The 144,179-nt window shown below is 36.8% G+C and overlaps 1 protein-coding gene and 7 pseudogenes across 1 annotated transcript; 6 read left to right on the forward strand and 2 right to left on the reverse strand.

The window, feature by feature from the left end:
• Nucleotides 1–3,846: 3,846 nt before the first annotated feature.
• LOC114225731 (olfactory receptor 10C1-like) lies at nt 3,847–4,810 on the reverse strand (annotated as a pseudogene).
• Nucleotides 4,811–27,343: 22,533 nt separating this feature from the next.
• Nucleotides 27,344–28,294, forward strand: LOC114225889 (olfactory receptor 10A7). The gene has a single exon (XM_028125735.1). It carries the CDS (start codon nt 27,344–27,346, stop codon nt 28,292–28,294), a length of 951 nt encoding a protein of 316 aa, XP_027981536.1.
• A 7,216-nt stretch (nt 28,295–35,510) lies between these two features.
• Nucleotides 35,511–41,710, forward strand: LOC114225732 (tetraspanin-3 pseudogene; annotated as a pseudogene).
• A 989-nt stretch (nt 41,711–42,699) lies between these two features.
• LOC114225733 (olfactory receptor 6C4-like) lies at nt 42,700–43,831 on the forward strand (annotated as a pseudogene).
• A 20,482-nt stretch (nt 43,832–64,313) lies between these two features.
• Nucleotides 64,314–65,303, forward strand: LOC148163762 (olfactory receptor 6C74-like; annotated as a pseudogene).
• Nucleotides 65,304–78,631: 13,328 nt separating this feature from the next.
• LOC114225804 (olfactory receptor 6C74-like) lies at nt 78,632–79,569 on the forward strand (annotated as a pseudogene).
• Nucleotides 79,570–84,087: 4,518 nt separating this feature from the next.
• Nucleotides 84,088–86,912, reverse strand: LOC114225808 (olfactory receptor 6C6-like; annotated as a pseudogene).
• Nucleotides 86,913–101,987: 15,075 nt separating this feature from the next.
• Nucleotides 101,988–102,925, forward strand: LOC114225803 (olfactory receptor 6C6-like; annotated as a pseudogene).
• The last annotated feature ends 41,254 nt before the right edge of the window (nt 102,926–144,179 follow it).

Raw genomic sequence — 144,179 nt, forward strand, 5'->3', positions numbered from 1 at the left:
CAGTTTTATTACATCCTGCAGTGTGAAGTGAATTCTTGGTTATCAAATTTAGCTGCTTCACTTTCTGTCCCCTTGAAGTATTTTGTTCTTGGCCTTTCTTAAACATCAATGATAAGAATATTGGAGAATTACTATTAGAGAACAGTATGATTAAATAATCAAAATAACTATTAAGACATGAAAACATCATTTCTCAGTACATGAAAGCTGAAATGTATGTATTTATGTCCATAGGACTTAACTTACTTCACAATGCTATTTTAATTAATTGATTTACTTGAGTATGAGAAGTCAGGGCAAGTGGAACACTAAACTGTGCCTGGAAGTAGACTTACAAATACAATAAAATCTTTTGCAGAAGAATCAATTTCTGGGTGCAAAAGAATGTCTCAAAACAATTTGCAGTACCGTGACTTTTATAAAAGCTTATCAATTATTATTAAAGTTAATAGCAACTATTATTGCATGGCCACTCAGTGTCAGGACATGAGCTAGGTGATTTTTAATAACATTTTACTCACTTAATCACCACAAACCATAAATGCTACCAAAAAGAAAATAATTTGTTCTTCTGTTATTGCATTATGATAAACATATTAAAAGGTGTAGTGTATTTGAACAGAATTCCATAGACAAAAATCTCAGTCTCATTTATGTTTATTACAAAGGGGATGTTTTGCATTGGAAGATACATGAAGGAGTTCCTCAAGTCCCTCTAGTCCATGAGCCTGCATATCCAAAACAACAGTAGTGGTAGGATACAAAAGGGGCCTGAAACTATTGTTCAGCCCACTAAAAAGATGGATTTTCTTCTTATTTTTAAGATAATTAGGATATTTAAACCTAAATGCAAAAGAAGGGGTGTCACCAAAGATACAAATGTAGGGATCCAAAGGGGTATGTACACCCCAATGTTTATAGCAGCAATGTCTACAATAGCCAAACTGTGGAAAGAGCCAAGATGTCCATCGACAGATGAATGGATAAAGAAGAGGTGGTATATATACACAATGGAATATTATGCAGCCATCAAAAGGAATGAGATCTTGCCATTTGCAACGACGTGGTTGGAACTGGAGGGTGTTATGCTGAGTGAAATAAGTCAATCAGAGAAAGACATGTATCATATGACCTCACTGATATGAGGAATTCTTAATCTCAGGAAACAAACTGAGGGTTGCTCAGCGACCCAGCGACCCCATCCCTCCCAGGTATGGGGGTTGGGAGGGATGGGGTCGCTGGGTGATAGACAGTGGGGAGGGTATGTGCTATGGTGAGCGCTGTGAATTGTGCAAGACTGTTGAATCACAGATCTGTACCTCTGAAACAAATAATGCAATATATGTTAAGAAAAAAAAAGAAGAAGATAGCAGGAGGGGAAGAATGAAGGGGAGTAAATCGGAGGGGGAGACAAACCATGAGAGACGATGGACTCTGAAAAACAAACTGAGGGTTCTAGAGGGAAGGGGGGTAGGGGGATGGGTTAGCCTGGTGATGGGTATTAAAGAGGGCACGTTCTGCGTGGAGCACTGGGTGTTATGCACAAACAATGAATCATGGAACACTACATTAAAAACTAATGATGTAATGTATGGTGATTAACATAACAATAAAAAAATTTTAAAGAACAAGGGGTGTCACATTACCCTGTATAAAATATTATAAAATATTTACAATGGCAGATGCTCTGATGGGCAAATACTTAAATCATAGCTTATTGTATGTTTTGTTTTTCACTCATGGCACTAAATTGATACAAACAGAAAAAGAAATAGTAAAAATGACTAATTATATTCAGTCTAAGTAATGGATCATGGGAAATTTTTGTTGGATAATTTTGGAAAATAGTCACACTTAAACACAACTATGTAAGTATGTTCTCGGGACGTGTATCTATAGTCTTCCATCTGCTGATTAATTTAAAATGTTAAATTTATATTTGTGAAGGCTATTCTGAAGAAGAGACCAATTTTAGAGTTCTAAAAAAACTAAATCAATGGTTGAAGTGAACGTTAACCTATGTTAAGAAGGGATTGATGTGACAAGATTTATATTTTTCTCTTGTCTGTGTGATATATGGCTCTAGTACTGGTCTTTGAGAAGCTACCATTCTCCAAACAGAGTCCGAAAATGAAAGAAAAACAATTATTGAAATATAAATTCTTATTTTATATTCATACCAGTTCATACATATATTTTACTTCCTTTAACTATCACAAGTATCTCAAATACTTCTGTAGAATAAACTTGTAACTTTCACTGACAGTGTCACCTCTTACATCCCTTCAACTTTAGCATTTTAAGATCCAATGCCAGATGCATTCCAGATGCCACAAATCTATATCACTGTTTCTCAGGGCATTTTCAGAAGTCTGCTACAGTTAAGAGTGAAGTAATAGTGTCCGAATGATCACTCCTTAGGATCAACCCTCAATCAATGATTTATGAGAATAAGTGTATATGTATATAAACCTACGTAGCAATACATTTTAGGATTGTGTTTTACATTATTTTCCCCATAAGAATAAATTTTAGTGGCCTTTTATGGTGCCTGACATATTAACAGACAATTTTAGTGGCTTTCTTCCCTTGTCTGTGTCATTTTCCCACTTCTGAGTCCCTTCCAAATAAATTACTTGCGCTGGTATTAAGATTTGACTCTGGGGTAACAATGCTAAGATAAAAATCAAAAGTTAACCCTAATTTCTACAAAATATCACTGACCATTTAAAATTTTTGGTCACCTCACTTCTCCAAAGTTGCCATAAGAAACCAGTGTTTGTTTAAAAGTTATTTAGTTTAATCTCTTATGGAAGTCTTGTTCTTCATTATTTGGGGATCAAAAATATAAAAGCTAATTACCTCGAATAAATGGGCAGTCTTTAAAGGAAATTCTATTCAAACCCATACATTTAAGCAAGGTTTACAATGGGAGTAACAACAGTGAATGTCACATATGGAGAAATTTCTCTAAAACTTCATTCATATGAAAAAACCAAACACTAAGTGAATAAGAGCAAAGGAAGAATCTAGTTTTGGATAAAGAATCAGGATCCCACCAGATTTACAAGTTAGACACTTTAAACACTTAGGTAGCTTAAATATTTAGAGTTGTGTTATAGTGTATATCACTCACCAGTATTTACTAACAGTTGATTATTTAAGATGCATGATTATTAAGTATAGAGAGCTAAGTAATTAAGGAAGTATATGCCACTTAAGAATTTAAATTCTAATAGCATGTATTTGACACCAAAAGTGTACTGATTACTTCCTATTCATGTTTAACTTTTTCCCACAAGAATATTTCATGTTCCTCAGTAAAATGATGTAAGGGATATGAACCTTAATCTTAGTACCAATGGAGAAGGAAAAAATGAATAGTGTCCAGGACACAAGAAATGCTTGGTAATTTATTGATTGAATGAAATATAAATAATTTAAAGATCCTACAGCATAGATGTCTTTTGCTTAAACGCTTTGAAAAATGTACAATATCGGGGTGCCTGGGTGGCTCAGTTGTTAAGCATCTGCCTTCAGCTTGGGTCATGATCCCAGGGTCCTGGGATCGAACCCCGCGTCAGGCTCCCTGCTCAGTGGGGAGGCCTGCTTCTCCCTCTCACACTCCCCCTGCTTGTCTTCCCTCTCTTGCTGTGTCTCTCTGTCAAATAAATAAATAAAATCTTTAAAAAAGAGAAAAGAAAGAGAAAAATGTACAATATTTGCAAGTGTTTCCCAACTGGATGCAATAAATACTTTAAGGACAATGTATATTGGTAGAAGGGTCATAAAACGTCAGGTAACTTTTCTATTTAAATAGTGTAAGTTTCATCCACTATGGCCGGTTTAGGCCATTTGTCTAAGAGGATTCCTCTGTGTTACCCTTTGAAAGGCTTCCTTTACTTCCTTGTTCCGCAAGGTATAGATAATAGGATTCAGAGCAGGTGTGACCACTGTGTACATGAATGCAGTTGCTTTGTCTGTTTCTGGAGCGTGTGCAGTCTTTGGTTGAAGATAAGTGAACAAGGCAGCGCCATAGAACAGAGAAACAACCAGGATATGAGATGAACAAGTGGAGAAAGCTTTGCGTCTGCCAGTTGCTGGAGGGATTCTCACGATGGTTACAAGAATTCGCAGGTAAGGGGCACAGGAGGAGCAAACAGGGAGTCATAATGAAGAGCTCAGAGACAGCGAACATCACAGTCTCAATGTGGGAGGTATCAACACAAGCCAGTTTCACTACAGGCATGATGTCACCAAAAAAGTGATGAATCTTTCCTGTTCCCCAGAAGGGCAGACTGAAGAGGCAGGTGATCTGGGTTGACTCCACCACCACCCCAGTTGTCCAAGATGCTGCTGCCAATTTCAAACACACGCAAGGGCCCATCAGGAGAGTATAATGCAGTGGGTAACAAATAGCTACAAAGCGGTCATAAGCCATGGCTGCTAGCAGGCCGCATTCTGTCAGTCCCAAGATGGCGAATATGTATATCTGAGCTGCACAGCGACCCACACTTACAGTCTTGGTCTCCACCAGCAGGTGAACTAACATCTGAGGCACCATGCTGGTAATGTAGCACATCTCCAGAAAAGAGAGGGTAACCAGGGAGAAATACATGGGAGTGTGCAGGGAAGGGGTGACCCAGATCAGGGAGATGATGATGAGGTTTCCTCCCATAGTAAACAAGTAGATGCCTAAGAACACAACAAAGAGCATAGGCTCTAATTCTGCTAGAGAGGAAAAAGCCAGAAATGTGAATGTGGTACAGACAGACTGACTTCCACTCATTGTTGGCTCAGAGCCAGACATCTGTGGAGACAACAGAGAGGACAGATAATACTGAAGGAATCCAGTCACCTAGCACGGCTGTCTATCAAACCTCAGCGAAGGAGTTTCCTAGGATCTGTGGTCTTACATGAGAATCTAGTCATTTGGGTTCCTTTTGTTAAATCTTTCTAAATAAATGCCCAGTTAAAATGGATGCAGTATTTCTTCCTGACTTTGAGTTCTAGATCTTATGGTATATTCACAGAAATTTAAAGAAAACAAAGGCTTTAAGTTACAGAATCTTTTTTGTTTTGTTTTGTTTATATCTTACTGATATTCTAATCTTATACACGGGGTTTTAGGTAAGTATTATAAGAAGGTATTCTAATTGTAAATAAGTTACATAAAACTGAAGTGCAATAGGGGGCAGAGCAACATGGCGGAGGGGTAGGAGACCTGGATTTCATCTGGTCTCAGGAATTCAGCTGAAAAGGGATCAAACCATTCTGAACACCTACGAACTCAACAGGAGATCAAAGAAGAGAGTAGCAACAACTCTCTGAACAGAGAAGCGACCACTTACTGGAAGGTAGGACGTGCGGAGAAGTGAATCCGAGGCGAGATTCGGGAGGATAGATGGGGGGGGGGCTCCGTTAGCTGCTTCTGGCAAGTGATAGAGCCGCGGAGCACAAAATTGGAACTTTTAGAAGTCGGCTCTGCTGAGGGACGTCACTCCAGTGGCTAAGCGGGGGGTGGAACCCTCGCGGGACAGTGTGGTCTCAGGACCCTCGGGGTCACAGAAAGACTGGGGGTGCCTGAGTGCAGCAGAGCTCCAGGGTATCAGAGAGGGGAAGCTGGCTGCAGAGACAGAGCCAAGGTGCGGACTCTCAGCTCGGGGTTGCCATAAACTGTGATCGGCGACACAGTTGGGCCACTGCTCCTCCAGCAGGGACCCAACAAGCGGCAGATCTGGCGAGACTCCCATTCCTCCCCCGGGAGGAGTGGCGCGGGAGCGTATTGCAGGGATCTGCTGGGTTTAGAGACCCCACACAGGGTCGGGAGCCAGAGATAGAATCGCTCAGTCACAGGCCGGGTGAGCACGGAGTGCGGCCGGAGACCGGGGAGACGGAAGTGACTGACTGCCTTTCTCTGGGGGCGCACTGAGGAGTGGGGCCCCGAGTTCTCGGCTCCTCCGGGGCGGAGATTGGGAGGCCACCTTTTCACTCTGGTCCTCCAAAGCTCTACCGAGAGCTTGCAGGGAACAAAAGCTCCCAAGAGCAAACCCGAGCAGATTGCTTAGCCCGGACTCACAAGGGCGGGGCAATTCCGCCTCCGGCAAAGACATTTGGGAACCACGGCAACAGGCCCCTCCCCCAGAAGATCAGCACGATCAGCCAGCAAGCCAAGACCAAGTTTACCCATCAAGGAGAACGGGAGAACTCCAGCGCTAGGGGAATACAGCACATAGAATTCATGGCTTTTTTACCATGATTCATTAGTTTTTCAAAGTTAATTTTTTAACTTTTTTTTTAATTTTTCTTTTTCCTTTTTTCAAACAACATCTTATCAATCCCTTTTTTAAAAAAACATTTTTTATTTTTCATTTTTAGGGTCATAATGTATCCCTTCATAGTAGTTACCCTTATTTTTGGCATATATATATATATATTTTGGCATATATATATATATATATATATATAAGTTGTTCTCTCTTTAAAATTTTGAGATACAATTTCTTCTAACAGATCAAAATATACCCTAAATCGCTAGTGTATGGTTTTGTTCTAGTCTCCTGCCTGATCACATTCTCTCGCTTTTTTTTCTTTTTTTTTTTAAATCTTCTTTCTTTTTTCAAACTTCTTATCTTATCAATTCCTTTTATAAAATCTTCTATAATTTTCATCTTTACAGTCATCTTCCATCCCTTCATTGTATCAACCCTTATTTTGTACATATATAAGTCTTTCTTCCTTTAAAATTTTAGGAGGCACTTTCTTCTAACACACCAAAATATGCCCAAAATCTACTGTGTGGCACTGATCTATGCACTAGCCTGATCATATTTGATCATATTCTGTTTTTTTTGTTTTGTTCTGTTTTTGTTTGTTTTTATCTTTTTCTTCTTTTTTTTTCTCTTTCTTTTTTATTTCTTTCGCTTTCTTTTCCCCTGGTTTCAGGTCTTTTCTGATTTGTATAGAGTATATTTGCTGGAGACGTTGTTAACCTGTTAACATTTTGTTCTCTCATTCCTCTATTCTCCTCTAGACAAAATGACAAGACGAAAAAAAACACCTCAGCAAAAAGAACAAGAGGTAGTACCGTCTGCCAAGGACCTACTCAATATGGATATTAGTACGATGTCGGACCTAGAGTTCAGAATCATGACTTTAAAGATACTAGCTGGGCTTGAAAAAAGCATGCAAGTTATTAGAGAAACCCTTTCTGGAGAAATAAAAGAACTAAAACCTAACCAAGTCAAAATCAAAAAGGCTATTAATGAGGTGCAATCAAAAATGGGGGTACTAACTGCTAGGATAAATGAGGCAGAAAAGAGAATCAGTGATATAGAAGACCAAATGAAGAAAAATAAAGAGACTGAGAAAAAGAGATAAACAACTACAGGATCACGAGGGTAGAAACATTAGATTGGCAAAAGACCTATCCACAGAGACCTGGCAGGCCAGAAAGGACTGGCATGATATCTTCAGAGCACTAAACGAGAAAAATATGCAGCCAAGAATACTATATCCAGCTAAGCTGCCATTGAAATAGAAGGAGAGATTAAAAGCTTCCAGGACAAACAAAACCTAAAAGAATTTGCAAACACAAAATCAGCCCTACAAGAAATATTGAAACGGGTCCTCTAAGCAAAGAGAGAGCCTAAACGCAGCATAGATCAGAAGGAAACACAGACAATATACAGTAACAGTCACCTTACAGGCAATACAATGGCACTAAATTCATATCTTTCAACAGTTACCCTGAATGTAAATGGGCTCAGTGCCCCAATCAAAAGACACAGGCTATCAGATTGGATTAAAAAAACAAGACCCATCAATATGCTGTCTGCAAGAGACTCATTTTAGACCCAAAGACACCCCCACATTGAAAGTGAGGGGGTGGAAAACCATTTACCATGCTAATGGACACCAAAAGAAAGCTGAGGTGGCAATCCTTATATCAGACAAATTAGATTTTAAAACACAGACTGTAATAAGAGATGAGGAAGGACACTATATCCTACTTAAAGGGTCTATCCAACAAGAAGATCTAACAATCGTAAATATCTATGCCCCTAACATGGGAGCAGCCAATTATATAAGGCAATTAATAACAAAAGCAAAGAAACACATTGACAACAATACAATAATAGTGGGGGACTTTAACACCCCCTCACTGAAATGGACAGATCATCTAAGCAAAAGATCAATAAGGAAATAAAGACTTTAAATGACACACTGGACCAAATGGACTTCACAAACATATTCAGAACATTCAATCCCAAAGCAACAGAATACACATTCTTCTCTAGTGCCCATGGAACATTCTCCAGAATTGATCACATCCTAGGTCACAAATTAGGTCTCAACCGGTACCAAAAGATTGGGATCATTCCCTGCATATTTTCAGACCACAATGCTTTGAAACTAGAACTCAATCACAAGAGGAAAGTCGGAAAGACTCAAATACATGGAGGCTAAACAGCATCCTACTAAAGAATGAATGGGTCAACCAGGAAATTAAAGAAGAATTTAAAAAATTCACGGAAGCCAATGAAAATGAAAACACAACTGTTCAAAATCTTTGGGATACAGCAAAGGCAGTCCTGAGAGGAAAGTATATAGCAATACAAGCCTTTCTCAAGAAACAAGAAAGATCTCAAATACACAACCTAACCCTACACCTGAAGGAGCTAGAGAAAAATAACAAGGAAAGCCTGAACCCAGCAGGAGAAGAGAAATCATAAAGATCAGAGCAGAAATCAATGAAATAGAAACCAAAAGAAGAGTAGAACAGATCAACAAACTAGGAGCTGGTTCTTTGAAAGAATTAACAAGATTGATAAACCCCTGGCCAGACTTATCAAAAAGAAAAGAGAAATGACCCAAATCAACAAAATTATGAATGAAAGAGGAGAGATCACAACCAACACCAAAGAAATACAAACAATTATAAGAATATATTATGAGCAACTCTATGCCAGCCTAATTAGATAATCTGGAAGAAATGGATGCATTCCTAGAGATGTATCAAACTACCAAAATTGAACCAGGAAGAAATAGAAAAGCTGAACAGACATATAACGACTAAGAAAATTGAAGCAGTCATCAAAAATCTCCCAAAAAACAAAAGCCCAGGGCCAGATGGCTTCCCAGGGGAATTCTACCAGACATTTAAAGAAGAATTAATACCTATTCTCCTGAAACTGTTCCAAAAAATAGAAATGGAAGGAAAACTTCCAAATTCATTTTATGAGGCCTCCATTACCTTGATCCCAAAAGGAGACAAAGACCCCATCAAAAAGGAGAATTACAGACCGATATCCTTGATGAACATGGATGCAAAAATCCTCACCAAAATACTAGCCAATAGGATCCAACAGCACATTAAAAGAATTATTCACCACGACCAAGTGGGATTTATCCCTGGCCTGCAAGGCTGGTCAACATCCGCAAAACAATCAACGTGATACAATACATTAACAAAAGAAAGAACAAGAATCATAGGATCCTCTCAATAGATGCAGAAAAAGCATTTGACAAAGTACAGCATCGTTTCTTGATCAAAACTCTTCAGAGTATAGGGATAGAGGGTACATACCTCAATATCATAAAAGCCATCTATGAAAAACCTACAGCGAATATCATTCTCAATGGGGAAAAGCTGAGAGCTTTTCCCCTAAGGTCAGGAACGCGCCAGGGATGTCCACTATCACCACTGCTATTCAACATAGTATTAGAAGTCCTAGCCACAGCAAATAGACAACAAAAAGAAATCAAAGGCATCCAAATTGGCAAAGAGGAAGCCAAACTCTCACTCTTTGCAGATGAGATGATACTGTATGTGGAAAACCCAAAAGACTCCACCCCAAAACTGCTAGAACTCATACAGGAAAGTGAAGTAAAGTAGCAGGTTATAAAATCAATGCACAGTAAAGTAGCAGGATATAAAATCAATGCACAGAGATCAGTGGCATTCCCATACACCAACAATAAGACAGAAGAGAGACAAATCAAGGAGTCGATCCCATTTACAATTGCACCCAAAACCATGAGATACCTAGGAATAAATTTAACCAAGAGGCAAAGGATCTGTACTCAGAAGAGTATAAAATACTCATGAAAGAAATTGAAGAAGACACAAAGAAATGGAAAAACGTTCCATGCTCATGGACTGGAAGAACAAACATTGTGAAGATGTCAATGCCACCTAGAGCAATCTACACATTCAATGCAATCCCCATCAAAATACCATCCACTTTTTTCAATGAAATGGAACAAATAATCCTAAAATTTGTATGGAACCAGAAGAGACCCCGAATAGCCAGAGGAATGTTGAAAAAGAAAAGCAAAGCTGGTGGTATCACAATTCTGGACTTACAGCTCTATTACAGAGATGTCATCATCAAGACAGTATGGTACTGGCACAAAAACAGATGCATAGATCAATGGAACAGAATATTGAGCCCAGAAATGGACCCTCAACTCTATGGTCAACTCATCTTTGATAAAGCCGGAAAGAATATCCAATGGCAAAAAGACAGTCTCTTCAACAAATGGTGTTGGGAACATTGGACAGCCACATGCAGAAGAATGAAACTGGACCATTTCCTTACACCACACACAAAAATAGACTCCACATGGTTGAAAGACCTAAACGTGAGACAGGAGTCCATCAAAATCCTACAGGAGAACACAGGCAGCAACCTCTTCGACCTCAGCTGCAGCAACTTCTTCCTAGAAACATCGCCAAAGGCAAGGAAAGCAAGGGCAAAAATGAGCTCTTTCTTGATTTCATCCAGATAAAAAGCTTTTGCACAGCAAAAGAAACGGTCCACAAAACCAAAAGACAACCGTCAGAATGGGAGAAAATATTTGCAAATGACATATCAGATAAAGGGCTAGTATCCAAAATCTATAAAGAACTAATCAAACTCAACACCCAAAGAACAAATGATCCAATCAAGAAATGGGCAGAAGACATGAACAGACATTTTTCCAAAGAAGACATCCAAATGACCAACAGACACATGAAAAAGTGCTCAACATCGCTTGGCATCAGGGAAATCCAAATCAAAACCTCAGTGAGCTACCACCTCACACCCGTCAGAATGGCTAAAATTAACAAGTCAGGAAATGACAGATGTTGGCGAGGATGTGGAGAAAGGGGAACCCTCCTACCCGGTTGGTGGGAATGCAAGCTGGTGCAACCACTCTGGAAAACAGTATGGAGGTTCTTCAAACAGTTGAAAATAGAGCTATCATACAATCCAGCAATTGCACTACTGGGTATTTACCCCAAAGATACAAATGTAGGTATCCGAAGGGGTGCGTGCACCCCAATGTTTATAGCAGCAATGTCCATAATAGCCAAACTGTGGAAAGAGCCAAGATGTCCATAGACAGATGAATTGATAAAGAAGAGGTGGTATATATACACAATGGAATATTATGCAGCCATCAAAAGGAATGAGATCTTGCCATTCACAACGACGTGGATGGAACTGGAGGGTATTATGCTGAGTGAAATAAGTCAATCAGAGAAAGACATGTATCATATGACCTCACTGATATGAGGAATTCTTTGATATTCTTTTTTTTAATTTTTTATTGTTATGTTAATCACCATATATTACATAATTTGTTTTGGTGTACTGTTCCATGATTCATTGTTTGTTCATAACACCCAGTGCTCCATGCAGAATGTGCCCTCCTCAATACCCATCACCAGGCTAACCCATCCCCCCACCCTCCTCCCCTCCAGAAACCTCAGTTTGTTTTTCAGATTCCATCATCTCTCCTGGTTCGTCTCCCCCTCTGACTTACTCCCCTTCATTCTTCCTCTCATGATATGAGGAATTCTTAATCTCAGGAACAAACTGAGGGTTGCTGGAGTGGTGGGGGGCGGGAGGGTTGGGGTGGCTGGGTGATAGACATTGGGTAGGGTATGTGCTATGTTGAGTGCTGTGAATTGTGCAAGACTTTTGAATCACAGATCTGTACTTCTGAAACAAATAATGCAATATATGTTAAGAAAAAGAAAAAGAAGAAGATAGCAGGAGGGGAAGAATGAAGGGGAGTAAGTCGGAGGGGGAGACGAACCATGAGAGACGATGGACTCTGAAAAACAAACTGAGGGTTCTAGAGGGGAGGAGGGTAGGGGGATGGGTTAGCCTGGTGATGGGTATTAAAGAGGGCACCTTCTGCATGGAGCATTGGGTGTTAAGCACAAACAATGAATCATGGAACACTACATCAAAAAGTAATGATGCAATGTACAGTGATTAACATAACAATAAAAAAACTGAAGTGCAAAGAGTAAAATACAATCATGCTATATTCAGGTTCTAAAGTCCATGCTTTTCTTAAAGCCACAGTTAAGGATTTGGAAGGGAGTATATTTCCAACTATTTATCTATTTAATTTCATACATATTTTTACCCATGTAGATTTGAAAAGAATAAGCCAATGATTAGGCAGCTAAAATCCATGGAAACCAAAACTAATGGAATCTCCTTTCCACAACTTCAGGGTAATTTTACAGGAAATTATGAATAGGAGAACATACCTATTCACAAGGTGAATTTTCTTTTCCTTGTTGGGCTTCTAGACCTTCTACAAATCCAAATTGGTCATGGAATGAATAGGCAGTATTTTTATTCTGACTAAAGACCATAGGGATTGCATTTACTGCACAGCTTAATTAAATTTCTCTCAAGAGGGATTTCTTCAGAAATACAACAATGCACATTTGATGTAAATTTGAATTTCATTTTTTTTAAAGGTTTTATTTATTTGAGAGAAAGAGAGAGAGAACTAGCTGGCAGAGAGGCAGAGGGAGAGAGAAGCAGGTTCCCTGCTGAGCATGGAGCCCAATGCGGGGCTTCATCCATGACCCCGGGATCAAGACCTGAGTCAAAGGCAGACACTTATCCGACTGAGCCACCCAGGTGCCCCTGGTTTTCATTTTTTGGACACGTTTTCCAGAAATTACATCTCTTATGTTTCAATGTGTAAAAAAAGAAGTTTCTAATGGATTTCCATCATGCAATTGAAATAATTATTGGATTTATGAATATTTACTATAGTAATCTTTAAACTCCTCAAACAGACAGTGACTGTCCAGATCTTTGTGATATCATAGACAAAGTGCAGGGCTGCAAAGAAGGCTCTATAAACACCACAGATGGTTTTCATTTTATTTATTATTGGTGTTTAAATTAACAACATAAATAAATAGGCCTGATCAGGGAATTCCAAAATTTTAATGCAACTAATTAAAACAATTTGTCAAAACTGTGAAAAATGTGTTTTTTGCAATGTACTCAGGAAGTGTAAAAACTCTTTCATTCTCAAGGATCCTCATTCTTCAAACCTAACACATTTTCTTCTTATTTTGTTTTTCCTGTTTTATGGAGATATAACTGACAAATAAAATTGCATATATTTAAGTATACAATATGACAATTACATATGAGTATAGATTATGAAATATTTACCATAATTAGGATAATGAAAACTTACATTGCCACACATTGTTATCATTTTGTGTGTGATGAGAATGCTTAGGATATGCTGTCTTAACAAAGCTCAAGTATACAATACAGTATTATTAACTGTAGTCATCATGCTATACATTAGCTATACATGCTATACATCATGCTATACATACCCAGAACTTATTCATCTTATAACTGAAAGCTTGTACCCTTTGATCAACATCTCTTCACTTCTCCCATTCATTCTACTCTCTTTCTCTGAGTCAATTTCTTTAGAGTCCACACAACTGAGATCATATAGTATTTGTCCTTCTGTTTCTGGCTTATTTCACTTAGCATAATGCCCTCCATGTCCATCCATGTTGTCATAAGTGTCAGGATTTCCTTCTTTTTTATGGCTGAATAATATCCCTCTTTGACATTGGTCTTAGCAATGATTTTTTGGATATGACACTGAAAGCACAGGCAAGAAAAGCAAAAATAAAACAAGTTGGACTACATCAGATAAAAAAGTTTCTGCCCAGCAAAGCAAAGACAGCTAAGAGCATGAACCAGACTGAGTTATTTATGACTAAAGAGAAATTAAGAAATGAAAGAAACCAATGGGAGCAACACGTTGCAGAAGTTTGGCCATGAAAACTAGGAGAAAGACAGGGTGATACCTGGAGAAGAACAGAGGGCAGGATAAGATTATTCATTATTGCTATTCATTGTGTTTTTAAGATGGAAAATCATGAGCCTCTTTAATATGTGGTGTAAAGGAACCACCTGAAATAAAACTCTTCCTCCCTCATTTGGGAAATAAAGTGGTCTAAACTTTATTTTAATTTTTGAATTAAAGTATTAACTTAGAAAACTATGAACATCTCAGGGTAGAACAATTACAAACAAACATTTATCATAGTAAGGTCCGTGCTTCTAGTACTTACAATGTTTGATTTGAGATAAAGAGTAACTCACCACTGGCAACAGTATTAAGATAAAACAACATGCTGAGGAATAAAACTGGACCACTTTCTTATACCATACATGAAAATAAATTCAAAATGGATGAAAGACCTAAATGTGAAACAGGAAACCATCAAAATCTCAGAGGAGAACACAGGCAGCAACCTCTTTGACATCAGCTGTAGTAACTTTTTTTTTAAGATTTTATTTATTCATCTGAGAGAGAGAGAGAGAGCACAAGCAGTGGGGAGGAGCAGGGAGCCTAATGTGGGGCTCGATCCCAGGACCCTGAGATCACGAGCCGAAAGCAGATGCTTAACCCACTGATCCACCCAGGCATTCCCAGCTGTAGCAACTTTTTACTAGACACGTCTCCTGAGGCAGGGGAAACAAAAGCAAAAAGCGAAAAAAAAAAAAACCCAAACAAACAAACAAAAACTGTTGGAACTTCATCAAAATAAAAAGCTTCTGCACAGCAAAGGAAACAATCAAAAAACTAAAAAGCAACCTTCTGAATGGGAGGATATATTTGCAAATGACATATCTGAGAAAGGGGTTGTATCCAAAATCTATAAGGAACTTATCAAACTTGACACCCAAAAAACAAATAATCCAGTTATAATAATCTTTTAATAATAATGTCAATGATAGTGATAAATGACCAATAATAGTAGCTAATATTTTGTGTTTACCATTTGCTAGATACATGTTTGACAATTTATATATATTACCTCATTTAATTTTTTTTTAAGATTTTATTTATTTGACAAAGAGACACAGTGAGAGAGGGAACACAAGCAGGGGGAGTGGGAGAGGGAGAAGCAGGCTTCCCACTGAGCAGGGAGCCTGATGCAGGGCTTGATCCCAGGACCCTGGGACCATGACCTGAGCCGAAGGCAGACACTTAACGACTGAGCCACCCAGGCGCCCCTACCTCATTTAATTTTTATGACCATTCTCTGAATTAGTATCGGTATCCTCATTACAGACAGCAGGAAACTTAAAAACAGACTTCTTAAATAATTTCCCAAGGTATTATAGGTACAAAGGTGTGGAGTTGGGCTCTGAGATCAGGCTGTCAATATATATATATATATATATATATATATAATATTTTTCATTTCTTTTATTTTTTTAAAAATTTTTAGTTGCTTCTAGCTTCAAACCTTTATTTATTTATTTATTTATTTATTATTATGTTATGTTAATCACCATACATCATTAGTTTTTGATGTAGTGTTCCATGATTCATTGTTTGTGCATAACACCCAGTGCTCCATGCAGAACGTGCCGTCTTTAATACCCATGACCAGGCTAACACATCTCCCCACCCCCGCCCCTCTAGAACCCTCAGTTTGTTTCTCAGAGTCCATAGTCTCTCATAGTTCATCTCCCCTTCCGATTCCCCCCTTCATTTTTTCCTTTCTGCTATCTTCTTCATTTCTTCTTCTTTTTTTTAACATATAATGTATTATTTGTTTCAGAGGTACAGATCTGTGATTCAACAGTCCTGCACACTTCACAGTGCTCACCATAGCACATACCCTCCCCAGTGTCTATCACCCAGCCACCCAACCCCTCCCACCCCCACCACTCCAGCAACCCTCAGTTTGTTTCCTGAGATTAAGAATTCCTCATATCAGTGAGGTCATATGATACATGTCTTTCTCTGATTGACTTATTTTGCTCAGCATAATACCCTCCAGTTCCATCCACATCATTGCAAATGGCAAGATCTCATCCCTTTTGATGGCCTCTGCTCTCTCTTCTGTATAAATTGTGGTGAAATAGATGGTAGAAATTGTGTAAATAAACATTGTGAGGTTGGGAGAAAAGGAAATGAAAGACCTATGAAAGAGAGTGTCCCCACTCATTCTGGTTATTCCCTTCATCTTCAAAGAACTATTTGACTAAAATAAAAAAATACTAAAAATCAAATGGTGCTGAGAATGTGAAAAATTGGAATTCTCATAAATTTTTAACCATTGCAGAATGGTTTGATAATTCCTTATAAGTTTAAACATACTTATGACCCTTTCACCCAGAAATTCCACCCTTAGATGTTTACCCAAGAAGAAAGAAAATAAATATAAAATATACAATATGCAAAAAGAAATGTACATGAATGTTTATAAAAAATCATCATACTCTAACTTAGAAACAAGCCCAATGCTCATTAACAAGCAAATAAACAGATTTTGGTTTACTCATATAATATCACTAAAAATAGAATGAACAACTGACTCACTTACCCTCTTGATGAACATTTAGTTGAGTGAAAGCATACAGACTCAAAATCCCCTTCACTATGGGATTCAATTTACTGGAACTTTTAGAGTACCAAACAAAAATTTATGGCGATAGAAATCAGAAACTGGTTGCCTTAGGGGGAGGGAAATTGACTGTAAAAGCCATGAGGAAACTCTGTGGAAGAATTTAGTATTTTCTTTTGAGTGTGTGTGTGTGCGCGCGTGTGTGTGTGTGTGTGTAGTTATATAAGATTATCGAAAAACAATTGAACTGAAAATCTGAGATCTGTATATTATATTCTTTGTTAATTATCTGTATCTATCAGACACAGTTACATGTATAGGCAAACCTTGGAGATATTGGGGGGCTTGGCTGCAGGCCACCATAAGAAGGTGAATGTTGCAATAACGTGAGTCAAATAAATTTTGGTTTGACAGTGCCTATAAAAGTTATGTTTATACTATATTGTAGTCTATTAAGTGTGCAAAAACATTATGTCTAAAAAAATAATGTATGTACCTTAATTAAAAAATACTTTATTGCTAAAATATACTAACCATCATCCAAGCTTTAAGCAAGTAGTAATCACTGATCACAGATCACCATAATATAATAATAATGAAAAAAGTTTGAAATATTTTGGGAATTACCAAAATGTGACACAGAGACATAAAGGAGCAAATGCTGTTGGAAAAATGACACTGACAGACTCGCTCCATGCAGGGTTGCCACAAACCTTCAATTTGTAAAAAAAAAAATGCAGGGGCACCTGGGTGGTGTAGTTGGTTAAGTGCCTTACTCTTGACTTTGGCTCAGGTCATGATCTCAGGGTCGTGGGACTGAGCCCCGCATCAGGCTCCACGCTGGGTGTGAAGCCTGCTAAAGATTATCTCTCTCCCTCTCCCCACTCCCCATTCCCCACTCACTCTCTCTCAAAATAAATAAATAAATAAATAAATAAATAAATAAAATGCAGTATCTGCAAAGTTCAATAAAGCAAAGCAAAATGATCAGGTATGCCTATATATCCATATCTCCATGGAGAGACATATAATGAAAAACCAAAGTGTCTAGAATTATACATATACTATTTTCTGCAAATAGCATCAATTTTTCCTTCACTCTAAGCTTTTTATCTTTTGGTGTTTTTTAACTTAACCTTACTGCATCACACAGAAAAATATTCCAAGATTTCATGTCAAGTCTTATGATTTCCTTAGCTTTTTTTTTATATAGATACACTTTATTAAATTAAATTAAGAAAGCTGCCTTTTGTAGTAACCAGCCTCCAAAATAGCCCCCAATAATCCCCATCTCCTGCTGTTCAGGTCCTTGTGTAGTTCCTTCCTACATTGCAGAGACAACAGCAATGGGTGATGTACAAGTTTGCAATGAAAAGGGGATGGGTGTGTTAATTAGTTTGAATGTGGCGATTATTTCACAACCTATATGCATATCAAATCATCAAATTGTACGCCTTAAAAAGATACAATTCTTAATTGTCAAATATACCTCAATAAAAAAAGCTCTTGTTAAAAAAATACAAAGATTAAATTAAAAAGAAGATATTGGGTCTTGCATTTTGCTCTTTAGAATCACTGTTCTTGGAGAGGCCAGCTGATATGTCATGAGAACTCAGAGCAGCCCTATGGCCAAGATTTACATGGCAAGTTGCCAACAGTCGGAACCAACTAAATAGCAATGCGTGTTAGGCATCGAAAAGCCGATCAGCTAGCCCCAGCCCAGTCTCAGATGGCTGCAGTCTTAGCCGAAATCTTTTTTTCCAGCTTTACTAAGATATAACTGACATATAACATTGTGCAAGTTTAAGGTGTACATTGTGATGATTTGATACATGTATAGTTTGTGAAATGATTACTACAGGAGAGTTAGTTAACACCTCCATCGGCACACATAATTACCTTTTTTGTGTGCATGTGGTGAGAACATTTAAGATTTACTTTCTTAGCAACTTTTGAGTATATAATACAATATGGTTGACTATAGTCACCATTAGATCGCCAGAACTTATTACATTTCATAACTGGAAGTTTATACCCTTTTACCAACATCTTCCCTCCCCACCCCACCCTCCCTCTGCCCCTGGCAACCACCATTCTACTCGGTTTCCATGAGCTTAGCTTTTTTAGATCCCACATACAAGTGAGAGCATATCTTGAGTGCAACCTAATTAATGGCTTTGAGCCAAAACTTCCCAGATAAACTGAATTCCGAAACCATGGAAATTGTGAGGTAATCAATGTTTATTACTGTTCTAAGTTTTGAGGTAATTTGCGACATAGCGATAGATAATAGCAATAGATGATTATAATCAATAGATTGTTTGCTGAGAGTTTTTATAAAGAATGACTGAAATACAATCAAACTCTTTGTGTGCACCTAATGAAAATATATCATGATTTCCTACGTTTAATCTCTTAAAATGGTAAATTACATTGACTGGTTTTCTAATGTCAAATTTGATCATTTTATGTTGTCATTTTTATGCATTACTGAATTATTTTTCCTAATAGCTAATTTTGGATCTTTACATTGGTGTTTAAGAATAAAATTTGTAATATTCCTTCCTAGTACAGAATTTATTGGAATTAGGTCTCAAAAGTGATTCAGCTTGATAAAATAATTTTGTAATACTAACAGCTCTTCCATTATTTACACACAAAACCAGTTTGTGAAAAACTTGATTATGTGTGTGTATTTGTTTTTAATTGTTTGGTAGAATTTTCTGGTGAAGACATCTGGTTCTATATTTTGGGGGATTTTTCTTGACTACTGATTCCTTCTTTAAAAAGTTGTCTAATTCAATTATCTTTTTCTTCTTGAGTCAGCCTTAGAAAGTTTTATCTTTTTCCTCAGGGTTTTAAAATTTTATTCATCATAGTGTTATCTTCATTTGACGCTTATTCTTTTTTTATTGGAATACCTGAAGGGAGATAACTTTTATTTATTTTTTATTTTTGTTATTTATTATTCATTATCTTTTTTAGAATATTATTCACTTTATTTTCTGAGTATATCTTGGCAGAGTATTGCCAAATTTTAATTCTTTTCAAAGAATCACTGTTGGCTCCACTAATACTCTCCTCTATACATGCATTTTGTTTCATTAATCTCTGATGTTTTCTTTGTTATTTCCTCCCATTTTTCATTGGGTTTAATTTGCTATTTTTTTTAAATTCTAGGGATGAATAGTTAAGTCATTATTTTTTGATGTTTTTAAAAATAATTATGAATTGCACTTTAATTAGAAATTTTATGAATTCCATATTATTTTTTGACAAATCAATATGGCAGGAAGAATAATGGCTCCCCAAAGATGTCCATGCCCTAATCCCCAAAACCTGTGAATATGCTACCTTATATGGAAAAAAGGCATTTTGTAGGTGTAAAAATGCTAAAGACTTTAAGATGGGAGATTATTCTGAGCAATCTGAGTTGGCTCAATCTAATCACATGAATCCTTAGAAATGATTCTTGGAATGCGACTCTTGATCTCAGGTTCATGAGTTCAAACCCCACACTGGGAGTTTACTTTTCAAAAAAGTGTGTCAACTATCCTCAAATTTAAAAAAGTAAAAAAAGATCTATCCCTCAGTATAAAGCACACAAATAGTATTTTATACACCTTTAATGTTTACATACCTTTCACATTTACACACTATATTCAGATGAGTTTGATTTGTGTTCATCATCCTCTAAGAGCTTGATATCCTCTGGATTGACTCACACGTTAAAATCTGAAACTGAAATCTATGGACCAAAACCTAGACAAATGTAAGGTCATATTTTATCTTTATTCAAGAGCTACTAGACACCCTCTTTTACTGACATGTGTTCATTCTTTACTCTTTCAAAATGAAATTTCAAGTGAGAATTGCTATGTAATCTTTTTGAAATGGGATCTGTGTCTATTTTAATATTCAAACCTGCTACTTAGCACAGTGCCTGTCACTTCATAGATGAACCAAAAAAAAAAAAAATCTATCAGAAAAGAACGTTTGATTTGTTTTCAGGCAAATCCAAAAATACAACTGGAAAATTTTTGGCTAAGATCGTTATGATGAACTACCCACAAGATGGCAGTAATATATAGTCAGGGACTGCATTGTACATGACATTAGGAATTGGTAAGGACCTAGACTACTGTAGACTGGCATTTGGACACTTATACAGTGAGCTTACACTGTATTTTATCTGAATTTTGTATGTGTATGCGGGTTGAGAAAGTGATACTCATTTAGGAACAGATAATTTAGAAAAAACTCTTTTGAAGTTCACCATATGTTTGGACAAGCTGATTTTCACAGTTTTTCTTGTTGAGATCTTATAAAAGTTTCATTTAATTTTTTTTAAAAAACAAGGGGCACCTGGGTGGCTCAGTGAGTAAATCAACTGACTCTTGATTTCAGCTCAGCTCATGATCTCAGGGTCATGAGACTGAGCTTCATATCAGGCTCTGCACTCAGCATGGAGCCTCCTTGAGATTCTCTCTCTCTCTCTCTCTCTCCCTATGCCCCTACCCCCATTCTCCCTCTCTCCCTCTGTCTCAAATAAATAATTTCATGGATAAATAATATTTAAAAAAATAAAACAAAAGCCTGATGTTTGAATTTAGTAATGCACCATTTTCCACTGATTTTCTTGCCCAATTTATAACTATATCCTTTATATGATTCATAGTTATTTATTTGTTTCAGGTATGAAGTAAGGAAGGTATATCAAACACAAGACAAATATCATATGATTTCACTCATATGTGGCATTTAAGAAACAGAGGAACATAGGGGAAGGGAAGGAAAAGTAAAATAAGACAAAATCAGAGAGGGAGACAAATCATAAGAGACTTGAGAGACTTTTTTTTTAAAAGATTATTTATTTATTTGACAGAGAAAGCACAAGCAGGGGGAGGGGCAGAGGGAGAGGGAGAAGCAAGCTCCTCGCTGAGCAGGGAGCCCGACACAGGGCTTGATTCCAGGACCCTGGCATCATGACCTGAGTCAAAGTCAGGCACTTAACGACTTTTAACAAACAGGAGGGTTGTTGAGGAAACAAACAGGGTTGCTGGAGGGGAGGTGGGGGGGATGGGCTACATGGGTGATGGGCATTAAGGAGGGCACTTGATGTAATAAGAACTGGGTGTTGTATGCAACTGAAGAATCACTAAACTCTACCTCTGAAACTAATTATACACTATATGTTAATTAAACTGATTTTAAATAAAAAAGATAGATAAAATACATTTTGTTATAACTTTTTCTTTGAAATGGTTAGAGATTTGTCTTACTTATTTTAAAGGTGGATGTATCCAATCAAAGATTAAAAAAATACTTTAAACCATCATCTCATTGTTAGTTCACTTACTTGGAAAATAAGGATTAAGGAATATTCCTTTAATTTTTACAAATGTAGCAGGAAACTTTATATATCTTTTCCGGAAGGAAATAAAACTAGGAAGTGATGAAGTTTTCTATCTATTTGTTATACCCACTGCTCCTGCATAGATTAACCTTAAACTCCTGTGGCCTTTTCAAGACTTTTTGTCCCCCTAAGATTTCATTAGAATTTTTAGGAATCATTCCTATTGTGCTAATTTGTAAGTATTTTAAGCTTATATTTATTTATGAGTTGGTTCTACAACAAATACATTATAATAGAATAGAGTGATTTCCATAGTTTTGTTAGCTCATTACAAAACACTGCAAAGAATAATGATGTCTCTACTTACTAAATGAAATAATCTTAGAAATTCCAGGGGTAAAACATTCCAAGTACTAAAAAAGAAAGAAAAATTACTTACTTCTTTATGGCATTAACCATGTTAGATACTATAAGATACTGCTTCCATGGAACAGTACATGAGTCTTGGTACTGTTTACAATATTCTTATATTAAAACAAACCAACAGCAAAACTATTTAGGGCTTAAGACAACAATAAAATACATGTTGATTATCAGCTTAACTTGATGTGTTTAATCATTTGAAAAAGGTTATTATTAGGAAAATTTATGTTTAAAATAACATTTAAAAATGAAATAAAAATTGAAATTTAAAAATCATGCAAGTTTCAAGGACATGGTACAAATTTCTTTTATCAGTATTCGACCAAAATCTATTCCACAAAAAACACAAAAATCTTATGGGGAAAATTAAAATTTATGTTCCTTACATAGTGTTGGCATATTAATCATTGTAATCCTGAGGGACTTGACCAGTGTGCATAATAGACCCATCAGAAAATATCTATTATTGAAAAATACATATTGAATTACAGTCATTATAACTTAAAGAAAATATAGATAATTCTATGAAAATTCATTCTCCCCTATGAGATAAAACAGTTAATTAACAGTAGTTCCTTCTAATGTCCCTAGGATCATTTCCCCAAGGCCAGTCACACTTTTAAATATTACTGTTAAAATATATCAACCATTTAATGCCAATGCAAAGCAGGCTAGTCTGCCTAAGGTATTTGCTTAATTCTTTCTTTTTTTTTTTCAAGATTTTATTTATTTACTTGAGAGAGAGAGAGAGAAGCAGACTCCCTGCTGAGCAGAAAACCCTATGATCCCACGACCCCGAGATCATGACCTGAGCTGAAGGCAGAGGTCTAACTGACTGAGCCACCAAGGCACCCTGGTATTTGCTTAATTCTGAAGATTTGAGCTGATCAACAAAATTACTTGTCTTTAAAAATATCATTAAGCGTCCAATTAAAGAAGAAATACGGGGCTTTATTTGGTAAGATATATCTCAATATTTTTTATGACATTTCTTTCCTCAATTTTTAAGAAAAAAACGTTTTTTCTGGGTACCTGTGTATAATAAAAACATTTTAAGAAAAATATATATGGGACTTTATAGAAAAAGAAGTTAAGTTTATGCTTTATTAAAATAAAACAAGAACAATAGGGCCCTTGTTCTGTCTAGAAAGCTATAGAATGCTAAAGAAAAGAGTATTAAGAAAAAAATGAGAGTTGTGGACTTAAGGAATTCTGTGGATGACAACTATACAAAGTATTTCAATTCAGATACTGGGTTCATTCATTTTCCAATTTACTAACTTATACTTTGTGTTGTGCTGTTCCAGTTAGAGAATTTAATAATGATCTGAGCTTTGGTTTGTTTTCCAAATACTGATGATGTAACTGCTTTGATCCATAATCAAAGTTTTTTTTAATAAGAAACACGTATTTGTGAGAAAGCTGGCCAGAATGAAAGGTAAAATCTATTTCTTCAGAAACGTTTGAAGTTGACCTGCTTAGTAAGTGAAAAACTCTTTAACTTCATTAGACATAGCTAACTACATTAGTGGACTTAAGTAAATGTCTTTAAATTATCAAAATGCCATGCAACAAGTAAAATAATATATTCTCTAGAGCTATTTAGTAACCATGGCAACTCAGTTACAGTTTGAAAATAAAAAGAAGAGACATTAATATAAATCTGTGGTAGTGACTACAATCACTGCTGATGAATTTTTTTTAGAGGATATATGCAATGTAATGTGCAATGTAATGTAAAGGCAAGTGAAAAATGTACAATACTAATTATTAAGAAATCAAGAAACTGACAGTTTTCTTGGACAGCCTTATTCATATTTTGTGTTAGAGACCATGGATGGTACACTGTAGATCTTGATCACTCAAAGTTCAAGCCGTTCAACCTAGCATTGCTCTCTGCCACATCAATATCAGAATTCTGAGAGGCAGTGGTGGTTTAGGCATTTTAGGCATACACTAAAAATCATAATATAATAAATATAAATGAATAAATATCAATAAAATATTGATAGCTTCATCAACTCTCATTCTTTTTTTCCTCATGACAAAAAATTTTTAGAGCCGTAACAATTTTAGAGTTGTTGCAAAATGCTGGTGAGCATGATAATACATATTAAGCTTTTTATAAGTTTTGCTAAATGTACCAGCATTAGTGTTGTTGCTATTACTGATGATGATAATGGTATTGAAGAAGTTTTGCAATTATGGTGAGAGGGTAATGGGCACAGTCACTGTTATATCTGTTACCTATTATCCTAGGACCCCAGGGGAATGGAGAGCATGGGATCACCAGAGTTCCTTTCCTTATGCTATTGAGGACATTGGCTCAGAACTTATATAAGCAAAAAAGACAGGTGAGATAGTACCAAAAGTACATATGTTTAGGGTGGAATTAAAACATAGAATTCTTCAACTGAGCCACTTGTTTCAGAATGGATCTATAGGCTGTGAGTTTCCAGCTCCTTACTTTCAGAGGGGAAGCTCATTTTAAATATAATTTTACTCTAAAATGAAATAGTTAAGCTTTTTTCTCAATTAAATTTGAAATATGTATTGTGAAGTAATAGATCCAATATTCACCTAACTCCAATATTTGAAAAACACAGAAACATTGCTCATCTCAGCTTCAATGTACCATTATGAATAATTGTTTTTCCAACATGTTTCTGTGATGGCTAATGTTTGATATGTTATTGCTAAGCAAAATTTGTATAGAAAATATATGTATAATTCTACTTTCAGTCAAAATAATTTATTCTAAATAAGACATAGTGCTTGAGTTCATAATAATTGAGTTGGTACTTTTATGAATAGACTAGATTTTTAGTGGATGCACAATAGTGACTAACTCTCACTTTTGATCATGCAGTTTTGAAAAAGATGACTGCTCTTGAGAGTTTAGCTAAACTACTTCATAATGCTGCTGACTTGGCATCCATTTGGGGTAGCCAAGTTACCTGCAGGGACCTTGAACTGACATTAACCCTTCCCTCAAGTGTATATCCTAGATAACAGCCTGTAGAATCACAAGGAAATATTAGTTCCTGCTATGACCCCCCCCCAACTGCCCTTGTGATAAATAATAGGCTCCTTTGTCTCCCAGGCCCCTCTCCTTAACACCCTTAGATAAAACCATTGGGAAGCATACCAAAATCCTGCTCTTTTTGGCTTAAACTGACCAATCTGGCCTTAGCCAGGGAATCCCAAACAACTCCACCCTTGTGCGCTAATAAAAGTATGTGTCCCAGCTCCTGTTCCTCTCTCTGCCTGCACTGTGTGTTGACTTCCCCATGTCGCTCCTTGAGTGAGCCATGTGCCTCCTCCAGAACCAGTGAGTAATAAATTCTATTTGCTTTCCCTTGTGGTCTTTTGTTGAACAATGCTCAACATCCCACACACCATCTTTACTTAGTAAATGATAATTGAACAAAGTCACAACACAGCGGGAAGCAGAGCTGTTTTGATGAATGGGAACTGAGTGTTGGAAGGAGGACTTCTCTATTGAATGTCGTATTCATTCAGAAGTTCTTTTTTTTTTCTACTCAACAAATATGACATTCCATGCAGAAGTCTTCCTTCCAACACTCATTTCAATTGTCATCCATCAAAACAGCTCTGCTTCCCACAACTCAAATTACATGACTATACCTAATGTGTGTAATAAGAAATAGGGTTCTAGAGAGAAGGAGGGTAGGGGGATGGGTTAGCCTGGTGATGGGTATTAAAGAGGGCACATTCTGCATGGAGCACTGAGTGTTATGAACAAATAATGAATCATAGAACACTACATCGAAAACAAATGATGTAATATATGGTGATTAACATAACAATAAAAAAATTTAAAAAAAAAGAAATAGGGGCCCAGGGAAGTCAAATTATGGTTCAAGAGACAATATCAAAAACCACATACAACTGATGAATCACTGCACTCTACCTCTGAAACTAATAATAAACTATATGTTAATTAATTGAATTTAAATAAAATAAATTTTTTTTTAAAAATCACATAAATTACCAGTCCCATGAAGATTACAGAAAAGCAGTGAAATCAAGACTATGGACTCTGAGAAACAAACTGAGGGTTCTAGAGGGGAGGGGGGTGGGAGGATGGGTTAACCTGGTGATGGGTATAAAAGAGGGCACGTACTGCATGGAGCACTGGGTGTTATACGCAAACAATGAATCATAGAACACTACATCAAAAACTAATGATGTAATGTATGGTTACATAATAAAATTTAAAAAAGCATAACAATAAAATTTTTAAAAAAGCAAAAAAAGTATCTTTTTATTTTTTACTTATGTTTATTTACTGTTTCTAATATATACATATATATGTGCACATGTATATGTATATGCAAATGTGTATGTGTATGCACAGAGTGAATGATGGTGTGGAATACACTCCATTCAGTAGAAACGTGTACTTAATATAATAAAAGATTAGAAAAGTGAAACTAGCCCATAACTTATCTTTTTGTACCCTGGACTTATTTTATATTTTTAAAAAAGTAGTAGATGATTCTATTGTAATGATTATCAGCCTAAACTACTTCTACTTAATTGTGATAATAACATGCCTTTGACGAAGAATATGAGCTACAGACTGTGACCACCGACAAGACAAAATCTGCACCTAGGTGTAAAGCAATTAGTAGGATTCATGCAAAATATCTTTTTCCTTACTTTTATCTTATTTTAAACATTCTTTCTGCTTCAGAGAAATAGAATGGTGAGATGTGTGAGCACAGAGATGCAGTTATGGCTTTTATTGATATTTTTAAGGTTATATCTATAATTAAACAATATCCTTTCATGCACATACTTTGATTCTTACAGAGAAACTAGTCTAAGATATGATTTGTGAAAATCACACCAGAGTCACTGAGTTTATTCTTCTCAGTTTTACAAATAACCTTGAGATGCAAGTTTCCCTCTTTATTTTGTTCCTCATCATCTATTCAGTCACTTTGTTGGGCAACTTCCTTATCATCATAGTCACCAGTGTGGATCCTGCTCTTCAAACACCCATGTACTTCTTTCTCCGAAACCTATCACTTCTTGAAGTCTGTTTTACCTTGGTCATGGTGCCGAAGATGCTGGTGGATCTAGTGTCTCCAAGGAAAATCATCTCTTTTGTAGGCTGTGGGATCCAGATGTACTTTTTCTTCTTCTTTGGCAGCTCTGAATGTTTTCTCCTGTCTATGATGGCATATGATCGCTTTGTGGCCATTGGTAACCCTCTCCGTTATTCAGTCATAATGAATAGGTCCCTATGCTTATGGATGGCTGTCAGCTCTTGGATGTCTGGTGTTCCTGTCTCTATGCTACAAACAGCTTGGTTGATGGCCCTTCCTTTCTGTGGACCAAATGCCATAGACCACTTTTTTTGTGATGGTCCTCCAGTGCTGAAACTTGTCACTCAGGATACAACCAGGTATGAAACGCAAGCACTTGCCTCCACACTACTGTTTATCATGTTTCCTTTTTCCCTCATTTTGGTCTCCTACACCCGCATTATAATAACCATCCTGAGGATGTCCTCTGCTACTGGTCGCCAGAAAGCATTCTCCACTTGTTCATCACACCTTATTGTGGTATCTCTTTTCTATGGAACAGCCAGCTTGACCTACCTACGGCCCAAATCCAACCTGTCCCCCGAGAGCAAGAAGCTAGTGTCATTGTCCTACACTGTCATCACTCCTATGTTAAACCCCATAATCTACAGCCTAAGGAACAATGAAGTTAAGGGGGCAGTCAAGAGGACAGTTACTCGAAAAGTCTTGCAGAAGTTAGATGTGTTTTGAGTTCTATTGCGTAGTGCTTCTAAACAAAGTAGGGGCAGCAGAACCCACAGACAAAAGCTTAAAAGGAGTACAAGATTTGCTCTGATTTTGTCAGTGTCTCTTGCTGTGATGGGAGGCTCTCAGTGTATCTCTCAGACTCCCAGCAAGAGAGAGATGGTACCTGTTGGGATAATTGGGAGAGAATCTTTATGAGGGGGCTATTTCCGAATTGGGGGCAAGGCTAAATAATTGTCACACAGCTCATATGATGAAAATTCCACATGTCTTGATATGAAGGGGCAGGAGAAGAAGTATTACTTGGAACCTGGAGGCTGCTACAACTATAAGTAAAAGTCACACAACAGGAGCTCTGTTCTTTAGTAGAAGGCAGCCATCCCAGCCTTATGCTATTCTGACTCTCATCTGCTGATGCATTTTCTTCATCAAACCAAATCTGAGACAGAGGACAAGAATTTCTGTCGATGCAGTATATAAAGGCCAGCCTTGTGGGGCTCAGATCAGAATTGAAAAGTTATGAAGCATAAATGAAAATATGCACCACAGACGCCTATATATTCTGCAGCTAATATGATGCAAATATAATCCTGTAATGTATTTTAAGTAACTTTTTAAAAGATGTATTGAAAAGTGGAGACTTGTAGTTGCCAAGAATTCATGGTGCAAATTCTTTATATAGATTGCTGCTTAAATGAGGTTATATAAGATTACCCTAGTATAAATATTTCATAACATGGTTCTGGATTTCTTTGATCATTGGCTTAATCATCTATTAATTTTTATTTTATTTTTTGAGAGAGAGAGGGGAAGGGGAAGGGAGAAAGAATCTCAAACAGACTCCAGGCTGAGCACAAACCCTGACAGGGGGCTCAATCTCATGATCCTGAGATCACGACCTGAGCCAAAACCAAGAGTCCCACACTCAAGTGACTGAGCTACCAAGGCTCCCCTATTAATTTTTATTAATTAGCTGTTACTTCTTAGAATTTAAACGAGAAATACTTGCTTGCCACTACAGTAAAAGCAAGAGTAGTGATAATAACAGCAAACATGATTTATCAAGGCACTATCATTAATAAATGCCCTCGTGGGTTGCCTAAGTGGCTCAGTCGGTTGAGCGTCTACTTTCAGCTCAGGTCATGATCCCAGGGTCCTTTGACAGAGTCCCATATTGGGCTTCCTGCTCAGCAGGGAGTCTGCTTCCCCCTCTCCTTCTGCCCTCTTCCGCTCATGCTCTTTCTCTCTCTACCTCTCAAATAAATAAATAAAATTTTTTATTTTATTTTTTTAAGATTTTATTTATTTATTTCGCAGAGAGAGATAGCAAGAGCAGAAACACAAGCAGGGGGAGTGGGAGAGGGAGAAGCAAGTTTCCCGCTGAGCAGGGAGCCCGATGTGGAGCTTGATCCCAGGACCCTGAAATCATGACCTGAGCCAAAGGCAGATGCTTAATGACTGAGCCACCCAGGCGCCCCTAAAATCTTTTAAAAAATGCCCTTGCAACAACCCAACAGGTAGATCCTATTATACATTTATTTTTCATAAAAGATGAATTAGGATTAGAAAATTTAAGTATCTTGACAGGGCAAAGAGTTATTGAGAGGTAGCCACGAGAATTCAAATTCAGATCTTTCTGCATTTGAAATTCAATATGTTAACTTCTTAAAAATCTCTAGGACATTTTCAGCCTGATAAAGCACCACTTATACATGGGAAGTTTGTCTTTAAGGCCATAAATGCCTTATCAACTAAGAAGACAAAATGAAATTGAGCCAAATGTAATTTTGGAAAATTTCATATTTTCACCCTCATAAAGATATATTGGCTTTGAATATGCAATTTATATGTAATAATATCTGTTGCTCTAAGTCTTCATTAGCCAATGTTTTTCTTAATTGTATAGATTTTTCTTTAAGCAGCAACTACCTTCTATCATTCTTGGTCAAAATCCCAGAAAAAATTTAAAATCATCACAAATTTGCAACTTGTGATGACTATTTTAATTTAATTGTGATTTCCTGAGGTTTGTATCCATTGAGCATAACGGGAGTTCGGGGTAGGAAATATCAATACCTTTAAATCTTTCTCCTTCAATGGCCTTTTAATTGTTTAAGCCTAACTCACATATTCCAAATTAAAGTTACTAAGTTCAGTGACCATCTGGTAAGACCGTTGTAATGGTTTTCTTTTCTTTTTTTTTTTAATAGATCTATTTATTTATTTGAGAGAGAGAGAAAGTGCAGCCAGAGGGGTGGAGGGAGAGTGAGAAAATCTCAAGCAGACTTCCCACTGAGCATGGAGCTCAACATGGTGCTCAATCCCACGACCCTGAAATCATGACCTGAGCCAAAATCAAGAGTTAGATGCTTGACCCACTGAACCACTCAGGCGTCCCTGGGTTTCTTCTGTTTGAATGTGACTCACGAGTAGATTGTGAGGTTGTAAAATCAGTTTAGTAGTGCATGTGTATGTGTTTAATAAGCTAGCATAATAAAATCAAGGATAGAATAACATAGCAATTTATGAAAAGAGTTTATGGAAACACCTGATACATAGTAAACATTACCTGAGTGTTTGATAGTATTATTGTTAGAATAATAGGAAATATAGATTGGATCCCATATATGAAAGGGTATGCTTTAGTTATGCATATAGTATATTTTGAGTGAAACGTAAAATTCATTTCTTCCTGTAAGATGCAAGCAAAAATGTTCATAAGGCATTCACTTATTGCATATCTTATGTAATTTAAAATCCATGGCTTCTTCAGGGAATTTATAATACAATTATTATGTTTCATAGAGTTTTATTAAATTTGATGTAAGTCACAGAGTCACAAAGTCTTTGAAGAGACTTTTTTTTAAGCTTGTCATCCTCAATTTACAAATTGATTTTTTCTTTAGAGTTCCCAAAGCTAATTAATAGAGTCGTTATTATATCTGAAGAGATGATTAAAAGGACTCATTTGATGAGTTGTTCACCCCCAAAAATGCTAAAATTTTCATCACTAACAACAATTCCAGAGTTTTCTTTGGACAAATATTTTCATCACTTTTTTTATGGTGATATGATTCACTTTTTTAGTTGTAGTGAAAAAAACATTTTGTAAGGAGTTTTTCCTAAGTTTACAGTTTCATAGATCTCTTCCATATATACCCCATATTGTTATTTAGAAGCATTTCTGGAAATATTTCTTCCAAATGTCCATAAGTTTGAATGTTGGAGGATGTCTTCAAAGGCCAAACCTGGTACTCCTAAAATAAGAATTGGTTAGATCAGTTCCTTTACATGTTATCCAATCCTGTCACATGTATGAGAGCTGAGGTAAGAAGAACAATTAACATGTTGATATTTCAATGTAGCTTAAAAAGTCTATCTTTGCTTTATTTCAATGGTAGTCAGGTCAAATTAGTGAATCCAATCCAATGTATAGCATTGTTTTATATTTATATTTAAAAGGCAGGAAATAACACTTCCCCAAGAGAGTTTTAATTTTGGTTAGGAGACAAAACTTAAGAGCAATTAATAACAATACAGTTATATAATGAGAAGATTAAAGCAAAATTCTCAATTGCCAAAATCAATGCAACAAAATGCACATACATGCACATTTATAAACTCTTACTATAAAATAATATTGCTAGTGAGTGCTGTGGATTTTCAAATAGTTGAGTGAATAAAATGTACTTAAAATGCTGATTCATTATGGAACGAAATCTACATACTAGGTAGTCAGATAATCATTATTTTGAATTCAGGATCCTATACTCAATAACTATTTATCCCCCATCACCATCATCTCTGTCACAGGTTTGTCACAAAGTCATGTGAGTTTTCATTGTGCTACTACAATTCAGTATATTCAGAAAGGAGGGAACAGTGATGATTTACTGGTCACTTAGCCTCTGGACTCTTCATTTTGTGTCTTCAGAAAGGCAAAAACCATTTCCATGGAGAAAGTGAAGGCCAGATAGTATTTTACCAGACTCCCTTAGAGCTAGTTTGTGGGCTTGTACGCTAAGCTCTACTAATCAGATTTTGAATTCTGATTTAAGGATGCAAAGAAATGGTGACAGTGGGGGTTCACATGAAGCCAGCAGCTCCCAGTGTCCAGGGGCAGTGGAGACTGCAGTGGCAGTGGCAGTCCCCAGCGTCCAGTGCTGGTAGTACAAGCTTAAACTCTAATGTCCATGTTTTCGTTCTGGCCACATCAGTGTGTTTACACAACTGAATCTGGATTTTCACTGTGGTCCTGACTGCTTCTTATTCTTGCATTTCCCTTCCCATTTTATATGCAGTATACTTTTCAACATCTTTTCAATATCTTTCCTGTGTAAATCATCAAAAGTCAGTTTCAGGTTTTTTGGTTTTCTTTGTTTTGTTTTAATGAAGAAGTCTAATGGTTAAAGAACAAATCAGGAATGTCATTTGACTGAATTAATTTGTAAGTTCCACCAAAATGGCTTGCACAGAATAATTATGAAATGAACATTCTAAATCTAGAAGAAAAAATTGCATATGTGAATGTATATATGGAATATATTGATATGTAGAGAGAGAAACCCCTCTTCATCATAAATTAGATGGTAATAACCTTCTGTGTATGTTTTAAGGCCATCTGAAGATGGTGCAGAAATAATTTTAAAACAGGGCCTTTGGATGTGGTCTTAAAAACTATGATGATGGGCGCCTGGCTGGCTCAGTCAGTTAAGCACCTGCCTTCAGCTCAGATCAGCTCAGGTTATGATCCCAGGGTCCTGGGATTGAGTCCCGCATCGGGCTCCTTGCTCAGTGGGGAGTCTGCTTCTCCCTCTGCCCCTCCCCCCACTCCTGCTTGTGCTCTCCCTCTCCCCCTCTTGCAAAAATAAATAAAATAAAAAAACTATAATGACATTACTAATTTTAGATTAGTTGGATATATTTTCTCTCTACAACCATTGACAAATTTGTAGAGAAATGTTTGATAGAAAAAAATTGATAATTTGTTTAATCACTTTTTTAAAAATTTTAATGTGAACAAAACCCATATATGAATAAAGTAAATACAAACATGTGGTAGAAAAAAAGTAATCTTACTTTTTAAAACCTAGATGCATACACATAAAGTAATATTTGATGCAGGAGCCAAGAATACTCAATGGAGAAAAGACAGTCATTTCAATAAATTGTGGTAGGAAAATTGGATATTCACACATAAAAGAATGAAACTAGACCCATATCTTACACCACTCACAACATTTAATCAAATTAAAGACTTAACTGTAAGACCTGAAACCATAAAACTCCTAGAACAAAGCGGGGAAAATGCTTCTTGACATAGGTCTTAACAATGATTTTTTGGATATAACACCTTAAGCAAAAGCAACAAAATAAAAAAATAAACAAGTGGGAGGGACTACATCAAGCTGAAAAGCTTCTGCACAGCAAAAGAAACAATCAGCAAAATGCAAAAACAACCTATGGAATGAGAGAATGTATGTGCAAATTATAAACTTGATACAGGATTAATAGCCAAAATATATAAAGAACTCATACAACTCAATAGCTTAAATCCCCAAATAATCCAGTTAAAAAAGGGGAGATGACCTGAATGGATATTTTTCCTAAGAATATATTCAAATGCCCAAGAAATACATGAAAAGGTGGTCAAAGCCACTAATCATTAGGGAAATGCAAATTAAAACCACCGTAAAATATCACCTTGGACTTGTTGGAGTGGCTATCATCAAAAAGACAAGAGATAACAAATAGTGGGGAAGATATGGAAAAAAAAATCCTTGTACACTGTTGGTGGGAACGTAAATTGGAACAGCCACTATGGAACATAGTATGAAGTTTCCTCAAAAAATTTAAAGGGAGAACTACTGTATGACTTAGCAATTCCACTTCTGGGTATATATATCCAAAGGAAATGAAATTACTATGTCAAAGAGATATATGCACACCCATATTCATTGCAGTATTATTTACAATGTAAAATATATTTACAATACATATATGCAATGGAATACTATTCAGCCATCAAAAAGAAGAAAATCCTACCATTTATGACAACATGGATGGACCCTGAGGGCATTAGGCTAAGTAAAATAAGTCAGGCAAATAAAGACAAGTAATGTATGATCTCACTTATATGTGGAATCTAAAAAACACTCATAGAAAAAAAGATCAGATTTGTGGTTACCACTGGCAAAGTGTACAGGTAGGGAATATATGAAGTTGGTCAAAAGGTACAAATTTCCAGTTATAAGATAAATATGTACTGGGGATGCAGCGTACAACAACATGACTACAGTTAATGCCACCGTATGGTAAATTTAAGAATTGCTAAGAGAGTAGATCCTAAAAGTTCTTATCACAGGGAAAAAAAATTTGTAACTGTATGAGGTTATGGATATTAACTAAACTTATGTGGTAATAATTTTGTAATATACATATGTCAAGACATTATACTGTATACCTTAAACTTATATGGTGCTATATGTCAATTTCATCTCAATAAAGTGGGAAAAAATAAAATTAGTGAAATCTGAAAATAAAAATAAAAACCTAGGTGCTATTTCTGGCTCTTTCATTAACTATCTTGTTGACCTTGGTCAAGATAGAAACTCTTTGAGACTCACTTTGATCATCTATAAAGGAGCAAGTTCTAAAATTATATGAAGCAAAAATTTGACAGCAATAAATATTAATGTATGGATTATAAATGGCAAAGTGGTTTGGAGATGGGGTAGGAATTTTCATGAACAAATTTGCAAAAGGAGCTTAACTTTAAGTTGAAAAAGAAGCATGCCTTGTGTTTGGCAAGGGAACACAGACAGCGAAGGGCAAAAAGAAAGTGAAAGAAGCTCTTTGCATGTTAATTGGCATTTTCTCTTTTTTTTATACACTTGTTTATAGATTTGGCTTTTATTTTTTTTAATTTACAGGCTTATGTTTTTAATAATTATCAGGGTATTTGATTTCTCTTCAGCATATTCCATACAATATATATGATCACTGTTGTGAATTGAACTATGTCCTCCCAGAGATAAGTCGTACTCTTAATAGCGGATACATGTGAATGTGACTTTATTTGGAAATAGGACATTTACACATGTAATCAGTGTAAGATAAGGTTATACTAGATTGGGATGGGCTGTAAATCCAATGACTAGGGTCATTATTTAAGGAGAGATTCAGAGACATAAAGATACACAGATCCACAGGACTGACAGCCATGTCAAGATGGAGGCAGAAGCTGGAGAGACGCAGCTGCAAGCCAGGAGTACTAAGGATTGTTGGCCAGCACCAGAAACTAGAAGAAAAGCATGGAGCAGACTCTTCCTCAGAGCTATCAAACTTCTGGCCTCCTGAACTGTGAAAGAATAAATTCCTATTGTTTTAAGCCACCGGTTTGGGGTAATTTTTTATGGTAGCCCTAGGACCCAATATGGTCACCACAGCTTTGATAGTGATTAGGTGATTCTTCATGAGCTGTGTGGTGGATGGATAGGAAAATGGCCATGTCCTTTGCAATGTTACTCTGCAGCTCCACTCAGCAGGAAAATGTCTGTTTCTCATCCTTTGAATTTAGCCTAGTCCTGTGACTTGCTTTTGCAAAGAGATGCGACAGGGGAATGTTGTGAGGGTTCAGAGTGTAACAATCAAGAAGCCAAGCATGCATCCTCTCTCTCTCTCTTTTGCACCCACACAATTCACATGAGAACAAGCCAAGGCTAGTCTGCTGGAAGAGACATCTATTGAAGCTGAGCTGATTCATCCCTGCTGAAGCCATTCTAGACGAGAGCACAGCTGGTTGATTCCCCAGGATGTGGGAGAACCCAGTCCATATCAACAGAACCGCCTAGCCGAACCACAGACTTATGAACAATAATACCTGCTTGTTGTTTTAAGACCCTAAATTTGGGGGAGCTTTGTTATGTAGAAATGGCAAAGTGATAAAAGATGCATGACTAATTCATAAATCCTGGTTAAGGATCACATTTGTCGGATCTATCTTAACTCTAACTAAATTGTTCCCACAGTACAGCGCGGTGCAGAGAAGCTATAAATGTTAACCATGTACTGTAACAGAGCCTACTTAAGTTTCTTGTTACCCACCTGATTTATTGAAATCTCCCTGTTTTCATCTGTCTCTCTGAATATTAACTTCATCCCCAAGCTTCCAGTATTGTTTTCCATCTTTTCTTGGACTCTTTGCATGGATTTCCACTTACCTTCTGGATCATATCACTACTTTGATCTCACCAGGAACTCTAGCTGCAGTTAGAAAATATTCCTAACCACCCCATTACCCCCAGATACCACTATTCTCAGTAGAGTCCCAATAAATTACCTTTTAGAAAATAAAACATGCATTTACTCACTGGGATTTATGACAAAAAAAGTGATTAAGAACAGCTATTAAAAAAAGAATAGCTATAAATAGCATTTGCTATATGCTATATTTTAAAACTACAGAAAAAATGGTAATGCCATGATGTTGAGTATTTGTGGAAAATATGCAAAGGAAACAAAATATCTGAATATCTTTATGCTTATAATGTTTAATTGGATAAATTAGAGTGGCAGTTGGTAAAAATAGGCCCTTTATTCCTTCTTCTTTTGAATAACACCCATGCAGTTGCAAAGCTAATAAATCTTTTCCCAGTAAACTTATCTACCATGTGAGAGCATAAGGTGGGTTGCAAGGGATATTAAAAGGGGTATGAGAAAATTTTAGGGTTGGATGGGTCTATTTATTTTCTTAATTGTGGTGAAGTTCTCATAGTTTCATGACATATCTCAAAACAATCAAACTATATATTTTAAACATGTAAAATTCAGTATAAATCAATTATACATCAGTAAAACAGAATATCTAATTTAGACATCTAATTTGGCTTAAATAAATCCTCAACAAATATTTATTCAGCAAAGGTATCATGCTGTGGGTCCTTCTTGTAGGGAATACATTTATATATATATATAAACACCCTGATGTATCATAAAGAAACTGGTAGTTGCCAGAAACTTCCACAGGCATACAGAGAAGCTAGTACATAAAGTCCTTCACTTAGTGGAGCTTACAGTTTAGTGAGGATGCTAGACAATAAACACATAGCAAATAAGGAAATAACAAAATTTAAGAGTGGTGTGAACAACAAAAAAAATCTACTATGTATAAAATATCAAGCCAGTTAAGGTGTTAGACAGTGATTGAGTAGTGGCTATCTTGGATAGTATGATCAGGGAAGCTTCCCCTGAGGCATGCCCAATTCTGAGATCTCAGTGATATGAGGGAGCTAGTCATGTGATGTTTGGAGAAAGAACATCACAGAAAGATGGAACAGCCATTGCAAAGGCTTTGAGTTGACCATGGGTGGGGGGTGACAAAAGAATAGCAAGATATCCATTCACATAAACCAAAATGAGTAAGAAAAAATAGTGATAGATAAATTCTAAGAGCAATGGAATGGCAAGGAAGGCTTGGCAGGGGATTTCAATCTGTTTATATGCTCTTTGTTTCTTCTTTTTACCTGCTAATTTGACCTATCTTTGTTGAAACAGAAAGTCAGGCATTCCTGAGTGTTTTGGAGCAGACAAATTCTGATGACCCAGGGACCATTTCCCAGTGGGTCCTAAACCTTTATATTCTCTGATTTAACCACAGAAGGAGCTCATTTGAAACTAAGGCAGAACTGATTCACCTGTTTGAGGTAGGAGAGGGCTGGTGATGGCTGCACTGAACTAGAGATGTATAGTCTCTTTATTGATTTGTCTGTTACCTTTCATATTTGCTTGTTGACACAACTATGTACATATTCTTTTTAAATAAAATTTTGATTGTTCTAAGCAAATGTAGGTAATAATTCAAAATATGACAGTTTAGCATATATACATATTTTCAGGCAGAAAATGTTACACCATATTCACAGAATAGAGCTTAAAGAAAATCAAATCACACTTTCTTCTATTTTTCCATGATGCCCATTCCTACTTGTCATGGATTCAATGTTCTTAACTTTCCTCTTAAGTGCTTCTTAAACTAGCAAAGAGATCCACCACAGAAGGAGGCAGAGGCTAAATATGAAAGTTATATACAATTCATTGTAGAGATGATTTTACTTTAGGAGAAGGTATTCATAACCGAAGTTACCCAGAGAAGGTTGGGAAAATTCTTCCACATCCTTTTAACTACAAATAAACCTTTTTTTTTTTTAAGGAAAAAAGCAGTGTCCTAGCAGTAAATCTTTTGAGTAAATATATTTTTGCCAAATAAATCTTTTTTGGGTCAAGTATTTATTATTTGATCATATATACATATGATTATGTATATATCACATATGGTATATATATTATTTTTCTGGGAATAGCAATAATCTTTATTATAAAGAGATTTTTTATTATATACATTCATTATATATATATAAAGGATTATATCCTTTATTATAAAGGATTATCATCTTTTGCTGAAAGAAATTTGGTTGATATAAATTTTTCTTCTTATATAAAAATTCTCATTTTGTTCATCTTTTATTTAGTAGGTGATGATGTCACTTACTAATATATAAATGTTGTTTATGTTCTTATTTTTGGACACATTTATTTATTCAGTAAAGGGTTTCTATTATGTGGGAATCAATTATAAAGTCTTCATTGTATCAAAAAATATGATTGTTTAAACAATGGAAATTTCAGGACTTTAATGTTCTTTAGTGAATGCAATAGCCCGAGTACTTTCTAAGTTACAATTTTCCGTCTTAATTAATAGCTAGGATCTCGAACTGGAAGATTAACATCAATATCTCCAAATTATCTGACACCAGCTATTTTCATGTAGAAACAGAATATCATTACCAATTGTCCAATCCCCAAGATTTATTTCAACTAATTGTAGCAATATTACAATTTAATGAGCTTTTTTGTCATAGTGGAAGAGGTGTGCCCTAATGTTTTTCTGCATATAAAATGTCATAAAGCTCATTATTTGTGCATAATTTTTAATTTCCTACATTTATTTATCTGCACTCATTATAGTCAAGATAATACATTCAGATATATATAGCCATTATTTCAACTGATACTTAAATTTACATTCTTGATACGTTAATCTAATTATCTTTAACAAAACAGAATTTTTAATAACACTGATAAGTGCCTAGCATATTATGCTTTTTATATATGTTAATATAAAGGTATTTAACAAAAGAAACAATTATCTACAAAAGCGCAAATTGATTGAAATTATGTTAGGAACCCTGAAATTTTCCAGATATAATTCTTCTAGACAATCAGCCTTCCTAAGTTGGCAAAACTGCTCTTTTGTTGTATTAAATACTTCTGGAGTTTTCACCTTGATAAGAATATATGATGTGTGACTATTACTAACTTATTACATAGTGACATAGTGTAATCTGAAAATATGTCAATGTATGTAGTAAAACAGTTGTTAAAATGAAACGAATTTTATAATTTTTTGAGTAGAGAAAAGCTTTCTTAGTAATAGTTCTTTGAGTCTGATGATGAAAAATATTAAAAGAAAATTCTGAAGAGCTATATGCATAAGCTTAATTGGAACTTTTATTTGCATAAAAACCATAGCATTTAATAAAATAGGGCTATGAATCTAAAAAAGTCAAAAAATATTTTACATTAAAATTTTTACCAAATCTGTACAATTTTCTGGTCTCTGTATAAAAGATATAGAGAAATAAGACCTTATTTGTGTGGGTAATTTATTTATGTTAAAGTTGGACAGATAAAGTGTACATACTTGATGTAACTGGAAAAAAATTTGACTTTATGACTGAGTGTTATGTTGTGATAAATTTTATTTTATTTTTTTATAAAGATTTTTATTTATTTATTTGAGAGAGAGCACATGAGAGGGGATAGGGTTAGAGGGAGAAGCAGACTCCCTGCTGAGCAGGGAGCCCAATGCGGGACTCGATCCTGGGACTCCAGGATCATGACCTGAGCCGAAGGCAGTCGCTTAACCAACTGAGCCACCCAGGCTCCCTTGTGATAAATTTTAATAAAGAAGAGGAAAAACAATTATGGTTGATTGCAATTGTTAGATACAATTGTATGAAGGGCTGAGCTTGAGCTGACATTTAAGGAACTGTAATTTGCTGGTGGACAGTTCCTGCATACAGCAAGAAAGCACAATCAGTGAGATTATTTTGATTTAACGTTTTGCCAAGTACCGACTAATCCATATATCTGTATTAAATGGTGATAGCATTTATTGAGCCCTTGCCATGACTGAAGAACTGTAAGTAATATGAATTCCTAAGACTTTATTAAGAATTAAGGGAAAGGGGCGCCTGGGTGGTTGAGCTGGTTAAGTGTTTCCCTTTGGCTCTGGTGGTGAACCCAGGGTCCTGGGATAGAGCCCTGCTTGGGGCTCCCTGCTCAGCAGAGAGTCTGCTTCTCCCTCTCCCCCTGCTTGTGCTCTCTTTCTCTCATTTGCTCACTCTCTCTGTCTCTCAAATAAATAAATAAAATCTTCAAAAAAAAAAAAAAGAATTAAGGGGGAAATCATCAGGCTTGGGGCCGGGGCTGTGCTACTGCAAGGAGGGAGCTGGTTGTGGGGAGACGCCGGAGCCAGCTATTGCCACCTCACTAGGTGAGTGCATCTCTCTCACAGAGCAGGGCCCCAGCACGCTGCCCGCACAAGGGGCCAGTGTGGCATCAACCCATCCAAGACCCTGCTGGTGTTTCCCAACCTTATCTTCCAGGGGGCAGCTGGTATTTTATGCTGTGTGGGGAGCCTGTGTCTTTATCACTTATGATGACTATGGCCACTTCTTTGAAGATGTGTATGCTCTCATCTCTGCTGTAGTGATCATAGCTATGGGAGCCCTGCTTCTCATTGTTGGCCTAATTGGCTGCTGTGCCACAACCAAGAAAGCCGCCATGGCCTGGCCACAAATGTCATCATTCTACTCTTGGTTTTTGTCGCAGAAGCTGTTGCAGTGGTTTTGGGATACGTTTACAGAGCAGAGGTGGAGAGTGAGGTGGCAGCATGCCGAGAGTGTATAAGACCGACCATGGGACCAACCCTGATGCTGCAAGCCAGGCTACTGATCACATACAGAGTCAGCCACACTGTTGTGGAATTCACAGCTAGTCAGACTGGGAAAACACAGACTGGTTCCAAGAGACCAAAAACCAGAGTGTCCCTCTTAGCTGCTGCAGAGAGACCACCAGCAGCTGTAATGGCAGTCCAGCCCACCCCTCTGACCTCTATGCTGAGGGATATGAGGCTCTAGTTGTGAAGAAGCTACAAGAAGTCATGATGCATATTATCTGGGAGGCGCCGCATTTGCAGCTACTCAGCTGCTGGGCATGTTGTGTGCATGCACCATGTTGTGCAGAAGGAGTAGAGAACCTGCTTATGAGCTCCTCATCACCGGCAGAACCTATGCATAGTAGAAAACACAAGCCTGAGCTTTTTAGTCTTGTTCGGATGTGGAAGGTGAATTGAGGAGGTCTACTGTGTTGGCGGCCTGAGTTCATTTAGTTAAAGTACACAGGTGTTGGACAAAGCAACTTGGCTCTTCAGTGTGCCCAACCTACCTCCCTACCCACCTAGGACTTTCTTTTCCTCTATTCTAGCTGACTCTCCATGTCCCTAAGTTTTTAAGTATAGCAGTATACGTTCTAATTTCAGAACCATTTGCAGGTCACATAGTGTGGGAGAGTCAAAGGGAGCCTAAGCTGCTTCTGCCACCGTCATGGAGTAATGGGGCTGCTGCCAGCGTATCACTGGGCCCTTTCAATCTTCATGATGGAGAACTCTGGGCCAAAGGTTTTTGGGGGGGTGTGGGGGGAGCCGTGGTTAAAGTTAACACCAAATAGTGCCCTTTGTCAGTGTCCTTTTAAAAAAACATATACTGTAGTCTAATAAGATAACAACAGCATAAAATTGTTAAGAAAGATTTTAGAATAAAAAAAAATTAAGGGAAATAGCAATCTAAGCTTAGAGCTCAGTAGGTGCACAGAATTATTATTCAAAATGAGAAAAATTGAAATAAGAAAAAATATACAACAGCAAAAAGAAGAAAACAACCAAGTTCAATTTTATTCCTATAGTTCATACCTTGATTTATATTTACTCTGTTGGCTAATAAACTGAGAGTTAAAAGGCTGATTTAAGAAATCTGTTTAATCAAATAAAATCTACTCTCTACATTTGTTTTAGATTTGTCTATATACATATGACAGCATCTAATAACTTAGAGGAAAATCAAAATAGAAAGTTTAAGAAGGAAAACATAAATGAATTTAAAAAATGGTGAGAGTAATTGAAAATGTTCCTGAGAAGCAAAACCTTTGTTAATTATAAAGTAAAAATCAAAAAATGTGTTAATCACTCCATGTCATTATTATTTTCTATCTTAATTTGTCTGAAGTTAATGATGGGAAACCAGCCATCAGTGATAGAATTCATTCTCCTTGGACTGACAAATGATGCTAAACTTCAAGCTGTGCTTTTCCTTTTTCTGCTGCTAACTTATGTCTTAAGCATCATGGGAAACTTGACCATCATCACTCTGACCCTGATGGATTATCGCCTCCAGACTCCTATGTATTTCTTCCTTCGGAATTTTTCTGTTTTGGAAATATCTTTTACCTCTGTCTTTGTTCCCAAAATGCTAGTCAATATTGGAACTGGAGATAAAACTATCTCCTTTGCTGGTTGCTTCACTCAGTACTTTTTTTGTTTTTTAAGATTTTATTTATTTATGTGACAGAGAGAGACACAGCAACAGAGGGAACACAAGCAGGGGGAGTGGGAGAGGGAGAAGCAGGCTTCCCGCGGAGCAGGGAGCCTGATGCGGGGCTTGATCCCAGGACCTTGAGATCATGACCTGAGCCGAAGGCAGTCGCTTAACTGACTGAGCCACCCAGGTGCCCCTCAGTACTTTTTTGCCATCCTTTGGGGAGCAACTGAATTTTATTTTTTAGCTGCCATGTCCTATGATGGCTACATTGCCATTGGTAAACCCCTGCATTATACAGCCTTAATGAGCAGAAGACTCTGCATTCAACTTGTCCTGTGTTCCTGGTTCTCTGGTTTCTTGGTTGTCATTGTGCCGCATGTAATGACTCTCCAGCTGCCTTTCTGTGCAGCCAATGTCATCAATCATTACTGCCGTGACTAGACTGTGCTGTTGCCTCTGTCCTGTTCAGACACACATTTCATAGGAAGGCTGGAGTTTATCTCTGTTGGAATTACCCTCATCCTCGCCCTGCTGTTAGTGTTTCTTTCCTACATGTACATTATCAGGACAATTCTGAGAATCCCCTCTGTGCAACAAAGAAATAAAGCTTTTTCGACATGTTTCCCTCACATGATTGTGGTCTCACTTTCTTATGGAAGTTGTATCTTTCTGTACATAAATCCTAACTTTTAATAAGGGAGTGGCTGTCTTAAATGCCTCAGTTGCCCCTCTGTTGAACCCCTTCATCTATACCCTAAGGAGCAAGCAAGTGAAAATAGCCTTCAAAGATATGGTCGGCAAGATAACAATGTTTTCAAGAAGGTGAAACTAACTGAGGTTCATAATAATAATAAATAATAAATAAATGTTTGGAAGACTGTAGATGTACACTATTATAACATTAAAGTGTTTGTTATTATATTTTTATTTTTTTTAATTTTTATTGTTATGTTAATCGCCATATATTACATAATTTGTTTTGGTGTAGTGTTCCATGATTCATTGTTTGTTCATAACACCCAGTGCTCCATGCAGAATGTGCCCTCTTTAATACCCATCACCAGGCTAACCCATCCCCCTACCCTCCTCCCCTCTAGAAACCTCAGTTTGTTTTTCAGAGTCCATCATCTCTCCTGGTTCGTCTCCCCCTCTGACTTACTCCCCTTCATTCTTCCTCTCCTGCTATCTTCTTCTTTTTCTTTTTTCTTAACATATGTTCCGTTATTTGTTTCAGAAATACAGATCTGTGATTCAACAGTCTTACACAATTCACAGCGCTCACCATAGCACATATCTTCCCCAATGTCTATCACCCAGCCACCCCATCCCTCCCACCCCCAACCACTCCAGCAACCCTCAGTTTGTTCCTGAGATTAAGAATTCCTCATATCAGTGAGGTCATATGATACATGTCTTTCTCTGATTGACTTATTTCACTCAGCATAATACCCTCCAGTTCCATCCACGTCGTTGCAAATGGCAAGATCTCATTCCTTTTGATGGCTGCATAATATTCCATTGTGTATATATACCACTTCTTCTTTATCGATTCATCTGTCGATGGACATCTTGGCTCTTTCCACAGTTTGGCTATTGTGGACATTGCTGCTATAACATTGGGGTGCACGTACCCCTTCGGGTCCCTACATTTGTATCTTTGGGGTAAATACCCAGTAGTGCAATTGCTGGATCGAATGGTAGCTCTAATTTCAACTGTTTGAGGAACCTCCATACTGTTTTCCAGAGGGGTTGCACGAGCTTGCATTCCCACCAACAGTGTAGGAGGGTTCCCCTTTCTCCACATCCCTGCCAACATCTGTCGTTCCCTGACTTGTTAATTTTAGCCATTCTGATGGGTGTGAGGTGGTAGCTCATTGGGGTTTTGATTTGGATTTCCCTGATGCCGAGCGATGTTGAGCACTTTTTCATGTGCCTGTTGGCCATTTGGATGTCTTCTTTGGAAAAATCTCTGTTCATGTCTTCTGCCCATTTCTTGATTGGATTATTTGTTCTTTGGGTGTTGAGTTTGATAAGTTCTTTATAGATTTTGGATACTAGCCCTTTATCTGATATGTCATTTACAAATATTTTCTCCCATTCTGTCGGTTGTCTTTTGGTTTTGTGGACTGCTTCTTTTGCTGTGCAAAAGCTTTTTATCTTGATGAAATCCCAATAGTTCATTTTTGCCCTGGCTTCCTGTGCCTTTGGTGATGTTTCTAGGAAGAAGTTGCTGCGGCTGAGGTCAAAGAGGTTGCTACCTGTGTTCTCCTTTAGGATTTGGATGGACTCCTGTCTCACGTTTAGGTCTTTCAACCATTTGGAGTCTATTTTTGTGTGTGGTGTAAGGAAATGGTCCAGTTTCATTCTTCTGCATGTGGCTGTCCAATGTTCCCAACACCATTTGTTGAAGAGACTGTCTTTTTTCCACTGGACATTCTTTCCTGCTTTGTCAAAGATGAGTTGACTATAGAGTTGAGGGTCCATTTCTGGGCTCTCAATTCTGTTCCATTGATCTATGTGTCTGTTTTTGTGCCAGTACCATACTGTCTTGATGATGACAGCTTTGTAATAGAGCTGGAAGTCTGGAATTGTGATGCCGCCAGCTTTGCTTTCCTTTTTCAACATTCCTCTGGCTATTCGGGGTCTCTTCTGGTTCCATACAAATTTTAGGATTATTTGTTCCATTTCTTTGAAAAAGGTGGATGGTATTTTGATGCAGATTGCACTGAATGTGTAGATTGCTCTAGGTAGCACTGACATCTTCACAATGTTTGTTCTTCCAATCCATGAGCATGGAATGTTTTTCCATTTCTTTGTGTCTTCTTCAATTTCTTTCATGAGTATTTTATAGTTTTCTGAGTACAAATCCTTTGCCTCTGGTTAAATTTATTCCTAGGTATCTTATGGTTTTGGGTGCAATTGTAAATGGGATCGACTCCTTGATTTGTCTCTCTTCCGTCTTGTTGGTGTATAGGAATGGCACTGATTTCTGTGCATTGATTTTACATCCTGACACTTTACTGAATTCCTATATGAGTTCTAGGAGTTTTGGGGTGGAGTCTTTTGAGTTTTCCACATACAGTATCATCTCATCTGCAAAGAGTGAGAATTTGACTTCCTCTTTCCCGATTTGGATGCCTTTGATTTCTTTTTGTTGTCTGATTGCTGTGGCTAGGACTTCTAATACTATGTTGAATAGCAGTGGTGATAGTGGACATCCCTGGCGCGTTCCTGACCTTAGGGGAAAAGCTCTCAGCTTTTCCCCACTGAGAATGATATTCGCTGTAGGTTTTTCATAGATGACTTTTATGATATTGAGGTATGTACCCTCTATCCCTATACTCTGAAGAGTTTTGATCAAGAAAGGATGCTGTACTTTGTCAAATGCTTTTTCTGCATCTATTGAGAGGATCCTATGATTCTTGTTCTTTCTTTTGTTAATGTATTGTATCACGCTGATTGTTTTGTGGATGTTGAACCAGCCTTGCAGGCCAGGGATAAATCCCACTTGGTCGTGGTGAATAATTCTTTTAATGTACTGTCGGATCCTATTGGCTAGTATTTTGGTGAGAATTTTTGCATCCATGTTCATCAAGGATATCGGTCTGTAATTCTCTTTTTTGATGGGGTCTTTGTCTGGTTTTGGGATCAAGGTAATGGAGGCCTCATAAAATGACTTTGGAAGTTTTCCTTCCATTTCTATTTTTTGGAACAGTTTCAGGAGAATAGGTATTAATTCTTCTTTAAATGTCTGGTAGAATTCCCGTGGGAAGCCATCTGGCCCTGGGCTTTTGTTTGTTGGGAGATTTTTGATGACTGCTTCCATTTCCTTAGTGGTTATAGGTCTGTTCAGCTTTTCTATTTCTTCCTGGTTCCATTTTGGTAGTTGATACATCTCTAGGAATGCACCCATTTCTTCCAGGTTATCTAATTTGCTGGCATAGAGTTGCTCATAATATGTTCTTATAATTGTTTGTATTTCTTTGGTGTTGGTTGTGATCTCTCCTCTTTCATTCATGATTTTGTTGATTTGGGTCCTTTCTCTTTTCTTTTTGATCAGTTTGGCCAGCGGTTTATCAATCTTGTTAATTCTTTCAAAGAACCAGCTCCTAGTTTCGTTGATCTGTTCTACTGTTGTTTTGGTTTCTATTTCACTGATTTCTGCTCTGATCTTTATGATTTCTCTTCTCCTGCTGGGTTTAGGCTTTATTTGCTGTTCTTTCTCCAGCTCCTTTAGGTGTAGGGTTAGGTTGTGTATTTGAGACCTTTATGTTTCTTGAGAAAGCCTTGTATTCCTATATACTTTCCTCTCAGGACTGCCTTTGCTGTATCCCAAAGATTTTGAACAGTTGTGTTTTCATTTTCATTGGTTTCCATGAATTTTTTTAATTCTTCTTTAATTTCCTGGTTGACCCATTCCTTTTTTAGTAGGATGCTCTTTAGCCTCCATGTATTTGAGTTCTTTCTGACTTTCCTCTTTGATTGAGTTCTAGTTTCAAAGCATTGTGGTCTGAAAATATGCAGGGAATGATCCCAATCTTTTGATACCGGTAAAGACCTGATGTGTGACCTAGGATGTGATCAATTCTGGAGAATGTTCCATGGGCACTAGAGAAGAATGTGTATTCTGTTGCCTTGGGATGGAATGTTCTGAATATGTCTGTAAAGTCCTTTTGGTCCAGTGTTTCATTTAAAGTCTTTATTTCCTTGTTGATCTTTTGCTTAGATGATCTGTCCATTTCGGTCAGGGGGGTGTTAAAGTCCCCCACTATTATTGTATTGTTGTCAATGTGTTTCTTTGCTTTTGTTATTAATTGCCTTATATAATTGGCTGCTCCCACGTTAGGGGCATAGATATTTACTATTGTTAGATCTTCTTGTTGGATAGACCCTTTAAGTAGGATATAGTGTCCTTCTTCATCTCTTATTACAGTCTTTGTTTTAAAATCTAATTTGTCTGATATAAGGATTGCCACCCCAGCTTTCTTTTGGTGTCCATTAGCATGGTAAATCATTTTCCACCCCCTCACTTTCAATGTGGGGGTGTCTTTGGGTCTAAAATGAGTCTCTTGCGGACAGCATATTGATGGGTCTTGTTTTTTAATCCAATCTGATAGCCTGTGTCTTTTGATTGGGGCATTGAGCCCATTTACATTCAGGGTGACTATTGAAAGGTATGAATTTAGTGCCATTGTATTGCCTGTAAGGTGACTGTTACTGTATATTCTCTGTGCTCCTTTCTGATCTATGCTGCTTTTAGGCTCTCTTTTTGCTTAGAGGACCTCTTTCAATATTTCTTGTAGGGCTGGTTTTGTGTTTGCAATTTCCTTTAGTTTTTGTTTGTCGTGGAAGCTTTTGATCTCTCCTTCTATTTTCAATGATAGCCTAGCTGGATATAGTATTCTTGGCTGCATATTTTTCTCGTTTAGTGCTCTGGAGATATCATGCCAGTCCTTTCTGGCCTGCCAGGTCTCTGTGGATAGGTCTGTTGCCATTCTAATGTTTCTACCATTGTAGGTTACATATCTCTTCTCCCGAGCTGCTTTCAGGATTTTCTTTTTGTCTCTGGGACTCGTAAGTTTTACTATTAGATGTCGGGGTGTTGACCTATTTTTATTGATTTGGGGAGGGGTTCTCTGTGCCTCCTGGATTTTGATGCCTATTTCCTTCCCCACATTCGGGAAGTTCTCTGCTATTATTTGCTCCAATACCTTCTGCCCCTCTCTCTCTTTCTTCTTCTTCTGGGATCCCAATTATTCTAATGTTGTTTCGTCTTATCGTATCGCTTATCTCTCGAATTCTGCCCTCGTGATGCTGTAGTTGTTTATCTCTCTTTTTCTCAGCCTCTTTATTTTCCATCATTTGGTCTTCTATATCGCCGATTCTTCCTTCTGCCTCATTTATCCTACCAGTTAGTGTCCCCATTTTTGATTGCACCTCATTAATAGCCTTTTTGATTTCGACTTGGTTAGATTTTAGTTCTTTTATTTCTCCAGTAAGGGTTTCTCTAATAACTTCCACACTTTTTTCAAGCCCAGCTAGTATCTTTAAAGTCATGATTCTGAAATCTAGGTCTGACATCGTACTAATGCCAGTATTGAGTAGGTCCCTGGCAGACGGTACTACCTCTTGTTCTTTTTGCTGAGGTGATTTTTTTTCATCTTGTCATTTTGTCCAGAGGAGAACAGATGAATGAGAGAACAGAATGCTAACAGGTTAACAACGTCTCCAGCAAATATACTCTATACAAATCAGAAAAGACCTGAAACCAGCGGACAAGAAAGGGAAAGAAAGAAGAGGAAAAAAAAAGGAAAAAGAAAAAGATAAAAACAAACAAAAACAGAACAAAACGAAACAAAAACAGAATATGATCAAATATGATCAGGCTAGTGCATAGATCAGTGCCACACACTAGCTTTTGGGCATATTTTGGTCTGTTAGAAGAAAGTGCCTGCTAAAATTTTAAAGGAAGAAAGACATAAGTCTTTCTTATGTACAAAATCAGGGTTGATACAATGAAGGGATGGCAGATGACTGTAAAGATGAAAATTATAGAAGATTTTATAAAAGGACTTGGTAAGATAAGAAGTTGTCTTTAAAAAGAAAGAAGAAGATTTAAAAAGAAAAAGAAAAAAGAAAAAAAAGGGAGAGAATGTGATCAGGCAGGAGACTAGAACAAAGCCATACACTAGTGATTTAGGGTATATTTTGATCTGTTAGAAGAAATTGTATCTCAAAATTTTAAAGAGAGAACAACTTATATATATATATATGCCAAAAATAAGGGTAACTACTATGAAGGGATAAAAATATGACTCTAAGAATGAAAAATAAAAAATGTTTTTTTAAAAAAGGGATTGATAAGATGTTGTTTGAAAGAGGGAAAAAGAAAAATTAAAAAAAAAAACAGTTTACAAATTAACTGTGAAAAACTAATGAATCATGGTAAAAAAGCCATGAATTCTATGTGCAGTATTCCCCTAGCGCTGGAGTTCTCCCGTTCTCCTTGATCGGTAAACTTGGTCTTGGCTTGCTGGCTGTTCGTGCTGATCTTCTGGGGGAGGGGCCTGTCGCCGTGGTTTCCAAATGCCTTTGCCGGAGGCGGAATTGCCCCGCCCTTGTGTGTCCAGGCTAAGCAAGCTGCTCCAGTTTGCTCTCAGGAGTTCTTGTTCCCTGCAAGCCTTCGGTACAGCTTTGGAGGACCAGGGTGAAAATGGTGGCCTCCCAATCTCCGCCTGGAGGAGCTGAGAACTCGGGGCCCCGCTCCTCAGTGTGCCCCCAGAGAAAAGCAGTCACTCCCGTCTCCCTGGTCTCCGGCCGCACTCCGTGCTCACCTGGCCTGTGACCAAGTGTTTTTCTATCTCTGGCCCCGGACCCCGTGTGGAGTCTCCAAACCCAGCAGATCCCTGCGGTGCGCTCCCGCGCCGCTCCTCCCGGGGGAGGAAGGGGAGTCTCCCCAGCTCTGCCGCTTGTTGGGTCCCTGCTGGAGGAGCAGTGGCCCGACTGGGCCACCGATCACAGTTTATAGCAACTCTGAGCTGAGAGCCCGCACCTCGGCTCCGTCTCTGCAGCCGGCTTCCCCGCTCCGATACCTGGGAGCTCTGCCGCACTCAGGCACCCCCGGTCTTTCTGTGACCCCGAGGGTCCTGAGACCACACTGTCCCGCGAGGGTTCCACCTCCCGCTTAGCCACTGGAGCGATGTCCCTCAGCGGAGCCAACTTCTAAAAGTTCCGATTTTGTGCTCCGCGGCTCTATCACTTGCCAGAAGTGGCTGATGGAGGCCCCCTCCCCCGCTGTCTATCCTCCTGAATATCGCCTCGGATTCCCTACTCCGCACGTCCTACCTTCCAGAAAGTGTTCGCTTTTCTGTTCAGAGTGTTGTTACTATTCTTATCTTCGATCTCCTGTTGAGTTCATAGGTGTTCAGAATGGTTTGATCCCTATTCAGCTGAATTCCTGAGACCAGATGAAATCCAGGTCTCCTGCTCCTCCACCATCTTGCTCCGCCCCCCAGGACAAAGTGTCTTTAAATAACGGGATAACCCTGCTCAGTACCTCTGTTGCCCCCATGTTGAATCCCTTGATTTATACACTGAGAAACAAAGAATTGCAAGACACTTTTAAGCACATAATCAAAAAGATTGAGATTTTCTCAGTGAAGTGAACCATTTTAGTAATATTACTGAGATTATGAGTAACATAAAGCAAGAAGGGTAGAGTGTGTTTCACAGAACTCTTTAATGCTTGTATTCAAAATAATACGAACTATTTTTCTTGACATAATTTTCATGGTGGCCTGACTAATCTCCAAAGCCTAATTCTCTCCCTTATCTTTCCCTTATTTAGGCCCAAATCATTTGCCTTTTTATTTGGTGCTTTTATCTATTTCCTCTAAAAATTCTCTCAGAGGAAGACAAAATTAGATTTTAATTTTTCCATGTTCCTTTCCACTGTTCTGGAATTCAGAGATTCAATTTTACATATATTCTTTATAGAGTTAATGCACCAACTAGATTTGTAAAACTGAGCTGAAAAGCACATATTTCTAGAAACCCAGAAATTGTCACTGACTCAAGGCAAAATAAAAAATGGGAACTGACATATAACTATTAGAGAAATTGAATCACCATATTCTATGTCCTTAAATAATATGGATTTTTTTTGTTTCTGTAAATAAAGGTCATGGCAATCATTTCAAACAGTTTCTAAATTTCTTTTGCTTATTATTATTATTCTTTATCATATATTCTACCAGTAAAAAAACAAAACACAATCAAAAACACTTGAATTTTGCAGTATATGTATACTTGTTTATAAATTATATATTCACTATAATATAGAATATTTAAATATGTTAATAGAAAAAATAGAAATTAAGCAAGGAAATTAGGCAAAAGAATCAATATATTTTATAACTATTATATAAATTAATTTTAATGTTAATAGTACAACTATTAGATTCAATTTGATAAAACATATTATATTTGCAAATATCAGTTTATTATGTAATAGATTATATGAAAGTCTTATTCTAAGCCTATCTGATCCTGGTACTTAGTTAGAAGGGTCTCCATAGTTCAAAACTAATGCTTCACAATGCATGCCGATCACATCAAAAGAAGTGAAAGTCACAATAATTATTCTTCTGTCCTATTTGAATTTGTTTTTGATATTAAATTGCTACAATTCTGTCTACTCTAATGTTAATCTGCTGCCTCAACTTTTATTTTTATATAAATATTTTAAAGTGCACAGAAAGTCTTTATTTGGAATATTTTAATATAGATTATAATAATTCTAAGTTTTCCAAATGGGTGGATGAGCATTTTCATAATTATTGAGCTTATATAATCTTTAGTAACAATAACCATGGCAATAATTTCAAGCAGTCAGTTTATAAATTTCTTTGGCTTATTACAACTCTTTTTTGAAAACTGGTTACTTTTTCATATACTGTTAAAATACCATGCATTAAGGAGGGCAAATGATGTGATGAGCACTGGGTGTTAGACAAACGGATGACTCATTGACTTTAAATTAAAAAAATAAATAAAATACTATGTATTTTGGAACAGAATGGTAGAGAAATATCTTCATGAAAGCACACTATTGACAGGTATTTGTTATCATACAAAAGAGAAAATTGGAATATGTCTATTTGCAAAATAAAATTGTATATTTCTCTTAATGTGTATTTAAAAAATACTTAGCCTGAGAAGTTCTGATTCTCTGATACATTTTTTAAAAAGATATCTTAACATACCATTATATGCTTCCTCCATTCTCCTACCCTCCCTACTCCCTTGACTTCCTCCTCCTTTCTCTTCTGGCCCTTCGAATGTAAAAACCATTCTTAGATGGAAGGCTGTACAAAAACGGCCTGTGGGCTTGTCCTGCAGATTTTGGTTTGCTTGCCCATGGTCTAAATTATAGCAAAAGGCCAGAGATGGCCCTAAAGTCAGGATGAAGGTCTGCTTTCTTAACTGTTTTACTATTTCAAGGTGATGCAATCTACCTGTTATGTTCTATTAGTCCATAAAAACACATTCAAAATTCAATAACTCAGTACTTAGTGCCAATATTGTTTTGATTTAAACCAATAAATAGGCCATAACTTAAAACACACCTAATTCAGCATATGAATCTACTGTCACCCTCTAAAATTCATCTGGGGTAGGGCAGGCAAATATTTGAATTAAATGGGTATGAGGAATGGTTCACCATTCCTGCATCATTTTTTAAAGTATTTGATGGTAGTACCAAGCACTGCAGTTTTGCCAGGGAAATATGCTTTGATTTATTATTTGTTAATGAGGGTGAACTCCATGGTTTTCTACTTGGTCCTGAGTATATCTGTTTTAACAATATATTCAGGGTGATTTTTCACATGTAGTAGAATCACTGTAAATCAGACTAAGACATAACTGCCACTTATCAATAAAACTTTCTCCAGCCCCATTATCTTCCACTCTAATAAGTGTATGCCCTGGCATTCTATCATCATTATAATTAAGATTAGCTCAGAGATGAGGTGAAATAATCCTGGAAAGTTCCAGATTTCACCCTTTTCAGTGGACAATTTTCCTGACAAAAAAATATATATCCTTTCAGGAAAACTGGAGGGAGATTAAGATATTAATATCAATGCATGGCTCTTCCTCAAGGATAACTTCCTTCATGGGTTCTGGCTCTATGAACTCACTAAAGTCTTTAATTGGATAAGGAGCTCTAACACCATTATGATGGCTGTATCTTCCCTCCTTTCACCCAACCTAGAGTTCTTTCAATTATATAGGTCAAGTAGGAACTTAATGGATTGTCTATTTATTTTAGCCTTAGGAGCAGCATGATGTCTTTTTCACTACTAACGCATATCATGCAATTTTGATAACCACTCTAACCCTACCGACTAATAAGTAACCACACCCATCTTGCCAATGTCAGCTAAGTGCTATTACATGGCCTCTGCCTTCCATGGTCCTGTCATTTCCAGTGAAATAAGGAAGTTCATTTTAATGAAGTTATCTCCCATTTTCATTTCAGACCAGCAATTACAATACCTTTCGATGCTGTTGATATCCCCTTGTGAATCAATACCTTGTACAAAGAATTTTCTTCTGGATCTTCACCAGTTACACAGTTAAGTGGATTGCACATTAAAAAACTGTTCCATATTACTGTCATTCTACATCTTTGGATTTAAATTTTTCTAATATTTCAACTTTAATCAAGATAAATCATTCACAAATCCAAGTTGTTATCTAATTGAACAAAAAATTATAGCCATCATCAGAAGATTGAACTCTTCCATTAAATCCACAATCATTACTCAGGCCTCACCCTGACCTGTGATGTGCTGGTAAACTAGCTTTCTGAAAGTAAAAGCCTAATTTATAGCCAAAAAAGTCACAATCATTAAAAATGCATCAATAAATTCACCCTGATATAGAATTATATTTACTTTCTCTCTGGTATATCACCCTTAGAATCTATTTTCACGTATATTCTCCCAGGCTTTTGTCAATGTAAGTTGGTAAATTATTGCTATGGTCTTAAAATTTACCCCCAAATTCATATTTTGAAATTCTGACTCCCAAAGATGATGGTATTAGGAGATAGGGCCTTGGGGAGGTGGTTAGGTCATGAGGGGGGAGCCCGCTAATAGGATTAGTGCTCTTCTAGAAAAGACCCAAGAGAATTCCTTCCCCCTCCCTCCACCATGTTAAGCATACAATGAGAAAACAGCAAACTGGAAGAAGGCCCTTATCTGACCACACTGACACTCTGATCTCAGTCTTCCGTGCTCCAGAACTGTGTGAAATACATTTCTTTGTATGTATGACACACAGTCTTCTGATATTTTGTTATAGCAGCCCAAATGGTCTAGAACAATTACTACGATACTTTTTGGTATGTCCGTTTTCTCTGTAGAGGTTTGAATGTTAGCTTATCATGCTAAGCATGACTACTTTGGTAGACATGGCTCAAGAGGATACCTGGAATTCACTCTAAAGTTAGCTGTCACCTCTCTGGTCATTAGTATTTTAAACAAAGCAGCATCAATATTATGTATAAGAAATGTGGGGGAAGAAGAGGATAGCTTTTCCTGGCAGTGATTTCATGTGATTTCTATTTGGGACAATCAGAAGTATATCAAATATCCCAATGTATACATTCTGATATTCTCCTAACCCCATCCCCTTATTTCCAATCTATGAAGTTTCACAGTAGAGATCTGGTAAGGATGTAATTTCAACTGATGTTGCTATTTTTAACAGACTGCAAGTTCAGAGCCTATCTATGGTGGCTGTAAGTAATAATGCTTTATGGCATATTTGAAAATTGCTAAGAGAATAAATCTTAAAAGGTCTCATCACAAGAAAAAATTGTAACCATGTACGGTGACAGATGGTAACTAGATTTATTGTGGTGATGATTTTGCAGTATATGTAAATATCAAATCATTATGTTGTACACCTGAAACCAATACAGTGTTATATGTCTATAACACCTCAATTGAAAAGAAGATCAGAGCCTACCTTGTTTTCAGCAACAACGACATAAGGTTATAAGAGACAATTTCTCGAGGGTAGTCATGGTAATTCCATGGTTTGCTGGCTATAAATCAAGCTAAGAATCTAAAGTTACAAACTTGTCATTTTCTTTCTCTCGATATAGTTAGAAATAATTTTCCTGCCTTGTAGCACGGTAGTGACTATATTTCACATGCTTATCATATTGCTCTGTGTCATCTCTATTTACTTTAAAAAGGTTATCCTTTAATGCAAGCTTCTTTCTTTTTTTAAGAAAGATTTCATTTATTTATTTGAGAGAGAGAAAGAGAGAGCGCACAAGCAGAGGGAAGGAGAGAGAGAATCAGGCTCCCAGCTGAGCAAGGAGCCAAATGCAGGGCTCAATCCTAGGACCCAGGGATCATGACCTGAGCTGAAGGTAGACGCTTAACTGACTGAGCCACCCAGGCGCCCCAATACAAGCTTCTTTCTAAGTGATAATCTAAGTAACTCATCAATAGTTGATGCCATGGATTCCTGATATCTTATCTTCTTATGATCATAGCACTGTCTTCAAACACTTCAAGGTCAGATAATTAATTCAAAAAACCCTCCTTAAGAGTGTATTTCATGCAACCACCTGTGCCGTCGTGACTGTTGAGTGCTAATTTTCCATGGACCTTCTACAATTCTTGTATTAGCTCTTGCTCTAGATTACTTTTACAATTGTTTTTATATCATTCAGCCATGGAGATAGAGATCATTTCAAGAAGGCAGGTTTTTTTCCTGACTAGAATTAAGATAATGTCCTGTGCTGTGGCAAGATTGAGCAGGTTTGCTGGCAGCCTCTTTAAAATACTGGGATTTTTCTAAGCTCAGGTTTTCTCCCTTGTGACACAGACCTATTGTATGTGCAGCGTCCATGTGAGTCCTCTCTGCCAAGCCCCTTGTGGGGGTTGGGAGGCAAGGGAAACTGTGGCAACTATGAGGTTTATGCCACCAGCCATACTGTGAGTAGTGTCTATTGCCTCTGACTCGGGAGTCTTGTGCTTTCTGCCAGAATCTATGAAACTGTGGCTGGCTGACCTATTATATCCTTCCCAGCTCTTAACAGTTTTGTTGAAGAAGATAAATTACTGGTAGAGATACAGGTTTCTGGAAGAGGAGGGTACAGGGCCCTTCCATGGGCAAGATTAGGAATATGAAAGATTCCTCATCCGATTGTAGATGCTCTTGCATAGGTGGTAAGTGAGGAGGTATGAGTCCCTAACACTCCTACCTCTTAATGAGCCTGAGGGTCAGGAGGTAGGATTGAAACTAGCTACTATTAAGTGAAATTCAGCAGACTTAAAAGGCTAAATAGTGTACGATTGAACTTCTATGCTATTCCGCAAGAGGCAAATTTATAGAGAAAGTAAACAGATCAATGATTGCCAGGACTTGGGAGGGGGAGGATTGAACAGTTGAGGCACAGCTGATATTTTTAGGGTAGTAAAGCAATTGTATATGACACTATAAAGATGGGTATATCACACTACGGTTGTCAAAACAAATAGAGTGTTACAGCACAAAGAATAACTCTAGTGTGTGCAAATTAAAAAATAAATAAATCCAGGATCTTAAAATGGAATGCAGAAGGATTTAACAGTATGATGAATGTATGAAACAACCTCACTGAAGGGAACAGAGGAAAAGATACTAACCTATGTGTGGAAATGAGTGAATTAGTAAAACTCAAGTCATAAGCCCTGTACTCTAGTTGATAAAGTTGTTTCCTACTATACATTTTTATTGGAATTGAATAATTAAGTCATCGACAGATGGTGGGGGCCATTTTTTCACTTTTGGAGTGATACATATGAGCAAGAGTCCAAAGGTAGAATGATTCATGTGATATTGGGTTAAATTTGAAGATATTAGGATGAATTCATGAGTAGCTTAACATAGATATAGAAGGATACATAGGCAAATGCATAATTGCGTGTATAGATCTGGATAGGTATTCCCTTGTCCTGTCACCTGAGGGTATCCAGAACAGACAGCCCCGACAAATTCCAATAAAGGGAGATTCTAGAAAATGCCTGACAAGTACTACTCAAAACTGTCTAGGTTATCAAAATAAGAAATGTCTAAGAAACTGTCACAGTCTATAGGAACCTAAGGGTACATTTCTAATAAATTTAATGATATCACCCAATACACTGTTATATTATTGCTTTAACAAACTCAAATCAGTTTGGTTGGTACACATTCCAGGTGGTAACATGGCCACAAAGGGTTTAGTAGATTCAAGCTTAATTCTGGATAAGTTTTATAAAATTGTCCTCATCCCTCATGAACCTGACCCCTCTAGATGAAAGGTCTGAGTGTGAGTAGGGTATAACTGGAAACCAGATGAAATTATAGTTCTGGAATAGACTATTCAGATTTTATGGAAGTGGAGAGAGAGAAAAAAACCTGGTACCAGGCAAGAGGACACTTTAGACCTCAAAAGACTATTAATGATCTTTGTCACTAAAAACTGTCCCTGGAGCCTTCCTCCAGAAGACAAATACTCCAGTGCAAGATCTTTAAATTTACTTGACTGTTTGGTATGCCATCCTCCACCAGATGGTTCTGTGAGGATAACGGTGACAATAGGGGACGACTCCAGCACCTCCTAGTCACCCCACATACCTACCTTCACCCTCAGGCAAAATACTTCTTTTTAAAATTTATTTTAATTCCAGTAAAATTAACATACAGTGCAATATTCATTTCAGGTGTACAATATAATGATTCAACAATTGTATGCATTCCTCAGTGTTCATCATGATAGGTATACTCTTAATCCCCTTTACCTATTTCACCCATCCCTCCACTCACCTCCCCTCCGATAACCATCTGTTTGTTCTCTATAGTTAAGAGTCTACTTTTTGGTTTGTCTTATTCTTTGTTTGTTTTGTTTCTTAAATTCCACATATGAGTGAAATCATATGGTATTTGTCTTTCTCTGACTGACTTATTTCACTTAGCATTATTATCCTCTAAATCTATCCTTGTTGCAAATGACAAGATTTCATTCTTTTTTATGGCTGAGTAATATTCAATTGTGTATATATATATATATATATATACACAATTGAAGATAGATGATAGATAGATGATAAATGATAGATGAAAAATAGATAGATAGATAGATAGATAGATAGATAGCTGATAGATAGATAATAGATAAATAATTACATCTTCTTTATCCATTCATCTGTCAATGGATACTTGGGTGGTATTGCTTCCATAATTTGGCTATTGTAAAAAGTGCTACAGTAAACATAGGGGTACAAATATCCTTCCAAATAAGTGTTCACATTTTTTGGTTAAGTACCCAGTAGTGGAATTATGTGTTCTTTCTTGTGTTTTTTATTTTAGTCAGGCAAAAACACCTCCAAATATCTTCCTCACTCCTATTTTAAGTCATATAGTGGAACAGACAAATGTCACATAACTGATGGCTTGAACAAATAGAACAGATTGGATTAAATATACTTAAGCAGTCCCTCCAAAAACAAGTTATTGAATCGGGGGCCCTAAGTCTTGCCAGCCAGCTGAAAGTTATGTTGGAGACATTACTAACCTGTAATCTAAATGATGCACGTTTAACTTGGCTGCCAACCTCCAAAATTGTAAACTCTTTCTAGGAGACCTCGGGCAGTCTTGGGTTTGTACTTGTGTGAGCGCTGGTCATTGGCTTGCATCCCTTTGGAGAACACTGTGACTGGCATCTTGGGAGTGATAAAAGAGACCTGCAGATTAATCAGATAGGTAAACAGAGGAACATACTTAGGTGAATTTGCAGCAGAAGCTGAGTTGGTTTAGAAATGAGAGATGGATTTGGTGGGAGGAAATTCTGAAACATTTCTACATGTTGTGATAGCTTTTGTTTGGGACTCTATTCAAGAATATTTTATAACAGATTTGGCAGATTTTTCCCCTTAGCAGTATATTAAATATACTGTCTTCGCATTCGGTTTTCCCTCCCTTCCCCTGTGGTCCTCCGTGCTATTCCTAATGTTCCACACATACGTGAAACCATATGGTAATGGTCTTTCTATGCTTGACTTATTTTTGACTTATTTCACTTAGCATAATCTCCTCCAGTTCCATCCATGTCAATGCAAATGGTGGGTATTCATCCTTTCTGATGGCTGCATAATATTCCATGGTGTATATGAACAACATCTTCTTTATCCATTCATCTATTTATGGGCATCTCAGCTCCTTCCCCAGTTCGGCTATTGTGGACATTGCTGCTATGAGCACCAGGGTGCATGTGCCCCTTCTTTTCACTACATCTTTGGGATAAATACCTAGTAGTGCAATTGCTGGGTCATAGGGTAACTCTTTTTAACATCTTGAGGAAACTCCATACTGTTTTCCAGAGTGGCTGTCCCAGCTTGCATTCCCACCAACCAGTGTAAGAGGGTTCCCCTTTCTCCACATCCTTACCAGCATTTGTTGCTCCCTGTCTTGTTAATTTTTGCCATTCTAACTGGTGTAATTTGGTATCTCATTGTGGTTTTGATTGCTAACTGAGCATAATAAAAAAAAAAGATACTGTCTTCTAGTAGGGCAAAATTCAGCAGGTTTTTCTCTTTAAAAGTCTAAGAATTTACTAATTTAGGGATTCCTCAGTTTTAGATGTAGGTGCACTGTGTAACACAATATCCATTAGGGCCCTTCCCTGCAGAGAAAGGGAACTGATGAGAACATGAAGCTCTTGCTTCCTGTTACATAATAAAGAATAAAGTTTTCTGTCACTGACCCAATAGGCTATCTCTGTCAGTGTCTATGAAATGATGGTGGGCCAACCTGTTAGACTCTAGGTAAAAGTTCAGGTTTTGATTAATACCATAGGTTTGGTAGAGTATGAGAAAGACAAATTTCATCTCTGAAAGACAAATATCACAGCACTTTAAACAATAATAGCTTTACTTTTATCTTATTTAAATGTTCAGTCTGGTATGTTGAAACTCCTCCATGAAGTCACTGTGTTTCTAAGCTGGTAAGACCTGCAATGGTGTCAGGAACCTTGGTGTGCTCTCTCTTTTTGAATAGCCAATGTATTCCTAGTATGATTGCTCATATTCCTGGCTCCAAATGGCTTGCCATCCCATGTGCTGATATCACAACAATGAGAGGGGGTAAAGAGGAAAAGAAGGGCAAACCTCTTTTATCAAAGGATAATCTGTGGAAATTGCACAACATCTCCACTTATAACCTTTGCTCATAATTTAGTCACATGGTCACAACAAGTTGCAAGGAAGGCCAGCTATAGACATAGATAAATATTCCAATAATATAGAGGTAGAGGATGCTTGGGTGTTATGAAATATCAGTTTAAGATCTACTAGATCATTTTTTGGAGGAAAGACTAAATTCAGAAACAAAACAGCATATAGGACATAAAATTTTAGGTATTTCAGGTACTGTTTTTTCTATGACAGGCTAATAAATTCTTCAACGAATGCTGTCACTTGTTATTACCAACTAAAATAATCTTTTCTTTTTTGACTTCCAATTTCTTGTCTATGTATTTGGGATATGAAAACACATCTGTGTGGAAGGGCAAACACAGATTAAGGACATCTATGCTGAAAGCTTTGGAGACATAGTTAAAAGTAGTTTTGAAAAAATATACATAATTTATTTTTTTAAGTATTTAGTGTCTGGAGAGAACTCATGTATAATGTATAAATTTGTGACCCTTTGGGAATGGTGTTCTTGGATCTCATATCTTCTGGGAACTCCTCATAATCTTTAGATACTTTCCTTCAGGGCCCAGAAAGCATAAATACTCAATGGGATCAAGTGTTGATGAATTTTATATGGCACTGTGAATAATACTAAGAAAAGCATTCAATACATAAGTAAATTGTAGGAATGGGGAAATTTAATATACTAGCCTAAAAATCTGGGGAAAAAAGCCCTAAAGCCATTTACAAAGTTGCTATAAACAGATAAGAAAAACCATCATAGATCGTGGGATAGAAGGAGATTCATTCAGAGAGGAATGGAATGTCAGTGTGGTTTGTTCAGCACGATGATAAAAGAGTCAAATATTAAAGCAGAGATACTTTGTCTGAATAAATCTGTTTAATAGCTTCCAAAAAAGTGTTTTATTTTTCAGTGTTTTTGGCAAACTGACTTAAGACTCAAACGGGTGAAAAGAATTGATATATCTAAAGTTTAAAGGCCATATTTCCATTAGATATGTTTTAACCCATTTCCTCCTGTTTTTACCATTATGTTATTAACCTTCTTTTTTCTAACTTTTAAATTGTGATTTAAAGGAAATCATGAAAAAAGACAGAATACAATGAAAATTTAGTATTAAAAACATTACTTTTTCAAAGTTTCGCTAGTATTCACAATATCTAACCTAGGTCTGACTTCTAATGGCTTTGTAATGTGACCTTGTTAATTTTTGTACAGTGCATGTTGGGGGGATGGTTGGTGTGTGTATCTGTTGAAGCTGGGCAAAGAAATAATCTGACATAGTAAAACCGTGATTTAGATGTTTTAGATATAAGCATTCCTACAGTTGTTGTCATTGGAGTAATTTGTGTAAATGAAGCAAAATTTATAATTCATTGCTTCATAATTATGTGAATGTAAAAGAAATGTGGAGGAAAAACGACAGTCCTTTCTTCTATTCACTCAATTATTAACATGACTGACAAAAGATTTTATTTTTTATCTTAGAATCCTCCTATAAATACCTCTAGGTATAACTGGAAACAAATTTTATTGGTACTTGTATATTTATTTTTATTTATATGTCTTTGAAATAATAATGTATGTTTTAGAGATTGGAAATAATTATATTGATATTCTCAAAACAGAAAACATTTTCTATCTGGGGCCCATAACTAAACCTTAATTATTTGATGTGTTTGATATGAAGATACTGAGGAAAGAAATCTTCCTTAGAATCATTAATTTAAAAAAAAAAGCACTTAAAGTTGCCCTATAATCAGTGGTAGAGATTGTACCTTTCAGAGGACAATTTAGGAAAAAATACTCTTTCAAACTTAATCCTGATCTCCAGTTTGATAGCTGTGCAAAACAGAACAATCTGTCTCACTTAATTTATGCTAACTATAGTTATCTATAGTTAATATTTATTTAGTTACTTGTTAACCAAATATTTGAATATTCTTATGATAGGGAAATACATGCCTTCTAAAATTTTGTCAACACGATTATGTGATTCACTGTGTTTGAAATTCACAAAAATACTCTTCATCTCTTTTAGGCCATGCTGACTCCAAATTGTTCATCTTTTCAGTCAGTATTTTAGACAAAGAATAAAATGTTAAGTGTAAAGCATAGAAGCAGATGGAGAGAAATTTTATGGTAAACATTTTCTTATAATTTTTATTTACTAATATTACTAATTTACATATTATTAATTTTAAGATTATTACTAATTTAAAAGTTTTAATCTTTTAATTTTGATTTACTAATTTACTTCTTTTAATTTTTTCCCTAAGCTCACTATTCTATTTCTTTTTTTTAAGATTTATTTATTCATTTGAGAGAGAGAAAGAGACAGAGAGCAGGGGGAAGGGCAGAGGGAGAGGGAGAGAAGCAGACTCCATGCTGAGTGTGCAGAGCCTGATGACGTGGGACTTGATCCCAGGATCCTGAGATCATGACCTGAGCGAAAATCAAGATTATCTGACTCAGATATCTTATTTCTAAAAACCATAACATCTCTAGCTTTCCATAAAGCTTTGTCTTTATCTTTCTACCTGTTCATGCATTTTCGGAAACCTTATTTATACATTTCTATCTGCTTCTATATCCATTACTCTCATTTTAAAATTTTTTTCATTTTTCAGAATCATAACTTTTAAAGGAAAGCTGCACTTTTTTATCACACATACCAACATTACCAGACTGTTCCTGCTGATTTTGTTTGGGAGTACAACATGGGAAGAGTAGGGATGATAACAGAGATTGATGGGATGGGAATACTACTAAGGACAGAAAATAAAATCATTCATGATATTTCATATTCACTTCTCTGAAACGGTATCTCGTTAGCCATGAAAGAAATGACAGAAGAATCAGGCATTGGAATTTGATTAGTTGAGTAAAATGGTAAAGTTATAGTAACCCTGTTTATTGACAATGATAAGGTGTGTGGGTATTTTATGAAAACCATTTTCTGATGTACTTTTAATGACAATAATCATTTTGGTTCTAGAATGCAAACATTTTTTTTAAAGATTTTATTTATTTATTTGACACAGAGAGAGAGAGCACAAGTAGGCAGAGCAGCAGGCAGAGGGAGAGGGAGAAGCAGGCTCTCCGCTGAGCAGGGAGCCCGATGTGGGGCTTGATCCCAGGACCCTGGGATCATGACCTGAGCTGAAGGCAGTCACTTAACCAACTGAGCCGCCCAGGTGCCCATAGAATGCAAACCTCTTAATTGCATTGGAAATGGAAACCTTATCAACTCTTGCATAAAATCAAGAAAGAAGCATTTTTCCATGCTTATAAGTCCCTCTAATTCCCCTCTGATATTTCCTCTTATATAAAAATAGTCAGCAATTGCTATCATCAGTATTCTCTGGTAGAACTGCATTAAAGATGAAATTCTCTGTCAGATACTCTGGAAATGTAAACTACAGTTTTTCCTGGCATATCCATCTTCAAAACATGAATGAGCATTATGTTATTCTATCTGAAATATCACTTTGCTAACTTTAAACATTTAATCACTGTTATTTTTTCCATTGGGATCATCAATTTCTTTTTTCCTTTCTTTTCTGTTTAGACCTGGAAAAGTAGAGGACAGTAATGGGAAACCACACACAAGCAATAGTGTTTATCCTGGCAGGTTTGACTGATGATCCACAATTGAAAATTGTGTTTTTGTCTTCCTGCTTCTCACCTACTTGCTGAGCGTCACTGGCAATCTGACCATCATCACACTTACCCTGGTGGATACTCATCTCAAGACCCCCATGTATTTTTTCCTTTGGAATTTTTCCTTCTTAGAAATTTCCTATACTACTACATGCATCCCTAAATTGTTGGTTACTATGGCAACTGGAGACAAAACCATTTCCTTTAATTGTTGTGTAACTCAAGTGTTTTTTGCCTTCCTTCTTGGTGCATCTGACTTTTACTTGCTGGCTGCCATGTCCTATGACCGCTATGTTGCCATCTGTAAGCCCCTGCATTACACAACCATCATGAACAGCAAGATCTGCATACAACTTGTCTTCTGTTATTGGCTTGCTGGATTCTTTACCATCTTTGTACCTCTCCTCCTAGGCCTAAATCTTGATTTCTGTGCCTCCAACATTGTTGATCATTACTACTGTGATACAACTCCCCTGCTGCAGATCTCCTGCTCAGACACACAGCTATTAGAGACAATGGGATACATCTCTGCTTTGGTGACACTCATAGTCACATTGATAATGGTGATAAAATCATATACTTATATTGCCTTAGCAATCCTAAAAATCCCTTCAACTAATCAGAGGAAAAAAACTTTTTCAACATGTTCTTCTCACATGATTGTGATATCCCTTTCTTAGGGCAACTGCATCTTCATGTATGTTAAACCATCAGTCAGACAAAGAATATCTTTTTCCAAAGGAATTGCAGTGCTTAATACTTCCGTGGCTCCACTTTTGAATCCTTTCATCTATACTTTGCAGAACCAGCAAGTGAAGAAAGCCTTCATGAATATGGTACACAAAATTGTTTCTTTCTCAACCAAATGAATGTTCTGTTGCATTTTATATACTGGAAATGAGCAAAGAAGTCTCATATAACACCAGTGTATTCAGTAGTAGTTTTCAGTACATAGTTCCTCTTTTTGTTTTCTTTATCCCTATGATACTCATCCTAATCTCTTTCAAGTTTTATTCACAAAAATCTTTGTTCCACAGAAGTTAATGTCCCTATATTCTTCATTAGATATATCTTTTCTCACATCTCACTTCCCTTTCCTCTAGATATAGGAAGGAAATTGAGCCCCATTTTTCAATCTCTTTTGTCTTTAATTTCTAATTACTTAAGACTGTAAAATGTTGTTTAATTTGAATTACATTTGATGTAACACACACAATTCAAAGGTTATTACTATCTTTATTTGTGATCAAGTTTATTTCTTAAACACAGTGTGTTGGGATTAATGTAGAGCATGAAATCATCCATAATACCTGGCTTGCTAAAATGTAACACAGAGGCCACTGGGGACCAGCGAGGATTTTGGAATGCTGAGGTCTGCGTGACCACTCTGCCATTGGAATGCCGTGGGTTCCTTCCCTGAAGCTTTCTTAGCCCAAACAGCTAATCTGTGATCTGAGATGTATGCATTGTCCCTCAGGCTATGTTTAGTAGAACATGTAGATTAGCGTATCTTATCTTTCCCTTGAACAAATCCTTCCAGTTTCAGTAAGACCCCTTGTCACACATCACGTGCTTGAGAAACAGTGATAAGGATTTGTGATTATCCTGAAGGACCAATAAAAACAGGAGCAAAGAGTAGTGAAAAGAAGGTCCTTATGTTCATAGCAGCAATGTCCACAATAGCCAAACTATGGAAAGAGCCGAGATGCCCTTCAACAGATGAATGGATAGAGAAGGTGTGGTCCATATATACAATGGAATATTACTCAGCCGTCAGAAAGGATGAATACTCAACTTTTACATCAACATGGATAGGACTGGAGGAGATTACGCTAAGTGAAATAAGTCAAGCAGAGAAAGTCAATTATCACATGGTTTCACTTATTTGTGGAACATGAGGAATGGCGTGGAGGACATCAGGAGAAGGAAGGGAAAAATGAAGAAGGGGAATTGGAGGGAGAGATGAACCATGAGAGACTATGGACTCGAAGAAACAAACTGAGGGTTTTAGAGGGGAGGGGGTGGGGGGATGGTTTAGCCTAGTGATGGGTATTAAGGAGGGCACGTATTGCATGGAGCACTGGGTGTTATACGAAAACAATGGATCATGGATCACTACATCAAAAACTAATGTTGTATTGTATGGTGACTAACATAACATAATAAAATTAAATTAAATTAAGAAGAAAAAAAAGAAGAGCAAAGGGTCTTCATCTCTGAGCTTTGACCCCCTTGCCTTCTCCTCTCTTTCCCAGCAAAGTTTGGAGTAATCTTTCATCCATCAGTACAGGGGTTGCTGGCCATTCCCGGCAACAGTGAGTTTATTTGCTTAATTACTCATTTAATGTACTTAAAATTATATTCATTTATATTTTTATAATATAATTTGTTGGCAATAATTGTGTTTAAAGTAATTAAAATAAATTTAACAGAGATTAGCCATCAGTGGTGATGCTCATCTTTGAATTGTTTGTCGATTAAAACTGTGATTGTTTTGCTAAAGTATGTTCTATAGGGACTAGTTATCTAGAAGAAAACATTTCTGAATGATACTATCTTAAGGCACAGAATAAAAATATAGGCAGGAGGATGACTACATACAATATATAATTGACCGGACAATATATATATATATATATATATATATATATATATATATATATATATAAACCATATTGAGACAGTCTAATACAGTTGACCCTTGAACAACATAGCAGTTGGGGCCCTGCCCCCTTGCAAAGTAAAATCCATGTATAACTTTTTGCTCTCCAAAAACTTAACTGCTAATAGACTACTATTGATAGGAGGGCTTTACTGATAACATAACCAGTCTATTAACACCTACTTTGTGTGTTATATGTATTATATCTTGTTTTCTTACAATAAAATAAGCTAGAGAAAAGAAAATGTTATTAAGAAAATCATAAAAAATACATTTACAGTACTGTATGTATTTATTAAAAAAATCCACATGTAAGTGGAACTGTGCAAGTCAAACCTGTGTTGTACAAGAGTCAACTGTACAAGTATAACCTAAACTAGGGCTGTCTCAATATTCTGATTATTTTGATCCTGTTAATGTGCCAAATACAGTGAGTTTGCTTAAAACGTGTTGTCCAAGTTAAACCACTAATTTATTATTGAGCTATTCTGAAAAACTTCTCATATATTTTAAGATGTCTGTCACTTACAAGTTATTTATCACAGATTCTCTAAATCTTTATAAGGGTCTAGCACTTCTAAACTAAGACTTTCCCATTCCTACTTCTTCCTTCTCCCAAAGAGATTACAGGTGCATCACCTGCCTTCTCTGTTGTTTGTCTATGACATATCACCTTATAGCATGTCTACTAGAACTGCTATGTTTGGCCTCCAAATCCTGACTCCCCAGAGAGTTTACCACTGTTGGATTTTGCTTTTGTTTTTGCTTCTGTTTTTGTTAAATTGGTCTTTAACAAGTAATGTAATTTTTAAATACAGGTACAACTTATTTCTTGAGAGAGATTCCACCTGAAATGTTGAAATGCTTTACCGGAAATGCTTCCAGCTTTGCTGCTTTAGTGATATAGGCCAGACAACAAATATGATATAAAAATAAGAACCATATTTTGTTGACTACCCACTAAGTGCTTGCACTGCTAGGTGTTTGATAAAAATCACATGATTATGGAAACAATATTGTAATATAATTATTATTAGCATTATGTATAGTAGTGAAAGAAGGTTCAAAGAGACTAAGATCGTTTTGAAAGATACACAGCTAAAATGATTAGTGAAAATTTAAACTCAGGAAAGCTTAGTTTTAATTACTCCAACTAAAGATCTTGTTATCTATTAAATATTTATCTTAAGCTTATTCTCCAGATATTATGGAACTGTCTGGTAGATGTCTGGCATTTATTTTCTTAACATAATGAGTGTGCTGAATGATGACTAAAAGAGTATTAGTAGTATCACTTTTATGCTGCTTGCCATTATCCTTCCCTAAAATTCCCACATTTTTGACTTGCTAATATTTGCTTGTCTCAAAATTTATAAGCTGTCCTGAGCCCTCTAAGTATTCAACTAAAATATCACCTTTCTGGGGCACCTGGGTGGCTCAGTCAGTAAAGCATCTGCCTTTGACTCAGGTCATGATCCTGGATTCCTGGGATCAAGCCCCCCACCAAACCCCCATCAAACCCCCAAACAGTCCGCCATCAAGCCCTACATTGAGCCCAGCATCCACCTCCCTGCTCATCAAGGATCCTGCTTCTCCCTCTCCCTCTGCCTGCCACTACTCCTGATTGGGCCCTTTCTCTCCCTCTCTCTCTCTCTGTCAAATAAGTAAATAATATCTTCTAAGAAAAGAAAATATCACCTTTCTTAGAACATTATCTATTTTTTGAAAGCAGACAAAATCATTCAATTCTCTGGGCAACTTCATCCTCCATACATTATTTTTTTAGTAACTCAATGGCATCTATCTTACAAAGATCATTCTAATTTGCTAGTAGATTTGCTCATAAAAACAGTTGTTTTTAATTAATTTTTCCAAAATAAATTCTAATAGGAATGGATTTCTCCATCTGATTAAGCTAACAATCTTGCTTTTGTTCTTTCATCAAATTAATCTTCCTAAATTTAAATAAAACCCTATGATTAAGAGACCCTTATATGTAACTCAAAAGAATTTATGGAAGCTACCATGCTTTGTCTCAGCAAACATATCTCACATTTTGGTCAATTGAATCCTTTATCTTCTGAAAAAAAAATTTTATTTACATATTTCCTATATAAATACAACAGTAATATTTTTATTAAGTTGAAAAATAATTTAAGGTTAAATTGAACATTAATGTATGAAAGGGTACAGATAATTGTCCCATAAAAAATAAGTGCTAGACAGACTGTGGCCTTTTCTTAAAATCACAAACGTCATTTCCTAAATTTTAGAATACATTTCCCATCCTTAAGGCTTCCTTTTCCCCAAAGATAGCATAATTGGAATATTCAGACTGTCTAACAAATTTCTACTCATTTTTTTCCATTGGTTTGTCATAATGTGAAATTTTTAGTTACAGATTCCATCTTCTTAAATTTTATTTACTTAGATTATTTTTATATTTCATTTATGATACTATTTACTGAAAGCTAAGTTTCCACTGTGATCAGAATACTTGGAATATTCTCTTCCTAATAAATGTCTGTCTCATTGCTTGTTTTCCAATCTGAACTTAGAAAGCATCAACCTTTGCCTACATTTAGCTATTATTGCCATCACTCCTTTATTACTTCACATTTTCTCCTCAACCCTCTCACTGGTAATCTACCATTCACTAACTACTGTTTCAAACTCCTCCTATCCAGAGTCATGAGCCATCTTTTTTTTTTTTTGATCATTTTAATATATCTCAGCAATATTTGACACAATTGATTGCTGCTTTCTATTTAATATAATTTATTAGCCCTGGTTAAATGAAACATTATTTTGTGGGCTTCTCTGACCATATTGGCAGTCCTTCCTCATTTTTTTAAAATTTTGTTGCTGGTTTCTCCTGTGATTGATTCCTAAATAGCAGAAGCCGCAATGCTCCAAACTCCATCTGAACCCCTTCTCTTTGTTGTCTTTGCACTCTACGCACTTTCCCTAATGTTGCATCACACCTAATTCCAAATTGTGTGTGTGTGTGTGTGTGTGTGTGTGTGTGTGTGTGTGTAGAATAGCTACAGATGTTCCAGTTGTTGACAAATGCCAAAATATAGATTGAAGATTCTCAGAAAACACAAGCAGGAAAGAAACCCCAAACCGGGCTTGTATATTTCTAAATCGATGAAAAACCAAGGCAAAAGATAATCTTAAGCAATGAAGGGAAAAAATACATCACTTACATATAAACTAGAACAATTAGGCCTGATCTCATCAGAAGCAATGCAAGCAGAAAGACAATAGTCTAGAATTCTACATACAAAAATGGAAGTGAAATAAAAATTTTCTCAGAAACTAAAACTGAGAGAATATGTTGCCAATATACCTATCCCACAAGAATGTTTTTTTAAGGTTTTATTTATTTGTCGGAGAGAGAGAACACACACAAAACAGGAGAAGCAGCAGGCAGAGGGAGAAGCAGACTCCTTGGTGAGCAAGGAGCCTGATGTGGGACTCCATCCTAGGACTCTGGGATCCTGACCTGAGCTGAAGGTAGATGCTTAACCGACTGAGCCACCCAGGCATCCCTCCCACAAGAAATGTTAAAGGATTTCCCTCCAGCAAAAACAAAATGATATAAGTTAAAAACTTGAAATCTCTCAAAGAACAAAGAGCTTCAAAAATAGAATAAAGGAAGATAAAATATAATCTGTGTTCTCACCTGAACTACTCTAAAATATAAGTGACTAAAACAATGATGGTAATAATGTATTGGGTGTTAATAGTAAAATGAAATGGATGGCAAAATGCATAAGAGAAATTCTTAATCTCAGGAAACAAACTGAGGGTTGCTGGAGTGGAGGGGGGTGGGAGGGATGGGGTGGCTGGGTGATAGACATTTGGGAGGATATGTGCTATGGTGAGCGCTGTGAATTATGTTAAGACTGTTGAACCACAGATCTGTACCTCTGAAACAAATAATACATTATATGTTTAAAAAAAGAAGATAGTAGGGAGGGAAAAAGGAAGGGGGGAAATCGGAGGGGGAGACGAACCATGAGAGACTATGGACTCTGAGAAACAAACTGAGGGTTGTAGAAGGGAGGTGGGTGGGGGATGAGTTAGCCTGGTGATGGGTGTTAAAGAGGGCATGTACTTCATGGAGCACTGGGTGTTATACGCAAACAATGAATCATGGAACACTACATCAAAAACTAATGATGTAATGTATGGTGATTAACGTAACATAATAAAATAAAAAAAGTGCATAAGGGAAAAGAGGGATGGATTAGGGATATAGGATCATAACTTGCTTAAACTTCAAGTGTTATAAATTTTTTGCAGTACACAGAATATTTTGAAATATATGTTCTAAACCATGGCACAAATGGTAAAAAAGAATTTTTAAATTATTGAAATACTTGCAAATAAAGAATACTCTTTAAGATTTTATTTATTTATATATTATTTATTTATTTATTTTTTATTTGTGAGATAGAGAGAGGGCAGCAGGCAGAGGGAGAAGCAGGCTCCCTGCTGAGCAAGGAGCCCAGTGGGGGACTTGATCCCAGGACCCTGGTATCATGACCTGAGCCAAAGGCAGATGCTTAGCCAACTGAGGCACTTCTGGGTCCCAAGAATACTCTTAATATACTATTAGGCTGGAAGTCATGAGGCTAAATATTAAAATTTATGGACATGGGCCTATAGTGACATAAATAAATGTAGAAGGAAAAATTCCTCCTTATGGAAGAATTCCAAAAATATATAGAGATACAGATTTTTCCAGGAAATAGAGCTTATTAACCTTCTTACTTTCTTAGATGTGAGCTATTTTAGTGCCTTGCTTCCTAGAAGAAATTTTAGACAGGAAAAATAAAGCTTTTTTTTTTTAACTGCAAAACTTTACCTTAACCAAGTTGTTAATGAAAATATTAACAGTTGTGAAGAATGTTGATATCATGTACCCCAGATATGATTTGATGAGAAGGTGCTTTATCATTCTTATATACTTCCCCTAAATACAGAACCCTAATTTACTTCTTTAAAAAAGAGAGACAAATCCAAATTGAGAAACACTTTTAAAATTGCTTTGCAAGTACTCATTCAAACAAACAACAACATGAACAGCAAGAGAAGACAGAGAAATACTGAAAGACCAGATAAGACCTAAGTGAGTGAATGCAATATAGTATCCTGGATTAGAGCCTATAAGAAGAAAAGGAAATTAGTGAGAAAACTAATGAAATACAAATAAATCCAGAACTTTAGTTAATAGTCCTGCACCAAGACCTGTTCTTTCTTTTTTATGTCTTTTTATTTTGATAATAATATACGGATGGGAGGTTGGGATGAGGGGCAAAATAGATGAGAAGGTGATTAACAGGTACATACTTCCACTTATAAAATAAATAAGTCACAAAAATGGAAAGTACAACATAGGGAACATAGTCAATGATATTGTAATAATGTATGATGACAGATGGTGACTACACTTAAACATGGTGAGCTTTGAGTTATGTATAGAATTGTCAAAACACTATGTTGTACACCTGAAACTAACATAATGTTGCATGTCTATATGCTTCAGTAATAAAAATTAAAAATAAATGAATACATTTTTAAATAATATACTGATAACACAAGATATTTACATTTGCAGATACTGGGTAAAATTTTCTCGAATAAAATAGTTTATTGAAAAACAACCTGTCCTAAAACATTAAAACACACACACACACACACACACACACACACACACACAATTTGTGTCATTAGAGAGCAAAAATAGCCAGGATTTCGAAAGCTGTGGTCTTTGAGAAAATTATACTGACTGAGAGGATGCCATATATTCTATAATTTTTCTATTAGCTTCTTGCTCTTTCTAATATAATGAATGGTAAATTTCCCAGCAGAAAATGGCAGTCATTTGCTCTCTTCTCTCATGTAAGGAGAGAAATAAATTGGAACCCACATCTATCAATACCAACCAGGGCTTATCTTGGATAGAAAAGATCCTGTATAAAAGGGAACTGAAGATTAATGAGCCTCATATTTTGTGGGTTTTTTCTCCAAACATTTGATGAATCCTAAGTGGCAAGCAATAGCAGCCTGAGACCATGAGTACAAAGCTGCAGATAACTGTTGAAGAATCCAAGAGGGAATTCCTGTTGTCTCCTAGTCTCTGCAGACAAATATTTGACATTTATGATTTGTTGAAGTGGAGGAGCCTGGGTCAATACCTAAGCTTTTACCTGAGACCACTGAAATCTTACACCTTATTCTTATCATTTCTCAAAAAGCATGGAACACAGATTTGAATAATCTTTGTCCTTGATTTGGTCAAGGTTGTCTCCTTTTAATGTGTGCCAGAATGAATGAAATCCTCCTTGTAGGAATAAATCATCATCCATGCCATTAACATTTGAATATAGTTTTGAGTATACAATAAAAAATTCGCAAGCATATCAGAGGGAGGTTCAAATGATCAAAACCATGAACATAACAGAAATAGAAAAAGACCAGAGAAGATCTACATATATTTAGCACACAGTCTGTAAAATAACTAGAACTAATACTTTCATTAAAAAGCTAAGAAATTAACAACTTAAGTAATTGGTATTGGGAGTTTAAGAAATACTTATTCACCAATCTACAGATTCAATCTCTATGAAAATGCAATCCTTATCAAAATACCAATAGCTTTTTGACAGACTAGAACAAATAATCCTAAAATTTGTATGGAATCACAAAAAACTCCAAAAAGCTAAAGCAGTCTTCAGAAAGAAGAACAAAGTTGGAGTTATCACAAATCCAGATTTCAAGATACACTACCAAGCTATAGGAATCAAAACAGCATGGTACAGGCACAAACAGACACATAGATCAATAGAATCGGAGCAAGAGCTTGGAAACACATCCACACTTATATCGACAATTAATCTATGACAAAGAAGGCAAAAATATACAATGGGGAAAGAGAATCTTTTCAACGAATGGTGCTGTCTAAACTGGACAACTACATGCCAAAGAATGAAGCTGGACCACCTACACTATACACAAAAAAAATCTCAAAATGAGGAAGCGAGGGAGGAGGGAGAAAAGATTCTCAACATGGGTTAAAGATCTAAATGTGGAAGCTGAAACCATAAAACTCCTGAAAGACATCTCTTGGGCATTGTCCTTAGCAACCTATTTATGGATATGTCTCCTTAGGCCAGGGAAACAAAAGCCAAAATAAACTATTTGGACTACACCAAAATAAAAAGCTTTGCACAGCAAAGGAAACCATCAACAAAACAAAAGGACAGCCTATGAATAGAAGGAGATATTTGCAAAGGATACATCCAATAAGGTGTTAATAACACCAATATGTACAGAATTCATAAAACTTAACATCAAAAAGATAAATAATTTGACTTAAAAATAGGCAGAGAACCTGCATAGATATAGGAAACAATTTTGATAATAATAAGGATTTGGTAGAATGTGAGAAAGATAAATATAATGATTTAAACAAAAATACTGTATTTTTATCTTATTTAAATGTTCAGGCTGGTGTGTTGAAACTCCTCCATGATGTCACTGTGTTTCTAAGCTGGTAGGACTTGCAACAGTGTCAAGAACCTGGGTGTGCTCTCTTTTGTTGAATGGCCAGTGTATTCCTAGTGTGATTGCTTATACTCATGGCTCCAAATGGCTTGTATCCCATCTGCATCACAACAATGAGAGGGGGTAGAGAGGAGGAGGAGGGCAAACCTCTTTTATCAAAGGATAATCCATGGAAATTGCACAACATCTCCACTTACATCCTTTGCTTATAACTTAGTCACATGGTCACAACAAGTAGCAAGGAAGACTAGCTCTACACATAGATAAATATTCCATTAACACAGAAGAAGTGGAGAACCCTTGGGTATTATGAAATATCAGTTTAAGATCCACTAGATCACGTCACAAAGACTGTCTGGGAAAAGACAGCTCTCAGAAAAGAAACTGAGGTCATGCATAAAAGGAAACCTTAGGTGTATCACCAGATTAATGGTGATGTATTTAGCTTGAGGCATAGTGTTTTCTGACAGGTTAAGATTCTCCAGCTAATACTGTCACTTCTCATTACCAAAAGAAATACCTTTTTTTCCTGCTTTTAAATCCTTATCTCTATATCAGAATTCAAAACATGACTATGCAGAAGAGCAATCATGTATTAGGGAAATCTATACTGAATTCTCAGGAGACACAGTTAAAAGTTTTTTAGGGGCGCCTGGGTGCCTCAGTCGGTTAAGCAACTGATTCTTGATCTCAGCTCATGTCATGATCTCAGGGTCGTGGGATCAAGCCCCACATGTGGCTCACACTGGAGTCTGCCAGTACCCCTCCCTCTGCTCTTCCCTCCTGCTTGTACTCTTTCTTTCTCTCTCATTCTCTTTCTCAAATAAATAAATAAAATGGTTTTTTTAAAAAGTAGGTTTTTTTAAATATATTTTTTTAATTTTAAAAATATTTGGTGGCTGGGGATAATTTTGTAATAACATACAAGTGTGGGATCCTTTGGGAGTGGTGTTCTTGGATCTCAAATCCTCCTGAGAATTCTTCAATAATCTTTAGATATTTTCCTTCAGGGCTCAGAAAGCATAAATATTCCATGGGATCAAGTGTTCATTAATTTATATGGCATTGAGGATAATACAGGGGAAAGTATTCAATACAAAAATAAGTAAATTGTAGCAATGGAGAAATTTAATATACTACTCTAAAAATCTGCAACCCCCCCAAAACCCCACAGCTAATCAAACCATTTACAAAGTTGCCTTAAATAAATAGATAAGAAAAAACAATCATAGATCGTGAGGTAGAGGGAGATTCATTCAGAGAGGAATGGAATGTCAGTGTGGTCTGTTCAGCACTATGATAAAAGATTTAAATATTGAAGCAGAGATCATTTTATCTGAATAAATCTGTGTATGTATCTTCTTTTGAAAAGGTGTTTGAGTTTTTAGGTCTTTGGCAGAATGATTTAAGATTAAAAAAATGAAAAGAAGAGGTGTGTCTAAAATAAAACATATTTCCTGTTAGCTATGTTTAACCCATGTTGTTCTGTTTTTACCATTAAAGTATTTAATTTTTCTAGCCTTTTAAATTTTGATTGTAGGGAAAATGGTGACAAATGGAATACAGTGAAAATTTGGTATTGAAAATTGTTTTTAAATTTCAACAATATTCATAATATCTAATGCAAGTAAGCATCATTGTACTCATAGGCCCGACTTCTGGTGGTTTTGTAATATGAGCCTTGTTAATTTTTGCACAATGTGTGTTGGGGATAGTTGGTGTGTATAAAGGTTAAAGTTGGACAAAGAAATAATTTGACATAGTAAAATTCTGATTTAGGTATTTTAGATATATGCATACATACCTACACTTTTTGCCATTGGGGTATTTTGTGTAAATGAAGAAAAATTTATAATAGATTCCTTCACAATTACGTGAATGTAAAAGGAATGTCCAGGAAAAACAATAGTCCTTTCTTTCATTTACATATGGCTGTATTATTAACATGATTTTGATAGTAGGTCTTATTTTTTATCTTAGAATCCTCCCGTAAATGCCTCTAGATATAATTGGAAACAACTTTTATTTGTCCTTATATGTTTGTTTTTATTTATGTATATGCCTTTTATTTTTTAAAGATTTTATTTATTTCTGAGAAAGAGAGAGAGCGAGTGGCAGAGAGAGAGAGAACAGGAGTGGCAGGGAGGGTCAGAGGCAGAGGGAGAAGCAAACTCCCCTGCTGAGCAGGGAGCCTAATGCAGGGCTCAATCCCAGGACCTCGGGATCATGACCTGAGCCAAAGGCAGAAGCTTAATTGACTGAGCCACCTGGTATATGCCTTTTAATGATAACTTACGTTTTTGAAGTTGAAAATAATTATCTTGGCATCAAGACAGACAATAGTGTCTTATCTAGTGCCCAAAGCCGAACCTTAACTATTTTATTGTCCTTGATGATGAAGATGTCAGGGAAGGAAATATTCCTCAGAGATACAAATAAATATTTTTGGATAAATAGACTATAATCTGTCCTATAATTACTTGCACAAAATGTTTTACTTTTAAGGTGATAACTTGGAAAATACACTCCTTCAAACTTAAGCCTGATTTCCAATGATTAGCTTGCAAACCTGAACCTGTGATTGTCTCAATGTATACTGGGTGTTGAAAATAGTATCTTATAGTTAATTATGAGTTAGCTGATTGTCGTTATGATAGGGAAATATATGCTTCCTAAAATTGGCATCATCACTGTTCTGAGATACATTATGTGTTTGAAATTTACCAAATACTCTCTCACTCCTCATCTCTTTTTAGGCCATGCTGATCTCAAAATTGTTCATGTTTTTCAGTCTGTATTTTAGACAAAGAATAAAATGGTAACTGTAAAGCACAGAAGCAGATGGGGAGAATTTTATTGGTGAACATTTTCTCCTTAAAAGTTTTACTAAGTTATATATTTTAGTTACCAATTTACATATTTTATATTTTAAAAAAAATTTTGTCTTGGTAATTTACATATTTTAAATCTTCTGTTAATTTTTTTTCTCAAACTCACAATCCTGTCTCTTTAAACCCTTCTTAACTTCTAGGTTTCTGTAAAGCTTTGTCTTTATCTCTCTCTTCTCTTTACCTGTAACACCTCAGACAATTTCCTGAACACTAATTTGTATATTTCTTTCTGCATCTGTATCATTTACTCTTTTTCACTTTATTTTACTTGATCTATTCTCAGAACCATAACATACAGAGGAAAACTGAACTTTTTTGTTATATACACCAAAATTACCAGACTGTTCCCACTGATTTTGTTTCAGGACACAAACTGGGAAGGGTGGATATTGGAGAAATGGAAGCACTAATAAGGATGGCAAATAAATATATTCCCAATGAGTCAAAGTCACTTATCTGAAATTGTATCTCATTAGCCATGAAAGTAAATGACACAAGAATCAGGCATTTGAGTTGATTAGCTGAAGAAAATGATAAAGTTTTGGTAGCCCTGTTTATTGATGACAAGGGGTGTGTGTGTGTGTGTGTGTGTGTTAAATGCAATAAAAGGTGTGTGTGTGTGTGTGTGTGTGTTAAATGCAATAAATGGGATGCTGTACTTTTAATGACAGATACCACTTTGTTTCTACCATGCAAACCTTTTAATTGAACAAGAAATGGTATCCATTCCAATTCTTGTGTAAATTCAAGAGAGGAAAAGCATTTTTCTGTTTGAGAAGTCCCTCTAATTTCCATCAAATTTATTTACTTAAAAAAACAACAATTTCTTCCATCAGATAAATTATTCTCCAGTAGAATTACAAACTGAAGATGGAATTCTCTGTCCAGATACTCTGGAAATGCAGACTATTGTTCTTCCTGGCATAATCATCTAAATATGGATGAGCATTATGTTACTCTGAAACATCACTTTGGTAACTTTTCCTTAAACATGACTTATGAATTGGATTCATCAATTTCTTTCTTTTCTCTTTTCTATTTAGACCTGGAAAAGTAGAGGACAGTAATGGGAAACCACACATAAGCAATAGTGTTTATCCTGGCAGGTTTGACTGATGATCCACAATGGAAGTTGTATTGTTTGTCTTCCTGTTTCTCACCTACTTGCTGAGCGTCACTGGCAATCTGACCATCATCACACTCACCCTGGTGGATACTCATCTCAAGACTCCCATGTATTTTTTCCTTTGGAATTTTTCCTTCTTAGAAATTTCCTATACTACTACATGCATCCCTAAATTGTTGGTTACTATGGCAACTGGAGACAAAACCATTTCCTTTAATTGTTGTGTAACTCAAGTGTTTTTTGCCTTCCTTCTTGGTGCATCTGACTTTTACTTGCTGGCTGCCATGTCCTATGACCGCTATGTTGCCATCTGTAAGTCCCTGCATTACACAACCATCATGAACAGCAAGATCTGCATACAACTTGTCTTCTGTTATTGGCTTGCTGGATTCTTTACCATCTTTGTACCTCTCCTCCTAGGCCTAAATCTTGATTTCTGTGCCTCCAACATTGTTGATCATTACTACTGTGATACAACTCCCCTGCTGCAGATCTCCTGCTCAGACACACAGCTATTAGAGACAATGGGATACATCTCTGCTTTGGTGACACTCATAGTCACATTGATAATGGTGATAAAATCATATACTTATATTGCCTTAGCAATCCTAAAAATCCCTTCAACTAATCAGAGGAAAAAAACTTTTTCAACATGTTCTTCTCACATGATTGTGATATCCCTTTCTTAGGGCAACTGCATCTTCATGTATGTTAAACCATCAGTCAGACAAAGAATATCTTTTTCCAAGGGAATTGCAGTGCTCAGTACTTCCATGGCTCCACTTTTGAATCCTTTCATCTACACTTTGTGGAACCAGCAAGTGAAGAAAGCTTTCTTGAACATGATATACGAGGTTGTTTCTTTCTCAACCAAATGAATATCCTGTTGCATTGTATATAAAGTAATGAACAAAGGAACCCCTAGTAATATCAATGTATCCAATAGTAGCTCCCAATACAGTTTCTTCTGTTTTTGTTCTCCTTTCATGTCTTTGATATTCATCTTTATCTCTTTTCAAGGTTTATTTGCACAAAAATCTTTGTTCTAAAGAATTTAATTTTCTATTTATCCCTTAAGAGATATTTTTTTTCTCATCTCACTTCCTTTACCTGTGATTATCTGAAAGAAATGGAGCTAAGTTTTTCAATCTGTCTCTGTTATCTTTGAATTATAGTCAAGAATATGAAGTATTTTACTTATTTTATATTTAATGTAGCATGCATTGTAAAGGTTGTTATTATTCTTTATTTGTACTTAGTTACAACCTACTTAAAACTAATATTTATATCTTTTGTAATACTACTGAATTTTTGCTACACACTCTATTTAATGAAATGAAAAGGTAATTGTGGCAGAGAATAAACATTAATGTTGCTAATCAAATTAGAAAATATTAGTTTATTTTGAAATAGATTGTGGCGGCGCCTAGGTGGCTCAGTCATTTAAGAGTCCACTCTTGATTTCAGCTCAAGTCATGATCTCATGGGTCATGAGATCATGCTCCATGTCAGGCTCCACGCTTAGTGGGAAGTCTGCTTGAAGATTCTCTCCCTCTGCCCCTCCTCCATGCACACTCACTCTCTCACACTCTCTAAAATAAATAAATCTTTAAAAAAATAAAACTAAAAAAAGATTGTGTATTAAAGTATATTCCATTGAAACTAGTTGTTTAGATTGTGTTAGAGAATTATGAGCAATTATAAATATTTTAATAAACATGACAAATAATATACTAACAATCATAAGAAATTATTGAACATACCTGCCTCATGAAGAGTGGAGCAGCATAATAATTTCAGCAAATACCTAAGCCTGGTTTGGAAATCATCCTAATATGTACATCAACTGCAGATGATTTTATGAGTATAAATGTGTTGAAGAAATTATAACTTATTAATCACACATATTCCTGTCTTTCTGAAAGATGAAATTAAAGATAGCATTTTGTGTCTTTCTCCTATTTAGCTTTCCTATAATAATGTTTCTTCCCATACATCATACAGATTTAGAAAACCATCAACTCATTTACTGAACTTAATATCAAATGATAAATTACTACGTAGATTGACATAGTTAGCAAAAAGTATGATAATGATACAAAATAATAAATGAATGAGGTTTTTCTGTGTCAGGTAGAAGTATAGGATAATATTCAGGTATTATGCAGCCATCAAAAGGAATGAGATCTTGCCATTTGCAACGACGTGGATGGAACTGGAGGGTGTTATGCTGAGTGAAATAAGTCAATCAGAGAAAGACATGTATCATATGACCTCACCGATATGAGGAATTCTTAATCACAGGAAACAAACAGAGGGTTGCTGGAGTGGTGGGGGGTGGGAGGGATGGGGTGGCTGGGTGATAGACATTGGGTAAGGTATGTGCTATGGTGAGCGCTGTGAATTGTGCAAGACTGTTGAATCACAGATCTGTACTTGTGAAACAAATAATGCAACATATGTTAAAAAAAAAAGAAAAAAGAAGAAGATAGCAGGAGGGGAAGAATGAAGGGGAGTAAGTCGGAGGGGGAGATGAACCATGAGAGACGATGGACTCTGAAAAACAAACTGAGGGTTCTAGAGGGGAGGGGGGTGGAGGGATGGGTTAGTCTGGTGATGGGTATTAAAGAGGGCACATTCTGCGTGGAGCACTGGGTGTTATGCACAAACAATGAATCATGGAACACTACATGAAAAACTAATGATGTAATGTATGGTGATTAACATAACAATAAAAAATAAAAAATATATTCAGGGTTTATAAGTTCAATTCAATGCTATGAAAGGATAGCACTGGAAAAACATGACTTAAAAATCTATCATTGAGGGAAGATTTTGGAAATGGGTTATAGTTGACACTGACATTTAGAATTACTTTAGTCATTTCTTTTTCTTTAATATCAACAGAAAGTGTAATTATAATGACTTGCATGTCCTAACTCTTTAAAATATTCATATAGTAAGGTGTCAAATTGAAAATAATGAGGTAAATTTCATTTTGGCAAATAAGAACTTTATAAGTTCATAAAGAGAATATTTCTTAGGATATGATAATTGCTAAGCTGATGTGTTACATGATTTATCTATCATTTATGCAGGGAAAAAAATACTTGCTCATGATCAGATTCTGAAAAAGTGTTTTTCTTTGGTTGTCAGCCTTTTTTAAAAAAAAATCACTTTGTAATAACATTACAGTCTAGTCAGTTTAGCTTAACTATTTTTTTATTTGAATTTTTTTTCAATTCTAGTTAGATAGCATATGGAGTAAAATTGGTTTCAGGATAGAATTTAATGATCCATCACATGTAACACCCAGTGCTCATCACAAGGGCCATCCTTAATACCCATCACCCATTTAGCTCAGCCACCCCCCATCATCCTCAGTTTAACCATTTTTATTGTGTAGTTTTGATAAGATTCATAGAAAGGAAATAACAATCAATCAACGGAGATGGAGTTCGTTTGGATTAGACTAACATATGAGACTTTGCTGCAAATTGTTACTATCCTCTTTCTATTTCTAAGGTACGATGTTGAATATGATGGAGGATGTCACTCTGCCAAATCCTTACTTAAATATCTTAATGTGTTCCTTCTGCCAAAATTTCTCCTTCTTGGAAATCTCATTCACACTGATTTATATTCCTAAATTGCTGATAACTCCCATGACTGAAGACTATAAACATTTTCCTAGAGTGTTGGTACAACTCAATTATCTTTTCTTCATCTTTTTGGGAGCTTCAGAATTGTGTTTGTATATCCTATGACTACTCTGTTGTGGTCTGCAACCCACTGCATCACTTGACCGTTATGCCCAGCAAAATGTGCTACCAACTTGTATCAAGTTGTACTCAGTTCATGGGAACTAGATTCATCTCTTAACATACTTTGAGGCACAAATAAAAGTTCATTGGATGGTATTTGGATATCTAATTTTTTCAGCAACAAGTGTTGAATACTATGCTACATCCACTGAATCACTAAAGAAGAATTCTCTGAGACAGAAAACAAAAAACAAAAGCAAAAACCAATGAAGACAGAAGTCAAATCATTAGAAGATAAATAAAATTGATATATCTCTAGTTTGATTCATGAAGGAAAATAGAAGTCACAAATTACTGATGTTAGCATTGATAAGATGACTTCACTACAGAACCTGTGGATATTGAAAGAACAATGACATATTATGAACCACTTTTTGGCAAAAATAGATAATTATATGAAATGAATAAAATCCTTGTAAAACATAAACTTCCAAAGCAGCCAGAAGAAATTTATAAACTGAGTACCCTATAACAGCTAAAGTAAATGATTCATAGAAATGTCCCCCCCGCCACACACACATGCAAATCTAGGTTTAGATGGCTTCACTTATGAATTATACCAAAGATTTCTAAAAATACCAACTATGCACACATTCTCTAAAAAACTGGAGGAGGGAATACTCAATTCATCCTTAAGCCATCATTATCATGACACAAAAACACAGGCAAGGCATTAAAAGAAAAAGTAAATTCATAAAATATTACTTATGAGTACAGATATAGAAATTCTAAAATAATATATAAAAATTCAATCCAATAACATATAAAAATGATAGTATACCATGAGCAAGTGGGGTTTATTTTTAAAATGCATTGTCTATTTAACATTAGAAAACATATTGATATAGTCCTTAACATGCATACACAAAAGCATCAAACAGTGCGAAGAAAAAATAATAGAATTGAAAAGAGAAATAGATGAATCCACCATCATACTTAAAACTTCAACAGCTCTATCCAAAATGGGCAGATCTAGCCGGCATAATATTGGTAAGGACATAGTTGAACTCAACAACACCATCAATCAACTGTATATAATTGACATCTATAGACTATTTCAACCAACAATAGCTAAATACCTTTTCTTCCCAACCTCACCAAGACAGATCACCTTCTGGACCATAAAACACACTTTAAAAATTTTGAAGAATAGAACTGATACAATATTGGCTCTCAAACCACATGGTATTAAACTATAACTCAATAAAAAGGGTGACTGAGAAATCCTAAATTATGTGTAGATTAAATAACACTTCTAAATAAAACATGGATCAAAGAAGAAATCTCAAGAAACTTAAAATTTTTTCTTTAATTTTTAAAATTTTTTATTTATTTAATTTTTTTTATTATGTTCAGTTAGCCAATATAGAGTACATCATGAGTTTTGGATGCAGTGTCTGCCTGCATCAATAAGACCATTTCTTACAACACTTGTGCAGCACAGCTGTTTTATGCTGACTTGGGTGCAATGAAATTTTTTCTTCTGGTTCCTTAAGCCAATGTTTATCTTTGGACTAGTACCTCACGGACTCTGGGCAGACTTCCTTAAAGATCTCTTTAGTAATACTTAAACTATTTGAATATTGTGACCCTTATAGGTGAATAAAAGGGTTCAAATAAGTTTACTCTTTTAATGATCTAAACAATAATCTTGTTTTCAGAAGGGTTGAAATTCCTAATTATGAAGCTTTCAGAAGAAATGGAAAATAGAATTATAAGAATACAGCATTGGAAAAAATATTAATAGTCTTAGAAGATTCTCAGAATCATTGAATGAAAGTAATACTAATCATACTTTCAGTAATAAATTAAAAAATAGCTTGCAAATTTGTAAGTCAAATGAAGAGTTCCCTGTTGTCATGAATTGCTATAGAAATACCAAAAACGAAGTTTTTTGGTATATCAGATTCTAAAAACAGTCACCAACAATTGAGGTCAGATATATTTATATAGGGTTTATAAACAGATGGAAATAATAACCTAATTACCATGAATAAAAGGAGTAAGATAAGTAAAGGATATGGTTCTATCACTTCCCTAAACCAAAATTAAGGGTGGAATACCTACACAAAGGAAATGTATTTTTCCTGGCTGGAAGTTTGCTGAAGCTTTGAATATGGAGATGCACACTACTGCTACCAAAGGAAAAGAGTCTGTGCGTTTTTTCTTCAGATCAGAATTAATAAACATAATCTTGTTAGGTAGAAAACAAGCTGGAACTCAGAGAAAGATTTTGGCAAATGAACCTTATATCAGGTAATGATTTGACACCATGTTGCTATGAAAAACACTGAATTTAATTCACAACAATTTTAGAAAACAGACGGGTAACATAGGCTATATTGGTTGTATTCCAGACATAGGAATGAAAGGGGCAGGAATTATAACTGTAAATTACGTTTATAAGACTACCAAGGTGATTCTTCACAAAACATTTCAACATCACTAAAATACCAGGTGTAAGTCCAAAATACAATTCTGGTATACAGGTCCCTTCAACTTCTCTAGACTTGTTACCTTTATCTGTATAACACCATGTTAGGTACTAGTTGAACCACATTCTTGAATTGTTCAAAATAAGCAATATCTTTTACTGAGTGTTAAACAGTTCAAATAGCATATATTTAGCGAACTATGAACAATTCACAGTGCTCACCATAGCACATACCCTCCCCAATGTCTATCACCCAGCCACCCCATCCCTCCCACCCCCCACCCCTCCAGCAACCCTCAGTTTGTTTCCTGAGATTAAGAATTCCTCATATCAGTGAGATCATATGATACATGTCTTTCTCTGATTGACTTATTTCGCTCAGCATAATACCCTCCAGTTCCATCCACATCGTTGCAAAATGGCAAGATTTCATTCCTTTTGATGGTTGCATAATATTCTATTGATGGACATCTTGGCTCTTTCCACAGTTTGGCTATTGTGGACATTGCTGCTATAAACAATGGGGTGCATGTACCCCTTCAGATCCCAAATGTAGGGATCTACATTTGTATCTTTGGGGTAAATACCCAGTAGTGCAATTGCTGGGTCATATGGCAGCTTTATTTTCAACTTTTTGAAGAACCTCCATACTGTTTTCCAGAGTGGCTGCACCAGCTTGCATTCCCACCAACAGTGTAGGAGAGTTCCCCTTTCTCTGCATCCCCACCAACACCTGTCCTTTCCTGACTTGTTAATTTTAGCCATTTTGACTGGTGTGAGGTGGTACCTCACTGAGGTTTTGATTTGGATTTCCCTGATGCCGAGGGATGTTGAGCACTTTTTCATGTGTCTGTTGGCCATTTGGATGTCTTCTTTGGAAAAATGTCTGTTCATGTCTTCTGCCCATTTGTTGATTGGATTAGTTGTTCTTTGGGTGTTGAGTTTGATCAGTTCTTTATAGATTTTGGATAGTAGCCCTTTATCTGATATGTCATTTGCAAATATCTTCTCCCATTCTGTTGGTTGTCTTTTAGGAAAAACACAACAACTTTTGTAACATATCCCAAAAGACTTCTTTCACCTGCTGGTTCCTTTGGGTATAAATGAAGGGATTTAGCAAAGGGGCAACTGAGGTATACAGCAAAGCTATGCCTTTGGATACAGTCACCATTTCTTTGGCAGATGGTTTAATATACATAAAGATGCAGCTCCCATAAGTCACAGAGACAACAATCATATGGGAAGTACAGGTGGAAAAAGCTTTGGTCCTTGCTGTGCAGAAGGGAATTTCATAATGGTCTTCATGATGCAAGTGTAGGAGAGAATCACTAACAACAATGTGACCACAAGTGTCACCACAGCAAAGATAAAAGACATCAATTCTAGGACATGTGTATCTGTGCAAGATATCTGCAGGATAGGAGAAGTTTCACACATAAAGTGATCAATTATTTTGGAAGCACAGAAATCCAGCTTGAGTCCCATAAGCAATGGGGGAAAGATGATTAGGAATCCAGTTAGTGAAGAGGAAAGTACAAGCCAATAGCACAGTCTGCTGTTCATAATGATTGGGTAATGCAAGCATTTACAGATGGCTACATAGCGGTCATAGGACATAGCAGCCAGAAGGTAAACCTCTGTAACTCCCAGTGAAAGAAAAAAAATAATAATTGAGCTGCACAATTATTATATGAGATGATTTTTTCTCTAGTCACAATGGTTTTCAAGTATCTGGGAATACATACTGTTGTGAGTATGATTTCTAAAAATGAGAAATTACAGAGAAAAAATACACTGGTGTCTTGAGGCGAGGATCCAGCAGGGTGCGGAGGATAATGATTAAGTTCCCCATCAGGATCAATGCATAATTAAGAAAGAGAAACATGAAAATCACAATTTGCAATTGTGGGTCATCTGTCAGTCCTTGGAGAATGAACTCTATTTCCATTGATTGGTTTTTCATTTCTGTTTTATGAGCCTTAACAAATATACATAAGAAAAGAGAACAAAAAATTAAACATACACATCAATATAATATATTGTAGTGTAATACAAATTAACCTATATATATATATATACACACACACACATTAACCTATATATATAAATATATGTAAAACCTAAATACATATAAATAAGCCTAATGTATATAAATTAAATATATAGAAATTAACATAAATACATATAAACTCAATAAATATATATACTAATTACACATTTTAACTAAATGTATATATTAACCTAAATATTTATATATTTACCTAAAGCAGAAAAAGGTATATATTCTCTAATTTTTCTATTTGGAAATGATTTCTCCAATCTGAAATTTGTGATGATACATAATTACATGCTATGACAATTCTAAATTCTTTCTCATCCATTAGTTCTCTTTATTATACTATTTCTCACAATTTTTTCCTCTGGAACTTGAATATTTTCTTTGGTTAATATGCATTTTTTTACCCATTCCTCCTGAGTGGATTCAACTCTGCATGAATAATTTAAATAAAAGAATACGAGTTATTTTAAATGTATTTTTCTATCTTTTTTATTCCACCTGTGCAAATACACTCTGTTGTTCTGTGTTAGAATGTGTATCAGGGTGATTTTCAAAACCAGGATTTACATTTATATTACAATTCTTGTGATAGTGACTAAGTAGGATTGATTTCTATTAATTAGATAAGGTGAAATTTGTTCTGCACTGAGAGTACACAATTATTATTATGAATTTTCTTCACTGGCTTTGCTATATTCAAATGGACAATTGTTTTGTAGTATATACAACAAATACAACAAAGCAAAACATGACAAAAACAAACATTTTAATAAAAAATATTCTGTATTTTTTAAATTAATCTTTTTGAGGTGTATTCCTACATGTGCCTACTTAATTTGGGTCACTACTTTTTTTTTTTACTTTCCCCATATTCTTTGTAGAATTGTTGAATACTCCAGAAATTATTGCAGGGAAGTGAAATCTGCCACCCCACAATGTGTCTCTTTGGCATGATGATTAATTTAAACCGATTATTTTTAAGAAATGGAAGAATCAGAATGTTTTTCTTTTTACCTTCTCCTCAAATGTCTAAAGAATTTGGATAGAGGGCCTGCTCCATAAAGGGAGCTACCACCATAGACAACCACAGTGTAACATGAAGTAGGTGTGATCGAGAGGGAGGAACTCAGCAAAGTCTGTTTCTTAAAATTCTTCTGTATGTCCCATTGTTTCTGTGTGTCCCAGCAAACATTTTTTTCCCAAACATTTTACTCTTTTTCATTTTCCTTTGAATTCTCTTCCTTCTCCTTGAAGCGCCCCCCCAAATCCTTCTTCTTCGCTCAGAATGGCATTTAAGCCTCAATTGCCTGACTGCCTATAATTCTCATATTCTTATGGAGTCCCCCCTTCATACGTATGCAATTAATTTGATTTTCTCCTGTTAATCGGTCTCATGTCAATTTAATTGTTAAACCAACCAAAAGAATATTGAATAGTAGAGTAAAATTTTTCCTCCCCAAATTTATATTTCTACCTGTCCTTTCTAAGAATTCTACTTATTTCTATGTTATACTATTCCCTTTTATGTGAAACATGCTAGTCTATTTCATTATATGCACTACCTACAGACTTTTAAAGGAAATGGTTTGCTAAAGCACTCTTTGTTACTTTTATTCTTTTGCATTTGTCTTATTAATATTGCTGCTTATATATTATTTTTTCTTTTTAGAACAAAGATAAAACTGTCTTGTGCTTAATGTGATTTTCTGAAACAGATTTTAGGGAATAGCTTTAATATTTTTAATGGCAGTGGAAGACTTGCAATCTTCAGCTACTATGTGCCACAAATTTTATATAAAAATATATGTTTATGTCCTTGTGATAACTCCCATCTTTTCTCTATTTCTGACTTGAAAAGGTATGGTCCAGGAGTTAGTCATACAATTTTTGTTACCACGTGGCTCTAATAGACTGTTCTAGAACTATGTTATTTCAGATTTTAGTAAACAGTTGCTCAATATTTTTTCCACATCACTTTACCCAGGACAATACTTAATTCATGAAGAGAATTGGAGAAAATGAAAGTGAGATGCAACTATATATGAATAAAATAGATTGAAACATCTGTTAATGCACAACCATTATATGACTGTATACCATTAAAAAAAAAATGTAAACCATAAAATTTAGCAGTCAAATTCAACTCCCTGAAATGGACTTGTGCATTTGACTTAATTTCTGATTTTGAAGTCAAGTTAAAATTATAGTTGCCTTACCTTCCTGGATCTATTGTATCTAGTGTCCCCTTCTGTGTGCATGGCAGAGATGTATGTTAACATAATTAATCATGATTTTACTCTCTTATCATCATATTTATTATCTAATCTGGATATTTACTATTAATGATTTTTGTGGGAGAGACCATGTACATAAGGTGCTTCTGTAAAGAATTTCCACATCCCTCAAATTCATACTAAGTTGGAAGCTCAGAACTCAGGTATTAATAATTTTAATGGACATCTATCTTCTATTCCAGATAAGCTGCGTTTTGTGAAAGTTTGTTGTTACAGTTGCTGTCATTCAAAACCTCAAAATAGGTAGTTATACTTTAAAATAAAATAAGATGAGGCCACTGAAAAAATTTGGGGCATCATCTGATGAAAGATAAGCAACTGTTCCAAGAGAGATTCCATATTGTTCTCGTCCATTTATGAAATGCTGCAGTTCTATCACTTTTTACTTACTACAGATTCAAGGGTTCTACTGAAATAAAACAAAGAGGAAAAAACCCTTCTTTGGGTATCAAAGTTCCAAAAGTACTAATTACTGGCTATAAAAGACACCATTGTAATCTACCATAAACAAAAGCAGAAGTGAAAGTATCTCAGAGGAGTTCACAAATGATTTAGAATAATGGGTGAAATATTTAAAAAGATTGTCAGCAGTTCACCGTCCTGGAGCAACACTGAAAAATCCCAAGCTGGTTTATACAAACCCAAGACTGCCTTGCTTCCAATTAGCAACAGAAGCAATATTAGACTTTATTGTAAACCATTTTACACTCTGGCACCTGGTAGTGTATTTATTTACAAGTAACAACTAAGCATAATATTTTAACAGATTAATAAGTTGAGGTTTCAGTTGGATGTTTGCTGAAATTATTTTGATGCTTCAAGTGAACTGAAATTTAGCTATTAAATACATTTTATGTTAATGCCCAAACCTAGAGATGATCCAGTGTCCATCATCTGGTAAATACTTTAACAAATTATGGCATGTACATACAAGGCAATCAATCAGTCAGATTAAAAAAACATGATTGAATCTTAGAAATATTACACTAAGTGAAAGAAGCCATATACAATATCTAAATACTCTATGATTCTATTTCTATAATTCTGAAAAACATTGAACTATGGGGATAGAAATCTGATCAATGGTTTTAGGGGTTGATGGTGAGAAGTGATGACTACAAAAGTGTCATGAGAAAACTGTGTAGGATGATGGAAATATTCTGTATCTTGATTGTAGTTGTGGTTGCATGACTATATATGCTTGTCAGAGTTCATCAAGCTATATACCCCCCAAAAGTTGTCTTTCTTTGTAGTTAAATTCTATCTCAGTAATCTAGCAAATATATTTGGATGTGACTTACCTCCTTTTTATTAGACTACTAATAAGATTACTTAGATGTGTGCTGTCCAATATGATAGCCGCTAGTGACATGGATATATGCATTTAAATTTAAAGTAATAAGTATTAATTTAAAAATTACATATTCAGTTCCTCAGTTGGGGGCCATGGGATGGGTAGCTGCTATTGTGCTTAGATCTAAATTACTAAAATTGAGAGTAATTTTTCATCCCAACCTTCCTCTGGAAGTTACTAGCCTTCACTAGACTCTAGAGCTCTAAATTGATTACATCAGACATATTCTGACAGTGCAAATGTTGTCTAGGTAGGGACACAGATTCCGGGTGCTTCCCACTTCACCATCTTCTGAAAATGCCCTCAAGGACCTACTCACTTCCATGACAAGCTTGTAAATGCCAAGTAAATAACATACTTGACTGGAACAGATTCATATTTAAAGTCAATACAGTCCCTTTTTTTTCCTACATTAATCAGTGTACCAGACATTAGGTTTTTTTTATGATTATATTTTTAAATAATTTTTTATTGTTATGTTAATCACCATATATTACATCATTAGTTTGTGATGTAGTGTTCCATGATTCATTGTTTGTGCATAACACCCAGTGCTCCACTCAGAATGTGCCCTCTTTAATACCCATCACCAGGCTAACCCATCCCCCCACCCCCGTCCCCTCGACAACCCTCAGTTTGTTTATCAGAGTCCATCGTCTCTCATGGTTCGTCTCCCCCTCTGACTTACTCCCCCTTCATTCTTCCCCTCCTGCTATCTTCTTCTTTTTTTTTCTTAACATATATTGCATTATTTGTTTCAGAAGTACAGATCCGTGATTCATCAGTCTTGTACAATTCACAGTGCTCACCATAGCACATACCCTCCCCAATGTCTATCACCCAGCCACCCAATCTCTCCCACCCCCCACCACTCCAGCAACACTCAGTTTGTTTCCTGAGATTAAGAATTCCTCATATCAGTGAGGTCAGATGATACATGTCTTTCTCTGATTGACTTATTTCACTCAGCATAACAACTTCCAGTTCCATCCACGTCGTTGCAAATGGCAAGATCTCATTCCTTTTGATGGCTGCATAATATTCCATTGTGTATATATGCCACCTCTTCTTTATCCATTCATCTGTCGATGGACATCTTGGCTCTTTCCACGGTTTGGCTACTGTGGACATTGCTGCTATAAACATTGGGGTGCATGTACCCCTTCGGATCCCTACATTTGTATCTTTGGGGTAAATACCCAGTAGTGCAATTGCTGGATCGTATGATAGCTCTATTTTCAACTGTTTGAGGGACCTCCATACTGTTTTCCAGAGTGGTTGCACCAGCTTGCATTCCCACCAACCGTGTAGGAGAGCTCCCCTTTCTCCAAATCACCGCCAACATCTGTCGTTTCCTGACTTGTTAATTTTAGCCATTCTGACGGGTGTGAGGTGGTATCTCATTGCGATTTTGATTTGGATTTCCCTGATGCCGAGCGATGTTCAGCACTTTTTCATGTGTCTGTTGGCCGTTTGGATGTCTCCTTTGGAAAAATGTCTGTTCATGTCTTCTGCCCATTTCTTGAATGGATTATTTGTCCTCTGGGTGTTGAGTTTCATAAGTTCTTTACAGATTTTGGATACTAGCCCTTTATCTGATATGTCATTTGCAAATATTTTCTCCCATTCTGACGGTTGTCTTTTGGTTTTGTGGACTGTTTCTTTTGCTGTGCAAAAGCTTTTTATCTTGATGAAATCCCAATAGTTCATTTTTGCCCTGGCTTCCCTTGCCTTTGGTGATGTTTCTAGGAAGAAGTTGCCATGGCTGAGGTGGAAGAGGTTGCTGCCTGTGTTCTCCTTTAGGATTTTGATGGACTCCTGTCTCACGTTTAGGTCTTACAACCATTTGGAGTCTATTTTTGTGTGTGGTGTAAGGAAATGGTCCAGTTTCATTCTTCTGCATGTGGCTGTCCAATTTTCCCAACACCATTTGTTGAAGAGACTGTCTTTTATCCATTGGACATTCTTTCCTGCTTTGTCGAAGATGAGTTGACCATAGAGTTGAGGGTCCATTTCTGGGCTCTCTATTCTGTTCCATTGATCTACATGTCTGTTTTTGTGCCAGTACCATACTGTCTTGATGATGACAGCTTTGTAATAGAGCTGGAAGTCTGGAATTGTGATGCCACCAGGTTTGCTTTTCTTTTCCAACATTCCTCTGGCTATTCGGGGTCTCTTCTGGTTCCATACAAATTTTAGGATTATTTGTTCCATTTCTTTGAAAAAGGTGGATGGTATTTTGATGGGGATTGCATTGAATGTGTAGATTGCTCTAGGTAGCAATGACATCTTCACAATGTTTGTTCTTCCAATCCATGAGCATGGAACGTTTTTCCATTTCTTTGTGTCTTCTTCAATTTCTTTCATGAGTATTTTATAGTTTTCTGAGTACAGATCCTTGCCTCTTTGGTTAAATTTATTCCTAGGTATCTTATGGTTTTGGGTGCAATTGTAAATGGGATTGACTCCTTGATTTGTCTCTCTTCTGTCTTGTTGTTGGTGTATAGGAATGCCACTGATTTCTGTGCATTGATTTTATATCCTGCCACTTTACTGAATTCCTGTATGAGTTCTAGCAGTTTTGGGGTGGAGTCTTGTGGGTTTTCCACATACAGTATCGTCTCATCTGCAAAGAGTGAGAGTTTGACTTCCTCTTTGCCGATTTGGATGCCTTTGATTTCTTTTTGTTGTCTGATTGCTGTGGCTAGGACTTCTAATACTATGTTGAATAGCAGTGGTGAGAGTGGACATCCCTGGCGCGTTTCTGACCTTAGGGGAAAAGCTCTCAGCTTTTCCCCATTGAGAATGATATTCGCTGTAGGTTTCTCATAGATGGCTTTTATGATATTGAGGTATGTACCCTCTATCCCTATACTCTGAAGAGTTTTGATCAAGAAACGATGCTGTACTTTGTCAAATGCTTTTTCTGCATCTATTGAGAGGATCCTATGATTCTTGTTCTTTCTTTTGTTAATGTATTGTATCACGTTGATTGATTTGCGGATGTTGAACCAGCCTTGCAGCCCAGGGATAAATCCCACTTGGTCGTGGTGAATAATCCTTTTAATGTACTGTCGGATCCTATTGGTTAGTACTTTGGTGAGAATTTTTGCATCCATGTTCATCAAGGATATTGGTCTGTAATTCTCCTTTTTCATGGGGTCTTTGCCTGCTTTGGGGATCAAGGTAATGGTGGCCTCATAAAATGAGTTTGGAAGTTTTCCTTCCATTTCTATTTTTTGGAACAGTTTCAGGAGAATAGGTATTAATTCTTCTTTAAATGTCTGATAGAATTCCCCTGGGAAGCCATCTGGCCCTGGGCTTTGGTTTGTTGCGAGATTTTTGATGACTGCTTCCATTTCCTTAGTGGTTATAGGTCTGTTCAGCTTTTCTATTTCTTCCTGGTTCCATTTTGGTAGTTGATACATCTCTAGGAATGCACCCATTTCTTCCAGGTTATCTAATTTGCTGGCATAGAGTTGCTCATAATATGTTCTTATAATTGTTTGTATTTCTTTGGTGTTGGTTGTGATCTCTCCTCTTTCATTCATGATTTTGTTGATTTGGGTCCTTTCTCTTTTCTTTTTGATAAGTCTGGCCAGGGGTTTATCAATCTTGTTAATTCTTTCAAAGAACCAGCTCCTAGTTTCGTTGATCTGTTCTACTGTTGTTTTGGTTTCTATTTCACTGATTTCTGCTCTGATCTTTATGATTTCTCTTCTCCTGCTCGGTTTAGGCTTTATTTGCTGTTCTTTCTCCAGCTCCTTTAGGTGTAGGGTTAGGTTGTGTATTTGAGACCTCTCTTGTTTCTTGAGAAAGGCTTGTATTGCTATATACTTTCCTCTCAGGACTGCCTTTGCTGTATCCCAAAGATTTTGAACAGTTGCGTTTTCATTTTCATTGGTTTCCATGAATTTTTTTAATTCTTCTTTAATTTCCTGGTTGACCCATTCCTTCTTTAGTAGGTTGCTCTTTAGCCTCCATGTATTTGAGTTCTTTCCGACTTTCCTCTTGTGATTGAGTTCTAGTTTCAAAGCATTGTGGTCTGAAAATATGCAGGGAATGATCCCAATCTTTTGGTACCGGTTGAGACCTGATTTGTGACCTAGGATGTGATCTATTCTGGAGAATGTTCCATGGGCACTAGAGAAGAATGTGTATTCCGTTGCTTTGGGATGGAATGTTCTGAATATGTCTGTGAAGTCCATTTGGTCCAGTGTGTCATTTAAAGTCTTTATTTCCTTGTTGATCTTTTGCTTAGATGATCTGTCCATTTCGGTCAGGGGGGTGTTAAAGTCCCCCACTATTATTGTATTGTTGTCAATGTGTTTCTTTGCTTTTGTTATTAATTGCCTTATATAATTGGCTGCTCCCACGTTAGGGGCATAGATATTTACAATTGTTAGATCTTCTTGTTGGATAGACCCTTTAAGTAGGATAGAGTGTCCTTCTTCATCTCTTATTACAGTCTTTGTCTTAAAATCTAATTTGTCTGACATAAGGATTGCCACCCCAGCTTTCTTTTGGTGTCCATTAGCATGGTAAATGGTTTTCCATCCCCTCACTTTCAGTGTAGGGGTGTCTTTGGGTCTAAAATGAGTCTCTTGCAGACAGCATATTGATGGGTCTTGTTTTTTAATCCAATCTGATAGCCTGTGTCTTTTGATTGGGGCATTGAGCCCATTTACATTCAGGGTAACTATTGAAAGGTATGAATTTAGTGCCATTGTATTGCCTGTAAGGTGACTGTTACTGTATATTGTCTGTGCTCCTTTCTGATCTATGCTGCTTTTAGGCTTCCTTTTTGCTTAGAGGACCTCTTTCAATATTTCTTGTAGGGCTGGTTTTGTGTTTGCAATTTCCTTTAGGTTTTGTTTGTCCTGGAAGCTTTTGATCTCTCCCTCTATTTTCAATGATAGCCTAGCTGGATATAGTATTCTTGGCTGCATATTTTTCTCGTTTAGTGCTCTGGAGATATCATGCCAGTCCTTTCTGGCCTGCCAGGTCTCTGTGGATAGGTCTGTTGCCAATCTAACGTTTCTACCATTGTAGGTTACATATCTCTTCTCCCGAGCTGCTTTCAGGATTTTCTCTTTGTCTCTGAGACTCGTAAGTTTTACTATTAGATGTCGGGGTGTTGACCTATTTTTATTAATTTTGAGAGGGCTTCTCTGTGCCTCCTGGATTTTGATGGCTGTTTCCTTCCCCACATTAGGGAAGTTCTCTGCTATTATTTGCTCCAATATACCTTCTGCCCCTCTCTCTCTTTCTTCTTCTTCTGGGATCCCAATTATTCTAATGTTGTTTCATCTTATCGTATCGCTTATCCCTCGAATTCTGCCCTCTTGATCCTGTAGTTGTTTATCTCTCTTTTTCTCAGCCTCTTTATTTTCCATCATTTGGTCTTCTATACCGCTGATTCTTCCTCTGTCTCATTTATCCTAGCAGTTAGTGCCCCCATTTTGATTGCACCTCATTAATAGCCTTTTTGATTTCGACTTGGTTAGATTTTAGTTCTTTTATTTCTCCAGAAACAGTTTCTGTAATAACTTCCACACTTTTTTCAAGCCCAGCTAGTATCTTTAAAGTCATGATTCTGAAATCTAGGTCTGACATCATAGTAATGTCAGTATTGAGTAGGTCCCTGGCAGACGGTACTACCTCTTGTTCTTTTTGCTGAGGTTTTTTTTTTTTCCTCTTGTCATTTTGTCCAGAGGAGAACAGATGAATGAGAGAACAGAATGCTAACAGGTTAACAACATCTCCAGCAAATATACTCTATACAAATCAGAAAAGACCTGAAACCAGGGGACAAGAAAGGGAAAGGAAGAAGAAAAAAAAAGGGAAAAGAAAAAGATAAAAACAAACAAAAACAGAACAAAACAAAACAAAAACAGAATATGATCAAATATGATTGAGCTAGTGCATAGATCAGTGCCACACACTAGCTTTTGGGCATATTTTGGTCTGTTAGAAGAAAGTGCCTTTTAATAATTTAAAGGAAGAAAGACTTATATGAGGTACAAAATCAGGGTTGATACAATGAAGGGATGGCAAATGATTGTAAAGATGAAAATTATAAAAGGTTTTATAAAAGGAATTGGTAAGATAAGAAGTTGTTTTTAAAAAGAAAGAAGAAGATTTAAAAAGAAAAAGAAAAAAAAGGGAGAGAATGTGATCAGGGAGGAGACTAGAACAAAGCCATACACTAGTGATTTAGGGTATATTTTGATCTGTTAGAAGAAATTGTATCTCAAAATTTTAAAGAGAGAACAACTTATGCCAAAAATAAGGGTAACTACTATGAAGGGATAAAAATATGACTCTCAAAATGAAAAATAAAAACCGTTTTTTTAAAAAATGGATTGATAAGATGTTTGAAAAAGGGAAAAAGAAAAATTCAAAAAAAAAGTTAAAAAAATTAACTTTGAAAAACTAATGAATTATGGTAAAAAAGCCATGAATTCTATGTGCAGTATTCCCCTAGCGCTGGAATTCTCCCATTCTCCTTGATCAGTAAACTTGGTCTTGGCTTGCTGGCTGTTAGTGCTGATCTTCTGGGGGAGGGGCCTGTTGCCGTGGTTCCCAAATGTCTTTGCCTGGAGGCGGAATTGCCCCGCCCCCGTGAGTCCTGGCTAAGCAAGCTGCTTGGGTTTGCTCTCAGGAGCTTTTGTTCCCTGCAAGCTCTCGGTACAGCTTTGGAGGACCAGGGTGAAAATGGTGGCCTCCCAATCTCCGCCCGGAGGAGCTGAGAACTCGGGGCCCCGCTCCCCAGTGCACCCCCAGAGAAAAGCAGTCAGTCCCGTGTCCCCGGTCTCCGGCCGCACTCCGTGCTCACCCGGCCTGTGACCTAGCGTTTCTATCTCTGGCACCCGACCCCGTATGGAGTCTCCAAACCCAGCAGATCCCTGCTGTGCGCTTCCGTGCCACTCCTCCCAGGGGAAGAAGGGGAGTCTCCCCGGCTCTGCCGCTTGTTGGGTCCCTGCTAGAAGAGCAGTGGCCTGACTGGTCCGCGGATCACAGTTTATGGCAACCCCGAGCTGAGAGCCCACGCCTCGGCTCCGTCTCTGCAGCCGGCTTCCCCGCTCTGATACCCTGGAGCTCTGCTGCACTCAGGCACCCCCGGTCTTTCTGTGACCCCGAGGGTTCTGAGACCACACTGTCCCACGAGGGTTCCACTCCCCGCTTAGGCACTGCAGCGACGTCCCTCCGCCGAGCCGACTTCTAAAAGGTCCGATTTTGTGCTCCGCGGCTCTAGCACTTGCCAGAAGCGGCCGACAGAGGCCCCCTCCCCTGCCGTCTATCCTCCCGAATATCGCCTCAGATTCACTCCTCCGCATGTCCTACCTTCCAGAAAGTGGTCGTTTTTCTGTTCAGAGTGTTGTTACTCTTCCTATCTTCGATCTCCTGTTGAGTTCGTAGGTGTTCAGAATGGTTTGATCTCTATTCAGCTGAATTCCTGAGACCAGACGAAATCCAGGTCTCCTACTCCTCCGTCATCTTGCTCCCCCAGGTATCAGGTTTTAAATAACCATTGTCTAATACTTTTGAACACAATATATTGTAATGTAAGTATTCAAATTTTGCAGATAAACTCTAATATTGATTTCTTTTATTAAAAGGAAACAAACTATATCCTTATATATATCCTTGTATATAAACTATATTCTTTTGGCTTGGTGAGATTTTTTTTTTTTTTGGTCTTGTTTTACATCTGATTCATTGGGCTACAGATACACCTGAAAAGGAATTCCCTCTAATCTTGTGACAACAACTTCCCCGTTTTTTCATAGTCATACATTTGTCTAATTTCACACAATCTATTTAGAATTTGCAAAACTATAGTAAACAAATGCCACTAAATTTTCTATTTCTTCCTGTTTCAGTTTTCATACTGTCAAAACTGGAAAGCTACATGCAAAGGAATGAAAGTGGACCACTTTCTTACACCAAACAAAAAATAATGGATTTTCTTACACCAAACAAAAGAAAGGGTTAAAGACGTAAATGTGACACCTGAAACCATAAAAATTCTGGAAGAGAGCACAGGCAGTAATTTATCTGACATTGGCTATGGCAACATTTTTCCTGATATGTTTCCTGAGGCACAGAAGCAAAAGCAAAAATAAACTATTGGGACTTCATCAAAATAAAAAGCTTCTGCCCAGAGAAGGAAACAATTGACAAAATTAAAAGACAATCTACCAAAGGGGAGAAGATATTTGAAAATGACATATCTGATAAAGGGTTAGTATTCAAAGTATACAGAGAACTTATACAACTCAACACAAAAGAAAATGAACAATCCAATTAACAAATGGGCAGAAGTCTTGAGCAGAATTTTCTCCAAAGAAGATATTCACATGGCATCAGACACATGAAGAGATGTTCAACATCATTCATCATTAAGCAAATGCAAATCAAAACTACAATAAGATATCATCTCACACCTGTCAGAATGGCTGAAATCAAGAACTAAAGAATCAATAAGTGTTGGCGTGGATGTGGAGAAAAAGGAACCCTCGTGCATTGTTGGTGGAAATGCAAACTGGTGCAGCCACTGTTGAAGGCAGTATGGAGGTTTCTTAAACAATAGAGCTACATATGATCCATTAATTCCACTACTGGGCATTTACCCAAAGAATATGAAAACAGTAATATGAAAAGATATGCACACCCCTATGCTTTTGCAGCACTATTTACAATGGCCAAAATGTAGAAGCAGCCCAAGTGTACATGATTAGATGAATGGATAAAGAAGATGTATATGTATATGTGTGTGTGTATATATATATAAATATATATGTATATGTGTATATATGTATATGTATATACATATATATAAAGTGAAATATGATGAAGTATCACTTAGCCATAAAAAAGAATGTAATCTAGCCATTTGAATCAACATGGATGGATCTAGAATGTATATGCTAAGCAAAATAATCAGTCAGAGGAGGACAAATAACATCTGATTTCACTCACATGTGGAATTTAAGCAACAAAACCAGTGAACAAAGAAAAAAAAAGAGACATACCAAAAAAATGACTCTTAACTATCAAGAACAAAGTTAGTGATGGGGTGGGTGAAATATGTGAAGGAAATTAAGATCGCACTTATCTTGAAGAGCACTGTGTAATGTATAGAATTGATGAATCACTATATTGTACTCCTGAAACTAATATATCACTGTATGTAGACTATATTGGATTTAAAATTTTTAAAATGTACTTAGTGTCAATTTAAAGAAGAAGAAAAAAGAAAAAGAAAAAAAGAATTTTCAACTGGCATTCTTGAAAGTTAAGGGAAGACTAGGGAATTTTCCAAATTAAAGAAGACTAAAACATTATGGTAATTAACATGTAATTCTAAATTGTATTATTTTCTATAAGGAAAATTTTTAGTCACTGGTGAAACTTAAATAGAATTAGAGAAGTACATGTTAATAATGTATCATTATTAATGTCCTGATAATAATGGTTATATCATGCTTATCTAGTAGAATATTCTTTTTTGTTATAAACACATACTACTATATTGAGCAGCAGATGGAGCATCAAATGGTGCAGAAATATAAACTCTTCATGGTGTATTTGCTGTTTTTTTCTTTATATTTTATATTGTTTCAAAATTTAAAAAATAGCAAAATATTTAAGTACTGCCCTACACCTCCAATTTGGGGCATAGGTCACAAGTTAATGAAATCCTAACACTGATTGAGGAAGCAAGAGAGGTTTCCTTTTGGGATAAATCATCCTAATATGTAGAAATGGTCATACTGTCCCAAGGCAATAGAATATCTGAAATTCTTGTTGGCATTAAGTATAGGGTTTAAATTATTTTCTAGGTCTCTTTTGGGAGAATATCTGTTTTGTTTTGTAGTTAAAGAAATTCAGTTTTGTGCTTAAAGCAATTCACAGTAGTTTTTATTTCCTTTCTTTTTTGTTTGTTTTGGTGGTTGTTGCTTTATTTTATATATAACTGATATTCCTGACACAAATCTCCAAGGGGCATTTCTTTTTCTTTTCTTCTTCTTTTTTTTTTAATTAATCCCCTGTGTCTCTTATGAGCAAAATGATAAAACTGTGCCTTTTGTTAGTGCACAATTTGAAGCAAGAATTCTTTCTTACAAAATTTGGGTTCCTTTCATATGAGGGCTTTCCAAAATGTCTTTTCATTTAAAGCATTACATTTTCATTTAGAATTTTTATGGAGACATTTACCTTCATTTTATATATAAGAAAAGAAGACAGAAAATGAATCTTACCTGGCCTAAAAGAGGATTCTAATTATTTGTAATATCTGGGTCCCATTATTTTAATGAGTGTCAGTGGAAGTGAAAGTTATTAACAGATGCATATCTGTTTTTAGAATCCTTCTGCAGAAAAGCTTTGGAATTAACTTTCCTCTTAAATTTTTGGAATTTTTTATAATGTTGTAAGAGGGAGAATATTCATCATTTATTTTTACCCCTGTTTCCACCATATTCCCATAGGGGGAAAATTATATCAATGTATCCTAGATATGGTAAATCACTTATAATTTGCAATAAATATCTAGATCATAAATGAAAGCATTCCCCACAAGTAAAAGTCAAGTAATATCCACTGATTTTTAACTTCCATATATCTCCCTGTTTTTATGTAGAATGGTCAAAACTTCATGATTAAAATGCAACTGATAGGAGAAGACTGATATATTAGAACCAAAGAAAAATAATAATTAAGTGAAATAAGATAAAGAAATAATGGGAAAGTACTGCATTGGGACAAAATAATGGTATATATCAGAATATTTCAATTGTAGAGAAAATATGTAACTGCCATTATTTTTATATTTCACACATCTGTGTTTTAATGAGCTAAGAATTTTTGAATAAACATTAAAAGTTGACATTGGTATTAATTTTCTAGATGTCACAAGAACTTTTTCAATAATTTTTTAATATAAATATAAAAAATACATTTAAGTCAAGCTTATGTTCTGCCTATTTAGAACACTGAAACAGAATTCAGCTCATTTGGAAATGATCAGCCAAAATTTAAATTATCTTTCAAGTTCAAATAGAGAAAAAGAAAAAATTTAGTAGTGTTTTTATCATAACTGTTGCTTAAATGGAACCATCAACTGCCAGCTGCCTATGTTGATCTATGCTATAATTTTAAGAATCATCTGCCTTGTTAAATTGGATCAACTTTTAACCTTTTTACATTTCTGACTATGTTATTTTTGTATTTTCTTTTTCCTCTCTGTAGCTCTTTTAAAAATTCCTCTTATTTCCACTTCTGGAGTTGTTTTCCTATGTCTATGTAATAGTACTCAAGTCTGAAATGAGGAATCAGTCAAGAGAGATTGAGTTCATTCTCCTAGGATTGACTGGTGACCCATAATTGCAAATTGTGATTTTTATATTTCTCTTTTTAAACTATGTGTTGAGTGTGATGGGGAACTTAACCAACATCCTTCTTACATTGCTAGATACCAGCCTCAAGACTCCCATGTATTTTTTTCTCCGAAATTTCTCCTTCTTGGAAGCTTCATTGACAACAGTCTGTATTCCCAGATACCCGATAAGCATCGTGACTAAAAACAAAGTAATTTCCTACAATAGTTGTGCATCTCAGTTATTCTTTTCCCTCTTATTAGGAATTAGAGAATTTTACCTACTGGCCGCCATCTCTTTTGACCGTTATGTAGCAATCTGCAAACCCCTACGATACTCCATCATTATGAACAACAAGGTGTGTTACCAGCTTCTATCCAGTTCATGGACAGTTGGCTTTCTGCTTTTGTTTCCACCATTGGCCTTGGGACTGACACTGGATTTCTGTGTTTCCAGAGTAATTGATCATTTCATGTGTGACACTTCTCCTGTGCTGCAGCTTTCCTGCACTGACACTCATTTACTGGAATTGATTTCGTTTGTCTTATCTCTTGTAAATCTCATGGTCACGTTGCTGTTACTGATTCTTTCTTACACATACATTATCAAGACCGTTCTAAAGATCCCCTCTGCTCAGAAAAGAACAAAGCTTTTTCTACTTGTTCTTCTCATATGATTGTAGTCTCCCTTAATTATGGTAGCTGTGTCTTCAATTACATAAAGCCAACAGCACAGGAAAGGGTGACTTTATCCAAAGGTGTAAGTGTTATATATACCTCAGTTGCCCCTTTATTAAACCCTTTCATTTACACTCTCAGAAACCAGCAAGTGAAACAAGCTTTCAAGGACACACTCCAAAAGATTTTCTCTTTTTTCAAAAAATGAAGAGGAAATTTAATTTTAAAATCTTAGAGAGAAAAGTAATTAAAAAATTTGACTCATTTTATAAGTTACCTAATCTCTTTCAATTAGGTCACCTCATAATATTTTTTTTACCTCACAACATTTTAATTTTCAGCACAATGCATCTTTTCCTTCCTACTTCTCTTTATGATCATTATTCCTTTCAGCTCTACAGTATGAGTAGTCTCTTAGGTTATCAACACAAATGTGAAATTTCTTTTCCTCTACAAAACATGGTACTGACCTCCTAAAAAAAAGATTTTAAATAGATATTCATCATAAGAATTTTATAGCATTATACAGACATCAATATAACAACATGCACTACTGGGACTCTAGAAATTTCTTCAAATGTCACTCAAATGTTTTCAACAAGGCAAGGAAAAAAGACCAGCTTCAATTCATAAAAAGCTCATATGTTCTAAAATGTAGCAGAACTGTACCTACTCAGTCTATAGACCTGAAAATTTGGAGTGAATAAGAATCAGACACCTGGTTAATTTAATTCAAACCAAAGCCAATATTCTCATCCCTAAAATGTCTTTTCAGTTTACCTGGAGTACAATACAGAGACGTGGACTATAGGCAATTCTGGGATAGGTGGTTCCTATGAGAGTTTTCTTTTTTTAAATATAAAACCCTATGTGAGCAGAGTTTTACATTATAAAGATTGTTATGTTAAATGTATTGTGGTTGGGTATTTGGGTTTTGGAATCAGGAAGGCAAGTTAGATGGCTAATATTTTAAACTAAATGAGTTGTTTGAGAGTTGAAATGCAATAGTGTCAATGAATCTGAAGCTCCAGGAAATGGTTCCAGAGTTATTTAGGAAAACAAAGAGGAATGATTGAACATTTGGTTACATGGGATAAATGAAAAAAGATTTTAAAATTGAGTTCCATCTTCCTTGGACTTCCTTCTGCCCACTCCTGCATATACTCCGTTATATATTTAATGCTTTTAAAGATGAGAGTTACTGGTATCCTAAAAAAAAAAAAAAGGACCTACAAAGGAATCCCTGAAATATATAAAGTTCGATATTAGACATAAATTGTCATCAGAGAAATATGAGTGAAGAAATCATTAAGGTATTTAATGTAACTCCTATCCATGTGGCCCTGAGAAGGAAACAATTTAAGTTCAGGTTTGTGTTCTGATTTATTTTACTATTGTAAGCCAGCACTTCTAACCATCTTCTTTTCTAAGGCAATGACAAGGGAACAAGTCATGTTACTACATTCAAGATCCTCAAAACTTTCCAATAAGCTGTTTAAAAACTACTAACCCATTATTAGATTTGGTTTGTGAGTTTTTTCTCATTCTTTGCATTGTCTTTTCAATTTCCTGATAGTGCCCTTTGGTCACAGAATTTTTAATTTTGATGAAGTCAGCTTTTTTTAAATTTTTTATTTGGTTGCCTGTGGTTTTGGTGGCTTATGTAAAAAAAAAAAAATTGCTTAATCCAAAGTTGCAAGGATGTATACTTACCATTTATTCTAAGTAATTTATAGTTTTATATCTTACATTTAGGTCTTTGTTTCTATTGAGTTAATGTGTTTATGGTTTGAGGTAAAGATTAAAATCACCATTTGCATGAAAATAGTTATCACAACATGATTTGTTGAAAAGGCTATTATTTCCCCATTGAATAACACTCTTGTTAAAAACCAATTGACCATAAATGTACAGGTCTATTATAGACTCTCAGGTCTATTCCTTTGAGGTATTGCTCAGTTGCTATGGCAGTATCCCATTGTCCTGATCACTGTTCCTTTATATTAATTTTTTTGAAATTGGAAAGTATGACTCTTTCAGTTTTGTTCCTCTTTTTCAATGTTGTTTTGGCTATCAGGGTCCCTTGAAATTCCATATGAATTTTAGGATTAGATGGCTCATTGATGCAAAAAGAGCAGTTGAAAATTTAATAAGGATTACATTGAATCTGTGGGTCAGGTTGGAAACTATTAACCATCTTAATTAACAATGTCAAGTCTACCATCCAATAACATGGGATGTTCTTTTATTTATTTAGGACTTCTTTAATTTTTTTTAAGTTGTGTTATTTTCTTGGTACAAGTGTTGCACTTCTATGGTTAAATTTACATAAAATAACTCCTACAACTTAACAATAGAAAGGACCAAACACTCAACAGAATATAGGCAAAGGGCTTGTAAAAGATATACAAATAGGCAAAAAGCCCTTGAAAAGATGTTCAAGAACAGTAGTATTTAGGAAAATGTAAGTCAAAACCACAATGACATACCACTTTACAACCTCTAGGATAGTTAAGTATGTGTGTGTGTGTGCCTGTGTGAGTACAATTATACATATATCACAAAAAATAACAAGTGCTATTGTACAGAATAGCAAGTGATGATGTACAGAATTAGGAACCCTCACACAATGCAGTCACTTGGAAAAGTTTGGCAGCTCATCAAGAAGGTAAATATAGAGTTACCATATAACGCAGAAATTCTACTTCTAAGAATTGAAAACGTATGTTCACATAAAAATTACAACACACATTTTCAGAGAAGTTCAGGCATAAGAGCCAAAAAGCAAAAACAACCCAAGTAATCGTCAAGTGATGAATAGATAAACAAAATGTGGTACAGGTGTATTTCATTTTATTGTGCTTTGCTTTGTTGCACTTTGCATATACTACATATCTCATAAGTTGAAAGTTTGTGAAAATCCTGCATCAAGCAAGTCTACTTGTGCCATTTTTCCAATAGCATTTTCTCATCCCTGTATTGCATTGTAGTAATTCTCACAATATTTCAAGCTTTTTCATCATTATTATATTTGTTATGGTGATCTATGATCTGTGATCTTTGATGTTACTACTGTAATTGTTTTGGGACACCATAAACACTGCCCATATAAGACAGCAACTATAATCAGCAAATGGTGTGTGTGTTTTGACTGCTCCACGGACCAGCTGTTCCCCCTTCCCTCTCCCTCTCTTCTGGCCTCTCTATTCCTTGATACATGCCAATATTTAAATTAAGCTAAGTAATAACCTTAAAGTCGCCTGTAAGTATACAAGTGAAAGAAAGAATCACATGTCTCTCACTTTAAGTCAAAAGCTACAAATGATTAAGTTTAATGAGGAAAGAATGTCAAAAGCCAGGACAGGCCAACAGCTATTTCTCTTGCACCAGTTAGCTAAGTTGTGAATACAAAGAAAAAGTTCATGGGGGTACCTAGGCGCTCATTTGGTTAAGCGTCCCACTCTTGGTTTTGACTCAGGTCATCATCTCGCAGTCCTGGCATTGAGGCATGTGTCTGGCTCTCAGCTCAGTGTGGAGCTTGCTTCAGATTCACTCTCCCTCTCACTCCTGCTCGCTCTGTTTATCTCTCACTCTCTTTCAAATAAATAAATATGTTTAGAAACAGAAAAAAAAGTCTTTTGGAGGAAATTAAAAGTGTTATTCCAGTGAACACATGAGTGATAAGAAAGTGAAGCACACTTATTGCTGATAAGGACAAAGTTTTAATGCTATGGATAGAATATCAAACCAGCCACAATATTTCCTTAAGCCAAAGCCTACCGCAGAGGAAGGTCCTAATTTTCTTCAATTCTGTGAAGGCTGAAAGAGGTGAGGAAGCTACAGAAAAAAAGTTGAAACAAGCAGAGATTTGTTCATGAGCCTTAAGGAACCAAGCCATCTCCATAACACAAAAGTCTAGAGGGGAGGGGGGTGGGGGGATGGGTTAGCCTGCTGATGGGTATTAAAGAGGGCATGTACTGAATGGAGCACCAGGTGTTATACGCAAACAATGAATCATGGAACACTACATCAAAAACTAATGATGTAATGTATGGTGATTAACATAACATAATAAAATAAAATAAGCACAAAGTAAGGATTCCTATAATGAAAAGAGAAAAAGTTCTTATCCCCGATTAAATAACTGAACCAATACACCAAGATTCAAAAATACTGTAAATGCTTTTGTCTTAATTAGACATAACTTTTTTAAATTTGGAATATATGTCCATTGAAAGTGTTTATCTTTGCTAATAATTAAATAAGGGCAAATTTTAAAAAAAGTATTAAGTGAAGCATCAAGGACTGATGTAGTACTTGAAGTGAGTTATCCAGAAGATCTAGCTAAGATAATTAATAAAGGTGGCTACACTAAACCACAGATTTTCAATGTAGATGAAAAAGACTTATAGTGGATGAAGATGCCATCTAGGACTTTTATAGCTAGAAAAGAGTAGCCAATGCCTGGCTTCAAAGCTTCAAAGCTTCAAATCTACCTTGTTAAGGCTAAGGCAGCTAGTGATTCTAACTTGAAGCCAATGCTCATTGACCATTCTGAAAGTCCCCGGCCTAAGAATTAGGCTAACACTACTCTGCCTGTGCTCTATAAATGGAGTAACAAAGCTTGGATGACAGCACCTCTGTTTACAACATGGTTTACTAAATATTTTAAGCTCACTGTTGAGACCTACTGTTCAGTAAAAGATTCCTTTCAAAATATTGCTGCTCATTAGCAATGCACCTGACCAGTCAAGAGTTCTGATGGAGATGTACAACATGATTAATGTTGTTTTCATGACTGCTGACAAAACAACCATTCTGAAGCCCATGGATCAAAGGGTAATTCTGACTTTCAAGTCTTATAATTTTAGAAAAAATACATTTCATAAGGCTAGAGATGCCATGGATACTGAGTCCTCTGATGGATCTGGGCAAAGTAAATAGAAAATTTGCTGGAAAGGATTTACCACTCTGATGCCATTAAGAACATTGATGATTTGTAGGAAAGGGTCAGAAAGTATCAACATGAACAGGAGTTTGGAAGAAGTTGATTGCAACATGTTGTATTTATAAATATTATCAGTTATTGTTCTGTGTAAAAATAATTGAAACCCAGACTTTGGTCAAAATCACTTATATTATACCAATAATAGTGACCTTTGGAAGAAATTCAAGGTATGATTTATTTATTTCTGTGTTTGGGGATCTTTCCACATTTTAAACCATTTATAAATTAAAAATTCCTGATTCATTCTAGTTGTGTCAATATAATCAAATGTATTAAGTATACCTTACATAAAAGCATATGCAATCATTTTAATCCAATAAATTTGGACAACTATTGACAAAGCATTTATAGAATAGCTGTATCATGCTTAATAATTTCCTTGGCCTCTTCAGAGCCTTTCCCTCTACTCTCCATGCCTGCTATTGGATTCAGATATACACAGATGTCTTTTGGCCACATCAATTACTTTTAATTTTTCTGGAATTTCTTATAAAAGGGATCACAAATTGTGAAATTTAAAGTTTGGTTTCTCTTGCTCAGTCATATTTTGGAGGATCACCCACTTTATTGCATACCTCCTTAAATTCTTTCCTTTTTGCTAATGCAATTTGGCCAAATCTAAATTTAGCATATTTGACTTAGCAAAATTTAGAATCTCTGGCATCCTTTTGTTATAGCCAACTTTCTTTTCCCAGTTTCCACACTTTGGTGTTCTTTTTCTCTGAGGATTCTCTCCACAAGACTGAATCATTTGCTTTGATAAGTATAATAATCAAGTACACACCACATTCTGACACGCCAATCCCTAAAAGCATGTATCCTCCCATAATGTCGTGCTGAAATAAGTGCCAAGGGAAAATTAATTGGGGACGGGGGGTTATTCCCCTATCCCTTGGTGACTCTACTCCTCAATTCTCATTCTCCGTGGCAGTTGGAATTACAGGAATTGTCTTTAGAGGACAAGATACATGTAAGAAGGATACATGAAGAGGAACACCATTCACCATTTTGTTGCTCTTTTTGGCATCTCATCTCAACTTCCTCATTAACATCTTCTGCTCTCCTTTTTGATGCAGCATGTTGCAAGACTCAACCTACTTTTCTCCTTTGTGCTAGTAGCTCACTTGAACTTCTGGCATTTATACCCACAAAGAGTTGCTGTAGAATAGTACATGGTCTTACCTTCTGTCTTTGCTAACCTCTCATGAATCAGCATATTTGGTTTAAGGCTATACTGCCAGTTATAAATGGAATGACAAAATATTGTAATTATAAGAAATCATAAATTTACATGGATCCTATATCATTCAGCATTCAGGTGAAGGTAGGATTTCTGTAAGCACTCTGGAAAGAAAGGAGATATTGGAGGAATTATAGCTTTTAAAAATAATGAAAGAGATAACTATGGAAGGAAAACTTTGAACACCAGAGAGAATGTTGAGGAAACTAACACCAAAGATCTCATGTTGAAGTCCTATGAGAATGCTTCAAGAAAGCTTAATGGAAAATCATAGTGACTCTCAGTTATTTCTGAGAAAGCATCTACCAATCTCTTAGCAATAAAGTTGGTAGTCTTCAAACAGTTCTAGCTTGCATGCACCAGCCTGGATCTACGAATCTAGCTTCCATGCACTAGCCTGGCTACAAACTCGAGAACAATAGCCTCTACTTCCCTTCCAACTTCCAAATTTTGCACAAAGTCCTATCACTGACAAATCATAAATTAAGACCAAACAGGGAAGGGAACTCTCAGAAATAGCATCCCAGTTTCTCTACAGCACTGAGAGAACAAGTAAGAATGTATTATGTGATGTTGAGTTGACAACAGACAGCTCAATGCAGGTACTTTGAAAATAACCAAAGACAAGTCTCCTATTGCCAGTTATTCCTTTTTTCCCTGGCTCTGCCCAGAGTGTGGCAACTTAGTAGAGATGAGATGTATGGTCCCTGGGTGGCTCAGTCAGTTAAGCATCCAACTCTTGGCTTCAGCTCAAGTCATGATCTCATGCATTGTGGAACTGAGCCCAGTGTCAGGATCAACACTCACTGGGGAGTCTGCTTGAAGATTCTCTCCCTTTGCCCCTCTCCCCACTCTCTGTCTCACTCTCTCTCCCTCTAAAAATAAATAAATAAATAAATATTTAGGGGGGAAAAAAAAGAGAGAGAGATGAGATTCACTTTGCATCTTCTTGTTCAATTTACCCCCACTATGTAGGACACTATGTCAAGATCTTAACATTATGAATGCTTAAATGCATGTTATCCACTCATATTATTTCCAATCTTTGGCAATCTGATTGACAATTACAATTCTACAGGGTAGTTTCTGTTAAAGGAAAGAATGAGCAGCAAAGTGATAAAAGTAGGGTAATAAATTATATTACTAAGGTAGTATAATTCCCCATGAGGCTAGCACAGGTCTAAATTTTAAGCTCTAGAATGCCCCAAGGAGAATAAGACCACTGCAAAAAGGTCTTAGAAAATAAATTATCTTTACTCAGTAAATCCCAGATCCTAGAAAGGGAACTGTTGTTCATATATTCATTAATCAATCAATTTTTGTATTTGTATTTATTTGTTTTTTCCTTTTAAGTCTTTATTTAAATTTCAGTTAGTTAACATATATTGTAATATGAGTTTCAGGTATACAACCCAGTGACTCAACACTTCCATACAGCAACTGGTGTTAATCACAACAAGTGCACTCCTTAATCCCCATCACCTATTTCACCCATTCCCCCCAACCTACCTCCCCTTGGTAACCATGTTTGTTCTCTACAGTTGAGAGTCTGTTTCTTGGTTTGCCTCCCTCTATCTTTTTTCCCCTTGCTTATTTGTTTTGTTTCTTAAATTCCATATATGACTGAAATCATATGGTATTTGTCTTTCCCTGACTGACTTATGTCACTTAACATAATATTCTGTAGTTCCACCCATGTCATTGCAAATGGGAATATTTCATTTTTTATGGCTGAGTAATATTCTATTGTGTATATGTATCATTTCTTTATCCATTCATTGGTTGGTTGAAAACTTGGGCTCTTTTCATAATTTGGCTATCATAGCTAATGCTGTTATAAGTATGGAGATGCATGTATCCATTTGCATTAGTATTTTTGTCTTCTTTGGGTAAATACCTAGTAGTGCAATTGCTAGATCATAGGGTAGTTCTATTTTTAACTTTTTGAGGAACCTTCATACCGTCTTCCAGAGTGGCTGCACTAGTTTACATTCCTCACAAAAGTACAGGAGGTATCCCCTTTCTCCACATCCTCATGAACACTTGTTGTTTCTTATATTATTGAGTTTAACCATTCTGACAGGTGTGAAGTGATATCTCACTGTAGTTTTGATTTGTATTTCCTTAATAATGAGTGATATTGAGCATCTTTTCATGTGTCTGTTAGCCATATGGATGTCTTCTTTGGAAAAGTGTCTATTCATGTTTTCCACCCATTATTTTATTGAATTATTCTTTTTTGGGGTGTTGAGTTTTATAAGTTCTCTATATATTTTGGATACTAACCTTTTGTTGGATATGGCATTTACAAATATCTTCTCATTCCATAGATTGCCTTATAGTTTTGTTGGTTGTTTCCTTTGCTGTGCAGAAACTTTTTAATTTGGTGTAGTCCCAATAGTTTATTTTTGCTTTTGTTTCCCTTGCCTCAGGAAATATATCTAGAAAAAAGTTGCTATAGCCAATGTCAAAGAGCTTACTGCATATTCTTTCTTCCAGAACTTTTATGGTTTCGGGTCTCACATGTAGGTCTTTAATCCATTTTGAATTTATTTTTGTGTATTGTGTAAGAAAGTGGTCCAGTTTCATTGTTTTACATGTTGCTGTCCAACATCATTTGCTGAAGTGAATGTCTTTTTCCCATTGGATATTCTTTCCTGCTTTGTTAAAGATTATTTGACCATATACCTGTGGGTTCATTTCTGGGTTTTCCTATTCTATTTCAGTGATCTTATGTGTCTATTTTTGTGCCAGTACCATACTGTTTTGATCACTACTGCTTTGTAATGTAACGTGAAGTTGAATTGTCATGTCTCCAGCTTTGCTTTTCTTTTTCAAGGTTGCTTTGGCTATTCCAGATCTTTTGTTCTTCCACACAAATTTTAGGATTGTTTGTTCGAACTCTGTGAAAAATGCTGTTGGTATTTCGATAGGGATTGCTTCTTTAAACGTGTAGATTGCTTTGGGTAATATAGACATTTTAACAATATTTGTTCTTCCAATCCATGAGCATGGAATGTGTTTCCATTTGTTTTTTCATTTCTTTTATCAGGGTTTTATAGTTTTCAGAGAATAGTTCTTTCACCTCTTTGGTTAGGTTTATTCCTAGGTATCTTATGTTTTATGGTGTAATTGTAACTGGAATTGATTCCTTGATTTTTCTTTCTGCTGCTTCATTATTGCTGTATAGAAATACAACGGATTTCCAGACATTGATTTTATATCCTGAGATTTTACTGAATTTGTATATCAGTTCTAGGGATTTTTTGGTGGAGTCTTCCACGTTCTCTACATAGAGTATCATGTCATCTGTGAATAGAGAAAGTTTTATTCTTCCTTGCAGATCTCAATGCCTTTTATTTCTCTTTGTTGTCTGATTCCTGTGGATAGGACTTCCAGTGCTATGTTAAATAACAGTGGTGAGAGTGGACATCCCTTCTTGTTCCTGACTGTAGAGGAAAACCTCTCAGTTTTTCCCCATTTAGGATGATATTAGCTGTAGGTTTTTCATATATAGCCTATATTATGTTGAGTTATGTTCCTTCTAAACCTAATTTGTTGAATTCATACTTAAATAACCACATGTGTAACATGAAACTTATTCTAGCAAGGATCACACCTCATTAACAATTAAAATACAATTACTACTATGAAGATGTAGAACACGGAATTACATAAGTTTGAGAAAACCACAGAATCAAGAAGATGCCATAAAAGGTAAAATTAAACTAGCATTAACAAAAATAAATGAATAAACAAACAGACCAAAAGCAGAAATAGACCAGAAATACAGAGAACAAACATACAGTTGCAAGGGGGGGGGGGTACAAAATGGTTGAAGAGGAGTGAGAGGTACAGGCTTCCAGTTATGGAATAAATGAGTCACAAGAATAAAACATACAACATAAGGAATATAGTCAATGCTATTGTAATAGCATTCTACGGTAACAGATCATAGCTACACTTGTGGTGAACATAGCATAATGTATAAACTTGTCAATTCATTATGTTTTCCACCTGATAATATAACAATGTAACTAATGTACTAATGTAACTAATAGTTGTGTGTCAGTTTTACTCAATATAAATAAACAAATAAACATTGATGAATGATTAGCAGTGAATTGAGATGCCAAAGAAACCACTTCCAGCAGAGAAAAGAACATATGTGACAGTGAATGACTTTCATTCATGATTTCACTTAATCTTTACAATATCCTATGAGTTAACAGTACTAGCCCTCTCATTTTATGAGTAGAGAAATTGATAGAAAGTTTGAATAGAATGTGCAAGTTGAATAAATTTTGTAACTTTACAAAGTTACTGGGTCTCTTTAACCTCAAAAATCTAGAAACTATGATCTGGTCTTTATGATATTTCATTATGTGAATTGTAGCTTCATTTTTGTCTCTCTTTGTATAAAATATGGAAATGATTTCTAATATCTGTGACGACTAGGATGAAATGAAAGGGCTCATTCTTGTTGGTAGGAGGGAAATTTTGAAGTATCTATCAAAATGTGGTACTCATATATATTTTATTCTAGTAGTTGTATATATGCAAATGAATGCATAAAAACGGACTTAACATATTAGCTAATGATGTGAAATTGGTAGCAAGCTAATTCCATGAATCTTAATAACAAAAGCAAGATTATAATAATCTTAATAGCTAATACCATGAATCTTAATCTCTGGTATTCTATGATTTTTTTATAAAAGGATGAGTCCCAGCTGTGTAAGTTGACAAGGAATGATATCCATTACATATTGTTAACTGAAAAAAAAAAAGAAAAAGTGCCAAATATTTTCTGTAGTAAAATTGCATTACTGTATCAAAAAATATGCTCTCTGAGTGTGTGAACATGACTGTGTTTGTGAATGAAATTTCTGATAGAATATTATATAAATATTTAATACTGGTTAATTTGAAGATTTGAGGGCAATTGGAGGATCAGTTAGAAACATAAGGGCCATCCCATCTGTCATTATATACTATTGATTTGATAATTGATTCTCTGACAATTACTTCTCATGGCATTAAGTCTATATAACTCTTAACACTAAAAAATTAAAAACGGAGTTTCAAATACCCTTCTGATTTTTAAAAATATTACAGTTCTTTCTTGGTTCATTCATTCTTATTTGTGCTGATAGGGATGTATAAATGAATAAAACCTGAGTGCTACCCTCAATGAAGGGTTGGAGCTCAGCTCTGTATTTAATGAACCCTAAAGGAATTGAGAATAAATTATCTCCTGAGTGAAGACTGAGTGCCATGGGCATGCTAGAAAGATTAAATACAGCCAAAGGGAAACTAGGTTGATTGGTTTTCCACTGGTAGGTACACTTTTGCTTTTATCTCACTATATTGCTTGGCTTTCTGGAAATGTGCTTCATGACATCACTATACCTCTTAGGCCCATCTCTCCTGCATCTGGCCTTTCTTTATTCTGGCCTCTCAAACATTTATAGAGTGAGTAGAGAAGGTAAATATGTTTTATCTTTGGATAGTATTCAATCCTCATCTTATCCAGAGAGCTTTGAAATGGTTTACCTTTCATGAAGTAGTATACCCTAGAAATTTACTTAAAGAACTCTCAGTGTATAGTAGCTTTTTAAAATTTAAGTCAGAACAATGTTTATGTTTATATGGAAAGATAAAAGAGATAAAGAAAAATTCTTTACTTCTAGGAGAGGCTGTAGAAAACTTGAATGCAATCAAGCCTGTATTTTCTCTCTGTGAGAGGATTTTACATAATAGAGGAAGGGTGAACATGACAAAAAGTCTCCAGAAGTAGCTTATGAATGCATGTCTCTCACATTTTAAGTAAATTAAGAAAATCTGGGATTATATTTCTGTCTGGAATCATTAGACATATCAGAAAATATGTTCCATATTTGTCAATAAATATATTTTTATCTTTCTCCCATTCAAAAGGTTATTTTTTGTTTTTGTTTTACACTTTGTTTATTTATTTGTCAAAGAGAAAACAAGCAGGGGTACTAGCAGGCAAAGGGAGAAGTACGCTCCCTGCTGAACAAGGAGCCGGATGCAGGACTCGATACCAGGACCCTCGGATCATGACCTGAGCTGAAGGCAGACGCTTAACTGACTGAGCCACCCAGGCATCCCAAAAAGTTATTTTTTGCAATACATTGCAGGGATCCCCAAATTATCAGTTTAACATATTTAATGTTTCTAATTTTTTGTTTGTTTTTCTTATTTTTATTTTTTGTTGTTTTTTTTAATTTAAATTCATTTAATTAACATATAATGTATTATTTGTTTCAGGGGTATGGGTCTGCGATTCGTCAGTCTTATGTAATACCCAGTGCTCATTACAACACATAATCTCTCCAATGTCCATCACCCAGTTACCCAATCCCCTCACCCCCTTCCCCCACAGGAACCCTCAGTTTGTTTCCTAAGATTAAGAGTCCCTTAAGATTTGTCTCCCTCTCTGGGTTCATCTTGTTTCATTTTCTTCCTCTCTTCCCCTATGATACTCTGTCTTGTTTTTTAAATTCCACATATCAGTGAGATCATATGATAATTGTCTTTCTCTGACTGACTTATTTCACTTAGGTTAATACCCTCTAGTTCCATTCACGTTGTTACAAATGGCAAGATTTCATTTGTTTGATGGCTGCGTAATATTCCATTGTATATATATATATATTCCACATCTTCTTTATCCATTCATCTGTCAATGGACATCTGGGCTCTTTCCATAGTTTGGCTATTGTGGACATTGCTGCTATAAACATTGGGATGCAGGTGCCCCTTTGGATTACTACCTTTGTATCTTTGGAGTAAATACCCAGTAGTGCAATTGTTGGGTCATAGGGTAGCTCTATTTCAACTTTTTAAGGAACCCCCATACTGTTTTCCAGAGTGGCTGCCCTGGCTTGCATTCCCACCAACAGTGTAGGAGCGTTCCCCTTTCTGAGAATCCTCACCATTTGTCATTTCCTGACTTGTTAATTTTAGCCATTCTGACTGGTGTGAGGTGGTATCTCATTGTGGTTTTGATTTGTATTTTCCTGATGCCGAGTGATGTTGAGCACTTTTCCATATGTCTGTTGGCCATTTGGATGTCTTCTTTGCAGAAATGTCTGTTCATGTCTTTGGCCCATTTCTTGACTGGATTATTTGTTCTTTGGGTGTTGCATTTGATAAGTTCTTTATAGATTTTGAATACAAACCCTTTATCTGATATGTCATTTGCAAATATCTTCTCCCATTCTGTCGGTTGTCTTTTGATTTTGTTGACTGTTTCCTTTGCTGTGCAAAAGCTTTTTATCTTGATGAAGTCCCAATAGTTCATTTTTGCCTTTGTTTCCCTTGCCTTTGGAGACATGTCTACCAAGAAGTTGTTGCCCCCGAGGTCGAAGAGGTTGCTGCCTGTGTTCTCCTCTAGGATTTTGATGGATTCCTGTCTCACATTTAGGTCTTTCATCCATTTTGAGTCTATGTTTGTGTATGGTATAAGGAAATGGTCCATTTTCATTCTTCTGCATGTGGCTGTCCAATTTTCCCAACACCATTTGTTGAAAAGACTGTCTTGGGGTGCTTGGTTGGCTCATATGGTTAAGCATCTGCCTTGGGCTCGGGTCATGATCCCAGGGTCCTGGGATGGAGTCCCATGTCCAGCTCCTGGCTCAGCGGGGAGCCTGCTTCTCCCTCTGCCTCTCCCCCTGCTCGTGCTCTCTCTCTCTCTCTGTATCTCTGTGTCTCAAATTAATAAATAAAATCTTTTTAAAAAAAAGAAAAAAAGAAAAGACTGTCTTTTTTCCATTGGACATTCTTTCCTGCTTTGTCAAAGATTAGTTGACCATAGAGTTGTGGGTCTATTTCTGGGACCTCTATTCTGTTTCTTGATCTATGTGTCTGTTTTTGTGCCAGTACCATACTGTCTTGATGATTACAGATTTGTAATACAGCTTGAAGTCCCAGATTGTGATGCCACCAGCTTTTGTTTTCTTTTAGAACATTTCTTTGAGGAAGGAAAGATGGCAGAGGAGTAGGGGACCCTATTTCAACTGGTCCCTGGAATTGAGCTGCATATCTACCAGACCACTCTGAGCATCCACGAAATCAGCCTGAAATGTAAGAAGATCTGGATCTCTACAAACAGAATATCACAGGCGGTTGGTTTCGAGGTAGGAAGCGGGGTGCAGTGATTCCGCGGGCAGATATCGGAGGATAAACGGCAGTGGGAGGGAGCCTGGCCGTGGGGATCCTACACCGCCAGTGAGCGACAGCCTTGATCGTGGGGGACTGGGCACAGACTCGCAGACCAGTAGTGGCTGGGAAAGGACTTTAGGGCAGCCCCTGGGACGGAAACCCCGAGCGGCGGGGTCACATGGGTGAACTGGGAACGGCTGGCAGTTTTAGAAACATAAAGGGCAGAGACCTACCCCGACCTGGAGGCAGGAGTGGAGCACTGCAGAGGGGTGCACAACCCGGGACGCTGCAGTTTATAGCAGCACGGAGAGAAACGGAGAAGGTGTGGCCTGGAGAGCTCACTGAAGAACAGACTGTGGTCTCTCTGCTCTGAAGCAGAGGATTGGAAATGGTCTCTTCTGCTCTGACTCACGGAAGAGACGCAGAAAGCCACCAGAGAACAAAAGCCTCAAAAACTGATTCCCACTGAGCCCATCCCCCATGACAGGGGGGCAGGGCAACTCTGCCCTAACAGGGTTGCCTGAGTAACAGTGTGGCAGGCCCCTTCCCCAGAAGACAGGCTGGGAAAACAAGAGGCCAGCAACCCTAAGGTCCCTAGAAAACAGGTGCATCTTGCTTGGGTTCTGGTCAATAATTCGGACTCTATACATTCCCTCAACCACCCATCAACAGAATGACTAGGAGGAGGAACCCCCAAAATAGAAAAGACTCAGAGATTATGACTTATGCTGCAGATTTACAAATGGATGCAGATATAACCAAGATGTCGGAGATGGAATTCAGGCTAGCAATTGTGAAGACAATAGCTAGAATGGAGAAATCAATTAAGGGCAACATAGAGTCTCTAAGGGCAGAAATGAAAGCTGAATTGTCAGAACTTAAAAATGCTATCAATGAGATCCAATCCAATCTAGATAATCTAACAACTAAGGTAAGTGAAGCAGAAGAAAGAATAAGCTACCTGGAAGACAATATAATAGATAGAAAGGGAAAAGAGGAGGCCAGGGAAAAACAACTCAGAATCCATGAAAATAGAATCAGAGAAATAAGTGACACCATGAAGCATTCCAATGTCAGAATAATTGGAATCCCAGAGGGAGTGGAGAGAGAGAGAGGACTAGAAGATGTATTTGAGAAAATCATAGCTGAGAACTTCCCTAATCTGGGGAATGAAACAAACATTCGTGTCCTAGAGGCAGAGAGGACCCCTCCCAAGATCAAGGGAAAGAGGCCAACACCCCAACATGTAATAGTAAAACTTGCAAATCTTGGAACCAAGGAAACCATCTTAAGGGCAGTTACAGGGAGGAGATTCCTTATGTACAGAGGGAGGAACATCAGAATAACATCAGACCTAGCCACAGAGACCTGGCAAGCCAGAAAGAGCTGGCAAGACATATTCAGGGTACTAAATGAGAAGAACATGCAGCCAAGAATACTTTATCCGGCAAGACTTTCATTTAGAATGGATGGAGAGATGCAGAGCTTCCACGACCGGCAGAAACTGAAAGAATATGTGACTACTAAGCTGGCCCTGCAAGAAATATTAAGGGGGGTTCTATAAAAGGAGAAAGACCCCAAGAGTGATGTACAACAGAAATTGACAGAGACAATCTATAAAAATAACGTCTTCACAGGCAACATGATGACAATTAATTCATATCTTTCAATAAGCACTCTCAATGTGAATGGCCTAAATGCTCCCATAAAACGGCACAGGGTTGCGGATTGGATAAAAAGACAGGACCCATCCATATGCTGCCTACAAGAGACTCATTTTGAACCTAAAGATACATCCAGACTGAAAGTGAAGGCATGGAGATCCATCTTCCATGCCAGCAGACCTCAAAAGAAAGCTGGGGTAGCAATTCTTATAACAGACAAATTAGATTTTAAACTAAAGTCTGTAATTAGAGACACAGAAGGACACTATATCATTCTTAAAGGGTCTATCCAACAAGAAGATCTAACAATTGTAAATATCTATGCCCCCAACATGGGAGCAGCCATCTATATAAGCCAACTGTTAACCAAAATAGTCATATTGATAACAATACGTTAATTGTAAGAGACCTCAATACTCTATTCTCAGCAATGGACAGATCATCTAAGCAGAAAATCAACAAGGAAACAAGAGCTTTGAATGACACACTAGACCAGATGGACCTCATAGATATATACAGAACATTCCACCCTAAAACAACAGAATACTCATTCTTCTCAAGCGCACATGGAACTTTCTCCAGAATAGACCACATACTGGGTCACAAATCAGGTCTCAACCGATACCAAAAGATTGAGATTATTCCCTGCATATTCTCAGACCACAATGCTTTAAAACTGGAACTCAATCACAAGAAAAAAATTGGCAGAAATTCAAACACTTGGAAGCTAAAGACCACTCTGCTCAAGAATGTTTGGGTTAACCAGGAAATCAAAGAAGAACTTAAACAATTCATGGAAACAAATGAGAATGAAAACACATTCGTCCAAAACCTATGGGATACTGCAAAGGCGGTCCTAAGGGAGAAATACATAGCCATCCACACCTCACTCAAAAAAATAGAAAAATCCCGAATTCACCAACTAACTCTACACCTTAAAGAACTAGAGAAAAAACAACAAACGATGCCTAAGCCACGCATTAGAAGAGAAATAATTAAAATTAGAGCAGAGATCAATGATTTAGAAACCAAAAACACAGTAGATCAGATCAAAGAAACTAGAAGTTGGTTCTTTGAAAGAATTAATAAGATCGATAAACCACTGGCCAGACTTATCCAAAAGAAAAGAGAAAGGACCCAAATTAATAAAATTATGAATGAAAGGGGAGAGATCACGACTAACACCAAGGAAATAGAAATAATTATTAGAAATTATTATCAACAACTATATGCCAATAAACTGAGCAATCTGGATGAAATGGAGGCCTTCCTGGAAACCTATAAGCTGCCAAGACTGAAACAGGAAGAAATTGACAACCTGAATAAGCCAATAACCAGTAACGAGATTGGGTTTTTTTTTTAAGATTTTATTTATTTATTTGAGAGAGAGAGAAACAGCATGAGAGGGGAGAGGGTCAGAGGGAGAAGCAGGATTCCCGCTGAGCTGGCAGCCTGATGTGGGACTTGATCCCAGGACTCTGGGATCATGACCTGAGCCAAAGGCAGTTGCTTAACCAACTGAGCCACCCAGGCGCCCACCAGTAATGAGATTGAAGCAGTGATCAAAAACCTCCCAAAAAACAAGAGTCCAGGGCCTGAGGGATTCCCTGGGGAATTCTACCAAACATTCAAAGAAGAAATAATACCTATTCTACTGAAGCTGTTTCAAAAAATAGAAACAGAAGGAAAACTTCAAACTCATTCTATAAGGCCAGCATTACCTTAATCCCCAAACCAGGCAAAGACCCCATCAAAAAGGAGAATTTCAGACCAATATCCCTGATGAATATGGATTCCAAAATCCTCAACAAAATCCTAGCTAATAGGACCCAACAATACATTAAAAGGATCATCCACCACCGACCAAGTGGGATTTATCCCCGGGATGTAAGGGTGGTTCAACATTCACAAATCAATCAATGTGATAGAACACATTAATAAGAGGAGGGAAAAGAAACATATGGCCCTCTCAATTGATGCAGAAAAAGCATTTGACAAAATACAACATCCTTTCCTGATTAAAACTCTTCAGAGTATAGGGATAGAGGGAACATTCCTCAAGTTCATAAAATCTATCTAGGAAAAACCCACAGCGAATATCATCCTCAATGCGGAAAAGCTGAGAGCCTTTCTCTTAAGATCAGGAACACGTCAAGAATGCCCACTCTCACCACTATTGTTCAACATAGTACTAGAAGTCCTGGCAACAGCAATCAGACAACAAAAAGAAATAAAAGTTATTCAAATTGGCAAAGAAGAAGTCAAACACTCTCTTTTTGCAGACAACATGATACTTTATGTGGAAAACCCAAAAGACTCCACCCCAAAATTACCAGAACCCATACAGCAATTCAGTAATGTGACAGGATACAAAATCAATGCACAGAAATCAGTTGCTTTCTTATACGCTAACAATGCAACTGTAGAAAGAGAAATTAGACAAACGATTCCATTTACAATAGCACCAAAACCCATAAGATACCTCGGAATAAACCTAACCAAAGAGGTAAAGGATCTATACTTTAGGAACTGCAGAACACTCATGAATGAAATTAAAGAAGACACAAAAAGATGGAAAAATATTCCATGCTCATGGATCGGAAGGATAAACATTGTTAAAATGTCTATGCTACCCAGAGCAATCTATACCTTTAATGCCATCCGGATCAAAATTCCAATGACATTTTTCAAAGTGCTGGAACAAACAATCCTAAAATTTGTATGGAATCAGAAAAGACCCCGAATCGCCAAGCAAATGTTGAGAAAGAAAAACAAAGCTGGGGGCATCACATTGCTCGATTTCAAGCTATATTACAAAGCTGTGATCACCAAGACAGCGTGGTACTGGCACAAAAACAGACATATAGACCAATGGAACAGAATAGAGAGCCCAGATATGGACCCTCAACTCTATGGTCAACTAATCTTTGACAAAGCAGGAAAAAACATGCAATGGAAAAAAGACAGTCTCTTCAATAAATGGTGCCGGGAAAATTGGACAGCCACATGCAGAAGAATGAAACTCGACCATTCTCTAACACCATACACAAAGATAAACTCAAAATGGATGAAAGACCTCAATGTGAAACAGGAATCCATCAAAATCCTAGAGGAGAACATAGGCAGTAACCTCTCTGACATCGCCCACAGCAACTTCTTCCCAGATACATCTCCAAAAGCTAGTGAAACAAAAGCAAAAATGAACTTTTGGGACTTCATCAAGATAAATAGCTTCTGCACAGCAAAGGAAACAGTCAACAAAACAAAGAGGCAACCCACAGAATGGGAGAAGATATTTGCAAATGACACTACAGATAAAGGGCTGGTGTCCAAGATCTATAAAGAACTTCTCAAACTCAACACTCAAAAAACAAATAATCCAGTCAAAAAATGGGCAGAAGATATGAAAAGACACTTCTCTGAAGAAGATATGCAAATGGCTAACAGACACATGAAAAAATGTTCATCATCATTAGCCATCAGGGAAATTCAAATTAAAACCACATTGAGATACCACCTTACACCAGTTAGAATGGCAAAAATGGACAGGCCAAGAAACAACAAATGTTGGAGAGGTTGTGGAGAAAGGGGAATCCTCTTACACTGTTGGTGGAAATGCAAGTTGGTACAGCCACTTTGGAAAACAGTGTGGAGGTTCCTCAAAAATTTAAAAATAGAGCTACCCTATGACCCAGCAATTGCAGTCCTGGGTATTTACCCCAAAGACACAGATGTAGTGAAAAGAAGGGCCATATGCACCCCAGTGTTCATAGCAGCAATGTCCACAATAGCCAAACTGTGGAAAGAGCCAAGATGCCCTTCAACAGATGAATGGATAAAGAAGATGTGGTCCATATATACATGGAATATGACTCAGCCGTCAGAAAGGATGAATACCCAACTTTTACATCAACATGGATGGGACTGGAGGAGATTATGCTAAGTGAAATAAGTCAAGCAGAGAAAGTCAATCATCATATGGTTTCACTTATTTGTGGAACATGAGGAACAGCATGGAGGACATTAGGAGAAGGAAGGGAAGAATGAAGGGGGGAAATCGGAGGGAGAGATGAACCATGAGAGACTATGGACTCTGAGAAACAAACAGGGTTTTTTGGGCGGGGGGGATTGGTTAGCCCGGTGATGGGTATTAAGGAGGGCACGTACTGCATGGAGAACTGGGTGTTATATGAAAACAATGGATCGTGGATCACTACATCAAAAACTAATGATGTATTGTATGGTGACTAACATAATATAATAAAATTTAAAAAAAAAAAAGAACATTCCTTTGACTATAAGGGACATTTCTGGTTCCATACAAATTTTAAGATTATTTGTTCCAGCTCTGTGAAAAAAGTTGATGGTATTTTGATAGGATTGCACTGAATGTGTAGATTGCTCTAAGTAGCATAGGCATTTTAACAATATTTGTTATTCCAATCCATGAGCATAGAATATTTTTCCATTTCTTTGTGACTTCCTGTTTCTTTCATGAGTGTTTTATAGTTCTCTGAGTACAGATCCTTTGCCTCTTTGATTAGATTTATTCCTAGGTATCTTATGGTTTTGGGTGCAATTGTAAATGGTATCAACTCCTTAATTTCTCTTTCTTCTGTCTCATTGTTGGTGTATAGAAATGGAACTGATTTCTGTGCATTGATTTTATATCCTGCCACATTGCTGAATTGCTGTATGAGTTCTAGCAGCTTTGGGGTGGAGTCTTTTGGGTTTTCCACATGGAGTATCATGTCATCTACAAACAGTGAGCATTTTAATATTTCAGTTTGTTCAAAAATATAGTAACAGTCTCTGCCTTTTGATATGTCAATTTTCCTGAAATATGTCACAAAAAATGTGCCTATTTCTAAAGGAAGACAATTCTGATCATCAGAAAAAACAATAAAGGAAAATAAGGCACAATACAGCTTTGACACTTACCACCTACTCACTTGTCTGCCGGGAATGGCCAGCAATCCCTATACCAACAGATGAAAGATTACTCCAAACTTTGCTGTGAAAGAGAGAAGAAGGCAAGGGAGTCAACACTCAGAGATGAAGACCCTTTGCCCTTCTTTGCTCCTGCTTTTATTGGTCCTTCAGGATAATCACAAATCTTCATCACTGTTTCTCAAGCCCGTGTTGTGTGACAAGGGGTCTTACTGGAACCAGGGGGATCTGTTTACAGGAAAGATATGATATGCTAATCTGCATGTTTTACTAAACAAAGCCTAAGGGACAATGCATACATTTCTTAGATCACAGGGCAGCTGTTTGGGCTAAGAAAGCTTCAGGGACAGCAACTCCCCATGGCATTCCTATGGCAGAGTGGTGACGCAGGCCTCGGCATTCCAAAGGCCTATGCCCTTTTCTGAAACTTCCCTCGCCCCCAGCGGCCTCTGTGTTACATTTTAGCAAGCCAGGCATTATGGATGATTTCATGCTCTACATTAATCCCAACACTTTTCCAGTTCATGCTATAAAAAGAACAACAAATATAATTGGGAACCTATAGCATAAATAAAATGCTGGTTGCCAAGATAGAGAACAAAACAGGCAAAAGCCATGTAGACTACCATTTGGCAATTTGTGATTTCTATAAAATAAATCTTAGAATTTTCTTTATTTTACTTACTTTGTCTTCTAGAAAGAAGGTAATGAGATATATTGGCATTTAAAAACTCCTTTATGAATTCCTTCTTGTTCTAAAACAAGTTTAAGAGTGAAAAGACCAAGCAAATATAGTTACAAAACAAAGTTGATTGTTAATTTACATTAGGAACATAAAATTATATAAATGGATCAATATGTAGTAAGAATTATATTATTGATGTAGGTCTATCTATGTGAGTATAAATTAATATCTCTGGCTTCACTTTTGCTTCCCATAAATTAAGACCTTTACTTTTATTTATGACCAAGATAATTCTAGTCCTATATTTCTGTGATTGGAAACACATTTATTTCTACAGAGCATATTTAAAAGAATGCACTTTAAGAATAACTTAATTATAGCTATTATTAAGTTCTGGAATTGTGTTGGGTCATCAATTTCCAGCAAAGCCTTACAAAACAATAAAGTTTTTTAATGGCCTCAAAATTAAAACTCAAAATTAGATATTTCACTCCTAAAAAGCACACAATCTTGGAAACTGGAACACGGTATCTCAACATGTAAATCCAAATATAATTACTAAATGTTGTTGTAGAAACATGATTAAGAGATGTATTGCACATATTGACAACTTGGATACAGGTAATGTAAAGGCACTCATGAAGGGACTTTTAGTAGACTTGTGAATATAGTTTCCCTTTTCAAGAGAGAATGTATAAAATGTTTCTGCTTTAATGGAATTGAGTGGATATTGCAAAACTGCACAAAGGAAAAAAGTTTCATTACTTCATTTCATTGGAGCTAATAATAGGAACAGTTAAATTTTCAATTCCTTTACTATTCACATACTCTTTCCTTTTGCTTTGTTTCTCAACAGTAGATTTTGCTTAAAGAAAATAAAAAGCAGCATGAGAAACCATACAATGATTACAGAGTTTGTTCTCTTAGGCATCTCAGACGACCCACAGCTTCAGGTTGTAATCTTTATCTTTTTATTTATGGCTTATGTATCAAGTGTTCCTGGAAACCTAACCATCATCATCCTCATGTTGTTTGTTAGAAGAAACTGCATCCCAAAATTGTAAAAAAAGAAACACTTATATATATACAAAAATAAAATTAAATACAATGAAAGGATAGAATGTAAGTGTAAGAAGGAAAATTAAAAAGATTTTTTTATTTTTTTATTTTTTTTATTTTTTTTTATTTTATTTACTTTTGAGAGAGAGAGAGAATGGGGGGGAGGGGCAGAGGGAGAAGCAGACTCCCCACTGAGCAGGGAGCCCGATGCGGGACTCGATCCCGGGACTCCAGGATCATGACCTGAGCCGAAGGCAGTCACTTAACCAACTGAGCCACCTAGGCGCCCCTAAAAAGATTTTTTTTAAAAAGTTGATAAAATAAGAAATCGAACAGGGAAGGAGAGAAAAAATATTAAAATTTAAAGACTAAAGAATCTTGGGGGGAAAAAACGTGAATTCTATATACCATTTTCCCCTAGCACGGGAGTTTTGCAGTTCCCTATGATCTGTAAATTTGGTCTTAGCCAGATGTTCTTGCTGATCTTCTGGGGGAAGGGCCTGTTGCACTGAATCTCCAGTGTCTTTGCCCCAGGCAGACCTGCACTGCTCTTGCAGGGGACCAGGATACATAATCTGCTCTGATTGTTCCCTGTGGCTTTTGTTCCCTGAAGGCTTTCCCTTCCTCTTTGAAGATGAGAATGAAAATGACAGCCTCCCAGTTTCCAGCCCCAGAGCCAAAAGCAAGGGGCCTCACTCTTCAGTGCACCTTCAGGGAAAAGCAGTCAATCATCCTGTCTCCCTGGTCTCCATCCACACTCCAGGCTCACCCACCCTGTGAGAGTGTGTTTGGATCTCAGGCACACAACCCCATTTGGAGTCTCCAATCCATGTAGACACCTGTGGTTCGCACCCATGCCGCTCCTTCTGGGGAAGGAAGGGGGGGGTCTCACCACAGTTCTGCCACATCCTGGGCCCCCACTCAGAGAGCAGTCGCCCAACTGTGCTACGGTACATGGTATATGGCAACCGCGAGCTGAGAGCCCATACCTGGGCTCGCTGATTGCAGCCAGCTTCCCTGCTCCAATGCCTGGGAACTCTGTCACACTCAGGCACCCCCGGTCTTCTTGTGACCCTGGGGATCCTAAGACCACACTGTGCCACCTAGGATTCCACCCCGTTTCGCCACCTAAGCACCTTTCAGATACGGATGGCCCTCAATGGAGCAGACTTCTAAAAGTTCTGATTTTAAACTCTCTGCTATATCTTTTCCCATAGCCAGCTGACAAAGGCTTCCTCTCCCCATGGTTTATCTTCCCATAGATTGCCTCAGATTCACTTCTCCACACCTCCTACCTTGCAGAAATTGGTCACTTTTCTATTTGTAGAGTTGCAGCTCTTCTTTTCTTAGATCTCTGGTTGAGTTCACAGGTATTCAGAATGATTTGAAAGCTATCTAGCTGAATTCCTGGGACCAGACAAAACTAAGGTCTCTTACTCATCCACCATTTTGGACTATCTACAATACAGTACTGTTAACTTTAGACAAAATGTGGTACAGAAAACAGTGTTCTTCAACAATATTCATCTTCAATCTCCATATTTATTTATCATACAGAACTGAACTACCAGCTAACAGCAATTCCCCATTGCCCACTCTGCTCCATCCCAAGGCAGCCACTTTTCTACTCTCCATTTCCATGAGTTAGACTAATTTTAACACCTCATATAAGTGAAATTTTGTAATTTTTGTTCTTCTGTGACTGACTTATTTCACTTACCCTAAAGTCCTCCAGACTCATCAGTGCTGTCACATATCGTTAAAAAAAGAAAAAAGAGAGAGGGAAATGAAAACCCATGCAATAATCAGAGTTTGTCCTGCTGAGCTTTTCTGATGATCCTGATATTCTGGTTGTTATTTTATTCTTTTTATTTATCACATACATATTATGTGTCACTGGCAACCTGACTATCATTACTCTAACCTTGGTAGACTTCCATCCACCGATGTCTATGTGTTTCTTAGCTGAAACTACTCTATCTTAGAAATCTCATTTACAGCTGTATGTATTGGTAGATTTCTGGGTACAATCATCACCAGGGATAAAATGCTTTCTCATAACAGTGGTATAGTCCAACAATTTTTCTTTATCTTCATGGAGATAAATGAATTTCCCATTCTAATTGCCATGTCCCTTGACCACTCTGTTGCCATTTGTAAACCCCTTCATTACACCACCATCATAAACAGGTAACTATGCATCCTATTTGTGCTCTATGCATGGCTGGGTGGGTTCCCGACCATTTCTCCACACCTTATGCTTCTGCTCCAGCTGGATAGTGTCATGGATAACTTTGCCTGTGCCTATCTTTTGCTTGTACAACTATTTTCTCAGATACATGGTTCCTAGAAGTAATTGGTTTTTACTTTGTTCTGGTTACTTTGCTATTTACATTGGCATTTGTGATATTGTCCTAATACACATCACATCTGCCAGTGAGAGAAAAAAAGTTTTACTCCACTTAATATTTCTCACATGATTATCATTTCTATTTCCATATATGATAATTACTCAGCAGGGGAAGAAAAATGTCTTCATTGACCAAAGGAGTAGCTATTCTCAATAACTCTGTTGCCCCCATGCTGAACTCTTTCATTTACCCCTTAAGGAACCAGAAAGACACAAACCTTCAAAGGTTTGGTCCTTGCAGTACTGTCTCATACAAAGAAATCAAAGTTCTGATTAATATGAGCTAACGTTATCATGAAGATTTAACAAGAGAAAAATGAAATTTAAAACTTCTGTTATCTTCCTACATCCATGTCACAGCTACAGGAAATGCTGAGCTCATTTGTTAAACATTCTTTATATCACGAAAGTGGCTGAATTCTGTCCACCTTTAAAGTATCTGTAGGTTCCATGTAAGTGATTTATAATTGTGAATACAAAACCAGGGGTTATGGAACATAAATCATTTTCCTTAGTGTTATAAATATTAAAAATATTTTATCAAAAACACTAATTCCAAAAGATATATGAAATCCCAACATTTTTGCAGCATTATTCAAAATAGTCAAGATATGGAAGCAGCCCAAGTGTATGTTGAAAGATTAACAGAGAAAGAAGTGGTGTGTGTGTGTGTGTGTGTGTGTGTGTGTGTGTGTGTAATGGAATATTACTCAGCTATAAAGAAAAGATGAGATCTTGCCATTGCAACATTGATAGACACAGAGGATACTATGCCAAGTGAAATATGCCAAATACAGAAAGACAAATACCAGACGCTTTCACTTCTATGTAGAATCTAAAAAGCAAAATGAACACGTAAACCAGCAAACAAAGCAGAAACAGACCCATCAATACAGAGAACATATATTAGGACAAAATCACAAATGCCAGTTAGAAAGTGTTGCGGTGATGGGCACAATGGGTGAAGAGGAGTGGGAGGTACAGACTTCTACTTATGGAATAAATAAGTCACAGGAATAAAAGGTACAACAGAGGGAATGTAGTCAACGCTATTGTAATCCTGTTGTATGGTGACAGATGGTAGCTACTTTTATGGTGAGCATAGCACAATGTGTAGACTTGCTGAATTACAATGTTGTACACCTGAAACTAATGTAACATTGTGTGTCAGCAATACACAATAAAAACAAATGAACAAAGTATCATCAATGAATGTGTAGAAATGAATAGAGGGGCCAAAGGGAAAAGACCATATGTGACTCTGCATGCCTAAAGGAGAGAAAAAGTAAGATTATTAAAACAAATAAGGAAATAAAACCACAAGTAATCTGGAATGGAAAAAGTGAGGGTGAGTGGGGTGAGGTGAGTCTAAAATTGCAGAAAGAGGTTAAATATTACTGTGTCTTGGTCCTGATAAAATTAGACACATATTGAGGGTACTGAGAATTTTCTCCCCCCTTAAAAATGAGAAGTAAGAATTTCTCAGACCCATGTTCTCTGAGCTAGGAACATTACTTATGGGGGATACCATGACATTGTTGCTCTCAATGATTGACTATCCATACTCTCATGTTTTCTCTAGCCTAATGATATTAAAGCAGTTGATCATCTATTTAATAAACAACAAAAACGGATTATTGTCTTACATAAGAATAAATTCTGCATGGATTAAAGAGGCAAATGGGAAGAGCAAAACCATAGAATTAGTGAGCATAAATGAATATTTACATGATTTTCAAGTATGTGCAGAAAGGTGATCTAAGAATAGGCCACCAAGAATTCACTATACAATTTTTTTTCAGTGGAAGCAACACATAAATAAGGAAAATGAAAAAAAATTGGTGCAACAAAAGAAATTCACCCTGGGTTTATATTCAAATACATAAATATCTCCTACTACTAAATAAGACATAAAACCCCAAAAAATGAACATGAGTTAGGAATAGACAATTCACGGGTGAGAAATAGAACTTTTAAAAATGTTCAATCTCTCTAAAGTACTATGCTAACTGAAATAAGGGTGTCAAAGAAAGACAAATACCATATAATTTCAACCCATAAGTGAAATTTAAGAAACAAAACCAATGTGCAAAGGGGAAAAAAAAGAGGCAAACCAAGAAAGAGACTCTTAAACTATAGAGAACAAACTAATGGTTAGTAAAGGAGAGGTGGATAGGGGGATGGATGAAATAGGTAATGCAGATGAAGGAGAACACTCCTTGGATGAGCACTATGTGTGGTAGGGAAGTTTTGAATCACTATAGTGTACACCTGAAACTAAACTAACATACACACTGTATGTTAGCTGACTGGAATTTAAATGGAAAGTTAAAAAAAAAATGTAAGCAATTAAAACTTAAGTATAGAAGCATACGGGTGGGGCGGAGCAAGATGGCGGAGGAGTAGGAGACCTGGATTTCATCTGGTCTCAGGAATTCAGCTGAATAGTGATCAAACCATTCTGAACACCTACGAACTCAACAGGAGATCAAGATAAGAAGAATAACAACACTCTGAACAGAAAAACGACCACTTTCTGGAAGGTAGGACGTGCAGAGAAGTGAATCCGAGGCGATATTCGGGAGGATAGACGGCGGGGGAGGGGGCCTCCGTCGGCCGCTTCTGGCAAGTGCTACAGCCGTGGAGCACAATATCGGAACTGTTAGAAGTCGGCTCCGCTGAGGGACGTCGCTCCAGTGGCTAAGCGGGGGTGAAAACCTCCCGGGACAGTATGGTCTCAGGACCCTCAGGGTCACAGAAAGACCGGGGGCGCCTGAGTGCACCAGAGCTCCCGGGTATCGGAGCGGAGAAGCCGGCTGCAGAGACTGAGCCCAGGCGCGGGCTCGCAGCTTGGGGTGGCCATAAAGTGTGATCCGCGGCCCAGTCGGGCCACTGCTCCTGCAGCAGGGACCCAACAAGCGGCAGATCCGGGGAGACTCCCCTTCCTCCCCCAGGAGGAGCGGTGCGGGAGCGCACCGCAGGGATCTGCTGGGTTTGGAGACTCCACACGGGGTCGGGTGCCAGACATAGAAACGCTCGATCACAGGCCAGGTGAGCACCGAGTGCGGCTGGAGACCGGGGACACGGGAGTGACTGCTTTTTTCTGGGGGCGCACTGAAGAGCGGGGCCCCGAGTTCTCCGCTCCTCCGAGTGGAGATTGGGAGGCCACCATTTTCACCCTGATCCTCCAAAGCTGTACCGAGGGCTTGCAGGGAACGAAAGCTCCTGAGAGCAAACCGGAGCAGCTTGCTTAGCCCGGACCGACAAGGGCGGGGCAATTCCGCCTCCGGCAAAGACATTGGGAACCAACAGGCCCCTCCCCCAGAAGATCAGCACGAACAGCCAGCAAGCCAAGATCAAATTTACCGATCAAGGAGAACAGGAGAACTCCAGCGCTAGGGGAATACTGCACATACAATTCATGGCATTTTTACCATAATTCATTAGTTTTTCAAAGTTAATTTTTTTAACTTTTTTTTGAATTTTTCTTTTTCCCTTTTTCAAACAACATCTTATCGTACCTTTTTTAAAAAAACATTTTTTATTTTTCATTTTTAGAGTCATATTTTTATCCCTTCATAGTAGTTACCCTTATGTTTGGCATATATATATAAGTTGTTCTCTCTTTAAAATTTTGAGATACAATTTCTTCTAACAGATCAAAATATACCCTAAATCACTAGTGTATGGCTTTGTTCTACTCTCCTGCCTGATCACATTCTCTCCCTTTTTTTTTCTTTTTCTTTTTAAATCTTCTTCTTTCTTTTTAAAAACAACTTCTTATCTTATCAATTCCTTCTATAAAATCTTTTATAATTTTTATCTTTACAGTCATCTGCAATCCCTTCATTGTATCAACCCTTATTTTGTACATATATAAGTCTTTCTTCCTATAAAATTTTAGCAGGCACTTTCTTCTAACAGACCAAAATATGCCCAAAAGCTAGGGTGTGGCACTGATCTATGCACTAGCCTGATCATATTTGATCATATTCTGTTTTTTTTGTTTTGTTCTGTTTTTGTTTGTTTTTATCTTTTTCTTTTTCCTTTTTTTTTTCTCTTCTTCCTTCCCTTTCTTGTCCCCTGGTTTCAGGTCTTTTCTGATTTGTATAGAGTATATTTGCTGGAGACGTTGTTAACCTGTTAGCATTCTGTTCCCTCATTCATCTGTTCTCCTCTGGACAAAATGACAAGAGAAAAAAAAACCTCAGCAAAAAGAACAAGAGGTAGTACCGTCTGCCAGGGACCTACTCAATACTGACATTAGTACAATGTCAGACCTAGAGTTCAGAATCATGACTTTAAAGAAACTAGCTGGGCTTGAAAAAAGTGTGGAAGTTATTAGAGAAACCGTTTCTGGAGAAATAAAAGAACTAAAATCTAACCAAGTCGAAATCAAAAAGGCTATTAATGAGGTGCAACCAAAGGTGGGGCACTAACTGCTAGGATAAATGAGGCAGAAGGAAGAATCAGTGGTATAGAAGACCAAATGATGGAAAATAAAGAGGCTGAGAAAAAGAGAGATAAACAACTACAGGATCACGAGGGCAGAATTCGAGAGATAAGCGATACGATAAGACGAAACAACATTAGAATAATTGGGATCCCAGAAGAAGAAGAAAGAGAGAGGGGGGCAGAAGGTATATTGGAGCAAATAATAGCAGAGAACTTCCCTAATGTGGGGAAGGAAACAGCCATCAAAATCCAGGAGGCACAGGGAACCCCTCTCAAAATCAATAAAAATAGGTCAACACCCCGACATCTAATAGTAAAGCTTACGAGTCTCAGAGACAAAGAGAAAATCCTGAAAGCAGCTCGGGAGAAGAGATATGTAACCTACAATGGTAGAAACATTAGATTGACAACAGACCTATCCACAGAGACCTGGCAGGCCAGAAAGGACTGGCATGATACCTTCAGAGCACTAAATGAGAAAAATATGCAGCCAAGAATACTATATCCAGCTAGGCTATCATTGAAAATAGAGGGAGAGATCAAAATCTTCCAGGACAAACAAAAACTAAAGGAATATGCAAACACAAAACCAGCCCTACAAGAAATATTGAAAGAGGTCCTCTAAGCAAAAAGGAAGCCTAAAAGCAGCATAGATCAGAAAGGAGCACAGACAATATACAGTAACAGTCACCTTACAGGCAATACAATGGCACTAAATTCATACCTTTCAATAGTTACCCTGAATGTAAATGGGCTCAATGCCCCAATCAAAAGACACAGGCTATCAGACTGGATTAAAAAACAAGACCCATCAATGTGCTGTCTGCAAGAGACTCATTTTAGACCCAAAGACACCCCCAGATTGAAAGTGAGGGGGTGGAAAACCATTTACCATGCTAATGGACACCAAAAGAAAGCTGGGGTGGCAATCCTTATGTCAGACAAATTAAATTTTAAAACAAAGACTGCAATAAGAGATGAAGAAGGACACTCTATCCTACTTAAAGGGTCTATCCAACAAGAAGATCTAACAATTGTAAATATCTATGCCCCTAATGTGGAAGCAGCCAATTATATAAGGCAATTCATAACAAAAGCAAAGAAACACATTGACAACAATACTATAACAGTGGGGGACTTTAACACCCCCCTGACCGAAATGGACAGATCATCTAAGCAAAAGATCAACAAGGAAATAAAGACTTTAAATGACACACTGGACCAAATGGACTTCACAGACATATTCAGAACATTCCATCCCAAAGCAACAGAATACACATTCTTCTCTAGTGCCCATGGAACATGCTCCAGAATAGATCACATCCTCGGTCACACATCAGGTCTCAACCAGTACCAAAAGATTGGGATCATTCCCTGCATATTTTCAGACCACAATGCTTTGAAACTAGAACTCAAACACAAGAGGAAAGTCGGAAAGAACTCAAATACATGGAGGCTAAAGAGCAACCTACTAAAGAAGGAATGGGTCAACCAGGAAATTAAAGAAGAATTTAAAAAATTCATGGAAACCAATGAAAATGAAAACGCAACTGTTCAAAATCTTTGGGATACAGCAAAGGCAGTCCTGAGAGGAAAGTATATAGCAATACAAGCCTTTCTCAAGAAACAAGAAAGGTCTCAAATACACAACCTAACCCTACACCTAAAGGAGCTGGAGAAAGAACAGCAAATAAAGCCTAAACCGAGCAGGAGAAGAGAAATCATAAAGATCAGAGCAGAAATCAGTGAAATAGAAACCAAAACAACAGTAGAACAGATCAACGAAACTAGGAGCTGGTTCTTTGAAAGAATTAACAAGATTGATAAACCCCTGGCCAGACTTATCAAAAAGAAAAGAGAAAGGACCCAAATCAACAAAATCATGAGTGAAAGAGGAGAGATCACAACCAACACCAAAGAAATACAAACAATTATAAGAACATATTATGAGCAACTCTATGCCAGCAAATTAGATAACCTGGAAGAAATGGGTGCATTCCTAGAGATGTATCAACTACCAAAATTGGACCAGGAAGAAATAGAAAAGCTGAACAGGCCTATAACCACTAAGGAAATGGAAGCAGTCATCAAAAATCTCCCAACAAACAAAAGCCCACTGGCCAGATGGCTTCCCAGGGGAATTCTATCAGACATCTAAAGAAGAATTAATACCTATTCTCCTGAAACTGTTCCAAAAAATAGAAATGGAAGGAAAACTTCCAAAGTCATTTTATGAGGCCACCATTACCTTGATCCCAGAACCAGACAAAGACCCCATGAAAAAGGAGAATTACAGACCAATATCCTTGATGAACATGGATGCAAAAATTCTCACCAAAATACTAGCCAATAGGATCCGACAGTACATTAAAAGGATTATTCACCATGACCAAGTGGGATTTATCCCTGGGCTGCAAAGCTGGTTCAACATCCACAAAACAATCAACGTGATACAATACATTAACAAAAGAAAGAACAAGAATCATAGGATCCTCTCAATAGATGCAGAAAAAGCATGTGACAAAGTACTGCATCCTTTCTTGATCAAAACTCTTCAGAGTATAGGGAGAGAGGGTACATACCTCAATATCATAAAAGCCATCTATGAAAAACCGACAGCGAATATCATTCTCAATGGGGAAAAGCTGAGAGCTTTTCCCCTAAGGTCAGGAACGCGGCAGGGATGTCCACTCTCACCACTGCTATTCAACATAGTATTAGAAGTCCTAGCCACAGCAATCAGACAACCAAAAGAAATCAAAGGCATCCAAATCGGCAAAGAGGAAGTCAAACTCTCACTCTTTGCAGATGAGATGATACTGTATGTGGAAAACCCAAAAGACTCCACCCCAAAACTGCTAGAACTCATACAGGAATTCAGGAATGTAGCAGCATATAAAATCGATGCACAGAAATCAATGGCATTCCTATACACCAACAGCAAGACAGAAGAGAGACCAATCACGGAGTCGATCCCATTTACAATTGCACCCAAAACCATAAGATACCTAGGAATAAATTTAACCAAAGAGGCAAGGATCTGTACTCAGAAAACTATAAAATACTCATGAAAGAAATTGAAGAAGACACAAAGAAATGGAAAAACATTCCATGCTCATGGATTGGAAGAACAAACATTGTGAAGATGTCAGTGCTACCTAGAGCAATCTACACATTCAATGCAATCCCCATCAAAATACCATCCACCTTTTTCAAAGAAATGGAACAAATAATCCGAAAATTTGTATGGAACCAGAAGAGACCCCGAATAGCCAGAGGAATGTTGGAAAAGAAAAGCAAAGCTGGCGGCATCACAATTCCGGACTTCCAGCTCTATTACAAAACTGTCATCATCAAGACAGTATGGTACTGGCACAAAAACAGACACATAGATCAATGGAACAGAATAGAGAGCCCAGAAATGGACCCTCAACTCTATAGTCAACTCATCTTCGACAAAGCAGGAAAGAATGTCCAATGGCAAAAAGACAGTCTCTTCAACAAATGGTGTTGGGAAAATTGGACAGCCACATGCAGAAGAATGAAACTGGACCATTTCCTTACACCACACACAAAAATAGACTCCAAATGGTTGTAAGACCTAAACGTGAGACAGGAGTCCATCAAAATCCTAAAGGAGAACACAGGCAGCAACCTCTTCGACCTCAGCCACAGCAACTTCTTCCTAGAGACATCGCCAAAGGCAGGGGAAGCCAGGGCATAAATGAACTATTGGGATTTCATCAAGATAAAAAGCTTTTGCACAGCAAAAGAAACAGTCCACAAAACCAAAAGACAACCGACAGAATGGGAGAAAATATTTGCAAATGACATATCAGATAAAGGGCTAGTATCCAAAATCTATAAGGAACTTATCAAACTCAACACCCAGAGAACAAATAATCCAATCAAGAAATGGGCAGAAGACATGAACAGACATTTTTCCAAAGAAGACATCCAAATGGCCAACAGGCACATGAAAAAGTGCTTAACATCGCTCGGCATCAGGGAAATCCAAATCAAAACCGCAATGAGATACCACCTCACACCCGTCAGAATGGCTAAAATTAACAGGTCAGGAAACGACAGATGATGGCGGGGATGCGGAGAAAGGGGAGCCCTCCTACACAGTTGGTGGGAATACAAGCTGGTGCATCCACTCTGGAAAACAGTATGGAGGTTCCTCAAACAGTGGAAAATAGAGCTACCATATGATCCATCAATTGCACTACTGGGTATTTACCCCAAAGATACAAATGTAGAGATCCTAAGGGGTACGTGCACCCCAATGTTTATAGCAGCAATGTCCACAATAGCCAAACTGTGGAAAGAGCCAAGATGTCCATCGACAGATGAATGGATAAAGAAGAGGTGGCATATATACACAATGGAATATTATGCAGCCATCAAAAGGAATGAGATCTTGCCATTTGCAACGACGTGGATGGAACTGGAGGGTGTTATGCTGAGTGAAATAAGTCAATCAGAGAAAGACATGTATCATATGACCTCACTGATATGAGGAATTCTTAATCTCAGGAAACAAACTGAGGGTTGCTGGAGTGGTGGGGGGTGGGAGGGTTGGGGTGTCTGGGTGATAGACATTGGGGAGGGTATGTGCTATGGTGAGCACTGTGAATTGTACAAGACTGATGAATCACGGATCTGTAATTCTGAAACAAATAATGCAATATATGTTAAGGAAAAAAAAAGAAGATAGCAGGAGGGGAAGAATGAAGGGGAGTAAGTCGGAGGGGGAGATGAACCATGAGAGATGATGGACTCTGACAAACATACTGAGGGTTCTAGAGGGGAGCGGGGTGGGGGAATGGGTTAGCCTGGTGATGGGTATTAAAGAGGGCACATTCTGAGTGGAGCACTCGTTGTTATGCACAAACAATGAATCATGGAACACTACATCAAAAACTAATGATGTAATGTATGGTGATTAACATAACAATAAAAAATTATTTTAAAAAAGAAGCATATGGGGATTTTGCTTTGCTTTAGTCATTGAGACTCCACTGTTTTTAATCTTTCAAGCAACATCTTATTTTATTATGCTATAAGTGTCTGTAAACTTAAGTGTAGACACATATAAGAATAGCCCTGTGCTTGAGTCATTGAAACTACACTATGTATAATCATTCTTTCAAGTAACATGTCTTTCATTAAGATATAAGTGTCTGTAAACTTAAGTATAGAAGCATATGGAGATTGCCTTATGCTTAACTTATTGAAATGACATTATGTTCAATCCATCTTTTAAGTAAAATCTTTCATTAAAATATATGTGTTTGTAAACATATGTGTAGAAGCCTGTGGAATAGCCCTGTGCTTAACTCACTAAAACTACATAAGGTACAAAAAAATGTTCAACCTCTCTAATAATTAGAGAATATAAAATTTAAAAGAGTAAACATTTATCTACTAAGAACCTCCTGTATCCTAACTAGTCTGTAAGCACTTTCATTCATTATCTCCTTTAATCTTTAGGATATCCTAAGAGTTCAGCCTATTAGTCTTCTCATTTCATGAGTAGAGTAATTGATGCTCAGAAAGGTTAAATAAGTTTTGCAAGTTTGCAAAGATATTGGGTCTCTTTGACCTCAACATCTAGGCACTGCGATCTGGTCTTTATGAGACTGTCTTTATTATTAAGTGAATTGTGGCTTCATTTTGTCTTTTCATTTGTAAAATATGTAAGTGATTTCTAATATCTGTGATTGTTAGCATGCAATGGTATTTATTCTTGTCTGTGGGAGGGAAATATTGAAATATCTATCAAAATGTAGTACTCATAAATGTTCTACCAGGACTTGTATATATGCAAAGGAATGCATACAAATGGATTTAGCATTGTAGCTAATGATGTGATACAGGTAGCAACCGCATTTCCTAAAACTTAACCAACAGTGAAACTGCTAAAATGTATGCAAGTCTTCTCTGGTACTCTATGCAACTTACTCTTAAAATTGAATATGAAAAGCTAAAGTGTCAAATATCTTCTGAGTTTTCAAGATATTAATATGCATCTTTGATAGGAGAAGATGATGTGGTAGGAAGACCCTGAACACACTTCCTCCACAGAACACACCAAATTATGCCCATTAGAAGTACAATTCCTCCTTAAAAAGAACTAGGACTGACTGAACAGCTTCTGAATAACCAAAGACTAAGGCAACAGCACAGAATAAACAGGGAGACACAGTACCAAAGGGAGCCTCCACCCCTTTACTGGGAACATAAGTGGGAGGGATGGTACTGAGGGGCTGGGAATAGATTCCTCTGTCCTTGGGCATGGAAGAAAAAGCTGTAGTTCAAAAACACCAAAGAGCTTCAGGGACGCTGTCTCCCCCCCATCCTAAAAGTCCAGACTGGAGTAGGATCCTGGTCCAGTGGCTTGAGAGCCTCACTAAGCAGTCCCTATCAAGATATACCAATAGCAAATAATCCTAAAATGTGTATGGAACCACAGAAGACCCCAAATAGCCAAAGCAATCCTGAGAAAGAAGAATAAAGCTCAAGGTATCCCTATCCCAGATTTCAAGTTATACTACAAGCGTTTAGTAATCAAAACAGTATGGTAATGGCACAAAAATAGACACATAGGTCAATACTACAGACCCAAAAAATAAACCTATGATCATATTGTCAATCTATGAAAAGGAGATAAGAAAATACAATGGGGAAGAACAATATTTTCAATAAACAGTGCGAGTAAAACTGGAGAGTTACATGTAAAAGAATGAAACTTGCCACTTTCTGACATGGTGTACTCAAATAAAGAAAACAAAACTCAGAAAAAAAAATAAACTCAATGAATTAACAAACTAAATGTGGGATCTGGAACCATAAATAATCCTAGAAGAAAACACAGGAAGTAATTTCTTTGACATCAGACATGAGTCTGCCTGAGGATTCTCTCTCTTTCCCTGTCCCTCTGACCCTCACCCTTCTTTCTCTCTTTCTTTCTCAAATAGATAAATAAATTTTAATTGAAAGAACATGAATTATTTTAAATGTATTTTTTCTATCATTTCTATTCTACCTGTGCAAATACACTAAGTTTTTTTGTGTTCTGATGTGTATCAGGGTGATTTTCAAAACTAGGATTTAATATATTTTAATAAAAAAAGTGTATATTTCTTCAATTAAATTTTTTGAGGTGTATTCCTACATATATCTACATAATTTGAGTCACTACTTTTTTTTTTTACTTTCTCCATATTCTTTGTAAAATTATTGAATACTTATACTATAGAAATTATTGTAGGGAAGTAAATTCTGCCACCCCCAAATTGTGCCCCTTTGGCATGATGATTAATTTAAGCTAATTATTTTAAAGAAATGGAAGACTCAGAATGTTTTCCTTTTTACCTCCTCCTCAAGTGCCTAAAAGAATAGAGGTAGAGGACCTGCTCCAAAAAGGGAGCGACCACCATAGACAACTACAAGGTAATATGAGATGTTCTGACATGTATTTGACTGGATATCCAGAAGGAGAAATTACCTAGAACAGAGAAGAAACTTTATTAGAGAAAGTGGCTCAGAAGCTGGAAATGGCAGAATAGAAGGATTCTAAGATCACCTCATCCCATGAATACAACTAGATAACTGATGTCATGTAAGTGATTCAGAATGACCCCAAGTCTGGCAGAACAAACTCCACAACTAAAGGTAGAGAAAAGGTGACATGGAAGAAAGTAGGAAGGGCAAAAACAGGTAGGAAGTTAAACAGACCCTGGGACCCATAGGTGGGGAAAAAGGAGAGAAATAGACTATCACACTTGGGAGCCTTAAAGGGAATGAAAAACACCCTATGTGGCTATGAAGACCAGAGGGGTCGAATTATGAGTTCTTACAACCTGGGGGACTCAAAGCCTGAAATTTTAAAAATCATTGCCTCAGTGGTGGGAGGGCATGGAGGGCAATTGAGCCTAGTCTCTGTCCTTAAAAAGACAGCACAACTGGAGTGCCTGGGTAGTTCAGTGAGTTAAACATCTGCCTTTGGTTCAGGTCATGATCCCAGGGTTCTGGGATCTGGCCCCATGTCAGGTTCTCTGCTCAGTGGGGAGTCAGCTTCTCCCTTTCCCTCTGCCTGCCACTCTGCCTGCTTGTACATGCGCGCTGTCTCTCTCTGTCAAATGAATAAATGAAATCTTAAAAAAAAAAAAAAAAGACAGCACAACAACCAGCCCTGAAAAGTAAGTGTTTGAAAAATACCTGGGGTGGGGTGGGGGGGGGGAGTTAGGATGGTGAAGAAGTAGGGGGATCAGGGCTTTCCTCATCCCTGAACATAACTGTATTGAGGCCAGATCACTTGGAACACCCAGGAAATTGATCTGAGGATTTGAAGTAGGGTTTCTGTGGTTGGAGGCAGATAGCAGGACAGATGGCAGGTGAAGGAAAGGGAATTGGGGGAGAGGAAAGCCAGAGAGGGCAGAGGGGTTGAGAGAGTGAGGCATTGGGTTCCCACAAGAAGAAAACCTCTCAGATCACAGAATGGGAAGAAAACCTCTCAAACCACAGAATGGGGAGCCTGGGGAACTGAGTGGCATAGATATTTTGTAAACAGTGAGTGTAGCACAAACTCTGAACATTTGGAAGTGCTAGGCTTTCCACAGAGCAGAGCTGTAGCTTCCTCTCCTGGTGAGAAGGAAGGCTCTCGCCCAGGAGTGTGCACAAAGTCGGTGTAGGGATCTCAGGGTCCACAATGGAAGAGATAGTTCCCCTTATTGGAATACATAGGGAAGACGGTATATATCCTCTCCAAGGACAAAAGACTCTGAGAGTGTCAGCAAACGGCCTTTCCTTGGCAAGAGACCAAGGCCTCTGCAGAGTGGCAGAGGGGGCATAACCTGGTTCCTGCTTTTCAAGGTGCCACAGCATAGAATATGTGCACCTCACAGGCATCAGACTGTTTTTCTGGGAGAAAGAGCACTAATACAAGTACATAACTAAAGAAAGCCAGCAAACCATGAGTGAAGAGAGGAAGAGAAAACAAGGAACAGAGGAGCACTACAAAAACAAAAACAAAAACAAAACAAGTAACAAAATGGTAATAAATGCACACTTATCAATATTTACTTTGATTGTAAATGGATTAACTCTCTAATCAAAACACATAGGGTGACAGAATAGATAAAAAGCAAGTCCCATCTATATGCTGCCCAAAACAGACTCATTTCAGGCCTAAAGACACTTGCAGATTGAAACTGAGGGGATGGAGAAATATGCATCATGCAAATGGATGTGAAAAGAAAGCTGGGGTAGCAATACTTATATCAGATAAAATAGACTTTAATACCAAAGGAGGCAAAGGACACTAATTAATTATAGAGGGAACAATCCAACAAGAAAATATAACAATTGTAAGTATTTATGCACCCAACATGGGTGCATCCAAATACATAAAGCAGTTAATAACAAACATAAAGGAACTAATCAATAGTAATACAATAATAGTAGGAGACTTTCACACCCTATTTACATCGATGGATAGATCATCCAGACAGAAAATCAATAAGAAAACAGTAGCACTGATGACACATTGGACCAGATGAATTTAGCAGGTATGTTCAGAATATTCCAACCTAAAACAGCAGAATACACATTCTTTTCAAGTGCACACTGACTACTCCCCACTATAGATCACAGATTAGGCCACAAAAGAAGTCTCAACCAATTCAAAAAGATCAAAGTCATACCATGCATCTTTTGTAACCACAACGCTGTGAAACTAGAAATCAACCACAAGAAAAAACATGGAAAGAACATGAATACATGGAGGTTCAAAACATGCTACTAAACAATAAATGGGTCAACCAAGGTAGCACACAGGAAATTAAAAACTACATGGAGACAGTGAAAATGAAAACACAATGGTTTAAACCTTTGAGGTGCAGCAAAGGTGGATCTAAGAGGGAAGTTTATAGCAACATAGGTCTACTTCAGAAGCAAGAAAAATCTCAAACTACCTAACATTCAATGTAAAGAAACCAGAAAAAGGGCTGCAAGGCTGGTTCAACATCCGCAAATCAATCAACGTGATACAATACATTAACAAAAGAAAGAACAAGAATCATAGGATCCTCTCAATAGATGCAGAAAAAGCATTTGACAAAGTACAGCATCCGTTCTTGATCAAAACTCTTCAGAGTATAGGGATAGAGGGTACATACCTCAATATCATAAAAGCCATCTATGAAAAACCTACAGCGAATATCATTCTCAATGGGGAAAGGCTGAGAGCTTTTCCCCTAAGGTCAGGAACGCGGCAGGGATGTCCACTCTCACCACTGCTATTCAACATAGTATTAGAAGTCCTAGCCACAGCAATTAGACAACCAAAAGAAATCAAAGGCATCCAAATCGGCAAAGAGGAAGTCAAACTCTCACTCTTTGCAGATGAGATGATACTGTATGTGGAAAACCCAAAAGACTCCACCCCAAAACTGCTAGAACTCATACAGGAATTCAGTAAAGTAGCAGGATATAAAATCAATGCACAGAAATCAGTGGCATTCCTATACACCAACAACAAGACAGAAGAGAGACCAATCAAGGAGTCTATCCCATTTACAATTGCACCCAAAACCATTAGATACCTAGGAATAAATCTAACCAAAGAGGCAAAGGATCTGTACTCAGAAAACTATAAAATACTCACGAAAGAAATTGAAGAAGACACCAAGAAATGGAAAAACGTTCCATGCTCATGGATTGGGAGAATCAACATTGTGAAGATGTCAATGCTACCTAGAGCAATCTACACATTCAATGCAATCCCCATCAAAATACCATCCACCTTTTTCAAAGAAATGGAACAAATAATCCTAAAATTTGTATGGAACCAGAAGAGACCCAGAATAGCCAGAGGAATATTGAAAAAGAAAAGCAAAGCTGGCGGCATCACAATTCCGGACTTCCAGCTCTATTACAAAGCTGTCATCATCAAGACAGTATGGTACTGGCACAAAAACAGACACATCGATCAATGGAACAGAATCGAGAGCCCAGAAATGGACCCTCAACTCTATGGTCAACTTGTCTTTGACAAAGCAGGAAAGAATGTCCAATGGAAAAGAGACAGTCTCTTCAACAAATGGTGTTGGGAACATTGGACAGCCACATGCAGAAGAATGAAACTGGACCATTTCCTTACACCACACACAAAAATAGACTCCAAATGGTTGAAAGACCTAAACGTGAGACAGGAGTCCATCAAAATCCTAAAGGAGAACACAGGTAGCAACCTTTTTGACCTTAGCCGCAGCAACTTCTTCCTAGAAACATCGCCAAAGGCACGGGAAGCCAGGGCAAAAATGAACTGTTGGGATTTCATCAAGATAAAAAGCTTTTGCACAGCAAAAGAAACAGTCCACAAAACCAAAAGACAACCGACAGAATGGGAGAAAATATTTGCAAATGATATATCAGATAAAGGGCTAGTATCCAAAATCTATAAAGAACTTATCAAACTCAACACCCAAAGAACAAATAATCCAATCAAGAAATGGGCAGAAGACATGAACAGAGATTTCTCCAAAGAAGACATCCAAATGGCCAACAGGCACATGAAAAAGTGCTCAACATCGCTCGGCATCAGGGAAATCCAAATCAAAACCGCAATGAGATACCACCTCACACCCGTCAGAATGGCTAAAATTAACAAGTCAGGGAACGACAGATGTTGGCGGGGATGTGGAGAAAGGGGAACCCTCCTACACTGTTGGTGGGAATGCAAGCTGGTGCAACCCCTCTGGAAAACAGTATGGAGGTTCCTCAAACAGTTGAAA

The sequence above is a fragment of the Eumetopias jubatus genome, unplaced genomic scaffold, assembly GCF_037043125.1.
Source record: "Eumetopias jubatus isolate StellerSeaLion01/CBP00866 unplaced genomic scaffold, mEumJub1_p1.0 scaffold_8, whole genome shotgun sequence".
Taxonomy (NCBI): Eukaryota; Metazoa; Chordata; class Mammalia; order Carnivora; family Otariidae; genus Eumetopias; species Eumetopias jubatus.

Coding starts and splice junctions, on each gene's coding strand:
- LOC114225889 (XM_028125735.1), top strand. CDS start 27,344: ATGATTTGTGAAAATCACACCAGAGTCACTGAGTTTATTCTTCTCAGT.